The sequence below is a fragment of the Rhinoderma darwinii genome, chromosome 8 (assembly GCF_050947455.1).
Source record: "Rhinoderma darwinii isolate aRhiDar2 chromosome 8, aRhiDar2.hap1, whole genome shotgun sequence".
NCBI lineage: Eukaryota > Metazoa > Chordata > Amphibia > Anura > Rhinodermatidae > Rhinoderma > Rhinoderma darwinii.
The window spans coordinates 37,911,867-38,056,045 of NC_134694.1; the positions used below are offsets into that span (position 1 = coordinate 37,911,867).

Sequence of the window (144,179 nt, forward strand, 5' to 3'; positions counted from 1 at the left end):
CAATAGCGTACTTTGCATTACTGCTTAAAAGTCCTTGCGCGTGCCCAAGGCGTACTGCGTGAGATATCTGTACTCTTTTGACAAAGAGCGAGTCATTCAGAATCTGTATCTTGAAAGGTTCAGCTTCAGCCGACAGTAGACAAAATTCATCCTTACAATGGGTAAATTTTATCTTCAGATCGACGCCATTTAAAATCAACTTTTCTTGGAAAAATAAATCGCTATGAAGTTGCCCCAGTACTTCAACAACTTTACTGCGATCGGTCATTAGCGCCCGCTTTGTGAACCCTGTGTTAGCTCCACCAATAGCGCGTACCTGGTGCTGTCCTGCAGTGTCCTTGTAAAACAAGCCGGATGTGAACTGCGTGGATAAAGCGTCCGAGCTGTAGTTAAGGATTGTTTCTATATAGGCTCTATATGGATACAGACTGTTAGATTGAGATATAAGTCTGTCGCCTAGTGAAACATCTAATTGGCTAAACAACGTGGCTATAGGATAATTGGTCAGGCTCACACGGGCTCCATCAGCGACCGGTGTATTGTCGTTTTTAACAATTTGGAGCGTTAAGTAGAGTAGCGTGTTATTTAGGTCTAAATAGTGTTCACTGCTGCTGGCCATGTAGAATTCGAGTGGTGCGGCTTCTGCTATGGCGGCTAGCGGTTGAACCTCGACGTACAGGCTGTTTTCAATGCTTTTCTGTGTAGGCTTTTATTTCAAATAGGTCCAGTTCTTATTTGGGGCATTCAACGGACACTGTATGAATGAAAGCCATGTCTGCTAGAGTTCTTGCCGTAATGTTCAAAATATGTTATGCGCTTCACGACGTGTGTTTTTTTTCTTCTTTTTATTCCTTTTGGGACCTCCCCTGTTGCTGTGGTGTTGGGTTCCTCGCCGTTGTACCGCCTCTTTGCATTTCTGTTTCCTTTTAGGTTTGTTCTTAGCAATGTAAACTAGTCCCGAGCCTTCCTGTGGCTCTCCGGCTATTTTGTTCATCATAGCTGCTGAAAAACGACCCACGACATCTTGAGCTATACCCCTCGCAGCAGTTTTCACGTGAGGTTTTACTAATTCTAAACCTCGTCTAAACAACGGCACGGCTTTCCTGAATAAATTTTGAAAGGCACCACCTAAACCACGACCAGACATGTATGCGTTACCGTGAAATCCTGGTAAACAATGCCCGGCCTGTGCCCTATAGTAGCTGACGTAAATATGTGGCTCCCCATAGTTTTTCACGATTACCATGTCGCCTTTTTAATTAGTACGTGCCTCTTAGCGGGCGAAAGTGTAGTTTAACGATCGACTTCCCGTACTTAGATGGCACATTTCTGTTTTGATCGCTCTTTATTTGAATAGTAATATGATCAAAGTGGTTTTTACTGATGTTGACGTAATCAGGTTTGACGTAATGCTGCGTGATCATTTTGTTGTTACTGCCTGTAATTTCAACCGTTCGTAATAGGGGTACAAAACTATCCCCGACTCTTTGATGTTCGATTATATCAGTATAGACGTATAGCATGTAAAATCCGCTTTTTATATCGGCACATTTTGTGCCATTGCCGGCTACATTGGTTTTATTAGAGTCTAAGCCCAACATGTTCGTCAGTCTATCGCTGAGTATGAAAGGATGCAGCCCTGTTACAGTCACTATTCTTTCAATGGCGTTATATGACAATTTTACATCAATAGGCGGATGCTTGTAATTCTCAATCCTCTCGTTGACGTTTTTTACCAGTTCTTTAACCCCTTCCCGCACCTTGGCGTAACTGTACGTCCAGATAAGCAGTAACTTCGCGCACCTGGGCGTACAGTTACGTCCGCGCTTTAAAAGTTAACCGCCGCGCGGCGCTACAACGCAGCGGCGGTTAACTGTGCAGGGTGTCAGCCCTGCTCTCCCCGTTGCCGATCAGCGGCCTGTCGCCGCTGAAATCGGCAATTAACCCCTTCGATGCGGTGGTCGATTGCGATCACCACATCGAAGAGGTTTACAGCGGATCGGCAGCCCCCCACATGTATTTGCGGGGGCTGGCGATCCTTATCATGGCAACCAGAGGCCAAACAATGACCTCCGGGTTGCCATGTACGGAAGCCTCGGAGGATCAGCCTCCGGCCGTTCCTCCTCTGCTTCCTGTCAGTGTGACTGTCACGTCACAATGACAGTTAGAACACATTACACTACGTGTGTAGTGTAATGTGTTCCAGCAGCGATCAGAGCTGCCAGTCTAAGTGTCCCCTAGTGGGACAAGTAAAAAAAGTTAAAAAAAGATAATAAAAATGTTTTGAAAAAGTGTAAAAATCAAAGTTAGAAGTGACATAAACAAAGAATGCTTTTTTTCCTATAATAAGTCTTTTATTATAGGAAAAAAATTAACACGTTAAAAAAAGTACACATATTTAGTATCGCCGCGTTCGTAACGACCCCAACTATAAAACTGTAATATTATTTTTCCCGCACGGTGAACACCGCGAAAAAAATAAACGAAAAACAGTGCCCGAATCACAATTTTTTGGTTACCAACCCTCCCAAAATATACAATAAAAAGTGATCAAAAAGTCGCACGTACGCCAAAATGGTACCAATACAAACTACATCCCGTCCCGCAAAAAACAAGCCCTTACACCGCTTTTTTGACTGAAAAATAAAAACGTTACGGCTCTAAGAATATGGTGACACAAAAATTAATTTATTTAATAAATAAGTGATTTTATTGCACAAACGCTGCAAAACATAAAAAAATTATATACATCTGGTATCGCCGTAATCGTATCGACCCGCAGAATAAAGTATAATGGTCATTTATAGCCCAGGGTGAAGGCCATAAAAAAAACAAATAAAAAACATTGTCAGAATTGATGGTTTTTGGTCACCTTGCTTGCCAAAAAATTGAATAAAACGTGATCAAAAAAATTTCTGGTACCCCAAAATGGTACCAATGAAAACTACAGATTGTCCCGCAAAGAATAAACCCTCACACGGCTCCGGTGGAGAAAAAATAAAACCGTTCTGGCTCTCAGAATATGGCGATGCAAAATGTGTAGTGTCCAAAAGCGGATAAGATCGGGCACCATTTATAAGTGCGACACCGGCCACATATCTGCGGATTATTATTTATTTACTGCATTATTATACCATGATGTACCCCGCACAGATAACATGTACCCTGATGTACTCCGCACAGATAACATGTACCCTGATGTACCCCGCACAGATTACATATACCCTGATGTACACAGATTACATATGCCCCCACATTATAAACTGAAACACCAGTAAAACCCCAAACAGAACAACTACCAAGCAAACTCTGTGCCCCAAAAGCCAAATGGCGTCCCTCCCTTCTGAGCCCTGCAGCGTGCCTAAACACCAATTTACGTCCACAGATATGGCATCGCCATACCCGGGAGAACCCGGTTAATATTTTCAGTTATTTGTCTTCAGTGGCACAAACTGGGCATAACATATAATGCACTAAAATGGCATATGAGTGGAAAATTGTAATTTTCACTCCGCACCATGCGCTGCGCATTAACCCCTGCGCGCACCATGACATAGCATGTCGTAGTGTGGGGGGTGATGTATGGAGCGTCTCACGTAAAAAATAAAGAATTTAGAACGGCAAAATCGCTGTTTTTTTGGTCACCTTGGCTCTACCTAAAAATGTAATAAAAAGTGCTCAAAAAGTTGTATGTACCAAAAAGTTGCACCAATAAAAACGACCGCTCGTCCCTCAATAAATAAGCCCTCATACCGCTCTATTGACTGAAAAATAAAAAAGTTGTGGCTCTTGGAACGCGGGGAGGAAAAAACTAAGAAGGAAAAGAAAAAAATGGATCACTCCAGAAAGGGTTAATTACTTTCTAATGAAAAACCATTTATGACCACACGTGGGGTATTGCCGTACTCGGGAGAAATTGCTTTACAAATGTTGGGGTGCTTTTTCCCCCTTTATCCTTTGTGAAATTGAAAAAAATGCAACATTTTAGTGGAAGAAATGTCGATATTCATTTTCACGGCCTAATTCTAATAAATCCTGCAAAAGACTTGTGGGGTCTAAATGCCCACTATATCCCTAGATAGATTCTTTAAGTGGTGTAATTTCCACTTTTGGGGGGTTTCCCCTGTTTTGGCCTCTCAGGGGCTTTGCAAATGCGACATGGCACCCAAAAACCATTTCATCTAAATTTGAGCTCCAAAAGCCAAATAGCGCTCCTTCCCTTCTAAGCCTTGCTGTGGGTCCAAACAGAAGTTTATTACTACATATGGCATATTTCCGTAATCGGGAGAAATTGTTTTACAAATGTTGGGGTGCTTTTTCTCCTTTATTCCTTGTAAAAATTAAAAATGGCTACCTTTTTTCAGAAAAAAAGTCGATTTTTACCTTTACAGAATAATTTCAATGAATTCAGCAAAACAACCGTGGTGTCAAAATGCTAACTTTACCCCTAGAAAAATTCCTTGAGGGGTGTAGTTTCCAAAATGGGGTCACTTTCCAGGGGTTTCCACTATTTTGTTCCCTCCAGTGCATTTCAAACGCGACAAGGCACTGAAAACCATTCCAGCAAAATCAGAATTTCAAAATCCAAATGGTGCTCCTTTCCTTCTGAGTCCTGCTGTGGGTCCAAACAGCAGTTTATTACCACATATGGGGTATTGCTATAATCAGGAGAAATTGCTTTACATATGTTGGGGTGTTTTTTCTCTTTTATACCTTGAAAAAATTAAAAATTTCTACGTTTTTTCAGAAAAAAGTAGATTTTCATCTTCACAAACTAATTCAAATAAATTTAGCAAAAAAACTGTGGGTTCAAAATGCTAACTATACCCCTAGATAAATTCCCTGAGGGGTGTAGTTTCCAAAATGAGGTCACTTTTGGGGGTCTTTATTGTTTTGGCCCCACAAGACCTCTTCAAACCTGACATGGTACCTAAAATATATGCTAAAAAAAGAAGGCCCCAAAATCCACTAGGTGCTCCTTTGCTTCTGAGGCCTGTGTTTCAGTCCATGACCGAACTAGGGCCACATGTGGGGTATTTCTAAAAACTGCAGAATCTGGGCAATAAATAATAAGTTAAATTTTTTGGGAAAAACCTTCTGTGGTACAGAAAAAAATGTATTACAAATGAATTTTGTATAAAAAAAATGAAATTTGTAACTTTCACCTCTACTTTGCTTTAATTCCTGTGAAACGCCTAAAGGGTTAATACACTTTCTGAATGCTGTTTTGAATACTTTGAGGGGTGCAGTTTTCAAAATGGGTGATTTATGGGGACTTTCTAATATACAAGACTCTCAAAGCCACTTCAGAACTGAACTTGTCCTTGTAAAAATCGCCTTTTGAAATTTTCTTGAAAATATGAGAAATTGCTGCTAAAGTTCTAAGCCTTGTAACGTCCTAGAAAAATAAAATAATGTTCAAAAAACGATACCAAACTAAAGTAGACATGTGGGGGATGGTAACTAGTAACTATTTTGTGTGGTATTACTATCGGTTTTACAAGCAGATACATTTAAATTTAGAAAAATGCTAATTTTTGCAATTTTTCGCTAAATTTTGGTGTTTTTCACAATTAAATACTGAATCTATCGGGCAAATTTTGCCAGTAACATAAAGTCCAATGTGTCACGAGAAAACAATCTCAGAATCGCTTGGATAGGTAAAAGCATTCCGGAGTTATTACCACATAAAGTGACACATGTCAGATTTTAAAAATCGGCTTCGTCCTGAAGGCCAAAACAGGCTCAGTCCTGAAGGGGTTAACAGAATTGTAATATCCTGACTTCACGTTGAGTTGCTTAAGTGCACCGCCCGGCAGACCTAAATATACGTAGCCTTCATCCGTTTCAAATGTATTCCAAGTGTGTGGGTACTGTATCTCTGTAAGACTGACTTCCCAGGGTCCAATTAATGTGAGCGGTTTAGAAAGTTTGATTGTGTAATTAGAGATCTCATTTTGTGGATATGTGCAGTATGATGCATTGCTTGGAAGCGTTATATAAAACGGTGCCGTCTCCATCTTTCTGCGTTTTTAAATACTTGTTAACTGCTACTTTTCAATCCAACTATTGAATGATGTTGGGTACCCGCGCCACTTCACGTAATATAATGTTTCACTTCTGACACGCCTTTTTTTTTTACTTTTTCAATTCTGTACACCCGATCGTGGATTTCCGGTATTTTTTGTATTTCTTCGGCGTAGAAAGAGCTTTCGATCGGGTCCCCAGAGGCGTCCTTTAACTTATACAGAGGCTTCAAGCCTTTAGTGTTTACCGCCTGCACAGTAAATATGTAATCCGTGAACGTCTCTGTTCATAGACTTTGCTGAAAAGATCCTTACATTTCGAACTCCTGACCTGGTCGCCGTCTTTAAACAAGAGTTTAACTTTTTTAGCTTTGAAATATTCACCGTAAATCTTCTTCCAAATGTCTAGCGAATTTGCGTTTGTGACGTCCACCAGTCGACAGCGTATTGTCCTGTGTCCTGTGTGGTTATAACTGAACATTAAATCCTGCAGAACATCTATATAACGGAAAGTGCTGTGCACTGTAAAATAGCGCCACATTTTAGATTTTAATGTCCGGTTAAATCGTTCTACTACGGCTTTAACGTCGTTGTTGGTTAGAAAATGGTGTATATTGTTAATCTGTAGTACTTTTTTTACATTTGTATTCAAAAACTCTTTGCCTCTATCGGTTTGCAATTTTTGGGGCATCGAGTAAAATGGTCTGAAAGGCGCCTGCGACACTTGCACCTGTTTTCGCCTGTAAAACGGTCGCCCAGGCATATTTTGAAAATACATCGATAACTGTGAGAATATATTTTCCGCCTTCGTTGAAATTGGCAACATCAATCATGGACACGAGATCGGCCTGCCACTGGGCATCTACCCTTGATACACAAATCATATTTATTTTAAAATGATGCCTTAATCACTTATGAAGTGAATAGGCATCTAGAGCCAATAACCAATTTTTGACATTTTTGATTCTTAAGCCGTGTTTTTTCGCCTCTTGGTATAAATTTTTAACCCCTCCAAAACCACCGACATGCTTAGCATCATAATATATTTTATGTAGTAATTCATCATGAGTCGTATTGTCTACATTTGCCATGCTAATTTTATCTTTAGCATCTGTCACAGATTTGCTTGTTTGAAATGCTGGATGTTGACCTTTTAAGCATCAATAACCTGCCGTCCTGCTTTTATAATACGTCTGAAGCAACCTGATGACTGTAAAAGTTGGCCCCTGACCTTTAAGCTTCAGTATACTGCCCACCTGTTTTTATAATGCGTGTGAAGCAACCTGGTGACTGTAAAAGTTGGCCCCTGACCTTTAAGCATCAATATCCTGACCACCTGTTTTTATAATGCGTGTGAATGAAGCCATCTGTTATCTGTACCAGATTTATGTACATCCTCATATTCTGTCTATGGACTGTGTGTGATTGACATTACCTTAATGGTTGACTACGTCAGATGTACCATGCTTCGCAATGTTAGCTACGCCTGAACTAAAATTCCATCTGAATCATCTCCTTAATAAACTTCTTCATATTATTCTATTTCCACATTATCCATCCTATACCAGGGTGGCCGAGTGATGGCATTGGACATATAAAGCCATTCGGCGTATAAGCCGGCATGGGTTTGAGTCCCACCCCAGGTAATCCTTTTAAACATTGTTTTATTTTTATTTTTTTACAATACATTTGCCCAGCAATTTTATGTGTTTATACAAAAAGAACAAAGTGAGCTTTTATTGAAATAATTTGTGAATAACGTGTTCAGATATAACCCTGGTCATGCCTTGGTTACAGCGAGCACCAATCACATTCATTATTCAAAATGTAACCCTGTCATGCGCACAGGTATACTTATAGTTTCAGAAAAACGCAGAAAACATGTTCGGACGCTTTCCAGGCATGTCAGGGCATGTTTCTGTTCAATGAACACGACCACAACTCGGTATGCACCAATCACATCATGGCTTCAGCGCGCACCAATCACATTCATTCTACAGGCATGAACACGCCCCCAATGCCGTATGCACCAATCACAGCATGGCTTCAGCGAGCACCAATCACAATCCTTCTACGTGTGCGTCATATGATGCTGTTCGGGAAGGGGCGGGGTTCACCTACCGGAATTGGAAGGGTGTGGTCTGGGGGACCGCCAGTTCCGGAAGAGGCGTGTCACGGAACCGGAAGGGAGTGGTCTGAGGAACGCCGGTTCCGGAAGAGGCGAGTCACCTATCAAAACCAGAACCGGAAGGGTGTGGTCTGGGGAGGCGTCTAAAAGCAAGGATCAAAGGATGGGGGTGTGGCTATATGTTAGCCACGTCCTAACCATGCCCATAAAGGGGCGTGGTACCTGTCAAAACTAGATTGATGACTTATATAGCTCTATACTACTCTATTTGTTAAAAAAATATATGTTTTGTGTCGCCATATTAGTAAAGCCATAACACTTTTATTTTTTCGTCGATTGAGCAGTGTGAAAGCTTATTTTTTGAAGTTTTTATTAGTACCACTTTTTGATCACTTTTTATTAAAAAAAACTTTGACATCTAAGGTGACCAAAAAAAAGCGATTCTGGAGGTTTTTTGTTTTTTTTTGTTATTACGGCATTCACCGTGCAAGTTAAATAATGTTATATTGCAACACTTCAGATGCGACAATACCAATTTTGGACAGTGACATCAGTGGCTCCTCCAGTAGCAGAATCCCGGCCAGAGCATTGCAAACGCTCTGGCTGAGGATTCCAGTATCTCAAAGCCCCTAACACCACTCTAAGTATGTGTAAATTGGCGTCAGGGGCTCCTGCTGGAGCGGAATCCCCAGCCAGGGCATTGCCAGGAATTCTGCTCATGGAGGAAGCCGCTGTGAAAGCAGGAATCCCCGGCTAGAGCGTTGCCAATGCTGGGATTTTAACGGCCTTGAAAAACGGATGTCAAATGGCCATTAAAAACTGAAATTTGGAGACAGTTGATCAGTTTTTAATGGCTTTATTCACTGCCGTATGAACATAGTCTAATATGTAGATGTGCCAATACCTTTGTCCATATACTATAGGTTAGACTTGATGACCTTTGTCTTTGTTTCAACTTTATCAACTATGTAATTATGTAACTGTGTTATAGGGGCTGGTTTATTGTTTTAAAAGGCAAACAGCAGAGCTTTTGAATGCAGCTCTGAAATGTAATACAGATTGTACCTTACCATTGCAAACATTTTATAATAAGAGCAATATATTTACACAGTTAGGGCGGGTTCACACATGGCGGAATTGCACTTAAATTCCGCTGCGGACACTCCGCAGCGTTAATCCGCAGCGGAGCCGTTTCTACATTGACTTTCACTTTAATTTAGCAGTGTTCGTTTACACGATGCGTACAATTCCGCTGCGGAGCATAGGCTGCGGAGCGGAATTTGGTGTCCGCAGCATGCTCTGTCTGTTGCGGAGCAGTGGCGGACTCATGGCGGAATTTCTCCATTGACTTCAATGGAGATTCAAAGTTCCGCAATGAAGTCCGCAGCTGTCATGCACATGTCATGTGTGCTGCGGATGCGTCTTGCTTTTTTTACTTGACATTTCTTCATTCTGGCTGGACCTATGTATTTCTAGGTCTACAGCCAGACTGAGGAAGTCAATGGGGCTCCCGTAATGACGGGAGCGTTGCTAGGAGACGTCAGTAAATAGTCACTGTCCAGGGTGCTGAAAGAGTTAAGCGATCGGCAGTAACTGTTTCTGCACCCGGGACAGTGACTACCGATCCCAATATACATGTATCTGTAAAAAAAAATGAAGTTCGTACTTACCGAGAACTCCCTGTTTCTGTCTCCAGTCCGGCCTCCCAGGATGACGTTTCAGTGTAAGTGACGGCTGCAGCCAATCACAGGCCAAGCACAGGCTGCAGCGGTCACATGGACTGGCGCGTCATCCAGGGAGGTCGGGCTGGATGCCGAAGGAGGGACGCGTCATAAAGACAACGGGCGGTAAGTATGAATTTCTTTTACTTTCACTAGGGAAAGTGCTGTCCCTTCTCTCTATCCTGCACTGATAGGGAGAAGGGAAGCACTTTTCCCGCAGTCCGCAGCAGCTAGTCCGCATCAATTTTCTGCACATTTTGTGCAGATCCGCAGCCGTAATCCGCAACCCGGATTAGGTGCGGCATTGATGCGGACAGTTGCGGAGGAATTCCGCCATGTGTGGTCATGCCCTTATTGAACTTTATATATAAATTTTATCTAAAAAAACAAACTTTAAATTGTTTAAAAATATTCATTTTCTTAAAGTAATAAAGGTAAATAGTTGTATTTTTATTGTGAGAAAAAAAAGACAAAAGAAGCAAATAAAACAAACAAAGATTATTGTTCTGTTATTTTTATTTAATGAAAAAGATATTATTGAAAATTAAAACACAGGTGCATAAAAACGAAATATTCACAAATATTGTATCGAGAAACGTAAAGAAAATATCTTACATAATTTACATAAAAGCCCCTTTGAAATGTAAAAAAAAAAACATGTCTATAAAGCTCTGTTCACAATTCAATCAGTTCTGTTATTAAACATTCCATTTTGATCTGTCTTGCAGCGCATCCCTTTGACTAATAGCTCTGTCGGATTTTCATCAGGTATTCCAGTACTAATTTTTTGTGTAGTCTGTGCCATGCCCCTTAACCGGGTGGTTAGTGTGGCGTGCCAAAAAGTGGAGGAACCAATAGTAAATAGTAAATACGTCACACTCCCTTTTTCTGATACTTAGATTTTTGGTATCAGTATCGGGGTGCTTGGCATTAAATTATACTTAGCCTGAGCACCATTCTTTTGAATCCACATAAAAACTATGACACGTCTGAACTGCCGGGGTACATAGAAGAAGGAGCTGATATTGAGGTACATAAGAGATCTATTCACAGGTGGCAGGTGACTTCACTTGGGGACTCAGCAGACAGGGGTGTATTATAAAGCGTTTTGTAGAACTTTAATTTGACATGAATGTCGCCTGAAAAAGGGACATAAGATATGGAGCTGTTTTCAAGGGAAAACGGCCTCTGATTTTCAGCCATTTTTTATGCATCAAGCGTTCTTTGATGCATTTTTTACGGACATTTTTGGAGCTGTTTTTCAATTGAGACCAATAAAAACGGCTCAAAAAACGGCTCAAGAAGTGACATGCACTTTTTTTTTACAGGGTTGTTTTTTTACACGCCGTTCCCTGTGGGAACGAAACGCCGTTTCTCCCTTTGAAATCAATGGGCAGATGTTTAGAGGCGTCCAGCCTCCCTATTTTTAGACGTTTTTCGGGGCGTTACGGCCCGAAAAACGGCTGAAAATAAGCCGAGTGAACATACCCTAAGGCCTTATTCAGACGAACGGGAAACAGCGTGATTCGCGCAACAGCTGTCGAAAGGATGAATGAAAACAGAAAAGCACCACGTGCTTTTCTGTTTACAAACATCCAAACGGAGTGTCATAATGATGGCAGCTGCACGAAAAGCATGCAGCCGCGCATCATATGCTGATGCCCCACGGAGCTGTTAAGTGCCTTTTGCGCAGGCAAAAACGCCGCGCTCATGTGAATCCAGCCTTAGGGTAGGTACGGGTAGAGACAAGTTTTTATTTATTCTGTTCACATCTATGCAAACTACAGTTACCGTAACTTGCGTTGTGTAGTTTAAGTCGTAACCATCCTAATTAATCTGGTAAAATGGGTCATTAGAGCAATATTGAGCTAAAATTAACCCCTTCCCGCCACAGTCAATTTTCAGATTTTCACTTTCGTTTTTTCCTCCCCACCTTCCAAAATCCGTAACTTTTTTATTTTTCCATCAATATTGCCATATTAGGGCTTGTTTTGTGGTAAAAACGGCATGTTAGCTTTATTCTGCGGGTCAATACGATTATGGCTATACAAATTTTATATAGCTTCTTTTATGTTTTACTACTTTTACAAGGAAAAAACTGATTGTTAAAAATAAAATTTGAGTTTTGTCTCCATATTCTGAGAGCCATAACTTTCTTATTTTTCCGTCAATTTAGCGGTACCAGTGTTTATCTTTTGCCGGGCGAGCTGTAGTTTATATTGGTACCATTTTGGGGTACATGAGACTTTTGATCACTTTTTAGTTTATTTTTTGTGGGAGATAAATTGCCCACATAACAGCAATTCTGACGCTTTTAATTTTTTATGTATTACGGCGTTCACCATGCGGACTAAATAACTATATATGGTCATAGTTCAGACTTTTACGGACGCGTCGATACCAGTTATGTTAATGTTTTATTTTTTTTACATTGTGCTTGAGGGAAAATGGGAAAAGGTTTTTTTTTTTTAACTTTACATTTTATTTTACTATATTTTCTTGTCCCCCTAGGGGAATTGAACCATCGATCGTTGGATCGCTTGCACGATATAATGCAATACTAATGTATTGTAGTATATCGTGATACTGACAGTCTCCTATGAAGCCCTGCCTGCCCCCAGGCTACCGTGCCAACCAACGGCACCCCCAGATCTCGCCGCGGGGGGCAGTTGGAACGTTACAGATGGTCGTCCCCCTGTTCTTAGTCATTTAAATGCCGCGGTCGCTATTGACTGCGGCATTTAACCGGTTAAGCGAGCGGAATCGTTACCCGGAAGTGTCGGCTGTAACACTCAGCCGACATGCCCATTCTATAGAGCCCGTGAGCCCGCTGCATACTCCACCACCCGACGTGCACCGTATATATACTATACATGGTTTCAATAATATTTTTCTCTTTGGGCATAACCAATAACCATTTTTAAAAGTTGAAAAATATTTATTTGAGTTTCAAAAATATTCATTTCATCATGTTGCAGCAAGTTATCAGAGTTAAGATAAGGATTGCTGACTATTTTATCAGGTTAGTTCAGATGGCTGTAAGCGTCTTGTACATTGATACATTTTAAGGAAAAAGTGGACTCTTGTTTAAAAGCGTGGCTCATCTCCAATATTATGTCAATATTGCGTCAAATTTGTAATTTTTTTTTAATTTTTTTAAGCTCCGTAATCTTTCACTGTATTTCATCTTTATTTGTATTTCTCATTTGTTTTCTAGTCATCAGTATTTTCTTCCTTGTTAATGCAAATATAAATCCATAACATGGATGCAAAACGGATGTAAAATATGAATGCGTATTACAGATCCTTATTTTTCAAGCTCAATTAACTTTTATGTGAAACAAGACGTGCATGTTCAGATGAATATGGAATGCATGTACAAATGCAGCAGTATAGAAATATAGATGTGTAAATTGCTCCACACAATTACATTGGCTCCATATCCAGAACCTACTCTACACAGACAATGTGTGAAAAAGGCCTAACTTGTTCTTTTGTGAACTGTTAGGCTATGTTCACACGCTTAACAAAAACCTTCTGAAAATACAGAGCTGTATTCAAGGGAAAACAGCTCTTAATTTTCAGGTTTTTTTTACGCAAACTCGCTTTCTTCGCTGCGTTTTTACGGCCGTATTTGGAGCTGTTTTTCTATAGAGTCAATGATAAACGGCTTAAGAAATGACATGCACTTCTTTTTCGCAGGCATTTTTTTTACGCGGACGTTTTGAAAAATACGCCCCGTCGGAACAGAATGCCGTATTTCCCATTGAAATCAATGGGCAGATGTTTGGAGGCGTTCTGCTTCCAATTTTACGGCCGTTTTTTGGCCGTTTACGGTCTGAAAAACAGTCGAAACTAAGCCGTGTGAACATACCCTAATAATTAACTGAATTAAAGATGACCCGTGAAATAAACATAGGAAAGTATGCCGTTTCTACAAATAATAATAAGGGTATGTTCACACGGGCTATTTTCAGTCGTTTTTCAGGCTGTAAACATCCCGAAAAAGGCTGAAAAATCGGAAGCAGAATGCTGACAAACATCTGCTTATTGATTTCCATGGGAAATACGGCGTTCTGTTCCGAGGGGGCGTTATTGTACGCCTCATTTTCAAATAACGGCGCATAAAAAGACACCTTGTAAAAAGAAGTGCATGTCACTTCTTGAGCCGTTTTTGGAGCCGTTTTTCATTGACTCAATAGAATTAGAGCTCCAAAAACGGCCGTAAAAAACACCGCAAAAAACACGAGTTGCTTAAAAATACATTTGAAAATCAGGAGCTGTTTTCCCTTGAAAACAGCTCGGTATTTTCAGACGTATTTTGTTAAGCGTGTGAACATAGCCTAATGATTATGGTTTTTTTTAATGTTAGCCTGGGAAGGATGTGAAAGGATTTCTCAGCACAGATTGCATTCATTACCAACTTAGAAAATAGAAAAAGCTAGCCATTAGTATTGCTAAGAATATATACACAGTCTTCTATGTTTATTTTATAGATTAGAAAATTAAAAGAAGTTTTCTTTAACATAATTCATTAGGTTTAACTGCAGTTCCATGGAAAACCACAGATAATTATTTGTTCTATCACAAAGAGCTACTTAGATTCGCTACAATTTGTCAGCTCATGGAAATAAAGCGTTTTGTTAAACTACAAAAGGTTAAATGTTTTCACTACAAATAAGATAAAAAAATATTTAAAAAATATACTCCATTTTGGCATACTTGGCATAATAAAAATTATACAATTTAACAATATACTTTCTGTATCAAGTATTTATGGTGGAAAAACAAAGCAGAGATTTTGAAAATACTAAGGGTATGTGCACACGATGAGAGGCTTTTACGTCTGAAAAGACAGACTGTTTTCAGGAGAAAACAGCTGCCTCGTTTCAGACGTAAAAGCTCCTCCTCGCATTTTGCGAGGCTTCTCTGACAGCCGTAAATTTTGAGCTGTGCTTCATTGAGTTCAATGAAGAACGGCTCAAATTACGTCTGAAAGAAGTGTCCTGCACTTCTTCTGACGAGGCTGTATTTTTACGCGTCGTCGTTTGACAGCTGTCAAACGACGAGGCGTAAATGACAGGTTGTCTGCACAGTACGTCGGCAAACCCATTCAAATGAATGGGCAGATGTTTGCCGACGTATTGTAGCCATATTTTCAGACGTAAAACGAGGCATAATAATGCCTCGTTTACGTCTGAAAATAGGTCGTGTGAACCCAGCCTAAGGAACTGAGACTCTCTCTGTCTCTCTCTCTCTCTTTCTCTCTCTCTTTTTCTCTCTCTCACACATAACTTTTCATTAGACAAAGAAAAACATTTATTTGTAAAAACCAGAATACACTTTTGAGTCCTTTAGTTGTTCTCTTGTATAAAAAAATGTTTTAGCCATTTCTCAGTAATATTCAATTTGTGACAGAACCGTCATTCAGAACTTTGGAAAAGTGACAAGATATTTACTGTATGATTATTTTTTATTTTAGGGGAATATGTTCTTTATTTTACTTATCTAAACAGAAGGTCAGTAATTTACCAATTTGTTTTTGTGTAATTACATTTGTCCATGTATATCTACAACTTCAATATTTTTTTTTTATATACATGCATCATTGTAAAATCAAAGCTTCATAGAAAAAAAGCTGCTTAATTGTTGGAGCAGCATTTTTATATATACAATATATATCACTGGAAATGTTTCTATAAACATTTTTCATCCTGCATGAGCCAGTTTATTAAAAGTATGGTGAGGACATCACTGGAAAAAAGATTATGACTGCTGGTCTCATTGAAAAAATCCCTCTTTTTTTTGATGCACTGTCTCTCTTTTTAATTATTTTTTATATATATATATATATATATATATATATATATATATATATATACACACACACGTTTAATTAACACATTTTTCCTTTGGTTCAAAAGAGGAAAATTAAATTTAGTGTAAGACAAACTGGAAAAATTGTTCTGTTGTTCAGTGGAATATACCATGTCTGATATATTAAAAACTTTGTTCCATAGAATTATTTCTGATTATATATACACACACATATCATGGCATGCTTCTTCCATAAGACTGTACCATACAGAACACCATATGTCAGTGACGGTGTGCTCCCATCCACAAGGCCCTGCCGTATGCTTGATGTCTTAAGGGTGAATTTCATGAGAGCTGACTGCACCCCCAGGCTTACAGACGGCAGATGATATATTTCAGATATAGATGCTTTAATTCATGAAAGAAGTGATTGCACCTTGAGTCTTACACTTGTTGCGTTCTTTTATCTGAATTACTTCATACGAAAATAGGAGATATTTGTTGTTTCCTAAAATTCTCGTTAAATGGCATTTCTCTTTTAGAATAAATTGTCAGAGGTAGCCAGTGCCACCCATGGAAGACATCATCCATTACTGAAAAATATACGGACTCTCAAATATTTTCTCATTGAAGCTAAAGTAGTCAAAAATATTTCTGCGAATTCGGGTAGTTTTCTTCTTTGCATGTGGAGAGCTGTAGTCTTCACCGGCTGTGCCTACCGTAGTCACATTGTTCTTTAAGTACGCTCGAATAATAAGTTTATATACTTTCTATATAAAGTACACTGTCCTATTAGTTGAATTCCCAAGGACTAATTCTGATGTCTCTTCATGTGTAAGGCAAGATGATCAGAACGAGAGAAGCAGCGGCCACAGGCTACACACTTAAATGGCTTGGCGCCTGTGTGTTTGCGGTAGTGCCTTGTCAACTCATCAGAACGGGCAAATCGCCAATCACAGCCCTCCCAGGCACATTTATACGGTTTCTCACCTGCCAGAAAAAATAAATGTCAACAATCAGTACAATTGCTGTAATTAATGTAACAATAAGATGGGTATAGACATTACATCACAGAGACAGGAATGCTCATTGTTGCAGTGTAATTTAAATACTTCACTTTTTGTTGTTTCTCTCAACGGCCTTTTAGGATAGGGCTACGCGATGTCTTTGGCCACGACACAAGTCGCACAGCCAAAGATCGCTGTGTCACGCTGTCTGCATCACAGGTAATAAAAGTGAATGTGGTCGCTTTGTGACACCAAAGTTGACACAACGTAACACAACTGTCGCAAGAAGTCCAACAGGTTTGGATTCTTTGCAATTTGTCTCGGGAGCTTGCGGGTGGCAGAGTGACCACATTCACATTTATTACCTACAATGCAGCCAACACAACACAGCAATCTTTGGCCGTGTGACATGTCTTGCGGCCAAAGTAGCCGTGTATCCCTAGCCTTAGCACGTTTTCGGTAATCTGTCTTAAAAACACATCTACAAGGCTATGTGTAATTTAGAAAACTTTTTGTATTGCTTTATTAAAAGGAAGCAACTTTGCAAATAGTCCGGAAGCTTCTATGCAGTCCAATGTGTCTTTAGGCTCGGTTCACACGACCTATTTTCAGACGTAAACGAGGCGTATTATGCCTCGTTTTACGTCTGAAAATAGGGCTACAATACGTCGGCAAACATCTGCCCATTCATTGTACTGTGCAGACAACCTGTCATTTACGCGTCGTCGTTTGACAGCTGTCAAACGACGACGCGTAAAAATACAGCCTCGTCAAAAGAAGTGCAGGACACTTCTTTCAGACGTAATTTGAGCCGTTCTTCATTGAACTCAATGAAGCACAGCTCAAAATTTGCGGCTGTCAGAGAAGCCTCGCAAAATGCGAGGAGGAGCATTTACGTCTGAAACGAGGCAGCTGTTTTCTCCTGAAAACAGTCTGTCTTTTCAGACGTAAAGGCCTGCTACCGTGTGCACATACCCTTATGGTTACATACCACAAACAAACCCTGTGTATAGTCTGATCGTGCAGTCTGAGGCTGGGTTCACACGACCTATTTTCAGACGTAAAAGAGGCGTATTATGCCTCGTTTTACGTCTGAAAATAGGGCTGCAATACGTCGGCAAACATCTGCCCATTCATTTGAATGGGTTTGCCGACGTACTGTGCAGACAACCTGTAATTTACGCGTCGTCGTTTGACATCTGTCAAACGACGACGCGTAAATGGACTGCCTCGGCAAAGAAGTGCAGGGCACTTCTTTGCCACGTAATTTGAGCTGTTCTTCATTGAACTCAATGAAGCACAGCTCAAGATTTACGAGCGTCTCAGAGCGTCTCAGACGCCTCGTAAATTACGAGGAGGAGCATTTACGTGTGAAACGAGGCAGCTGTAAACAGTCTGTCTTTTCACACGTAAATGCCTCTCATCGTGTGAACATACCCTTAGGCTGGGTTCACACAACCTATTTTCAGGCATAAACGAGGCGTTTTACGCCTCGAATTACGCCTGAAAAGACGGCTCCAATACGTCGGCAAACATCTGCCCATTGCTTTCAATGGGTTTGCTGATGTACTGTGCCGACGACCTTTAATTTTACGCGTCGCTGTCAAAAGACGGCGCGTAAAATTACAACCTCGGCAAAGAAGTGCAGGACACTTCTTGGGACGTAATTTGAGACGTTTTCCATTGAATCCAATGAAGAACAGCTCCAAATTACGGCCGTAATTGACGCCTCGCAAAACGCGAGTACGAGCAATTACGTCTGAAATGCAGGAGCTGTTTTCTCCTGAAAACAGCTCCGTAATTTCAGCCGTAATTGTCGATATCGTGTGCACATACCCTTAGGGTATGTTCACACGGCTTATTTACGGACGTAATTTGGGCGTTTTACGCCTGCAATTACGTCCGAAAATACGGCTTGAAAGAGCTGACAAACATCTGCCCATTGAAAGCAATGGGCTGACGTTTGTCTGTTCACACGAGGCATATATTTACGCGTCGCTGTCAAAAGACGGCGTGTAAATAGACGCCCGGGCCAAAGAAGTGTCCTGTCACTTCTTCAGACGTAAATGGAGCCGTTTTCCATGGACTCCATGGAAAACCAGCTCCAGTTACGTCCGTAATGGACGCGGTGTTCAAGCGCCTGCACATGCCGTTACGGCTGAAATGACGGGGCTGTTTTCTCCTGAAAACAGCCCCGTAATTTCGGCCGTTACGGACGCTGTCGTGTGAACATACCCTTAGGGTATGTTCACACGGCTTATTTATGGACGTAATTCGGGCGTTTTACGCCTCGATTTACGTCCGAAAATGCACCTCGAAAGCATTGGCAAAAATCTGCCCATTCATTAGAATGGTCTTACGATGTTCTGTGCACACGGTCGTTTTTTTACGCCCCGCTGTCAAAAGGCGGGCGTAAAAAAGACGCCCGCATCAAAGAAGTGCCTGTCAATTCTTCAGACGTAAATGGAGCCGTTTTCCATTGTCTCCATGGAAAAACAGCTCCATTTACGTCCGTAACGGACGCAGCGAAATAGCGCCTCAACATGCCATTACGGCTGAAATTACAGTGCTGTTTTCTCCTGAAAACAGCCCGGTAATTTCAGCCGTTACGGACGCTGCCGTGTGAACATACCCTTAGGGTATGTTCACACGCTTAACAAAAAACGCCTGAAAAATTTGAAGCTGAGAATGAAATTTGGAGCTTCTTTTGAGGCTTCTTTTCAGACGTTTTATGAGGCGTTTTTCATAGTGTTCAATGGAAAATCAGCTCCAAAAAACGCCTCAAGAAGTGACATGCTACTTCTTTTTACGGAGCGTCTTTTTACGCTCCGTTTTTTTGACAGCGAGGCGTAAAATAAAGGCTCGCGGGAGCAGCACATCGTAATTCCCATTGAAAGCAATGGGCAGATGTTTGTAGGCGTATTAGGGGCGTTTTTTCAGTCGTAATTCGAGGCATAAAAAACGCCTCCATTACGTCTGAAAAGAGGTCGTGTGCACATACCCTTAGGCTGTGTTCACACAGAGTTTTTTGCAGGAGGAAAACTGCTCCAGACGATTTTTGCACAGTGGTTTGGCAAAAACTCGTCAAAACACTCGTCAAGGTGTTTTTTTTACCCTTTCTGACTGATTGAAATGGGGTTTTGGAGGCGGAAATCACCTCAAGATGGGTCATGTCGCTTCTTTTTACCGCGACGCGTTTTTTTTACTCGCGGTAAAAAAACTTGTTCAACTCCCATTGAAATCAATGGGAGGCATTTTCTGGCGTTTTTTTACGAGTTTTGCGGAGCGGTTTTCGCGCCAAAAACTCGTCAAAAAACTCTGTGTGAACAGGGCCTTATAGAAAGGCAAAAATTAGAGCAAATATTATACATTGTAGCAGTAAATAAATTACTTGATTGAATAATCCTAGGATGTGTAATCTATGAAGGTCTGACCGCTGGGTCAACAACCTATCGCTGGAAGGAAGTGGTTAAAAGTTTTTCTGGTATCACAGCTCAGACTAAGGGCACGTTCAGACGTGGCGGAATTTTTCCGCTGCAAATGTTGGTGCAGATTTGGGGCAATTACGCAACGAATCTGCACCAGCATTTGCATATTTGACAGATAATTCAGACATTGCAGTAATACAGCGGACTTGCCAAAGATTTCAGTTTTTGCATTGCAAAGGCTGGAATCCGCAGTGAAATTCCGCTTCTTCTCCGCAATGGAAAGTGCATGCTGCGGAGGGAAAAATCTGCACCGCAGCCTAATTTCCACAAAGTAATTTTCACTAACTATCCTAAAAATGTATAGAAAGAAATGAAAAAAAAATGACTCCTGCAGAATTCCGCTCCGGAGTGTCTGCAGCAGAATTCCACAGCAATTCCGCCACGCCTGAATGTGCCCTTAGGCTTCATTCACATGAATGTGTTAGGGTTCTATACAATCTCATTGTTATAATATGCCACCATGCAAGGCTATAGGGTTATACTGTACCTTCATATGTATGTCTCTAATTCGCATGCGTTATCAGATGCCATATTAACCCTTTCAGGACCAAGGTAATTTTGGCCCCTGAGGACCAGCCCATTTTTACAAATCTGACTGGTAATTTTATGTGGTAATAACTCTGGAATGCTTTTGCCTATCCAAGCGATTCTGAGATTGTTTTCTCATGACATATTGTACCTTATGGTAGTGGAAACATTTTGTCAATAAATTCATAGCTTATTTGTGAAAAATACCAAAATTTTAAGAAAATTTTCAAAAATTATAATTTTTCTAATTTTAAATGTATCTACTTGTAAAACAGATAGTAATACCACACAAAATTGTTGCTAATTAACATCCCCCATATGTCTACTTTATAATTGCATTGTTTTTTTAACCTTATTTTATTTTTCTAGGACGTTACAAGGCTTAGAACTTTAGCAGCAATTTCTCACATTTTCAAGAAAATGTCAAAAGGCTATTTTTCAAGGACCAGTTCAGTTCTGAAGTGGCTTTAAGGGCCTTATGTACTAGATACCAAAAACAAATAGTTTCCACAGCACTGGACTGCAGGTGGGTGCACGCCTCAATTGGACCTGGTTCACGGTCCTCAATATCAGGCAGACAAAAAATGGACAGAGGCAGCACTTCCTAAGTGCTGACTCTGCCTCTAAGTGCTGGGAAGTGCTGCCTCTGTCCATTTTATGTACTAGATAGACCCCCATAAATTACCCTATTTTAAAAACTGCACCCCTCAAAGTATTCAAAACAGCATTCAGAAAGTTTTTGTTTTTTTTACTTGAAGACCTGCAGCACTGATATACTAGGTACCTAGGTAGTATAACGTGTTATAAAATGTCAGTGTGACGTTGACAGTCACACTGACAGGAAGCCTATGAGGACCAGCTGGTACTCATAGGCTTCCATGAATGGCAGACCCAGAGGCCGTTGTATCACCTCGGTTTTGCCATGCAACCGACGGCAGCACCCGCAATTGGTCCCCGGGAAAGTTTGTTGTAGCAACAAACTTTCCAGTTTGTTGCTACAAAACACTTTCCCTGCGATCACATGATCGGGACCTGAACCAATCAGGTCCTGATCATGTCTCAGGGACCAGAGGCAGGGGTTGACAGCACGATCTGGGTGTCCCCGCTACTCTGAGACTCCCGGATCGCGCTTCTAACACCAACTGTAAATTCATGTCGGCGCTGCACAGAGTCCAGCAAGTGCCAACGTAAATTTACTGTGGGCAGTCAGGAAGCAGTTAATAACGGTGATCATATTCTCTTTAGCCAAACCAATCGGTTCGGCTATCAGAGAACAGGTTGCTGGGGAGCCGGGGACACTGACACCGCCAGCGTCAGAGCGATCTCCCCAGCGCTATGCTGGCAGAAGCAGAGGTCTGCAGATTCCCGTCCTCGCTGCACGGGGTATATGCGGATAGGACGTGAATCTACAGATTGTCGGCGTGAAAGGGTTAAGGAGGCATAAACATGCATGCTCAAATCAGCTGAACATACAGGTTTTCTAAGAGGATAAGTGACGGACAGCTATAATAATGCTTATCTCTGGGGGGGAAAAAAGATTGGGCATGTTGAAATCCAACCTATTTTGTTTAGCCAGCTTAACATAGTGCCAACGTTATTAAAGGGGTTTACCCATCTTGGACGTTTATGGCATATCCACAGGATATGCCATAAAAGTCTGATAGATGCGGGTCCCACCTCTGGGACTCGCACCTTTCTCTAGAACGGGGGCCACTAAACCCGGTTCTCGCTTACTCGGCCCCACTACCTACCGGCCACTTCCTGGTTAGGTGGTCGGGATTTACGGAAACAGCCAAGTGCTCGCTGAGCTACGCTGTTTCCGTAACCCTCATAGAAGTAAATGGGAGTTACTGAAACAGTGTAGCACGGTGAGCTACGCTGTTTTCGGATCTCGGTAGCTGCAGAAATAGTGAAGTTCGCCATGCTATGCTGTTTCCGGAACTGCCATTCACTTCTATGGAAGTTACGGAAAAAGCATAGCTCAGTGAGCTTCGCTGTTTCCATAACTCCGACTACCTAAACAGGATGTGGTCGGGAGGCAGCGAGAGCCGACTAAACTAGAACAGGGTTTGGGGGCCCGATTCTTGAGATAGGTGCGTGTCCCAGGGGTGGGACCCGCATCTATCTCACTTTTACGGCATATCCTGTGGATATGCCATAAATGTCCAAGATGGGAAAACTGTTATTATAAGTGCATCTAGTTAAAACGATTATCCTGCTGTGATGATCTGGAGGAAGGTAAAATAACCCCCAAAAGAGATAGGTGCCAATTGTCCAGATAAAATCACTGAATCAACAACCCATCTCTATCAATCTAGTACATACAATATGTAATATTTATTTCCGAAAAGGCAACCAGACCCCTTTTAAAATATTTAAACAAAGTTTTATATTTTCACTGCTCTCTCAGTAAAGAATTATTAAATTCTCTGAACCCACTCAATTTCTGCTATGTCTTTCTTCTACACTGGTGCCCAAACTATACACGATGAAGATTTACTAAATCTTAAACCAGGCAGTCTGAAGATGCGCCAAATTTATTCAGCTTTATTAATTTGGGGGACTTGCTAGATACTTTTCTATTCCTTAAACCAACTCTTGGTTGGGTTAGTTTTCATTTAGACCGAAGGTCAATTTATGAACGTTTTCTCTTTATTGAAATCTCATCCACTATACTGCTACTGTAATACTTTGCAATGTTGCGTTCACATGTGAGAAATAAAGAAACTGCCTGAATTAGAAATTTGGAGTTATGGGTGGGCTTGTCCGGGCTTGGGTAAGCGGGGCTTGGTTACGATTATTACTCTGCCTATCATTGCTTCATTAGTAGCGCTTTCTACTTATATCCACTAAAATTAATTGCCATTTCCTGAGGAACCATAATTATGATGCCGGTTTTTGGATATTGAAAGCTGCAACTTTTGTACTAACTACTGCCTACTCCGGAGTTGTACCTGCCAGTACAACTATCTTAGGTGAGTGCATCTGCCATCTTGCATTCTATTTACCTTACCTATCAGGTTTTTCTCTTTCCAGACATTATTAGCATACGTAAACCTCTAAAGAAACATCCGCTATTGAAGGAATGTAGAAATAAAATTAGGTGTGATTTTACACCCTTGGTATTAGTCCAGGCAGGGACAACTATATAATTTCTGACAACTGTGGGTGAGAGAGGTTTCAATAATAATAATAATAATAATAATAATAATAATAATAATAATAGCCCAGCGTTATGTGGGTTACACCACTTACTTGCTATTTGTTCTCCGCTCCAGTTTTTCTCTGCCTGGTTAGCCTGAACATTTTAGGGAAAATATTGGCTAGCTTAGCCCAGGTTTTAAGGATCTATTAATACATTTGTAATTTTGGCGTTTTAATTAGTTTTCTCTACTGTAATACTCTGCGGATTTTCCGCAATATAATCAGTTGTGGAGAATCCGCAGTTATTCCAAGTGTGTACATATCCTAAAAATGACATAAAAATTTCAGAAATAGTAGCTAGACCTACAAAAAAATGTATGTATTATATACTTTCAAAGCTTTTGAATTTTGTTTGACCAAGAGTACACAGTCACACATAGGCATTATAAAGAACCTTGTTCAAAACATAATGAAAGTATATTATATTTATTATGTTTACCGGCTTGTGATGTTGTTATAACTATTTCTAACGGCTTATGCCTCATTTACACTTCCATGTGAATTTTGGTCCATAATACAGTGTGCAATATGGAATATACTGCCACCATATTGCAGTTAGTACTGTGTTTTTACAGAGGAATATGGTGTGCTGCATTATACGACATCCGATTAACCCATTCCTGACGCAGCCATTTTCTCAAGCCATCCTCCATGGCACCACAGGAGGTAGAACCCCGCCTTTAATATGGACAGGAAAAAGCACAGGAGGTTAAATATCCCCTCCCCAATATTCTTCCTGTCCCTATGGGAAATGAAGAGGATACTACCGTCTCTGGGCTGTTAGCAGGGATGACTAGTGAACTAACCATCGACCATGCAGTGGGGGTTTGGGCCTACCTGTTTCCTTTGCTGCTCCCATTCTTTCATGTTTCCGGGACCTGTCGCAACTTGCGGATCCGGTAATGCAGAGGTTGGCTGTGGCTGCAGTCCTCTTCAGAGCTCCTTAGTCATGCTACTTCCATCTTAAGAAGTAGCAATGACACCTCCAGGCCTAGCATGCATTCCACTGTGAAACATGCAGGCGGCTTCACTTCTGGTTGGCATCATGATGCACTTCCGATTTTAGTGGCGTCGCCCAAAAAAACATGGCAGCGTCCACCGTTAGCCACCAGGGGGAGGATTCACATGGAGTCTCCTTTCCATGAAAGGGGAAAGGAGCCAAACAGGCCTGCAGGACGTTAATCAATTCTTCCTCCTTCTGGATTGTCAGACTTTCTCCACACTAATCCGAGTCACCTGGTTTAAAGGTCTCCTGACAGAGGGTCTCGGTATTAAGGTAGGATCTCTGCTACTGACAACTTTTTTTGTTTGGCCTAAAGCTGTTTCCTTGGGCGGAATAATCCGACCCTGAAATCCGGTTCTTCTGAGTGGCTTCTGCACCTGTATGTTTTCTCTGGGGGGTGTATTTCTTTGTATACTATGTGGACTTATTATGGTTTATCATTTTGTATTTCTAAGATTCCCAATACCGCAAATATGCTATATGCACTAAAAAGTTTATCTTCAAGTAAGAAGGTTTTATGTCAGATGTGTACAGAAAAGGTTATCAGGGAAGAGCTGCCATCTTTATTGTATGAAATTAAGGGGATGGTCAAACGGGATACCATCCTCTCTGGAATGCTTTTCTCAGACTTACATCCCTAATCCCCCTCCCACACCTAAACGCAAAATCATGGTGTAAAAGGATTCAAGTTCGGAAGGTGGCAGTTATATACCCTCTGCTTCAGGAGGTGTACTAGAGGAAGTCTGCACTCCTCAAAAAGAAGAGAAATATTACATCTCCTCTGAATTTATGGATGACCTGTTATTGGCAGTGAGAAGCACTATGGGGGTTGAAGAGGTTCAGGAAACACGTTCAGTCCAGGACGAAATGTTTGCGGGTTTGGGAACCCAGAAAAAACAATTTATTTATTTTTATACATAAAAACCTCAAAGTGCTCGTTGAGGACGAATCGTAATTTCCAGAGAAATGGATCTCTATGCCCCAGGAAATTAGGGAAAGGTTTCCCCTGGAATAGGAATAAATTAAGTCCTGGGCTGAAATAGCAAAAATTTACATCCATGTGACTAAGGTGGAAAATAAAGACTATTCTCCCATTTGAAGACTCCTCCCAGCTAAAATCCTCTAGAAAGAAAGGCTGACCGTGTCCTTAAAAAATCCTGGAAGGCTGCCTCTGCCTTAGTACAAATGAATATCGGTGCCACCTGTGTGGCCAGATCCATGTTTAGATGGCTGAACCAACTGGAAGTTCACCTTAGAGGAGGGACTCCAAGGGAAGACATTATAGCATCAATTCCCCTTCTCTCTAAAGCCACAGGTTTTTTTGTGAGATGCCTCTGCTGAATCCATAAAAAATTCTTCTAGAGTGGGAGTACTCTCCAACACCACAACAAGAGCCTTGTGACTAAAAATGTGGTCTGGTGATCCTTTATTTTTTTTAAAAATCAACTCTGTGCCATACCTTTTCAGGCAGAATATGTGTTCGGTCTAGATATTTATATAATTTAGGAGAAGGCATCTGACAAAAAAAACCCTTCCTGAACTTAAGGCCTTGAAAAAGTAAACAACTTTTTCGTCCCTATTGAAGTCCACAACAGAGTTATAGAGGCAAGGATAAATTAGGCAGATGGAGTTGCCCAAATGGTGGAAGAGGAAGGAACATCTTCCATAACCAAAACAAACCCAATCAAGATAGACAATGAGGTGTAGGAGGCAGAATTTAAAAAAATGCTATCCTCATTGGGAGAAAATGACCTTCAACAAGTGGATTCCAAACTCTATACTGGAAGGATTCAAATTAGAATTCTCTTCCTATTCTCTGAAGAAAATTATTATAACCAAATCTTCCATCTCTTACTCTTCAAGCATTTCTGTCAGAAGGTCAACATAAATTACTGGCCATGAAATTAATATCTCCAGTAGCCATCGGAGAGAGCGGTCACGGCCACTACTCAGGCCTCTTCTTGGTCCAGAAACCCAATCGTACTTACAGAATAATTATAAATTTCAAACGATTAAACGAATTTGTAGAATATTACAAATTCAAAATGGAATCAATAAAATAGACATTCCTCTTGTGGCGACAGACTTCATGATGGCAACAACAGATATTCAGGATGCATATTATCATATTCTAATACATTAAATATACAGAAAGTTCCTGAGGTTTGCAGTTCAACAATTCCGAGAGATTTACCATTATCAATTCAATGCAATCCCATTTGGAATTTCTTCTGCCTTTACCTTTGTGAAAATACTTGGTGCAGAAGTGGTGGCCTATCTCGAAAATTTAGGGATAAACATCATCCCATATCTGGATGACCTCCTTCTAGTAGCACTTTGTTCAGTGATACTTACAGATCACATACAGCTCACTTCTCAAACACTCAATTTCGGCTGGATCATCAAGAGGGAAAAATCTGATATTTTCCCAGAGAGACAGAAAGAAAGAATTTTTGGGAATTATGTTAGACTCCCACAAATAAAACTGCCTCCAAGAGGAAAAAATACCAAATTCAGGTGTCAAAGACAAGTCTCAATAAGAGAATCAGTGCTGGGGTCAATGACCTCATGTATTCAAGCTGTTTCATGGTCTCAGGCTCACTCCAGAAATCTCCAGACCTTGATTCTGTCAAAATGGAGAAGATCAATCTAATTCTGATCACTTCCCTATGGCCAAAAATGGCCTGTACAATCTCCTGACCAGTGTGAAGAGAACATATCCTTGGATTTTACCAACACTCCCGGCTCTTCTTCATTAGAGACTAATCCTACATTCAGATCTGCAAAAATTCCATTTAGCGGCCTGGCTTCTGAGGGCCTGATACCAAAAGCCAGAGGATTATCGTAAGAACTCATAAAAAAGCCTACAAAAAAAAGTAGGAAAGAGGTCACTAATGCCATCTATGGAAAGTCTGGAAAAAATTATTGTCCTGGTGTGGTAAACCTTTCCCTGACATTCATCATCGGAAAATTGCATAAATATTAGATTTGAGAAATGACTAAAACTGGCACCTTAAAAGTTCCGCCCTTAGTGATTTCTTTGATCAACATCTGGCCTCACATAGATGGATAAAAAGATTCTTCATGGCAGCATCTAGACTATCTCCCAGACCTTCTGGTTTTCTTCCCCCATGGGATTTGAACTTGGTGTTGAGATGTTTGAACCTCCTTTTAAACCTCTATATATCTGTAACATAAATCAACTTGGAAGGCAGCTTTCTTAGTAGCTATAACCACCGCTAGAAGGGTAGGAGAAATACAGGCCCTCTCTATCAGAGATCCTTTTCTCAGAATACTAGATGATAGGATTATCTTTCATCCAGATCCCACCTTCTTTCCCAAAGTAGTTTCCAACTTCCACATGTCCCAAGACATAATACTATCTACTTTTTGTCAAAATCCAACGAACAAGAAGAAAGAGTTCTACACACTGGACATTCGCAGAATTATTCTACAATATCTAGAATCCACAAATTCCAGTAGGAAAAAGCTCAAACTTTTTATTCAATTCAGTGGTCCTAACAAGGGAAAGAAGGTGGCTAAAAATTCACTTGCAAACTGGATAAAAAAGGCTATATGTGTATCCTATCAGAATCTTCACATGTCTCCTCCAGTAAATTTAAAGGCCTATTCTACACGCTATATTTCTCTTTCCTGGGCAGAAAGAGCTGATGCATCTATTAAAAAGATCTGCAAAGCAGCATCTTGGTCATCTGTTCACACTTTCACAAAACACTACAGATTAAAAGGGGTTTTCTGGTCATGGGACGTTTTTTCATACTGATGACCTATCCGCAAGATAGGTCAGCAGTATGTGATTGGTGAGGTCTGACACCCAGACCCCGCACCGATCATTTGTTCCAGTTGAATCCGGCACCTGGAGATATACAGTGTTCGTGGCAGAGCTGCAGCATTGAAGCTTCTGGCTCCGAACGCTGTATAACTCCTGGTGCCGGAGGCTCCCGTTGCCAGAACAGCGGATCGGTGCGGGGTCCGGGTGTCGGACCCCCACCGATCACAAACTGATGACCTATATTGGTCATAGGTTATCAGTATGAATAAACACCCCATGACCAGAAAACCCCTTTCAATCTGGTTTCCATCTGGGATATTTCCTTTGGCAGGAAGGTTCCCCAAGCTGTAGTCCCCCCCCCCCCCCCAAACCATATACTGTATATCTGTGAATTCTCCTTTTGTGCTGTCATGGAGGGTGCCTTGAGAAAACAGAATTAGACTTACCAGTAATTCAGTTTCTAGTAAAACCTTCATAACAACGCCCGTATACCCCCCCTCTTATTTAGGTTGTTGGAACATGTCTTAAGGTACCATACATGGTTAGTGGATATACACTGAAGAGGAATACTGGGGAGGGGCTATGGATAGGTCATCAGCATATGAACGCTGCGGGTCCAACTCCCAGACCCCGCACCAATCAGCTGCTCCGGCTGCCTGCGGGCACCGGATGTTATTGCACAGTATGCAGTGTACTGAGCAGGAAGCAGTTGGCTCCGTACACTGCATAGCAGCCATGCTGCAGAACTGCAGCTCTGCTCCTATTCCAGCATGGATGTCCGGTGCCCAGAGATAGCCAGAGCAACTGATCAGTGCGGGGTCGGACCAGCTTCGATGATATACTGATGAACATAGGTCATCAGTTGTCCGGTAGTGGAAAGCCCCTTTAATGCGTTAAGAGTCAAGATAAAGATGGCTACATCTGTATAATATACTAGGAAACGGAAAACAATATTTGTGGGATGGGAAAAAACAGCGATTCCTCCATTGTTTTTTTAGTTTCCTTTTTTACGCTGTTCACTGTGCAATAAAAACGACATGTTAACTTTTTTCTGCGGTTCAATATGATTACGGCGATACCAAATGTATATTGTTTTTTTAAATATTTATACTTTTACAAGTAAAAAACTAATTTTTAAAAGTAAAATAACTATTTTTTGTTGCGGAATGAGCTGTTGTTTTTAAATGGTACCATTTTGGGGTACATGCGAGTTTTTGATCACTTTTTATTATTTTTTTTTGTGGAAGATCAGGTGACCAAAAAATAGCGAAATCACCATGCCATGCCAACCATTGGTATTCCGCAATCGCATCGCGGGGGGAGTAGGTGGTTTTCAGAGGGGGTTGCCCCCTCTTTCTAATGCCTTAGATGCCCCGGTCGCTAGGGATCCCGCTCATTAAAGTGAAGTGTCGGCTGCAACATACAGTCAAGACCCACTTTGTATGGAGAGGGCTCACCCCGTGAGCCCACGCCATACTTCCCCTAACCGGCTATGATGTAAGTATACGTCATACGTCAGGAATGGGTTAAAAATACTACATACTAAAAAATATGAAGTGCGAGCAGGAAAACGACCATGCAAAATATCAGAGGTGAGATCACAATCATAGCTTTACATTCTGCACCAGTTCCATACGGTAAAAATATGTAGCCAGCACAGGCAAGTGTGAATGAGAGCCTCGCAAGACCTTACCCCCTATGCCTCTAAACACTGGGGGGCTTTATTAGCTGTTAACTGACCAGTGAGCAGGACAGGAGAGAAGAACCTTCCATCACCTCCTGTAAGAAGCTCCAATCATTATTTATGTGCATGGGATAAGGGAAGAACAACAAACTTAACTGCCTTAGAATGCAGGGTGTCACATAAAAGCTTAGTTCGTAAGGCTGGATTCACACACAGCTGTTTGCTGCGTTTTTGTGCATTTTTCGTGGCGTTTTTAATGCAGTTTTTTGCTGCATTTTTTATGCGTTTTTTAGTGCAGCCAGTTGTTACATTAAATTCTATAGTAAAATATCAAATTCACTACACATAACTGTGTTTGGGTTTGTGGCGTTTTTGAGGCAATTTAGTGGTCAGTGGCATTTTTTTTTTCCAAAGGCTGCATGCTTTCAGTATGGTGTTGTTTTTAGTCATTTTTCCCATAGCCTTCTCTATAGGACTTTGAAAAATGGCGGACAAAAACATGAACAAAATGACACCAAACGAAAAACATCACCAAAACCACCACTAAAAATGCCTTAAACGCATGTTTCATTTTAATAACACCAGTGTTTTTAGAAGCCTTTTTTGATGCAGTTTAAAACGCCTGAAAAATTCTGTGTGAAGGAGGCCTTAAACTTCACTTTACAGGTGACATATTTCTTAAAAACCCTTCAGCATTCTTTACAGATGAGAACATCAGGAAACATCTGTATTTTTTGGGCATACTTCCCAAGCAGTACACGGTATGTAATGTATGTAATGTATGTAAGTGTAATATGCAGAATATTCACTATGGCACAAAGTATTCGGTGCAGCTACTGAACAACGCTAGGTTGTACCTGGCATAGTTCATCACCACATATCTGCAAGGGGGAGTGTCACAAAACTATTCTACATCAATGTGTAATTTGAAAGCGATTTCCCCATTTTTCTAAACAATTAAGAAAATTATGCAGTTGTCTGAAAAAGTGACTGTGGTTGGAAAGGGCAAATTTATATATTTTCAATGAACCAATGGCAAAAGGCTTTCAAAGGAGTAATTTAGTAAGCACTGTACACCAGTTTTCTGGCATAGAATAATCAAAATTTGCATAAAAACTAAGTTTTGAAGGGGCTTTTGTATTTTTGCGCCGTCTACATCACTTTAAAAAAAAAATAATAATTTAAAAAAAATAAAAAAATAAAATAAAATGTGGGTGTGGCTTAGTGGGAGGTGGCGTGGTCATTTACAGCTTGACAAATTCATTATTATTTTACACCAGGAAGTGGCATAAAATATAGCAGGTTTACACCACCTCGGAGCTGGCATAATTTTCCATTTCTGGTGCACGCTAAATTAGGCGAATTTCACTCCAGTGCTCTTTATATTAAGACTGGCGTATTACACATCTGCCACATAGTTTTTCTTATGTGCCAAAGTGCCCACTACAAATGTACCTTTGCAGATAGGCTATTCCCCTATGTGCATGCTATCTAAACTGAAGTCTAGCAACATTTTATAATGTTATGTCAAACATGCACCATCATTTTATATAATATTCCACATGGGTTTTTCGCAAAATCAAAAATTATCACCACTGGATAGGTGATAATTTTATGATCACTGGGGGTTCCACCATTCCCCCCCCCCCACCCATCTTGGGAATAAGGGTCCCAAACTCCCAGATCCTCTCACTGCTTGACTGCTGTGAGGGGAACATTGAATGGAGCAGCGGTCCAACACGCACACTGCCGCCCCATTCAAAGTCTATGGGAATTTATGGGTGCAGTGAGGAGGACTCAGGGTTTTGGGACCCCAGTTCTCATGATTGGTAGGGATCCCAGTGGGGGGTGGCACCCAGCGATCACAAAATTGTCACCTATTCTGTGGATAGGTGATAAGTTATGATTCTGCTAAAATCCCTCAACAAAGTCTCAACAATCCTATTTACTATTGGATTTGGATTGGATTTTATAAATCCAAATTTACTTGCAATATTGTGTTAGTAGGTACCAACATTAAGGGGTTAACATTATGGAATTCTTAAACCTATTTCTATCTTCAGAAGGATAGCAGGGCCTGCCAAAGTATTGTCTGCCAGAATCTAAAAAGGTCAGGCTCAGGCTTAAAACAATGGCCACTGAATCAAAAAAGGGACAGCACTTATTGTGTCAGATTCTGGCACACTTCATGCAACGACATGGAAGGACTACCTCAAACAATAGAGCATATCTTTACCATATCTTTTTATTCCCACTAACTGAGTCCAGAAAATGTATGTTTTCCCCGTCTAGTACATATATTTTTTTTAAAGAATTGAGTATTTACAGGCAGTTGTCTATTTCGTAGCATTGGGTATTGATCAAGAGTCACAAAGAGATGAAGACAGCTGAGCATTGTGCACCCTTTACTAAAGAAATTGTATGTGTTGAAAAGACTTCAAGGGGTATTCCGGTTACAACAATTTACCCCCTATCCGTAGGGTATGTTCACACCTAGTTGTTTCAGACGTAATTCGGGCCGTTTACGCCTTAAATTACGCCTGAAAAAACGGCTCCATTACGCCTCCAAACATCTGCCCATTTCTTGCAATGGTATTTACTGTGTTCTGTTCCCACAAGGCTTAATTTTACGCGTCGCTGTCAAAATACGGCGCGTAAAACGACGCCTGCGAAAAAGAAGTGCAGGGCACTTCTTGGGACGTTTTTGGAGGCGTTTTTCAAACAGCTCCAACAACAGCCGTAAAATACACAGCGAAAAAGGCGAGTTGTTACAAAAACTTCTGAAAATCAGGAGCGGTTTTCGCCTGAAAACAGCTCCGTATTTTCAGACGTTTTTGCTCACTGCGTGTGAACATACCCATAGGGTATGTTCACAAACTAGACTAAAAACGTCTGAAAATACGGAGCTGTTTTCAAGAGAAAACAGCTACTGATTTTTAGACGTTCTTTAAGCCACTCGCGATTTTCGCGACGTTTTTCACGCTGTTTTTTTACGGCCGTTTTTTGAGCTGTTTTCAATAGAGTCTATGAAAAACAGCTCCAAAAACGTCACAAAAAGTGACCTGCACTTCTCTTTCACGGCCGTTTTTCAAAACGGCCGCTTAAAAAAATGGGTCGTCGGAACGGAACAACTTTTCTTCCATTGCAATCAATGGGCAGATATTTGGGGGCTTTCTGCTTCCAATTTTCAGCTGTTTTCGGCCCGAAAAACGGCCGAAATAGGTCGTGTGTACATACCAGTAAACTTGTGCAAGTGATTCATAATGTTTGTATTTGGGGGGTAATTGCAACTCCAGATTTCAGCTCAGAATAAAAGGGTTTTCTAAGGGCCTGTTCACATCAGTGTCGGGTTCCGTTCATGGGTTCCGTTAGACCTTTCCGTCAGGGGAACTCATGAACGGAAAGCCAAACGGAAACCGTAGCTTCAGTTCGCATCATTGATTTCAATGGTAATTCTTATATTTCATATGGTTTCTGCTTGTCTTCGTTCCGTAAGGTTTCCAATTTTTTGGCAGAAACAATAGCGCAGTCGACTTACAGGTACAATTACACATTCTGATTTTGAAGAAAACCCGCACCGAAATCTGCATGTTACATGCGGATTTTGATGTCGATTTTGGTGCACCTTTTATCTTTTGACTTGCAAGGCATTAAATCCGTTGTGAAAATTTTCTACAAATCCACAATAGTATTGGCATGCTGGGACTTAAAAAATCCACACCATGCTTTCAATTCTGCGCTGATTTTTTTGGCTGCATTTGGTGGGGTTTTTAAAACCCATCAACGTTATGTACTATAAATTGCTATAGATTTTTAGTGGGGAATCTGCACTGAAAATCTGCACCAATTCCACAGTGTGTGCGTTCACACTACAGAGGGTTGATACTGTACAAACCACGGACACCCCGACAGTCACTAATTCCACAAAATCCAGCAAAAAAAACGTATGGTCTAAAAGCTCACTATACCCCTCGATAAATTCTTTGAGGGGTGTAGTTTGCCCAATGGGGTCACTTTTGGGGGTTTCTACAGTTTTGGCACCACAAGACCTCTTCAAATCCGACATGGTGCCTAAAATATAATCTAACAAAAAGGAGGCCTCAAAATCCACTAAGTGCTCCTTTACTTCTGAGGCCTGTGTTCCAGTCCATTAGCACACTAGGGCCACATGTGGGATATTTCTAAAAACTGAAGAACTTGGGCAATAAGTATTGAGTTGCATTTCTCTGGTAAAACCTTCTGTTTCACAGAATTTTTTTTTAATAAAAAGGACTTTGAGAAAAAGTCTCTACTTTGCTTTAAATTCTTGTGAAACATCTAAAAGTTCAATAAACTTTCTAAATGCTGTTTTGAATAATTGGAGGGGTCTAGTTTCTAAAATGGGGTGTTTTATGGGGGTTTCTAATATATAGGCCCCTCAAAGCCACTTCAGAACTGAACTGGTACCTAAAAAAAGTGGCTTTTGAAATTTTATTCATAATTTAATATGAGAAATTGCTGCTTATGTTCTAAGCCTTGTAACGTCCGAGTGAAAAAAAATGTTCAAAAAATGATGCCAACATATATTAGATATATGGGAAATGTGAACTAGTAACTATTTTGGGTGGTATAACCCTCTGTCTTACAAGGAGATGCATTTCAATTCAGAAAAATTCAATTTTTTTTCTGATTTTCTCTAAATTTTGCTAATTTTCACAAATAAACACTGAATATATTGACCAAATTTTACCACTAACAAAGCCCAATGTCCCACGAGAAAACAATCTCAGAATCACTTGGACAGGTTTAAGCATTCCGAAGTTATTACCACATAAAGTGAAATATGTCAGATTTGAAAAATGGGCTCTGAGCCTTAAGGCCCAAACTAGGCTGTGTTCACACGACCATGTTACGTCCGTAATGGACGGAACGTATTTCGGCTGCTGATCCCGGACCGAACACAGTGCAGGGAGCCGGGCTCCTAGCATCATAGTTATGTACGATGCTAGGAGTCCCTGCCTCGCTGCAGGAAACTGTCCCATACTGAAAACATGATTACAGTACGGGACAGTTGTCCTGCAGCGAGGCAGGGACTCCTAGCGTCGTACATAACTATGATACTAGGAGCACGGCTCCCTGCACTGTGTTCGGTCCGGGATCAGCGGCCGAAATACGTTCCGTCCATAACGGACGGAACATGGTCATGTGAACCCAGCCTTAGGGGTTAAGGAGTAGCCACTAATTCTGAAGCAGGGAACCATCAGCTCCCTGCTTCAAAATTAGTTCAGAGCGGAGGAGCAGAGGGAGCTCCTCCACTCGCCAAGGACTCCCTGGGCACAGAGTTACTTGAAGCGCTGTGCTTCTGGAAGCCCTTGACGGTACTGTCCATATATGGACAGTGACATCAGTGGCTACTCCTTGAGCGGAAACCCCGTTGCCGACTCTGGCCAGGGATTCTGCTCCAGTAGCAGCCATTGACATCACTGCCCATATATGGACAGTAACGTCAAGGGCTTCCCCGAGCAAAGCGCTTAAAGTAGCGCTGTGCCCGGGGAGTCCTCGTGAGCGGAGGAGCTCCCTCTGTTCCTCCGCTCTGAACGAATTCTGAAGCAGGGAGCTGATGGTTCCCTGCTCCAGAATTAGGTTGACAGCGGGACAAACTCCCGGGACTTTCCCGCTGAATCCGGGACGGTTGGGAGTTATGAGTTTGTGACTAGAAAATGTTTAAAAAAAAAACAGTCTGGAAAGCATTTTAAGGTCATTTCTTTGGGCTTGGATCAGAACACAGTAAGGCCAGGATCACATACACACTTTTGATGCAGTTTTTGATGTGATTTTTGACTTTTGAACCAAAGCCAGAAATAAATCCAAAAGGAAGGAAAGGTATAATGAAAAGACTGATGTATCTCCTTTCTTTTGTATCCACTACTGTGTTTGGCTCAAAAAAGTGAGCCAAAGGCTGCATCATTCAGAAAGTCACAATAAATCCCAGAAGTTGAGAGCTAAGACAAGCACTTCATGCATGCAAATCTGCCGATGTGTCTGAAAAAATCAGTTTAGCAAAAAATACTGAACAGTATTACAAAGAGTAGTAAGTCCAGGACCACCATCAGGATAATGTTACCCCCCAGTGTGCTGCAGAAAGAGCTGCAATATAGCGGAGTTAAGACTAAGTTCACACTACCATAAGTATACTTTTATCTCTCTTCCATCGGAGGAAGATAGGATCGGAACATTAAATGGATAGCAATGGTTCCGTTAGTATTCCCTTGATTTAAATGTTTAATTCTTTTACTTCAGTTGCTTTCCGTTTGTCTCCGTTTGCTAGGTTTCTGTTTTTTTAACAGAAACCAGATTTGCAGTCTGCAGAACTTTTGTTTCCGTTCAAAAAAACGGAAACCTAGCGAATGGAGACAAACGTAAAGCAACTGAAACAAAAGAATTACCATTGAAATCAATGGTAATTCTAACGGAACCGTTGCTTTCTGTTTAATGTCTCGATCCTCTCTTCCTCTGACAGAGAGGTAAACGTATACTAACGCTAATGTGAACTTAGCCTTACAGAAAAGAGCTCCTGTGTATGTGTGTACTAATCACTATTCACTCAGCTATTTTGTATTATTCTCACAGAATTTAATAGAGAGCCACGCAAATGAGAGTATTTTCTCGCGCAAAATCAAAAACGGCTGAAAATGATGAAGCTGTTTTCAAGGGAAAACAGCCTCTGATTTTCAGCTGTTTTTGTAGCCGAATACGGTTTTTTTAAGGCGTTTTTTTTAGTTGTTTTTGGAGCTGTTTTTCAATGGACACAATGAAAAACAGCTAAGAAAAACAGCTCAAGAATTGACATGCTCCATCTTTTTACGGGGCGTCTTTTTAAGCTCCGATTTTTAAAAAAGCAGCATAAAAAAATGCCCTGTCTGAGCTAAACGCCGTTTTCCACATTGAATTCAATTGGCAGATGTTTGTAGGCGTTTAGCTAGAGTTTTTCAAGGTGTATTTCAAGGCGTTCACGCCCCAAAATACCCCTAAAAACTCAGTGTGTGAACATACCCTAGTTCTTTCCTATTTCTGCATGCTATCACCATTTCAGGCCAATTTCTGCTGCACAACATGGTCACAGGACTCAAATTCTCCTGAAAGGGAGGGTTTCAGAGGTGGGACCCCCACCTTTCTGAATTTAATGGCTTACCCTATTGATATGCCATAAATGTCAGAAGACGATTTTAAGTTTGAGAATCGTTTTTCTCTTTTTTCACATCGGTGATAGTCTAAGTAACTTTATTCCAAGAACAAAAGCGGTAATTAAAATATGGTTTTGTATGGTAGCTGTCCAACTATCCGCTGTCAGCTCCTTGCTACCTTTGAGCCTCCAACTGTCTGTGACAAGCTTGAAGCTTCCAGTCTATTACGAACTGTGTCATCTGGTCTGTATCCATCTGTCAAGGTACCATCTGCCAGTGCCTGTTCCAAGTCCACAGGGCCAGCCGCTACTCTCACCAGAACCACCTCATAGGGTAGCGACCTGGTAGTCTCATCGCAGCGAAGTCCAGATCCCCATATGGGAAGGGGTTAAAGTGTAAGTTAGATAACGCCCTAGAGCCACCAAGCCAAACCGGTGAAGTAGCCTAGTGGGTCCACAACCCGCTGGTCGTAACAATAACTATGTAAAACAACGTTGGCCTGCCCTGAGCACCTTTGCCAGGTCAGTTTAGATAAAAGAAAAGAGCATTGCTGTATACTGAAAACAGGGTTTGAGTTTATTTATTCTACAATAAACAAAAAACCTTGTTTGCACATATGTAGTCTGCATTTGACCAATTATGTGACTTCTAGGGCCAGATCTCACACACACACACACACACACACACACCCACACACGCGCAGGCGCACACACACACACACGCGCACGCATGCACGCACGCACGCACACACACACACCATTTTGATGCTTTTTTTGGCTCAGTTACAAGCAGTAGATCCAAAATGAAGGAAACGTACAAGGAAAAAAAACTGATGAATTTCCTTTAGTTTGTGTCCACTTCTAAGTTTATTTCCACAGAGATATGACCCAGGTAACTGGCGGGCAAATCAATTAATAATAGTACCACATTGCCATTAGGCAAAAAAAAGCGCGTGCGCGCGTGTGTGTGTTTTCTATATACCCGAGGCTGTGTTCCCCATTATGTGGGGTCCCTGCACCGGGTGGTACATTATAGGTGCTTTTCTGGTACATTTAATTCTCTTTCAATACCTGCATGGGTAAGTTGTACCTGCCAGGTTTATTTTTGGCATGTCAAATATCTACATGCCATCCCCTTTTACTTGCAATTTGTGGTGCTTGTGGGTTTATCTTTCTTACAATAGTGTTTCTGCTGTGATCACTTTGTTGTTCAAGATAGGTGGCACCTGTAATGTTACCTACTCTCTATATCATACCTCCCAACTTTTGAATTTGGAAAAGAGGGGCATTTTAAGCCACGCCCCTAACCACGCCCAATATCCCGCATTAACACATCAAATCACGGCCAGATCCTTCTGCAAATAACACGCGCACATTCTCACTGCGGATCTCTAGACTGTCTGGATATCACAGATATTATGGATCCGGTTATATCGTCTTTATGTTACTTTTCCTATCTTGGGTAGAACATTTGATCAACACGGTGGTAGCAGCTGCAGGACAAACCAAAAGGCTGAGAACGATGAAAGTCTTTAGGAAGACCCTGTGGTTGATGACTTTTCAATTGACAGGTAGCAGAGTTACATGATGGGGATTTTTTTTTCCAGTTGTGTAACTCTGCTACCGGTGAATGGAAAAATCATCCACCAGAGCCCCCCTGTAGATTGCTCCACACACAGCTCCCCTGTAGATAGCTCCCTGTAGGTAGCGCAACACAACCCCCTTATAAGTGGTAGCCGGCCCTACTGCTGCCACTCTCTTCTCTACTTTCACTCACCATCAGAAGAAGGCAGGAGTCTTGCGGCGTTCTCACTTGTGTCCATGCCGGCCCGGGAGTGGACCAGTCCAGTCACCTGACCGGTCATCTGACCGGTGAGGTCAGATGACAGGTCAGGTGATTGGACTGGTCCACTCCCGTGCCGGCATCGATCCCAGTGAGAACACCGCCACAAGAATCCTGCCTTCTTCTGATCGATGCTGCAGACGTCTGCCATGCAGGGCGCCTGTCAGCAGCGATCAGCTGTTTTGATACAGCTGCAGCGCCCAGCGGGACATTCTGCAGACCGCCCGAGACGGCGGGACAGAGGTGAGAAACCGGGACTGTCAGTTGGGAGGTATGGTGTAGAGACGCCGTTATGGCATCTAACCACAGGTTTATGTGTGTCAATTAGGTGGTGAGTACAATCCTGCTGTATACACTGTATACCCTATTACACACAGCTGACCTCCATTTGATGTGATTAGGGCCTTATTTACTATTATGGCACTGTTTGACTGCACTACATACTTCACAGTATGTACAGTGAAGGAAATAAGTATTTGATCCCTTGCTGATTTTGTAAGTTTGCCCACTGTCAAAGACATGAACAGTCTAGAATTTTTAGGCTAGGTTAATTTTACCAGTGAGAGATAGATTATATTTTAAAAAAAAGAAGAAAATCACGTAGTCAAAATTATATATATTTATTTGCATTGTGCACAGAGAAATAAGTATTTGATCCCTTTGGCAAACAAGACTTAATACTTGGGGGCAAAACCCTTGTTGGCAAGCACAGCAGTCAGACGTTTTTTTTGTAGTTGATGATGAGGTTTGCACACATGTTAGATGGAATTTTAGCCCACTCCTCTTTGCAGATCATCTGTAAATCATTAAGATTTCGAGGCTGTCGCTTGCCAACTCGGATCTTCAGCTCCCTCCATAAGTTTTCGATGGGATTAAGGTCTGGAGACTGGCTAGGCCACTCCATGACCTTAATGTGCTTCTTTTTGAGCCACTCCTTTGTTGCCTTGGCTGTATGTTTCGGGTCATTGTCGTGCTGGAAGACCCAGCCACAAGCCATTTTTAATGTCCTGGTGGAGGGAAGGAGGTTGTCACTCAGGATTTGACGGTACATGGCTCCATCCATTCTCCCGTTGATGTGGTGAAGTAGTCCTGTGCCCTTAGCAGAGAAACACCCCCAAAACATAATGTTTCCACCTCCATGCTTGACAGTGGGGACGGTGTTCTTTGGGTCATAGGCAGCATTTCTCTTCCTCCAAACACGGCGAGTTGAGTTAATGCCAAAGAGCTCAATTTTAGTCTCATCTGACCATAGCACCTTCTCCCAATCACTCTCAGAATCATCCAGATGTTCATTTGCAAACTTCAGATGGGCCTGTACATGTGCCTTCTTGAGCAGAGGGACCTTGCGGGCACTGCAGGATTTTAATCCATTATGGCGTAATGTGTTACCAATGGTTTTCTTGGTGACTGTGGTCCCAGCTGCCTTGAGATCATTAACAAGTTCCCCCGTGTCGTTTTCGGCTGAGCTCTCACCTTCCTCAGGATGAAGGATACCCCGCGAGGTGAGATTTTGCATGGAGCCCCAGATCGATGTCAATTCACAGTCATTTTGTATGTCTTCCATTTTCCTACTATTGCACCAACAGTTGTCTCCTTCTCACCCAGCGTCTTACTTATGGTTTTGTAGCCCATTCCAGCCTTGTGCAGGTCTATGATCTTGTCCCTGACATCCTTAGAAAGCTCTTTGGTCTTGCCCATGTTGTAGAGGTTAGAGTCAGACTGATTAATTGATTCTATGGACAGGAGTCTTTTATACAGGTGACCATTTAAGACAGCTGTCTTTAATGCAGGCACCAAGTTGATTTGGAGCGTGTAACTGGTCTGGAGGAGGCTGAACTCTTAATGGTTGGTAGGGGATCAAATACTTATTTCTCTGTGCACAATGCAAATAAATATATATAATTTTGACTATGTGATTTTCAGTTTTTTTTTAAAATATAATCTATCTCTCACTGGTAAAATTAACCTAGCCTAAAAATTCTAGACTGTTCATGACTTTGACAGTGGACAAACTTACAAAATCAGCAAGGGATCAAATACTTATTTCCTTCACTGTATATAATATACATAGTTGCCAACATTTGAATTTTTTTTCTAGGGACACTTAGGCCTTATTCACACGAACGTGTGCGTTTTGCGCGCGCAAAAACGCTGCGTTTTTTGCACGTTGCAGTTCCGTGTGTCATCAGTGTTTGCTGCGTGATTTTCACGCATTTGCCATCCTTATGACACACGGTTTTGATGTTTAGAAAAATAAATGAAGGAAGTGCTTTTATTTTTTCGGTCATTTCTTTAACTACTGTTGCGCGAATCACGCGCGACACATGGAAGTGCTTCCGTGTGCTGCGCGTGATGCGCGAAAAACGCCCAAGTATAGGACATGTCGTGAGGTTTTACGTAGCAGACACATGCTGCGTGAAAATCACGGAATGTCTGAACAGCCCCATTGACTAACATAGGTCCGTGCGACGCGCATGAAAATCATGTTAAACACATTCGTGTGAATAAGGCCTTAAAGTGTGACGTTTTCTATGGGTGTGTCAAATGGGGTGTGGCTCATCCGGTGGGTGTGGTCAGTGGGCGTGGTTTTCTTTCCAGAATTTCTGCATACAAATAAACTAACAAAAATTTCTGCACTAGTTTGGCTGACAACTACTATGGTGGCAAGTATCTCTCTTGTTATCCGGTTGTTTACAGGCAGGTGATGTCTCACTTTATCACTAGGGCTAGGCGATATGTGCTAACCACTACAGGCAGTGTAAAAACCAGCATAGATAGGGCCACACTCAGTGCCACTTGTAGATGGTGCACCACACTGCTCCCGGTAGATATTGTCACACACTGCCCCCTGTAGAAATTGTCACACACTGCCTCCTGTAGATAATGTCACAGTGTCCCCTGTAGATAGTGCCACAGTACCCCCTGTATATAGTGCCACAGTGTGCTCTGAAGATAGTGCTACATTGCCCTCTGTGGATAGCGCCACAGTTCCTTCTGTAGATATTGCCACATACGCCCCTGTAGATGATGCCATGCCACACAGCCCCCTGTAGATGATGCCACATAGTCCCCTTGTAGATGATGCCACATGACCCCCTTGTAGATGATGCCACACAACCCCCTTGTAGGTGATGCCACACAACCCCCTTGTAGATGATACCACACAGCACCCCTGTAGATGATACCACACAGCCCCCTGTAAATGATGCCACATACTCCCTCCTGTAGATAGTGCCCCACACACCGTTGTATATACCCCCCTTCCTGTAGATAGAGCCATTGTGGCTCCCTCTAGGAGGGGAATCCCCAGCCAGAGCATTGAGACGCTCTGGTCGGGGATTCTTCTCCAGGAGGAGCATCTGACTTCACTGTCCATATATGGAGAGTGACGTCGCCAGGGGCGCGCTCTATGAGCGGAATTCTTGGCCAGAGTGTCGCTCTAGCTGGGGATTCCGCTGCAGGAGGAGCCCCTGACATCGGTATCCTTATATGGACAGTGACGTCAGGGGCTCCCTCTATGAGCACCGCTCTGGCCAGGGATTCAGCTCCAGGAGGAGTGAATGTCAGAGCAAGAAGTGGATAGTTTCCTACTCTTACATAGTTTTAATTGTATCTGTGTCCTGAGGACAAAGATATAATTGAATGTGGCAGTTGCCGGGACACGTCACGGGAAAATAATTTGCTGGGACTGTCTCTGTAAATTCGGAACAGTCCCGGCAAATTTGGGACTGTTGACAGCTATGAATATATGAAATCACTGTTTGCACATGAATTTGGTAGAACACATGGCTTTTATATAGAGTGTACACATATAGATGCATATATTTTTGTATCCCTCAGTATTTATTAACCTATGTAATTTGCTGAATTATTCACTGTAACTCTAGGGTAGACATAACCATTCCTGTATGTCACACATTGCTTGAGAAAGATCCCTCTTGGGTTGAAGTGTTGCTGGGGTGAATAAAACACACAATTTTTTTTCTATTCACAACTTGGAGTGCTGCCTCTTTTTTTTGCCTTTTGTGCCTATGGACTCGTAGCCTGAGTCTGAGAGGATTGAGTTGCACCCATCAACTGGAGCAGTGCTGCTTTCTTTTTGCTTGGTATATGTATATACATATATACATATATATATATAACTTTTAATAAAACATACTGATTATTCAGCATCAGAAAACATACCATTTTAAATTAAGTATGTGATTTATTATAAGTTGTATAGTTAAAAGTTCGGATTTATTTATGTAATATATATATATATATATATATATATATATATATATATATATATATATATATACGCACACATATATATTATATAATTAAAACATAACTATTAATAATATAACTTTTAACAAACCACACACTAAGGATATGTTCATACAGAGTTGTTTGCAGGCTGGAAATTCTGTCTCAAAATTCCATCTGGAAGATAGGGCATGCCGCTTCTTTTTCTCCGCCTCCCATTGAAATCAATGGGAGGTGTTTTCGGACATTTTTTGGCGCGTTTTCTGACTCGGTTTCCGCGTCGAGAAAGTGTCAAAAAACTGTGTGTGAACAGGGCCTTAAAATGGGGTCATGTCCACTGGGAAAGTGGACCCACTGGGATAATCTGGTTTTTGCTGGATTATCAGAAGCTCAACTAGACACAGACACTGGATATGTCACGGACACTGGACACAAATACTGGACTCGTAAGGGATACAGATTTCCGGGAACTGGATAGGGAAACCTTCGCAGGCTAACTCTGAGTTAGAACTAACATTGCTCAGGCCCTGAGGAAGTGGGCAGAGTTCCTTAAAAAGTCCAGGGTGTGCTGGGATAGGCTGGGAGCAATATTCCTGGTGCGCGTGCTGGGCCTTTAAGAACAGGGGCAAGCGCGCATGCACACCCTGCATGCATAGGTCAGAAAAGGAGGAAAATGCAGAGAGCCCTGGCATCCCTGGGCAGATATACGCCAGCGCTGAGAACAGGCAAGTTGGCGGCCGCTGGGTGAGTGAGATCTGCACCCGCCTGCGCTACAAATGGTATGCACACTGATGCTGAATAATCAGTATAAGTTTTACCACTAAAAGTTTTATATATATATATATATATATATATATATATATATATATATATATGCATATGCACATACGCCCACACAAAGGAGCACCTAGAGGATTTTGGGGCCTCCTTTTTATTCGAATATATTTTTGGCACCATGTCAGGTTTGAAGAGGTCTTGAGGCGATCAGCCTGTGGCACTGCTGAGGTGTTATGGAAGTCAGGGTTGTTTCAGCTCATCTGCATTTTTGGATCTGGTGTCTCTCCTCTTCGTCTTGGCGAGTTTGCTGGCCAATCAAGCACAGTGATACTGTGGTTATTAAACCACACCGCACCTGCAGTGTATCGAGCGAGCTCCGCACGTGAGCCTGCTCCAAACATCACCCCCCGCGCTCCATGGGTTGGGAAGGGGTTAAGGATGCGGTCAGGGGGGTCTGGCGCAGCCAGGCCCCTTGACTGCCGACTATAAGATGCAGGGACTATTTGGCAAGATTTATACTTGCTAAAAAGTGCATCTTATAGTCCAAAAAATAAGTTTTATTAAAAAAAAAGCGTCATTCAGTTGCATTTTTGTTCCCAACAATAAAAAATGCAACAACAACACACAATGTGAACTCACCTAAATGAGAACAGTCATGTTGATTACTTTGTTCTATGCTTTCAATTTGCGCTTCTCACAGCTACGACCTGATGTTATGTTTTGTTATCAAACTCTTTACTAATCTTCCATATAATGAAGTTGCCCTGGTGGTGAGAAATCCTCTTTATCACCCAAGAAGTTGAAGTAACTCACGTGAAGGCACTGTGTCATCTTGGGGGACAAAGTTGAGATTGACACTCACATACATAACACCTAGCGAACCTTGTTTGGATTGGGTGTTGCATTAAAAAAAAGATTTTGAGATAGACATTTCCTCGTTTTTTCTGAAATTAGGAACACAGCATTCAGGAATGTTAAGAAACTCTAGGTAAATTGGTATGTAGTTAATTCAAGTCTTATTACCTGTGTGTGTTCTCTGATGTGCCTTGAGATGTGAGCTTTTGGTGTAGACTTTAGTGCAACCTAAATAAAAATCACAATACAAGTTAATATTAAGATTGAAAACGACAGAAAATATAACTGAATACTATTACAAAAGAAGCATGTGCAGTATACAATACCCACTTAATCCAAGATAAAACATTGTAATTTTTATTGCTTGCAGAGAATCTCTTATGGCACACACACACTTTGCCTCTGTCAGAGACTATGTTAAAAATGTGATTTAAGAGGAACATCTAGTTTGCCTAAATAGTACTAAATAAGCCCAATGGTATATAATCAAAGACAGACATCACTTTTATATGTAGAAGTTTGTTTATGTTAAGGCCATGTACACATTAGAGAAAATTATCTTTTTCCCCAATACCTTTGAAAACAAATTTTCTTTTTTTTTTTTTTTTAAATAAAACAGTCTATCAGTGTATTTAGTGCAACTTTGTAATTACTATTTAATTAAAAATAATTTTTACTTTTTCAGGTACAGCTGCTTTGTATCCTGGATACAGAGCAGCTGTATCATGTGCGAAAACATGTATCCGTCAAATCCGCCCAGTGACGGGTACAGTGACAGCTGGTCACGCAAGATCCCCCTGTTATCGATCACATCTAAGTTATGAACTTAGATTTGATCGATAATATTTAGATCAACACGCAGGACCCGCTGTCACTGAACCCGTCAGTGGGCTGATCTGACAAATACAGGTTTCAGCGCACGATACAGCCGCTCTGTATCCAGAATACAAAGCAGCTGTACCTGAAAAAGTAAACATTATTTAAAAAAAAACAAAAATGTAATTACAAAGTTGCACTAAACACACTGATAGACTGTTTTATTTTAAAAAACAAAAAAAAGAAAATTCGTTTTCAAAGGTGTACATAACATTTAAGAAAATAATGGTCACAGTGGGATAACACGGATCCACTGAAGACTGAAAAAACTATGCCAGGTCAGATCAATTTAGTTTTACTTCCGCATCATGTTAATGAAAGAGTCACAAACAGCAGTCTATGGAAATGTGTAGCATGTGGTGGTAATATTTCACATCCATTACTTGAAATCATAGATTTTTTCAGCTCAACAACATAAAATAAAATGTGTAAAAATAAATATTTTGGGAAAAACTGAGGAATGCCTAGGCTCTGGACAATCTCTGCACCCGTTGACAAGGTGGATTAATTCCAGAAATCCACCACTTGGGCAACCTATGGACCAATAGGTGTACTAGATTATTAAACAATAAAAGCAGCAGTGGCATCAAGGGACTTTGATCAAGAAAGTTTATCATTTATTTCATCATATTTCTTCATATAATTTGCATAAGTGACTTTATATGTTTTAAAACATATTTTATTTCATTTTGTTGTGGAGATGTCTGTGGTACCATGGGCAAAAAAAGCACATGTTAGCAACCTCCCTTATCCCAATTCAGAATACATGACTACTCGGCCAAGCGGGCATTTGTATGGGTAGATCGGGAGGCAGCAACGTAACTACCATAGCGGCTGCTATAGGGCGCGTGGCATGAAGATTCCCATGCGGGCCGCCATCACTGGCCCTCCCCGAAGCCCCATGACCCAAGCTATGGCTGCTACAGCAATAGCGACTCCACACTCAGTAGTATCTCCGTCCTTAGGATGCAGATACTATTGATTGCTATGGCAGAGCAGCTAGGTATCTCCCTACTCTGCCATGTACTAGGCTACAGTGTTAAGAGGGGGGAAAACTAGGCAATTGCCCAGGGCCCCCATCCTGCAGGTGCTACGGGGCCCGAGGCGGCCCACATCGCCCAGCCCACAACATTTATGGGCCGGGCGGCATGCCCGCCATGAATACTATAGGCTGCGACTATAAGGCACTGGGAAGACTGCCTGCGCAGGCTGGCGTGATGACGTTACTGCATCACGTTGGTCTGCACAAGCGTCACTCCCGGAGGCTGTGCAGCGCTCCGTCCATTGTGGGAACGGGCAAGGTAAGTTCAATAGAAAAAATTGGGGGGGGGGGGCTGTGTGGCAATATATAGGGGGGATTGCTGTGTAGCACTATATACAAGGGGGGCAGCCGTGTAGCACTATATAAAAGGGAGGGGGTACTGTGTGGCACTGTATACAAGGGGGGCTTTGTGGCACTATTTACAAGGGGGCTGTGTGGCCCTATACACAAGGGGGAGCTGTGTGACACTATATAAAAGGGGGCTGTATGGCACTATACCAAGGAGGGGCTGTGTGGCACTATATACACGAGGGGCTGTGTGGCACTAAACACAAGGGAGAGCTGTGTGGCACTATATACAAGGGGGGGCTGTATGCCACTATACCGAGGAGGGGCTGTGTGGCACTTTATACAAGGGGGGCTGTGTGGCACTACACCGCGTTCCAAATTATTATGCAAATGTTATTTTTCGCTGATTTTCCTAAATAGTCGATGCAAATGACAGTCAGTATAATCTTCAAGCCATCAACCGTTGGAGTATAATGCAAATTTTATTGAACAAATCTCCTAATGATAACAGATTTTTTTTTAGAAGTAAAAAACTCAAAATGCACTGTTTCAAATTATTATGCACAACAGAGATCAAAACATTTTAAAGGTTGTAAAGAGAACTAAAATGGTAATTTGTTGAATTTGCAGCATCAGGAGGTCATATTTACAGAAATCAAAAGCTCTTTCAATAAAAAAAAAAACGTAACAGGCCAAGTTACATGTTAACATAGGACCCAGGGGCGTAACTAGGAAAGACTGGGCCCCATAGCAAACTTTTGACTGGGGCCCCCCCTCCCCTGGGTGTCACACAACCCCCCCTTGTAGATAGTGCCTTTTTTACAGCCCCCCCTGTAGATAACGCCATATAGCCCCCTCTGTAGATAGCGCCATACATCCCCCTGTAGGTAACACCATACAGCCCCCCTGTAGATAACGCCATACAGCCCCCTCTGTAGTGAACGCCATACAGCCCGCCCTGTAGATAACGCCATACAGCCCCCCTGTAGATAACGCCATACAGCCCCCACTGTAGAGAACGCCATACAGAGTCCCCCCTGTAAATAACGCCATACAGCCCCCTTTGTAGATATCTACAGAGGGGGCTGTATGGTGTTATCTATAAAGGGGGCTGTATGGCGTTCTCTACAGTTGGGGGCTGTATGGCGCTATCTACAGGGGGGCTGTATGGCGTTATCTACAGGGGGCTATATGGCGTTCTCTACAGAGGGAGCTGTATGGCGTTATCTACAGGGGGGCTGTATGGTGTTACCTACAGGGGGATGTATGGCGCTATCTACAGAGGGGGCTATATGGAGTTATCTACAGGGGGGCTGTGATTTTCACGCACCCATTTACTTCAATGGGTGCGTGATGCGCGAAAAACGCAGAAATATAGGACCTGTCGTGCACTGCCCCATAGATTAGCATAGGTCCGTGCTACGCGCGTGAAAATGTGCTGTAATCACTTACCATATTTTTCGGTTTATAAGACGCACCTGACTATAAGACGCACCCAGGTTTTAGACAACATAAAATAGGAAAAAAATTACATATTTTACGACTTTTACTACTTTTACAAAGCAAAAACTATTTGTTAAAAAAAATAATTTGTTCTGTTTCACAACATTCTGAGAGCCATTTTTATCACTTTTTATTTCATTCTTTTTTTTTATTTTTTACATTGTGCTTGGGGAAAAATGGGAAAAGGTTTTTTTTTTAACTTGTAATATTTTTTTACACTCCTGAAAATGTATCTAACTTTTTTTTTTACACATTTTATTAGTTCCCCTAGGGGACTTGAACCAGCGATCATTAGATCGCTGGTACAATACACTGCAATACATGGATGAGTTACGGAAACAGCGTAACTCGCTGAGCTATGCTGTTTCTGTAACTCCCGTAGTAGTGAATGGCAGTTACAGAAGCAGCTTAGCATGCTACGCTGTTTCCTTAATTACTATTCAGTTCTATGGGAGTTACGGAAACAGCATAGCTCAGCGAGTTACGCTGTTTCCGTAACTCGACCATGTACGCTGTTTTCATAGCTACCGAGTTCCGGATACATGACTCCCATTCACTTCTATGGAAGTTACGGAAACAGTGTAGCACAGCGAGCACTTATTATTCAGTAACGGTATGGGGGTATTATTCAGTCATTATGTGGTTATGATGTGGCAGTATTATTTAGTAACAGTATGGGGGTATTAATCAGTCACTATGGGGTTAGGGTTTAGGGGTCTTATTTAGTAACAGTATGGGGGTATTATTCAGTAACAATATGTGGTTATGGTGTGGCGGTATTATTCAGTAACAGTATGGGGTGTTATTCAGTCACTATGTGGTTATGGTGTGGCGGTATTATTTGGACCTTATATTTCTGTTGTATTGTCAATACTGGTCTTATAATATTGAGTTGTGTTTAGTAACAGTATGCAGGTAATATTTTATCTAGTATAGTGTTATGATTTAATAACTGTATATGTCTATAGATAATATTTTTTTGTAAGAGGGAGGACATATGCTTTGGGGCTTACAACACTCCTGGACGCGCTAGAAATCAGCAATGCAGTTCTCTGCACATGCACCTTCTGAATTGACTGCATTATTGATACCATAAGGGTGTTTTCATATAAGCGTTTGGTTTCCGTCTACTGCTCTATTTTTCCCGCCAAAAAACCTTAAACCTTAAAGAACAGAGACAAACGGAAACCATTTGCAACGAAAACATTACCATTATAATCAATGATAATGCAAACGGAAAGCTATGGTTTCTGTGTGGTTTCTGTTCATGGGTTCCACTGATGGAAAGGTCTGACGGAAGCAATCAATGGAACCTGACGCAGATGTGAACAGGCCCTAATTCAGCATTTGGGGCCCCACTTTTAAATTAGCCCAGGGCTATACTTTGTCTAAAACCAAACCTGGCTTCAGGCCACGTTCGGCCTGTAGCCTATCAGGCGCAGGGACAGGATCCCAGCGCAGACTGGCATGATGACGTCACTGGATCACGCCGGCCTACGCAAGGATTCCGTCGGTGCTGATTTGCTCCATTTGTTCGTTTGGGCCTAAGTGAGTATGAAGTTTTTTTGTTTTATTTGTATGGGGTTCGCTATATATATATCTACAAGAAGGGGGGCTGTATGGCGTTATCTATAGGAGGGGGGTCGCTATATGGTGCTATCTACAGGAGGGGGGACTGTATGGCGCTTTCTACAGGGGGCTGTATGGTGCTATCTACAGGGGGTGCTTTATGGTGATATCTACAGGGGGCTGTATGGCACTATCTATAAGGTCGAGGTGGGTGCGCTATCTACAAGTCGGGTGTGACACTGTCTACAGGGATGCTGCATGGCACAATCTTTGGGGGGCTATATGGCACAATCTACAGGGGGCACTATTCACAAGGAGGGCTGTCTGTGGCACCGAGGGGAGGGGAGGGGCCCAGTCAAAAATTTGCTATGGGGCCCAGTTTTTCCTAGTTACGCCCCTGTCGGGAGGAATAATTGTCGGCCGAACAAACAATCTAATGTGTATGCCCAGCCTTTAGAGCTAAACTTATTAACATGTATAAATATTTGTGTGGTCAATACAAAGAACTGGCAAATATCTTGTTAATTACAAGAACTGTACAAAGGGCCAGGGGACATATTTCACACAAATTAAACATCAACATAGGAATGGGTTCTTTACAGTTAGACTAGTTAAACTATGGAATGCCCTACACCAAGAAGTAGTAAAGGCAGATACTATGACAGAGTTCAAAAAAGCGCCAGGTCCTTATCTAATGACAAATGGTATTGAGGGTAATTAATTTAGCATTGAATCATCTTTAATTTATCTGAGAAAGGTTTAACTTGAAGAACGTGTCTTTTGTCAAAATAAGTGACTATGTAACGTATATGTGGTTTCGTTTTTTAAAAGCTCGTGTAAGCTGGAATATTTCTATATTAATTTGCATATGTGCTCCTCATAAGAAAAGTAAATGTGCCTCAGAGTTTGGCAGTTTTGAAATTACAGAATGTATTGCGCGCATTGGTGGCATACACATCACAATACAATAGGGAAATTCTAAAGAAAAAAGAGGGTACAAGCGGTGAGTGAGTAAGTTATATTAAGAAATATGTATGTAAGTTGATGAGTTTAGATGTGATAGATATTATGGTGGTCCTATGTGTTAGACAGACACAGGACCAGCTCTCAGCCGAGCCGTCAGTTCAGCTAAACTGATGGAATCTAATCATAGTGAACAATACAGCTTCTATATATAGAGGATAGAGTCTGCATAAAAAAAAAAACTAAGCAAGATTTTTAATAAAAGTCAATTAAAAAAGTGTTCATAAGCACCTGAAACATTGATATAATAATTAAAAAAAATGCTTGCAAAGTGTACACACTATAGTCTTTAAGGGATGAACCACAAAATTATACAGGATATTAGTAAATAATTCCATTTACAAGGAAAACTTCTGCCTCAAGGGGCTCGTTTTGTTTTCTCTGGATCATTACTGCAGGATAATAAGTTTAACTACAGATGTAGCCGTCTTTATCTTGACCTTTAACTCATTAAATACACAGCGGCTAGATCCTTTATCTTGACTTTTTCAATGACTTTTCAATGGCATTTTTTGTGTGATATCAGGCTGCAGCAAGTTATCAGAGATAATATAAAGATGGCTACATCTGTATATTCACTTGTGTCTTCGTATCTTTCTATCTATGTTACTACTATGTTATTGCTCTAGGTGTCAAGCATGAAATGGCCAGACAAAGAAATCCTAAATTGTGGTTGTACAGAATAAGGACAACTCGACCGACCGCTGCTATTATACTTGTGAGGGTGGGAAATGATAATAGCCAAGAGGCTGTTTTGGACCCTCATGTGTGTTTCCCATGCAAAAGCATGATGACAGTGCATGTAATATGGCATGCGTGAAGTGCCCAAATGCATGCTAGCAGATATAGTGTTCAAACTTTGGAATGTTCTACCATAAATGATGGACAGCATATAAAATTGAAAAACACTTACGTTTTGCCTAATGGCATTGAGAGTTCTAATTAACAAGGCGCTAGCAGGGTCAGTTTTAGACAAACTGTGGTTCTGGGCAAAGTTAAAAGTGGGGCCCCAACTGCTGAATTACTGTATCAATAATGCAATCAATTCAGAAGTGTTGCAAGCCCCAAAGCAGATGTCCCCCTCTCACACAAAAAAATTATCTATATACATACACAGTTATTAAATTATACCACTATACTAGATTAAATATTACCTGCATACTGTTACTGAACGCAACTCACTATTATAAGACCAATACTACCAATAATAATACAATATAAGGTCCACATAATACTGCCACACCATAACCACAGTGACTGAATAATACCCCCATACTGTTACTGAATAATACCACCACACCTTAACCACATTGTGACTGAATAATACTCCCATACTGTTATTGAATAATACCTCCACACCATAACCACATACTGTTATTGAATAAAGACCACTATGCAAAGACCAATATTACCATCATATGGTGATCATATAGTGGTAGATGCCAGTCGTGCACAGGGGCTCTGCAGAACATATATGTGATTACAGCACATTTATATCCAATGTCTCACAGGTGATGTTTTCTCTGATTAGTCATTCACTTTCCCTTTTTTTCTCCATCCGGCCCAGACCACTGTGACGACTTTTTCCAGCCACGACTCATCTCTTCAGAATTTAACACACAGACATGTTGGTTTCTTGCTTTTCCAGTACCATCCACACCTATACCCCATCCTCTAAACAAACTCATACCCAACAGTGCCCCAGATGGTAATAATGATCTCTCAGTGCTCGACACAATAAAAGTGACACATCAGTAACCGTGCCCCCTTTGTGCACCCGCAGTAATAATTCCCCTATGTGCCGACTGTAGATGGCGCCACACACAGCCCCCTGTAGATAGCGCCACTCATCACTCCCCCTTGTACATAGTGCCATACAGACCACCCATTGTAGATAATGCCACACAGCCCCCCTTTGTATATAGGGCCACACAGCCCCCCTTTGTATATAGTGCCACACAGCCCCCCTTTGTATATAGTGCCACATGGCCCCCCTTGTATATAGTACCACACAGCCCTCTTCCTTGTATATAGTGCCTCACAGCCCCCTTATATACAGTCCCACACAGACCCCTCCCTTGTATATAGTGCCACAAAGCCCCCCATTGTATATAGTCCCACATAGCTCCCCCCTCCCCTTGTATATAGTGCCACAGAGCCCCGCTTTCTATTATATAGTGCTACATAGCCTTCCTTGTTTATAGTGCCACACAGCTCCCCCTCCCTTGTATATAGTGCCACACAGCTCCCCTCCCCTTGTATATAGTGCCACAGCTCCCCCCTTGTATACAGTGCCACACAGCTCCCTCACCCCTTGTATATAGTGCCACTCAGCCCACCTCCCTTGTATATAGTCCCACACAGCCCCCTATCATCCATATAGTGGTACACAGCCCCCCCTCATAAAAAATTGTACTTACCTACGCCCGTTCCCACGATGGATGGAGTGCTTCACAGCCTCTGGGGGGACCCTTGCGGAGGCCAGCGTGACGCAGAGACGTCATCGCGCTAACCTGCGCAGGGTCGAACGTGGCCAGTAGCCTATAGTATTAAATTGTATCTGCGTTCTGAGGATGCATAAATGTTCTGTGCCGGGCAGCGCAGTCCCACTCGGGCCATAGCAGACGCTTTGGCTGCTATAGTGGGACGGGAGCCCTGGGCAATTGACTTGATGATTATTGGCTTTTTGGCCAAGAGTGGCAGTATTTCTCAAACAGCTGACTTATTACTGCCCCATTGAACTGGTTCCAAATGCCTCACTCCCCCGTGGACGGGTATATCCTCTCTCCTTGCCAGAGTCTCTGTCCATGTCAGCCTATATCAAGGAGAATTTGAAGAGGGGTTTCACACAAAAGACTTCCTCCCCGGCCGGGGCCGGGTTCTTCTTCGTTAAAAAGAAAGAAGGATCTCTTCGACCCTGTATTGACTACGGTGGTCTCAATCAGATCATGGTCATGAACATATACCCATTGCCACTTATATCCAAACTGTTTGACCGTATACGAGGAGCCAGGATTTTTTCAAAATTAGACTTGCGTGGGGCTTATAATTTGATCCGAATCCGTCAAGGGGATGAGTGGAAGATGGCGTTCAACCCCTGAGATGGGCACTACGAATACCTGGAGATGCCATTCAGACTGTGTAACGCTCCCACGGTCTTCCAGGAATTCGTCAATGATATATTTCGAGATCTCCTCTATGTCTGTGTTGTAGTTTATCTCGATAATATTTAGATTTTCTCCCCAGATCCGTTAACTCATCGGAGGCATGTCCATCTAGTTCTACTGTGATTAAGGGAGAATCGTTTATATGCCAAGCTGGAGAAGTGTGTGTTCGAGAGAAAGTCTCTACCCTTCCTGGGCTACATTATCTCGGATCAAGGTCTCAGGATGGATCCTGAGAAGGTTAAGCCCGCCCTGGAATGGCCACGCCCTCAAGGCTTAAGGGCCATACAGCGTTTCTTGGGATTCGACAACTTTTACTGACAGTTCATCCCAAACTTCTCCTCACTGACAGCTCCCATCTTTAATAGCTTGAAGAGTGCCTTCACGACAGCCTCAACCCTCCATCATCCTGATGTATCTCTACAGTTTTCATTGGAGGTGGACGCCTCCTCTGTTGGTGCTGGCGCACTTCTGTTCCAGAGAGGTCCCAAAGGCAAGACAGTGGTATGTTGCTATTACTCCGGGGAGGACTTTTGTGCGTCTGGCAGACAGAAAAAGAATCCTCCGTTGGGGACACAGCTCCAAACTGGCAGGTCACGCGGGTGTCCGTAAGACCCGAGACCTGATTAACTGTCAGTTCTGGTGGCCCACGCTGCCCAAAGACATCCTGGACTTGGTCTCATCCAGCACGGTGATGTTGCTCACTCCAAACCGGCTGGCCTGCTCCAGCCGCTGCCTGTGCCCTATGCTCCCTGGCAGCATATTGCAATGGAATTCATCAACGGATCTGCCTCCCTCTGCTGGGTGCAGTATGGTCTGGGTGGTGGTGAAGCAATTCTCTAAGATGGCTAATTTTGTTCCGCTGACCGGCCTACCTTCTGCTTCTCGACTGGACAACCTCTTCATACAAACACATCTTCCGCCTGTACCGCTTACCTCTGCATATCGTGTCTGATCGGGGGGTTCAGTTCACCTCAAAGTTCTGGAGGGCCCTCTGTAAACTCCTCGATATAAAGTTGGACTTTTCCTCAGCCTACCACCCCCAGTCCAATGGCCAAGTTGAGAGGACCAATCAGATCATGGAGAACTATTTACGACAATTCATCTCCAGGCTGCATGATGACTGGGTGCAGCTTCTTCCTTGGGCCGAGTTCTCGTATAACAACCATACACGCGAGTCCACAAAGACGACACCATTCGCCATAGTTTACGGACAACAGCCTTGAATTCCTCTCCCGGTGTCAGTTACGTCCCAGGTGCCAGCAGCTGACACTGCTTTCAGAGACTTCCTGCAGATCTGGTAGCAAACCCAATCCTCTATTCTGCTGGCAGTCTACCACATGAAGCGAAAGGCGGACACAAGGAGAAGAGAGCCGCCTCAGTTTCTTCCGGGTACCAAGGTCTGGCTGTCCTCAAGAAATATCCGGCTGATTGTGCCATCATGCAAATTCGGTCCCAGGTTCCTCGGACCCTTTGAGATCCTGCATTGGATAAACCCGGTCTCTTATAAGCTTCAGCTGCCCGGTACCCTCTGGATCCCTAACTCCTTTCACGTGTCTCTTCTGAAACCTGTGGTCCTGAACCGCTACTCTATGACTCTTAGCCCTGCAGTTGCCCCCAGTGGTTATGCCGAGATATTTGAAGTTAAGGAGATCCTGGACACCAAAAATGTAAGAGGAAGAACCTTTTATTTAGTAGATTGGAGGGGGTTTGGTCCAGCGGAGAGGTTCTGGGAGCGAGAAGAGAATCTCAATGCTCCTGCCCTCAATTGGAAGTTTCTCTCTCGTTCCGGTCGCAAGAAGAAGGGGCGTAAGTGGGGGGATACTGTAACATCCGCGGTCACTGTCCACGAATTCCTCTCATCCCGCCAATGCCTTTCTCTCGAGAGATGCCAGCACACGCGCAAGCTCAGTCCGCTCTTAAAGAGCCACAGCGCACACATGTGTAAGATTGAGCGGATTGCTCCCAAATCACCCTGGACTATAAGAAGGGCCCAGCCCCTTCCTTCATTGCCTGAGCGTTGTTTGTTCCTATTCGTGTTAGTCTTTGCAAATGGTCCCTTGAGTGTTTTCCAGTTCCCAGTGTTCCCGTTCCTGCTGCCTGTATCCTGTGCTACCGTGTTCCTGTGCTTTACAGAGTTGGAGTCCTGTTGTGTCGCCTACTACACCGGCTGTGTTTCACCGCACCTGTTGTCTGCCTGCTGCCTGAGTTCCATTCGATCCTAAACCATCTACTTTCTGCATTGCCACAGGTACTCTGTTTGGCCAGCTGCTATCCCGCTACGGCGGTACGGCCCAGTGTGTCCACATACACAGATCGTGACACACTGTAAGATATGCACATACAAACACAGAGACACATAGTGTATCCACACAGAGACACATAGATACTCACCATCTCTCCTTGCTGACAGGATCACAGGTTTCTTGCAGGACGGGTTGTGGGCGGAGCTTCCTCCTCTTCTCTTGCTCCTCGGCTCTTTCTCTGTGTGTGTGTAACAAAGAGCAGATCACAGTGTAGAGGCAGAGCCCAGTGGCGCCTCCTACATGCTGGGAGGGTGCAGCGCCCTGTGCACTCGCACAGGTCGCACACCCCTAAGGCCTGCCTGCTTTGGGCCCACACACCCATGTGGAAGGTACTCTGAACCGATTTGGGTGTGAATCCATCGTTTCAGATTACGTCTTCCCATACATGCTGTTAGTCTTCCCTGGGGCAGATGGAATCTTCCAGCAAAACAATGCGACATCTCACATGGCTAGAAATGTCCGACAGAGTTTGGAAGAGTAAGACCATGACTTCCAAGTACTTCCCTGGCCCCCTAATTTGCCAGACTTGAACCCAATTGAGCATCTGTGAGACCACCACAATCGTCTTGTTCACTCTATGGATCCTCCCCACGCACTCTCCAGCAAATGTAGGATGCACTGAGGTCAGCATGGCTCCAGAAACCTGGGACAACCTACCAGCACCTTATTGAGTCACGCCCAACCCGTCTAGCTGCTTTCTGTTCTGCACACGGCGGTTACTCTGGTTACTCTGGACTATGGTCATAATAATGTGACTCGACTGTGTATGTCTTTCCTGAGTGCACATTTGTGAACAAAACAGCATTATAAATATTCAAAGCAAATCCATGTTTAACCCCCTTCCGACATGTTCCATATATATACACGGCACAGTCGGGACGTTGTTCCCGCAAACCACAGTACCATTACGTTGTGGTGATGGCACGGGCTCGGAAGCTGAGCCTGCTCCACCACCACCGGTTGTCAGCTGTATATTATAGCTGACATCCTGCTGTAATGGCCAGGACCGAAGCTAGCCTCTGATCCAGCCGATTATCCCCTCAGATGCCGCGCTCAATAGCGATTGCTGATTGCAATTTTCAGCTTGCATCTTCCCCTGCGTATTAATTTCTGAAAAACACTTGTGGGGTCTAAATGCTCACTACACCCCTTGATAAATGCCTTTTAAATCATGGGTATTGCAAATGTGACATGGCGTCCGCAAACCATTCCAGCACAATCTACGCTCCAACCATTCCAGCACAATCTACGCTCCAAAACTCAAATATCACTCCTCTTCTGAACCCTCCCATATTTCTAAACAGCAGTTTATAACCACATATTGGGTATTACCATACTCGGGAGACATTGCTTTACAAATGTTGGGGTGCTTTTTCTTCTTTATTCCTTGTGAAAATGAAAAATGTTGATCTAAAACTACATTTTATTGTAAAAAATAATAATTCTTCATTTTCACGGCTTAATTCTAACTAATTCAGCAAAAAACCTTTGGGGTCAAAATTCTCACTATACCAAAAAAAGAATTCCTCTAGGGGTGTAGTTTCCCCTTTGGAGTCACTTTTAGGGTGCTCCAGTGTACTATTACTACAGGGGCTCTGCAAATGCGGCATGATGCCCAGAAACCAATTCAGCAAAATCTACATTCCAAAAGCCAAATGGCGCTCCTTCCCTTTTGAGCCCTGACATGTGCCTAAACATCAGTTTATGACCACATATGGGGAATTTCTGTACTCGGGAGAAAATGCATTATAAAAGTTGGGGTGCTTTTCTCCCTTATTCATTGGGAAATTGAAACATTTTGAGCCAAATCTACATCCTATTGGGAAAAAAAAATATTAATTTTTGCTTCCCAATGCTAATCAATTCAGGAAAAAACTTGTAGGGTCAAAATGGTCACTATACTACTAGATGAGTTCAAGTGGTGTGGTTTCCCAAATAGATTCACTTTTTAGGGGTTTCCACTGTACTGGTACCTCAGGGGCTCTGCAAATTTGATATGGCGCCAAAAAATCAATCCTTCAAAATCTGAGCTCCAAAAGCCAAATGGTGTTCCTACCCTTCCGAACACTGCCGAGTGCCGACACAGCAGTGTATGACCACTTATGGGGTATTTTTGTACTCCGGAGAAGTTGATTTACAAATGTAGCGGTATTTTTTCACCATTTTTCTTTGTGGAAAATAATATTTTTAATTTTCATTGCCCAATTCTAATAAAATCTATGAAACACTTGTAGGGTCAAAATGTTCACTGCACCCCTATATGAATTCCTTGGGGTGTAGTTTTCAAAATGGTGTCTTTTTTGGGGGGTTCTCCAATGTTTTGCTACCACAAGACCTCTTCAAACCTGACATGGTACCTAAAATATATTCTAATAAGAAGGACCCAAAATGCACGAAGTGCTCCTTCAATTCTGAGGCCTGTGTTGCAGTCAAGTAGCACACTAGGGCCACATATGGGATATTTCTAAAAGCCTCAGAATAAGATTAATAAATATTGAGTTGTGTTTCTCTATTAACACTTGCTGTGTTACAGAAAAAAAAAAGTATTAAAATTGAATATCTGCAAAAATAATGAAATTATGAAATGTACCTTTACTTTGCTTTCATTTTTGTGAAACACCTAAAAGGTTAAGAAACTTTCTAAATGCTGTTCTGAATACTTTGAGGGTTTGTGCTTTTAAAATGGGGTGATTTATGGGGGTTTCTAATGTATAGATCCTTCAAAGCCACTTCAGAACTGAACTAGTTCCTAAAAAAACAGGATTTTGAAATATGCTTGAAAATGTGAGAAATTGCTGCTAAACTTATATGCCTTGTAATGTCCTAGAAAAATAAAAGGATGTTTTCAAAAATGTCTATATAAAGTAGACAAATAGAAAATGTTAACTTTTAACTATTATGTGTGAAATAACTATTTGTCCTACAAGCAAATACATTTAATTTTAGAAAAATGCAGATTTTTCAAAATTTTCTATACATTTTGTTTTTCCACAAATAAACACTAAATGTATAGGCCAAATTTTACCACTAACATAAAGTACAATGTCTCATGAGAAAACAATCTTAGAATCGCTTGGATAAGTAAAAACACTACAAAGTTATAACCACATAAAGTAAAAATGTCAGATTGGAAAAATGAGGCTCGTCAGGAAAGTCAAAACTGGCTGCAACGGGAAGGGGTTAAATAAAGCATTCCCTTACCTGGATAATCACAGTGATGGATTCGTCTCTTCTCAAGTTCAGGGTTATTCCGCCTGTTGTACTTGGGGACTGTCATAATCACTTGCCCTTGTGGTAGCATAGGGAGGGAATTTGGCATTGGGTGTAATAATGGAGCTCTCACCAGTTTTAGTCCAAATGTAGCTTCGTAAGATGGAGGTAGTGATAAAGTGTTGATCAATTCTGACTGATTTTCAGGGCTGCCTGGTTGAGAATTGGGTGGAGACGGTGGTAAAGTGACAGATGAAGACTGGTAAAACTGCCCAGAAATTACAGCACCCTCTTGATCCAAGTACTGGAACCGCTTTCCGGGATGTTGCTTTGCAGAAAGGGTCAAAGAAGAGGATTCATTGTTTGCTGTCATAGTATTCCCGGTTTCTGCTGATGTGCTTCCGTTGGACTGCACAACATTTAGTGCATCATTGGCCACAGACATATGGTAAAGATGAGTCTGAAGGCTGTCACTGTTTGACAATGGAACTTCAGAAGGTGCTTCTTGTTTAATAAATATGTTGTTCACTGCCACTGAATGTGGCACACTAAACACACTGGTGAAATCTGGCAGGGACTGGGTCAAAGAGACAGAGCATGGCTGGGGGAAATCGTTACCTGGTTCACTCTTTATTTGAGGGAGCACAGTAAATGTTTTAGACGGCCGGTATAAACCTGTTCGTAAGTGGGATGTGTCTGGCAGAATGAAATTTATGTTTACACTGTATGGGGCCTGGGGTGGCTTTTCTGATTCAAAGAATTCGTCTACTACTGAAGCACTCTCCCTTCTGTATTTTTTGTCTGCAAGCATTTGCATAGGAGGGCCATGACCCAGGAGGTACTTGTCCATTTCTGACCTTGCCTGTGGAGAGAATATATAACATATTACAATGGTAAACCACCCATCATTTGAGGTAACATAAGCAAATCATTCTCTGCCTCTTATCCATTTCCAAATGAAGACCGAAAGAGTAACAGACTACACATTCGGAATTTGCTAAAAGTTGGACAACAATAGTCATTCTTGAGATTTGGTTTAAATCTTTTTTTTTTTTCTTTTTTTATAGATAAAATATATAGTAAGAATAATAGATTACATATTTAGTTTTGAAAGCATAACTAGCAAGGAGGCATGAAGAAACTATTTATGTCTCCTTCAAGCGTCTTTAAATTATGATTAAAGTGGTACTCCCATCATAGGCATTTACAGCATATCCACTTGGACCTACATCTATTAGGAGAACGGAAGCCAATTAACCCCGATTCATTTGCCGATTCATGGCTGCCACATTCTCCATACACTTCAATAAAGAGATGACAGCATGACCTAGACTTGTGACCCGCACCAATAAGGCATATATGGCATATCCTTTTGATATGTCATCAATGCCTAAGATACGAAAACCACTTTAATAGTGTTTTCCTGGATAGAACAGCGATTGCCTATCCCATCAATAATTAATCAGTGGGGTCCAACTATCGGTACCTACATGAAAAATAACAAGGCACATTGTTTTCTGGAGAACTTCCCTTCAGTACCTGACACAGCTTCACTTTTCCATGTAGCTGTGTCCAAAGAAATCATAGGGCCCCATAGAAAAATTTAGAATGGGCCCCACCCTTACTGAGAGTTTAAATATAGAGACAAATGTAAGTTGATGTGATGCGGGGTAAAAACAAAACCTGGTTGCACGCGATGTGCTTTTTGTTACCTTACTTACAAGAAGAGTGGCACAGATTGATAATAAATGAATGGCACAGGGGCTTTATGAATATGGTGATCAGCCCAAACTTCATATTTTTCAGTGTAGTTATGGAAGAAAAGTAGCATAAATACATTGGTAAATCTTCGCAGTGAGCTCCAAATCCCCTGCTCCCCATACATTTTAAGTTATAAAACTTTGCCTGACTGATGCTACCATTAGGGGGAGCTCAGTGCATGTGGATTTATACAGTTAAAGAGGCTCTGTCACCACATTATAAGTGGCCTATCTTGTACATGATGTGATCAGCGCTGTAATGTAGATTACAGCAGTGTTTTTTATTTAGAAAAACGATCATTTTTGACAGAGTTATGACCTATATTAGCTTTATGCTAATGAGTTTCTCAATGGACAACTGGGCATGTATTACTATATGACCAAGTTGGCATTGTACAGAGGAGTGTATGACGAGTGAGGAGTGTATTGAGAAACTCATTAGCATAAAGCTAATATAGGTCATAACTTTCTAAATAAAAAACACTGCTGTAATCTACATTACAGCGCTCATCACATCATGTACATTATAGGCCACTTATAATGTAGGGACAGAGCCTCTTTAATATTGAAAATGAGAGCTGTAAAAATCTGTATGCAGTGAGCTCCCACTAGTGGTGGCTGCAGGAAAATGCTGTGTGTCAGGAAGCAGAAGAAATGCCCCATTTCACCATGGGTTCCATTGCATTCACCTAATCTTCCTCCATGGATTTTTGCTGTAATGATAATGTTGGGGTCACGAGGGTAAGACACCCACCAATCACAAATTCATGGCCTAGGCTAAAGAAAGATTGTCAATGTTATATCCTGGAAAAGCCCTTTAAAAAAGCAACCATATATTTTGAGCCAAGGATTGGATTAGATCCTTTGCTTTGTGATCAGAAAAATTGGCAGAATCCTGTCTAGAGATGAGTGAGTTTCCAGAAATTTTGTTTCGGGCCCAATTCGGACGAACCAGCCGTTAGATTCAATTCGGTAAGGGTATGTTCACACGACAGCGTCCGTAACGGCTGAAATTACGGGGATGTTTCTGATAGAAAACATCCCCTTAATTTCAGCCGTAACGGCATGTGCAGGCGCTTGAACGCCGCATCCATTACGGACGTAATTGGCGCTGCTATTCATTGGAGTCAATGAATAACGGCTCCAATTACGGCCAAAGAAGTGACAGGTCACTTCTTTGACGCGGGCGTCTATTTACGCGCCGTCATTTGACAACGGCGCGTAAATAATCGCCTCGTGTGAACAGACAAACGTCTGCCCATTGCTTTCAATGGGCAGATGTTTGTCAACGCTATTGAGGCGCTATTTTCGGACGTAATTCGGGGCAAAAATGCCCGAATTACGTCTGTAATTAGTGTGTGTGCACATACCCTTAGAATTTTATTTTTTTTGCAAGTCTAAAGTGCCCTGATCGCCCTAAATAGTCATGTATGAAATTCTGAGCTCTTCTAAAACTGTATTCTACCCCTTTCAACCTCTTTAATGCCAAGACAGTATTAGTAATCTAAAAGTGACAGCAACCTGCAGTATATGGCTATGGGTAAACAGATGGCAGCTGGTGGTAACAAAAAGCCTGTTTAACCCTCTCCACGAACTATGACGTATACTTACACCATAGCCGGGTAGGGGACGTATGGAGCGGGCTCACGGGCTAAGCCCACTCCATACAACGCGGACTAAGCCAACACTTCACTGTAACAAGCGGTATTCCGGTTAACCAGGTTCGCGTTTGTTTAACTCCTTAGATTCCATGATCAATAGCGACCGCGTCATCCAAAGCATTAGAAAGAGGGGGCGACCCTCTCTGACAACTCAACGGTCCCCCTGCGAAGCGATCGTGGTGTGCCCATGGTCTGCCCTCTTTGTACTCCTATTAAGCCTCCGATAGGGCTTAATAGGTGCCTGTGAGAAACATGACATACTGTAATACATTAGCATTGCCATATATAGTGCAAGTAAAATGATTGCTGGTTCAAGTCCCCTAGGGGGAGCTAATAAAAAAAAGTAAAAATCAGTCAAATAAAGTTTTATTTTATGTACATAAAAAATATTAAAAGTAAAAAAAAAAACTTTTCCTATTTTCCCCCCAAAGCATTGTAAAAATAATTAAAAAAGAATAAACATAATTGGTATTGCCGCGTCTGTAAAAGTCTGAACTATTTGAATATAACATTATTTAACACACACGGTAAACGCTGTAAAAAAAATAGAATAGAAAGTAATCAAAAACTTGCATGTACCCCAAAATGATATAATTAAAAACTACAAATCGTCCTGCAAAAAATAAGCCCTGATACCGCTCAATCGACGTAAATATAAAAGAGTAATTTCTCTCGTAATTTGGCGACACATAATACATTTTATTTTTTACAATTAGTTTTACCTTGTAAAAATAGTAAAATATTTAAAAAAAAACTATATAAAATATAAATTGTTGTAACACGGAATAAAGCTAACACGTAGTTTTAATTGCACGGTGCAAAACACTATTGAGGATTCGTTGTTTTGTTTTTTTTCATTTTCTACCCCCACAAAGAATTTTTTCCATTTCCTAGCACATTATACAATAAATGGTGCCATAAAAAACTTCAAGTTGTCCTGCAAAAATCAAGCCCTTATAGAGCTACAATCGACGGAAAAAGAAAAATGTTAAAACTTATGGAAGGTGGGGAGGAAAAAATGTAAATGAAAATACGAAAAATGGGAAGGGGTTAAAAACAAACTGCATTGTCAGATTTTTTTAAAATTAAAAAACATCACTTGCGAACAGCGTAAAGTATAATGGTGCTGTATAATTGCTTAACAGGGAACAATATTCCAATTTTTGGTGGCACTAATGACTGACTCTCTCTAAAATGATTGTAAATCTATCTATTCACATCTCACTATGAGACAGACTTATTGACGCTAATCCACTATCTGTCTTCAGCAGTATTTCCTGGTTGGGCTGCTTATAGTGGCTATGACTCATATGACTGCCATTAGTGACTCACACCTGTACCCCTCAGGATTGGCTCTGCTAGAGTGCGGACTGCCTGTGTGGCATTGTGGGGAAGCCTGCTAGGCTGCCGCCCGGGTTCATGTAATCCTTTTTTTCTTGTCTTCTTCTGATTTGTAGAATGGAGGCCGCTATTTTGAGCAATCCCAGAAGTTTTGGACTCGCGAAAATCCAAACTTTTGGGAAATTCGTAACGAATTTGCTTTGTGTAGAATCTACCTGCTCATCTCTAATCCTATCCAATCTTTATCTCTCTTTAAATTAGCCTTCTGTTCACCATTACTTTGCAGATTATGCTGTTTTAGGCGAAAATAATAAAGTGACGTCTGTATACCAAGTTATTTAGTAGTTTTATAATCGTCATCTGATGTTAAAACCTTTATAAGTTAATCACTATCTTTACAAGCCTTTGAATGAGCTTTGCTCACTGGTCACCTGCTAAATGTAGATTTCATAAATGTTTTCTGCAATAAACCTGGCCTACACATCAGCCTAGTTGTATATTGTATGAATATATAGCAGTAGATTACTTTTGCATAGGAGAACAATTTCTTTCTAAAGATTCTGCATCCAGTTACTACAAAATGCTCCTACTTGCTGCCTTGACACTCTGAGCCCAGCCGTGGGTCTCGGCACGTGTCCATCACGACTAAACCTCTATGATGATGTCACGGATGGGTACCTTTAAAACGTTGGATCTGGCTGCTGGACCTTGTCTGTATAATCAAGGTAATTTGTGTTATTCCTGACTCTGACACTAACCTTGACATTAGCCTTTTACTTGATTTTACTCTTGTCTTGCTTCTTTGTATAAGCCTGGTATCTGTAGGTCTACTGCTGGTTTTGACTTTTGTCCAGTCCTCTGACTACGTCCTTATCTCGACCTATGGCTTGTAGTATCCTGTCCACTCTCCTGGTGATTACCCTTTGGTTCCACTCCTGACTTTGATTTGATCCTGCTCTAGATATCACAGCAGTGTAACCGCTGCCAGTCATTAACATTCTGATTAGAAAAGTCCATACCTCCTTGCGGAGGTCAAGAGTGAAGAATGATAAGATTCCTTTGAATTTATACCTCAGTACAGCGAGATCTAAACCAACTGCACATAAAGTATCCACTAAGTGGGTGAGCCACAAATCCCAAAGGCGCTGCATAGTCTGGTCCCCTGCTTGTGGTCATCAATTAAGTTGCTAATGTAGCCCACCAAGGTTCCTGTCAGGAAGACACTTCAGGGAATTTCTAATCCCCAGGGCGCCCTGCGACATAGGGCCTCAACTCCCTCCGCTGCTTCTCTGGTCCAGCAAACCTCCATTGTCACTGCTGAGTCAGTGCCTTCCACCTCAGTTCCCCGCTGCATCTTCCAACTCCTCTTCAATATAATGGGGTCCTTGCGGCAGCCAGTGTACTATACACATGATTTGATAGATGTTTGACCGCATTACAGGTTCCTGCTACCTTCTTCATGCTGGATCTGCAGGGGGTGTACAATTGGATTTTGATAAAGAGGGAGAACAGTGGAAAATCACCTTCAACACTCGGGATGAGGACTTTGAATACCTAGTGATGCCAGTCACACTTTTCCCAGCTGCTTTTTGACAGTTTTCTGAACAATTGCTGAAACCCTTTTATAGCAGTATATGTAAATTATATTCTTGTCTTCTCAAAAGACTTAAAGACTCTTCTCCTGCGTGTCCGAATAGTGTTACAGCAACTACAGGAGTGTAAGTTCAAGAAACAGGAGCTTCCATTACTTGGATATATCATTTCCGCAGGAAATTCTTGGATCCAGAATAATCTCAGTAATCCAGAAGTAATCCCAGCCAGTGAGTTTTAAAGCTTTCCAGAGATTCCTTAGATTTACCAATTATTATTGTCAATTTTTAAAAAGTTTCTCCCAGGTGGTGTCTCCCCTCACTACTTGGACTCAGAAAGGAGCAAATTCTCGAGTTTGGACAACTTCTATGGATTAAACCTTCAAGCATCTCAGGTCCTGCTTCTCTTCAGCCCAGTTCTCCACCACCCAGATTCCAAAAGACCCGGAAAAGGTCAATCAGGTCCTCAAGCAGTTTACTTGCACCAGCAGGATAACTGGCTGTAACTGTTAAAGTCGGCCAAATAAGTCTACAAAAATCATGCCTATAAAACTTCAAGCAAATCACCCTTTGGGACAGTTTTTAGCTGATTTACAATGATTTCACTTGCTCTTTATGTGCAGCCCCAGTTACCAGCAGTATTTAACGTCAGTAAAATCTGTAGGATATCTGGTTAGAGGAACATAGGGCTTTGCAGAGCTTGAATCATCTTCTGAGTTTGAGCTCAAACAAGTGCTGGATTTTAAACGAGTAGGTGGTAAACTATGCAACTTAATCGACTGAAAAAGATATGGCCTTGAGGAGAGAACCTGAATCCCTAATAAAGCTTGTTACATATAGTTATATAGTTGCTAAGGTTGAAAAAAGACAAAGGTCCATCAAGTCCAACCTGTAGCGATGTCGGCCACCGTTTACCGCTACCCAGCTTCCTTTCACTTTTTGCTGCTTCTATGCCACGGCCGAGCGGTCTAGTGGCTCTACATACCCCACAGCTGTGACACAACCTATAATCCTAGCATTGTCCTTGTTACGGGCCTAGGTGTAAAAAGATCATTAGAAAGATCTCTGTGGTGTCCAACTATATATTTGTACATTGTAATTAAATCGCCCCTAAGCCATCTTTTTTCCAAACTGAGTAGCCCCAAGTTTCTTTTATTTCAACAAGTTTTATTGAGATCTTACAATAAAAAAAGATAAATGCAAACCTTTTACGAAAAGATTAATAAGTAACAAGCATCATATGATACAGCAATGAACCAGAACAGGTATCACAGAGTCTCAGCAAGACAAATAAAACCATAAGTAGTAGAAGAAGAAAAGAAAAGCGAAACAAAAACAACAAAAATATAAAAAAAAAGGGGGGAAAGGGGGGATGGGAAACTGGAAGGGGTATAGGGACGAGTTGAACAGAGGTGTGGAAATAGATTACAATTCAGTAATCGTGGTAATGGGTACATTAGGGTAGGCTTAACTGATCCAGGGCTGCCAAAGTTTCTCAAACTTGGGAATCTTGTCGAGTAAAATGCTGATGAGCTTTTCATTAATAAATATTTGCTCCATTCTGGATTTGACACCCGCCAAAGTAACATAGCGTTTTTTCCAGGAGTGGGCAATAGTCATTTTGGCAGCTAGAAGATTGTAGGAAAATAGCTGAAATTGTGCATGTGTAAACTCTGGGGGTTTGAGATGGAGAGCTAATTTGGGATCCTTGCGGAGAATAATACCAAATAAGCTCTGAATGAGGCCAAAAACTCTGCTCCAGAATCTAGTGAGCTTAGGACAGGACCACCATATGTGGAGCATGTCTCCGGACGAGAGGCAACCACAGAAGCAGGAGGCAGAATAGGTAGGAAATGCATGTGCAATTCGGCTATGGACTAAATACAACTACATCATGACTTTATAGGCATACTCCATAATAGTCGTGTTAATGGAGCAGTGTGCACCAAATAGCACGCCAATCTGCTGATTCAATCGTTGTCCTCAAATCCCACTGCCATCTATGAACATATGTATGAGTAGCTGGGGTTGGATTACCTAGGAGCCATTTGTATAGTATGGATATCACACCTCTAGAGGTTGGGCATGTTTCGCAGATTCTCTTGAACTGAGAATAAGAATCAGATACAGCTGTATTGCTGAGGAGAGAATTAATCAATTTCTTGAGCTGTAGATATCAAAACAACTCACCACTGGGGATTTGTTTAGAAGTTTCAAGATCGCAGAACGAGAGAATCCAAGAGTGGGTGGGTAAAAGAAGGTGGTGAACCCTTAGTATACCATGAGACCACCACCATTTAAAGGCCTGATAATTGTCTGCTCCTGAGAAGAAAACGGGGTTATGCCACAAGGAGATAAGGGGTAGGTGGGGAGAGATTAATCTGCTAGAATATTTGATATTTGATATGCATTTAGCAACAATTAAACTGGATTGCTAAAATAAGCACATGGAGTTAACTCGCAAACTTACGGTAAGTTTAAATCTGGCGCTATTATTATAATGTAGTATAGTTCTAGTAGTTCAAATAACTAATTGATTATTTGATTAACAATAATTTTGTATTGTATCAAATTTGAAAGTAATGTGGCCCGTCAACTTCACATTTTTTCTAAATGCGGGCAATTTACCCACACGAGTTTTGAGACCCCCTGCTCTAGGTCATATGATCAGGGGCGGATTATAATTATAACGGTTCTCACCGGTTTGTTCGTGGATCCTCAGTGTCGTCTGGGAGATGGTGCTTGGAACCCAGGCAATGCTTGGCACAGCGGGTAGAGGCGGTCGGATGGATAGGCAGGAGTCAGGACACGCAGCAGACGTCATAACGGGTATGGGAGCAATAGGTCAAGGCAGGCGGCGTAACAGGTATGGAAGCAATAGGTCAAGGTAGGAGGCAAGCAAGGATAGTCAAATTCAGGCAGAGGTCAGCAACGGGAAATCCAGACAAGGCAGAAGGGAAGGAAACAGAAAACCAGGGCACAGGTAAACTCACGGGGAACTTGGTTGAACAAGCATGGATGTAGGGAAGGAGGAACCATTAATAGGAAGTCTTTGGAATTAAGACGCACGCTGGCCCTTTAAGACAGAAGGAGTCAGCGCGCGCGCCCTCTAGTGACTGCAGCCGCACATCGAGTATGATGGCCGCGGAGGGAGGTAAGGGATGCACTTACCTGACGCCGTCCAGGACCAGCAGAGCGTCTGGATCGGGTAAGTGGAGCTCGGGATGAGCATGTGGTAATGGAGGATGCAGGAACCGGAGCACAGGCCGTGGGAAAGGCGGGGAACGGCACGGCAGCTGTTACAGTACCCCCCCTTTACGCCCCCTCTTTTTAGGCTTGCTTGGAAACCTTCGCTCAATGTCCTTGATGAGAGCTGGGGCGTGGATATTCTCTTCACGGGCTCCCATGATCTCTCCTCAGGACCATAATCTTTTCAGTCCACTAGGTACCATAATCTCCCCCGTGTTCGTTTGACATCCAGGATCAATTGAATTTCAAATTCGGCATCAGCCGCTGGCGCAGGATGGACAGGAATTTTCTTTGAAAATCGGTTGAGTATAGTGGGTTTAAGCAGAGAAATATGGAAGGAATTAGAGATTTTCAGAGACTGAGGAAGGTGAAGTCTGAAAGTTACTGGATTGATTTGTTTTGTTATCTCATAGGGGCCTAGAAACCGAGGAGCTAGCTTGCAACAAGGGGTCTTCAGACATATGTACCGGGTGGACAGCCAGACTTTATCCCCAAGAAGGAGCTGCGGCGATATCCTTTTGTCTTTTATCCGCATTTCTCTTAAACCTGACTACGGCTTTGTGGATGGAGTCCTTGGCCTTCTGCCAAATCCGTACAAAGTCGCGGTGGACCGTGTTAGCAGCTGGAACCTCAGAAGGCACAGAGACTGGTAGGGGAATTCCTGGGTGCTGGCCATACACCAAGAAGAAAGGAGAAGAATGGGTAGATTCCCCCGTATGGTTGTTGTAGGCAAATTCGGCCCATGGAAGTAGACTTGCCCAGTTGTCTTGTCGCGGAGACACGAAATTCCTGAGGAAACTTTCAAGTATTTGGTTTATCCGCTCTACTTGACCATTGGATTGAGGATGGTACGCGGAAGAGAAGTCTAGTTCGACCTCCAGCAGTTTGCACAAGGCTCTCCAGAACTTGGATGTGAACTGAACTCCTCTGTCAGAAACAATATGCTTAGGAAGACCTTGAAGGCGAAAGATGTGCTTGATAAGCAGCGTTGCCAGTCGGGAAGATGACGGAAGGCCTGAGAGAGGTACGAAGTGCGCCATCTTGGAAAGCGATCCACTACAACCCAGATCACGGTACACCCAGCAGAACTAGGCAGATCGGTGATGAAGTCCATGGCAATGTGCGACCAGGGAGAGTCAGGCACGGGCAGAGGATGCAAAAGGTCAGCAGGTCTTGAATGGGAGACTTTATTTTGAGAGGAGGTGGAGCAGGCTGAAACAAAGTCTTTAGTGTCTTGGGACATGGAAGGCCACCAGTACTGATGGCCAATAAAATTGAGTCTTTTTGATGCCAGGGTGCCCAGAAACCCTGGAGGCATGACCCCAACGTAGAACACAATCCCTTTGTTTAGGGGGTACGTAGGTCTTTCCTCAGGGAATGTGTACCACTTCAGCTGGAGCAGCAATCACAATACGTTTAGGATCTATAATAAACTGTGGGCTGGGCTCTTGATCTGTGGGGTCAAAACAGCGAGATAAAGCGTCAGCCTTGGTATTCTTTCCAGCGGGTCTGTAGTGAAGCTGAAAATCGAATCTGGAGAAGAATAATGCCCACCGAGCTTGACAAGTGTTTAGGCGTTGAGCAGTCTGTAAGTATAGGCGGTTCTTATGATCTGTGTAAATGATGATGGGATGTCGTGCACCTTCAAGCAAATGTCTCCATTCCTCCAGGGCCAATTTAATAGCTAAAAGTTCTTTATCTCCAATACCATAATTTTTATCAGCGGATGTGAATGATTTGGAGAAAAAACCAAAGGCCACCAGTCTCCCACTACAAGTCTTTTGTGAAAGAATATCTCCGACTCCCACAAATGAAGCATCGACCTCCAGAACAAAGGGTTTGGTGGAATCCGGTCTATATAGGACTGAAGCAGAAGAGAAGGCAATTTTAAGAGCTTGGAATGCAGCTTCATCCTACGTGGTCCAGTCTTTGGCATTAACCCCCTTTTTGGTCAGCGCAGAAATAGGAGCCGTCATAGAGGAGAAGTGAGGAATAAACTGGCAGTAATAATTTGCAAATCCCAGCAGGCGTTGGACAGCTTTGAGTCCTTGTGGACGAGGCCAGTTGAGAATAGAAGATAGCTTGGCTGGGTCCATTTGAAGTACCTGGTCGGAAATGACATACCCCAAGAAAGGCAGGCTGGTTCTCTCGAAGAGGCATTTTTCTAGTTTGGCAAACAGAGAGTTCTGTCGCAGACACTGTAATACTTGGCGCACATGCACACGATAAGATTGAATATTGGGAGAAAAGATTAAAATGTCATCTAGGTATACCACCACACAGCTGTACAACTGATCTCGAAAAATGTCATTAACAAAAGCCTGGAAAACCGCAGGAGCATTACAAAGTCCAAAGGGCATGACGAGGTATTCAAAATGGCCATCACAAGTGTTGAATGTGGTCTTCCATTCGTCTCCCTCGCGGATACGGATGAGGTTATAAGCTCCACGAAGGTCTAGTTCGGTGAAAATTTTCGCCCCCTGTAGGCGGTCAAAGAGTTCTGAGATCAATGGTAATGGGTACTTGTTCTTTAGCGTGATATTATTCAATCCTCGGTAATCAATACAAGGACGCAGGGAGGCATCTTTTTTTTCCCACAAAGAAAAACCCTGCGTCAGCAGGAGAGGAGGACTTACGGATGAATCCTCTTCCCAGATTTTCTTGGATATACCGAGACATGGCCTCCATCTCGAACAAAGACAAAGGGTAGACTCTACCTCTGGTAGGCGTGGCGTTGGGGACCAGGTCTATGGCATAGTCGTATGGCCTGTGAGGTGGCAGCGATTCAGCTTGTTGTTTACAGAAAACTTCCGAGAAGCTTTTGTATGGAGTAGGAAGTCCTGCTGAGTTAGGTTCTGTAGGCTGAGGCATAGGTGGGCGAAGAGATTGTAGACAATGCTGGTGACAAAAGTCACTCCAGCGGGTAATTTGACGTCCAGTCAGTCAATAACAGGAGAGTGCTTCTGCAACCACGGTAGACCTAGTAGCAAAGGGTTCAGAGAGTTCTTTAAAACATAGAAGGAGATACGTTCCTGGTGCAGTGCCCCTGTTAACAAGAGAATGGGCTCGGTGACAAAATAGATAGTTTCCTGTAGAAGCCTCCCATCTACAGAAGCAATGGACAACGGTTTGGTTAGTTTTTGCACTGGGATTTGGTAGCGATTTACCAAGGACTGGCACAGAAAATTCCCAGCAGATCCGGAATCTAGGAAGGCTTGAATGCAGAAAGTGGTTCCTGCAAAGGACAGCTTTGCTGGTATGGTCATCTTCTGAGGGGAAGGTATTCCACCTAGGGTAGCCTCTCCTACTTGCCCTAGGCGTTGGAGTTTTCCGGCCTCACTGGACAGTCCTTGAGGAAGTGCGTTTTACCACCACAATACAAACATAAATTAAACTTGCGTCTACTCTGGCGCTCCTCAGGCGTGAGTCTTGTTCTCTCCACCTGCATGAGTTCGTCTGACTGAGAGGAAGATGAGGCCAGCAGAGGTCTTTGGAAGGTTGGTGCCAACCGTGATGTCCGATTGCCTCGAGCAGATTCTTGTTGTCTCTCACGCAAACGTATATCTATACGATTAGCAAGAGTAATCAAGTCATCCAAGGACGGTGGAAGGTCTCGGCCAGCAAGTTCGTCCTTGATTCGGCACGCCAGACCCTCCCAGAAGGTAGATACCAAAGCCTCATTATTCCACTGGAGTTCAGTAGCCAGATTGCGAAATTGAATGGCGTATTGGCCTACGGTGGAGGTTCCTTGCCAGAGCTTGGGTAGAGAGGAAGCTGCAGAAAAGACTCGACCCGGTTCTTCAAACACCCTTTTAAAAGTGGAGAGAAAGTTTGAATGTTGTACATGATGGTGCATTGGTTAAAAAAACCTTTGCAGGTCTTGGGGTCTCCCTCATAGCGGGCAGGCGTAGGTAAATATAGTCTAGGACTGTAGACAAGAGCTTGCGGTGGTGGTGGTGGTGGTGGTATCCGAGGCGCTGGAGGCGCTAGTTCGTTCGTTCAAACGAGTGGACACATTCTGCAGTAGCTGAAACTGATGATCTTGGCGGACTCGTTGTCTAGAAAGCTCCTGAGCCATATCAGCCGTGTCAGGCAGGGCTGTGTCAAGGGGATCCATGGGTTGTTCAACCTATAACGGTTTTCACCAGTTTGTTCGTGGATCCTCGGTGTCGTCTGGGAGATGGTGCTTGGAACCCAGGCAACACTTGGCACAGCGGGTAGAGGCGGTCGGATGGATAGGCAGAAGTCAGGACAGGCAGAAGACGTCGTAACGGGTATGGAAGCAATAGGTCAAGGCAGGCGGCAGGCATCGTAACGGGTATGGAAGCAATACATCAGCTGCTCTTTCTTCTGTTGTATATACAGAGCTAAAGAACCCATTTATTAACTCTTCCGTCTCTTGGTCCCCTGTAACCAACTCCCTATTACCACTATTTAGGGGTCCTACATGTTCAGACCTTGACTTATTTGCATTTATATGCTTGAAGAATTTTGGCCACCAGCCTTTCATTTTGTGTTTTTGCTAATTTTATTACCTTTTTACAGATTTTATTAAGCTCTTTATCATTTACAAAGTCTAGAGTTGTACCCTTTAAATTTATAGTTTTGAAATGCCCTTTTTGTCACATATTGCTCTTTTTACAGAAAGTGTAAGCCATGGGAGGTTTAATTTTAGTCGTTTATACTTGTCACCTATAGGAATACATTTTACACTAGAATTACCCAAAGTAGATTTGAAAATCTCCCATTTATTATTTGTACCATTATTTGACATTAGTTCTTCCCAGTCTATGTCCTGAATTGCAGCCTCCATCCTTAGGAAATTGGCCTTCTTAAAATTGAGTGTATTTACCTTCCCAGCCTGTGTTTGGTCTTTACAGTATAGGTAAAATATAACTATATTGTGATCACTGTTACCGAGGTTTTCACGAACATTGACATTCCCAACAAGCTCTGCATTATTATAAATGAGCAGATCCAACAGAGCTTCACCTCTAGTCGGGTCTTCCACAAACTGGCCCATAAAATTTTCCTGCAAAAGGGTGAGGAAATTTCTCGGTATAGAGTTTCAGGCACATATATAAATGAGAGACAACCACTTCTAAAGTCTTGATTATTATTTTTTTTACCAAATAGTTTTTTCTTCTTTGCTTTTAAAAAAGGTATTATGTGCATATTAGTCTAAGTTCAGTGAAGGAAAAAAAAATGTGGATCAAAATTAAACCTGCAAGAAGACATGAAATATACCGTGCAAAACAAGAAGAGATGATAAAATGAAATGTAAAGAAATTTCAAACACTCAAAAAATTTATAGGCCAAAGAAAAGTTTTTTCTTTTGTTCTGTGGGATGTGTTATTATTCGTGGTGGTGATGGTGGCAGTGTAGTTTGGAGGGGGAAGGTGTTTGCACACCAAGCTGCTACGATGGAACTCTATGGCATTATAGAGTTCCATGGGAGAAGGACTGGAGGCAAACACCTCCATGACCCCCAGAATGGCCGACTCACAATTGAAGAGGCGTTCCCGGGGCACCTGCTTCAAATTTGAGGCCAGTATGAGGGCAAATGTATTCTTGACACCTTGTTAGATGGACCAGCAACTGGGCGTCAATAATGGCCCTGCAGTCCTCCTCTCTCCAGCCACACTTGCGCCCTGTGGTTCTCGATGGTTGACTTTCAGAAGGAGGATCAACTAGACCTTCTGGGTTCCATTGCACTGGATCTTGTGTAGTTTGGGAGGGTCCTGCAGCTGGAGACTCTATTTGAGTCTCATCTGAATCTTCACCATGGAGACTGTCTCTAGTTCTAGGATTGAAAACAGTGAAAACATATATGCTGTGTAAGCACCTAGCAACAAACTAGTGTGTGACAAATGGAAGTATGCTATGTCACGCAGGTACCTGTGCAATTTAGCATAGGCCCATGCTTTAAAACAAATGTAAATAATTGATAAAAATATGCATTAGATACTTACTGCCCAATATCCATTACGTCACTTAAGAAGTGCAGTTGCTCAGTATACATATGTGGCTTCTTCTTAAGCTGTCCATCCCCACTGCGGCCCTTGGACATAAGCTCTCTGTACTGGTCTCTACATGTGTTCCAGCGACATCATTCAAAATTGTGTCCTTATACTCTTCTAGCCGTTGTGCCATCTCACTGGGCGGTCCTGTATTGGTAAGATTAGCTGCTCCACTCTGGCTTTTGTCATAGCCATGTTTTTATGTGCAGTGACGGTGTTTCTGGTGTGTGGCCTGCATCTTGGGGAATCCCCTAGCGTTGCACAGCAACACTTACGCAATTACGGACAGCTATGGATCCACAATAGCGGAAGCGCCTATAGACTTCTATGTACGAGTCCGTGCTGCAATTGCGGACAAGAATAGGACATGTTCTATATTTTGCGGATCATATCTACGGCACGGACACACATCTGTAAATATATGGAAAGGTGTCCGTGGCCAATAGAAGTGGATGGGTCCGCAATTTCATCCGTAATTATGGATTAAAGCTACGGTTGTGTGCATGAGGCTTTACAGTGGGTGCTGTCAAGCAACAGGCGCTGCCTACCTGTGTTTATACATACATACAACTGATCCTAGCCAAATCTGTATTTTTCACCTTGGTTACATTTTAGCCAAAATATTGTGTTTACCAAAGAATGCCCATCTTTGTCTCACTGGTGATCTATGAACAATTAGGCAGAGTAAAGCCAAATTTACTTTATCTGGTACACTTTCCTTTATGTATTATTAGCTTCCCTACATCATAACTCTGGTATGTTCCCTGCAGCCATTTATCTGCACAGTCTAATAACACTGTTTTCTGCTATGTAATCATGAATACTTTTACCAGCAGAATGTATTAAATATAATCTAGTGATTAGTTACCTAATCTATTGCCCAAGGCTAAGATTTGGTCCGGCATTAGCATAGTTGGAAAACCGCAGAATCCAGATGTTACAGTACATAAATATAATGTACTGACAAGTGCTTTGCACTAATTTGTATTCAGTGGAGCACCCAATTGCAGTGAATAAAGTTCAGCAATGCACTCAGAAATACATATATAAAGATTATATGCAATGTATATTATACACACTGTATAGTCCGGATAAAAATTCAACACACTGACTCCAGGAAAAGTTCCTCACCATCCCCAATATCAAGGAGCTTAGATGTGGTAGATGAAGTATCAGAACACACTTTGTGTTTCTACTGCATGGTCTCCCAGCCTTCACATAAAGTGCTTCTGCAAAGGATAAAAGCAGACAAACAAAGCACAGACTGCAGCGTTGGATAAAATCTTTTGGTACTTTATTTCATATACTCACAAAGAGACGGAATAAAATCGCTCATAAATATATAAAATCTCCATGTTGCATGCCAAACCTCTCCTGCCCAACCCTGGGTTTCACCTTGTCCAGCTTCTTCTGGGGCATGGATAAAGCCCCATTCACATGACGGGGAAACTCGGCCGTGTGGCGACCATCTATTTAATGCCATCACAGTAAGAACACTAGACCCCAAATAGGGTTATTCACATGGCCGATTATTTAACGGTGCAGTAAACCGGGACGTCCAAAAAATAGAACATGCCCTAATTTGGGCAGTTCTCTTGGCCTCACGGTTCCCATAAACATCTATGGGGCCGTGTAAAGCACAGCCCTCACTTGAATGTGCTCCGAATGACGGCCGTGTCTACCGCCGCTCACTCTCTCCTTCTCCTCACAGTGCGAAGTGCATGTGAGGAGGAGATTTTTTTTGCTGCCACAGCCCGCTTGTGGATGCCCCCCCCAAAGATGGCACCCCAACCCCCCATAGTTAGTGCCACTGTTGCTCCCTGTGGGCGGATTTTGACACTGTGCCCGGGCAATCCACTTCAGGAGTAGGGGACCGCTCCAGGAGAAGTCCCTGACGTCACTATCCATATATGGACAGAGAAGTCAGGGACTTCTCCTGGAGTGGTCCCCTACAGTGGCAGTATCTACAGTAAGTGGGGGTTGCCATCTATGGGGGGTGCCCTATATGGGGTTGTTATGTATAAGTAGGCTTTGAGGCCACTGCCTACAAGGGGGCTGTGTGGCACTACCTAGAGGTGGCTGTGTGGCACTACCTAAAGGGGGGCTATATGGCACTAACTACAGGGGGGCTATGTGGCACTACCTACAGGCGGCTGTGTGGAAGTATCTAGAGGGGGCTGTGTGGCATTATCTAGAGAGGGCGGTGTGTGGCATTAGCTACAGAGGGCAGTGTGTGGCATTAGCTACAGAGGGCAGTGTGTGGCATTATCAGCCGACACTCGGACCCTGTTGTGTGAATAGAGCCTAAAGCGTGCTCTGGTTTCTCATTAAATACATGTTGTGCAACAGAACCATTAGACACACCTGCATCTATACACATAGCATACTTATTCTAAAACAGTCAGCATGTTTTACATTAAAAATGCAATTTCAAATATAATTTCCTCCACTTTTTCCATTAATAACAGATTACATTGGGACATCTGAAAAGAAACGGAGTATATAGCAGAAAAAGTCCACTGCAATAAGACATTGTTCACACTTGCTCTACTGCAGACAGATTATAGATTCATATGATTCTGTCAAAACAAATTCATATCCGCAGTCCACCCTACTGCGATCAATTTATTCTTTGCAATGACAAACCCCATAAAACATGGGAAGTGAATAAGCATAAAAGCAGTAATAGCAAAGTACTGCACACAATACTAGAGTTTTTATTTTTTTTTTTATTTTTTTTTTAATATTCACAGTCCACACTGTTGCGATCAATTCATTATTCACGGTAGCTAGTTAATAAATGCAATTAATTACATCCTAAACCATAATTCACTATACTTCCATCAATAGCATTTTCCCACCCAAAGAACTTTGCTCAATTATCCCAAAATATCTCAAAAAGTGTTCCACAATATCCATCTCCCAATCGAGTAACATCCCAACACGTACCAATAATGTGCTCAAACTTATTTCACATCCCTTCCACATGTTTTTATTCACTCTGTCAGAGGGTATATTATTCATCTCGAGGGAGATAAGCAACCTATTCCCAAAGACATACACGAGTGTCTAATAATCACGCCCCGTTACGAAGCGTCACAAGAATACGACAACGGGAGTATCTTCCTCCTTCCCACCTGATAATGTAACCAAAGATATCTAGTGGCATTCTTTCTACTGTTTACAAATGGCAGCATACTGGCACATTATACCCCAACCTCCCACTGTGCCACCCACACCGCACCGAACAGTAGGTGTTGTATTCTAATACTCTCGACCCTACATTAAGCAGCAACATTATGTGAATTTGTGTATACAGTGAAATTCATATTCCCTCCATAACAAAATAAAAACTACAAGGCAGATATAGTTATGACCTCAACTCAATTTACGAGAGGGTTGAGCAAGACAGAATGAGTTTCTGTAGGGAAAACCCTTAACCATTAAGATAGCACTTGAGCTCAAAATCAATATTCAGTCTTACAGGAGCCATGGTATTCAATTGATATATCCACAGTCCTTCCCACTTATTGAGTTTGTTAACCCCTTAGTGACTAGCCTATTTTAGGCCCTAATGACCAAGCTATTTTTTTTTTTCTTTTCTTTTTCGTTTTTCTATAGTCGCATTCAAAGAGCTATAACTTTTTAATATTTCCATTGACATAGCTGTATGAGGACTTGTTTTTTGCAGGGTTAGTTGTACTTTTTAATGGCACCATTTTGGGGTGCATATTTTTTGATTAATTTTTAATAACTTTTTTGGGGGGCAATAGAAGAAGCCCTGAAATTCCACCATTGTTCTATGCGTTTTAAATTCACGCCGTTCACTGTGCGGCATAAATAATATGTTACCTTTATTCTATGGGTCGGTACGATTATGACGATACCACATATTTAGAGGTTATTTATGTTTTACGATTTTTGCACAATAAAAACACTTTTGAACTAAAATGATTTGGTTTTTGCATCGACTCTTTCCAAGAGCCGTCATTTTTTTATTTTTCCGTCAATGTAGTGATATGAGGGCTTGTTTGTTTTGGGGTACATGGGACTTATTGAGTAACTTTTATTATGACTTATTTGGGGGGCAATGGAAAAAAAGAGCAATTTCGCCATTGTTTTTTGCGTTTTTTTTTTTTTTACGATGTTCAACTTGTGGTTTAAATTACTTATTACATTTATTGTTTGGGTCATTATGGTCGCAGCGATGCATATATGTGTACTTTTATTTTTTACACTTTTACTAAATAAAATCAATTTTTATGGAAAAAAAATGGTTTTATTTCTTTTTTTACTGTCATTTTAATTTCACATTTATTACTTATTTTATTAGTCCCACTAGTGGACTCTACTATACAATCTTTAGATAGCTGCTATAATGCTTTGGTATACTTAGTATACCAGAGCATTATTGCCTGTCAGTGTAAATCTGACAGGCAATCTATTAGGACGTGTCTCTGGCGCGTCCTAATAGGGATATGCCCAGGGCAGACCTGGGGGCTTTTATCAGGCACCTGGCTGCCATGACCCCTCATCGGAGGCCCACAATTGCATTTGCGGGCCACCGATGGGTGACAGAGGGAGATCTCTCCCTCTGTAAACAAGTTAAATGCCACGGTCGCTATTGACCGCAGCGTTTAACGGGTTAAACGGTCACGATCAAAGTAATCTTCGATCGCTACCGTTGGAGCAGGAGCCCTGCTGTCATTAGACAGACGAGCCCCGCCTCCAGGGGACACCCGTGCAATACTTAGACTGGGCCGCCGTGAAAAGGCAACGGCCTAGCCTAAGGCCCCTCAGTGACCGCTGTGAAAAGGCGTATTGGTGGTCACTAAGGGGTCAATAATATCTTCCCCTCGCCAATTTTTTGTTACAACCTCTATTCCTGTGAATTTCATAACCCTAGGATTTTTTCCATGTGCTTTCAAAAATTGTGCGGATAAAAAATATGTTTAGTACCCCTTTCCTTATATTGCGGCAATGCTCCCGCATCCTAGTTTTTAATTTGCGGCCTGTTCGGCCAACATATTGTAAGCCACACGGACAGGTGATAAAGTAGATTACATTCTGTGTGTCACATGTAATATGTTCTTTGATTTTATACTCTTTTGTCTCAAAGTGAATACTGTGAATATCCTTATGCTGTGTGATTAAACCTGTTTCTTTGCATGCCTTATATTTCCTACAGTTGTAAAAACCCTTAGTGATGGTATTACTGGTACATTTTTCCTTGATGTATCTATTGGTCAAGATATCCTTTAAATTTGGTGCCTTTCGGAAAACAGTTTTTGGTCTTTCTGGTAACAATATCCCTATAACAGTGTCATTGCGTACTTTATACCAGTTTTTTCAATAATTCTATTTATGGAATATGATTCTTTAGGATATGGAGTGATAAATAATGGAATTACTTCAGCACTACTTGTTGTTTTTAGGTATTATAGTTTTATTTTCTAATTCTAGAAATGCTCTTTCTACTATGTTCTGCTCGCTCTGAACAATTGTGTTGGAGCCTTTTTAGATGTCCCTTGGGTATATTCTCTATCCAAGGGCGATTGTGGCAACTACTGAATTCTATAAAACTTTTCAAATCAGTGGGTTTAAAGTAATTATTAGTCTTAATAGCCCAATTATCTTTAAACAGTTCCAAATCTAAAAACTTTATAAACTTACTAAATGTGTCAACCTCATGAGTAAATTTTAAACTATATTAATTTGGACTAATGTATTCTATAAACCTGTATAGCAATAGATTCTCCACAAAAGGATTTTTATGGCTATATAGTTGCTCCTTCAGTCCTCCATATACAAATTAGCAAAACTGGGGGAAAATTTCGCCCCCATTGCAGTATCAGCCCCGTGTTTATAAAAAAACAACTTTATTGAACCAGAAATAGTTCCGTTGTAGACAAAAGCGAATACAATCTATAATTAAACACTTATAGTTATTATTCATCAATTTGGTTTTTTTCTAGGCAATTTCTCACTACATTGTTTCCACCTGCATGAGGTATACACATGTACAAAGATGATGCATCACAAGTACATAGTAGTACATTATTATTGGGCAGTGTAATACTTTTCATTATTTCAATAAGGTGCTGGGAATCCCTTAAATAGGATGTAATTTTTTACATGTGGCTGTAAATGAACATCAACATATTCTGACAATCAGCTGGTCAATGACGGTATTGCAGACACGATGGCGCAACCAGGGGCAGCATTTAGACTCTTGTGTATTTTTGGCAAATAGTAAATTACTGGAATTCTTGGATTTCTTATGTTTAGATATTTATACTCCTCACGTATAATTCCTTTTTCCTTATGTAACAATACAACTAGTTCCTTTATATATTTTTCTGTTGGATTATTGCTTCGTTTTCATATATTATTTCATCTGTTAGCTGTCTATACATTTCTTTATTATAATAATTAAGATCCAAAATGACTATCCTCCTCCCTTATCTGCAGGTTTAATGTTTCATAGCCACATGTTCTTTTCTTGTCAGATTATCATTCCCAGTTGTTTTTTTGTTGTGTTTTATTTCAAATTGATGAATCACTACCCCTCTAAATGGCTCTATACAGTTGTTATTGTTCAATTGTGGAACAAAGTCAGATTTTTTTTTCCAATGATGTGTATTTTCTTTCTTTCCCTTAGTTTCTGTATAAGGTGTTGCATGGAAATACTTTTTCAAGTTTGTATTTCTCACAAATTTGTTTATGTCTACATACATTTGGAAGTTATTCATTTTTGATTCGGGGGCATATTTCAATCCTTTATTCAGTATTTTTATATGGTCCTCTGTTAATTCTTTAGAACTTAGATTAAAGATACCCTGTGTATTTATGTCCCTTTCATTTTCTTTTGTTCCATCACGTGTTCCTCTGTATTCTTCTCCCCTCCCTTTCTTTCTAGCACTCTATGGCAATCCCCTATTCTCTGGTGGGGAAAATTCTGGGGATTCATACTAGGGCCCTCCTCCCTTTTCTCAAGTACTGAAAATCTATTTTTCATTGGTATTTGTTCCATTCTAAAAGGTCCATATCGCTCTATATAAGGACCATTATATGTAGGAGTCTTGTTGTACCTCCGATAAGTAGGGAAATATATGTTGCTCTTATACCAATTGTGATTCTGGTATCTGTTCGCTTGCCACCGGGGTCGCTGATGTAAGAAACCCTTTTGGTGATTTTATGTTCAGGTGTATACGGAGAATAAGGCCCCATGCACACGACCGTAAAAATACTCCGTAATTGCGGACCGTAATATGGTCCGCAATTACGTACCCATTCAGTTCTATTGGCCGCGGCACCTTTCCGTATCGCTACAGATAGGTGTCCATGCCATAGAAGTGTACCGCAAAAGATAGGACATGTCCTATCTTTTGTTTTTTACGGGCCGTGCTCCCATACTTAGTATGGGAGAACGGGCCGAGAATGCGGGCTACTGCCCGCGGCCGTTGGAGGCCGGCTGTGCCCGCAATCGTGGGCCGTGATTACGGGCACGGCCGTGTGCATGAGGCCTAAGATTGAAATGTTTCAACAAATCTATTGGGGTTTAGTATATTGGATTACCATACCCATTATGGTTAACATGTTGATATCTGTAGCCATTGTTATGTTTCTGTTTATCTCCATCATTCATCTGGTTTAGGATAATCTCCTTGTGTGAATAGTGATGCTCAACTTCCCTGTACCAGCATGTTCTCTTTCTTTCTCTGCCATTTATAAACATTTTTGTTCACATAAAACTTTTTGGCATATATTCAACAATTCTGTATAGTCATCCAAACCTTTAAAAGGTTCCAATTTGTTCTTATATTCCTCTATACTCTCACCTATCTTTTGTCATTTTCTTCTTCTTATATCTATAATGAAGTTCACGGCATTGAAAGCCCATTGATTTAGAAACTCCTCCCAAGCCATCAAATTATGGACATCTTTCTCATCTGTGTTCAGTGGCAACTGCCATCTCAAACCATATGAGATTAACCTCTCTTTCAAATAATTTTCCAGAGAGGCAACATCCCACAAAGTGTAGATTTAAAATTAGCTTCCAAATCATCAGATTCGGGGCCCATTTTTTATCTGGGCTTGAAAATTATTAGCGAATTCAGGGATGGTATGTGAATGAAATTCAAATATGTCCATTTTTTTCCCCCGAAGTTATTTTACACAACAATTTATATATACTGTCAATATGGAAAAATTCCTGTTGTATACAATTTCTATTAAGATATATATAAATACACACACACACACACACACACACACACACACACTAAAATGCACGGCAAAGGTTATTTCTCTAGCTAGCATACACAGAAGAGCACAATGAAAAACAAAGCAGAGGTAATTTTGTCTAGCTAGCATACACAGAGTGCAAAAACCATTAGGACTTTTCTGCCAAAATATAATGTACTGACATATGCTTTGCACTAATCTGTATTCAGTGGAGCACCCAATTGCAGTGAATAAAGTCTAGCAATCCGATCAGAAATATATATAAAAATTATATGCAATGGGGCTACACACTGTATAGTCCGGATAAGAATTCAACACACTAACTCCAAGTGTGTTCTGATACTTCATCTACCACATCTAACCTCCTAGATATTGGGGATGGTGAGGAACTTTTCCTGGAGTCAGTGTGTTGAATTTTTATCTAGACTATACAGTGTATAGCCCCATTGCATATAATTTTTATATAAGTACACTACCGTTCAAAAGTTTGGGGTCACCCAGACAATTTTGTGTTTTCCATGAAAACTCACACTTATATTTATCAAATGAGTTGCAAAATGACTAGAAAATATAGTCAAGACATTGACAAGGTTAGAAATAATGATTTTTATTTGAAATAATAATTTTCTCCTCCCACAAGTTGGATTGGCTTGATGGGCACTTCTTGCGTACCATACGGTCAAGCTGCTCCCACAACAGCTCTATGGGGTTGAGATCTGGTGACTGCGCTGGCCACTCCATTACAGATAGAATACCAGCTGCCTGCTTCTTCCCTAAATAGTTCTTGCATAATTTGGAGGTGTGCTTTGGGTCATTGTCCTGTTGTAGGATTAAATTGGCTCCAATCAAGCGCTGTCCACAGGGTATGGCATGGCGTTGCAAAATGGAGTGATAGCTTTCCTTATGCAAAATGTCTTTTACCTTGTACAAATCTCCCACTTTACCAGCACCAAAGCAACCCCAGACCATCACATTACTTCCACCATGCTTGACAGATGGCGTCAGGCACTCTTCCAGCATATTTTCAGTTGTTCTGTGTCTCACAAATGTTCTTCTGTGTGATCCAAACACCTCAAACTTCGATTCGTCTGTCCATAACACTTTTTTCCAATCTTCCTCTGTCCAATGTCTGTGTGCTTTTGCCCATATTGAGCTTTTCGTTTTATTAGCCAGTCTCAGATATGGCCTTTCTTTGCCACTCTGCCCTGAAGGCCAGCATCCCGGAGTCGCCTCTTCACTGTAGACATTGACACTGGCGTTTTGCGGGTGCTATTTAATGAAGCTGCCAGTTGAGGACCTGTGAGGTATCTATTTCTCAAACTAGAGACTCTAATGTACTTGTCTTGTTGCTCAGTTGTGCAGCGGGGCCTCCCACTTCTCTTTCTACTCTGGTTAGAGCCTGTTTGTGCTGTCCTCTGAAGGGAGTAGTACACACCGTTGTAGGAAAATCTTCAGTTTCTTGGCAATTTCTCACATGGAATAGCCTTCATTTCTAAGAACAAGAATAGACTGTCGAGTTTCACATGAAAGCTCTCTTTTTCTAGCCATTTTGAGAGTTTAATCGAACCCACAAATGTAATGCTCCAGATTCTCAACTAGCTCAAAGGAAGGTCAGTTTTATAGCTCCTCTAAACAGCAAAACTGTTTACAGCGGTGCTAACATAATTGCACAAGGGTTTTCAAGTGTTTTCTAATCATCCATTAGCCTTGTAACACAGTTATCAAACACAATGTACCATTAGAACACTGGAGTGATGGTTGCTGGAAATGGGGCTCTATACACCTATTTAGATATTGCATTAAAAACCAGACGTTTGCAGCTAGAATAGTCATTTAGCACATTAACAATGTATAGAGTGTATTTCTGATTAATTTAATGTTATCTTTATTGAAAAAAACTGTGCTTTTCTTTAAAAAATAAGGACATTTCTAAGTGACCCTAAACTTTTGAATGGTAGTGTACATAAATGTGAATGACAAATCTGATCGCAGCAAACAGTACACGAAAATATCACTGCAACTTATGCGATTGTACTTGAAAATTAAAGTGCTTTCACCATGGTTTTTTTTACCCCAGTTTCTGCCATGTGGTCTTGGGGTTGCTTTCTGCCAATCCACAGCCCACTTCATACAACTTCTCACCACCACAGACATGATGGCAAGAAGGAAAAAGTAAATAGGCATACCCCTTTAAAGTGGGTTGTCCCACAATAGCAACTTGTCACCTATACACAGGAATAGTATTTTATGAATGGGCGTCCTACCAACGGGATCCTCACCAATCACGAGAACAGTGGGTCCTGAGTACTGTGTGGCTCAGTGGCGGTCACACATGCTTGATGCCACTCAATTCATCCATTCATTCTATTTGGTACTGAATCTGATAGAGGAGAGCCAAGCAAGTGCGACCGGGCCCCAAAGCCTGGGGCTTTTGGTATTATTACAGGGAAATTGATAAAGCTATAAAGAATCTTAGGCAAAATAATAATTTTAATTAACGCAATCCGATCAGACAGGGAGAAATGGAATCTCCTCCAGTTCCTCAACCTCATCCGTGCCCATAATAGGATAGGGGAGAGGTTAAGATCAACAAAATCTTCGACCCTATCGGAAATAATAATTCCCAGATATTTAACCCCTTCGGGACAAAGTCATTTTTTGATTTTTCATTTTCATTTTTCAAGAGCCATAACTTCCAAGTGCCAAAACTTTTTTATTTTTCCTTCAATGGAGTGGTGTGAGAGCTTTTTTTTTGCGGGAGGAGTTGTAGTTTTTATTAGTACCATTTATAGCTCTATATAATTTACTGTGAAACTGAAAACAAATTCTTTGCGGGCTGAAGTTGGAAAAAACTGCAAATCCTCAAAAGTTTTTTGGGTTTCAATTTTACATCTTTCACCATGTGGCAAAAACAACAACTTATCTTTATTCTGTGGCTCAATACGATGACTGTGATACCAAATTTATATTGGTTTTTTTAAATATATTTTACTGCTTTATTGATAAAAAAACTTTTGGTTAAAAAAAAAGTGTCCCGTTGGGTACAAGGACCCATTGGGCCGTACCGCCTTGACGGTATGGCAGCTGGCCAACAAGATGCAGGTCACAGTCTATAGTTCGTATAGTGTACCTGTGGCAGCTTGCACAGTAGCGAGACAGGCTCGGCTGGGACTAGACAGCAGACAGATGTCAGGCGTGGTGTAGCAGGACAGGCATGGTATATAGCACAGCGTGACTTCAGCTCAGCACGGCACTTAACCAGGATAGCATGGGATACAGGATACAGGTACAGGAATGGGGAACACTGGAAACTGGGAAACACTAGGAGATAATTTGCTTAGACAAACTTTAGGTATGACAACATCGCTCAGGCATGGGAGGAAGGGGCTGACCCTTCTTATAGTCCAGGGTACTCATGGGCTAATTTTGACATTAACTGCAGGTGCGTGCGCTGGCCCTTTAAGAGGGGGCACGAGCAAGCGCGCGCAACCTACGGGACCCGGCGAGGTAAGCAGAAATGCGTGCTGGCGTTTCCTGAGGAGACTGGGGCCAGCGCTCGCAGAAACATGGCTGCAGCCATCAGGAGGTGAGTGAGCCTGACGGCCCACGGCCATGGACATGACAGTATCCCCCCTCTTACACCCCCTCCTCTTGGGGCCAGAGTGAGGGAGAAACTTCTTCAGAAGGGTAGGAGCATTGAGGTTCTCCTCTGGCTCCCAGGACCTCTCTTTTGGACTAAAACCCCTCCAATCCACAAAATAAAAACAATTTTCCTCTTATTTTCTTAGTGTCCAAGATCTCCTTAACCTCGAAGGTGTCTGAAGGACCGCTGGAGGCAACCGAAGGGCTAGGAGTCTTGGTATAGCAGTTCAGAACTACCGGCTTCAGGAGAGAGACATGGAAGGAGTTGGGAAGCTTGAGGGTAGGAGGCAGCTGAAGCTTGTAGGCGACAGGGTTGATCTGCTGTAGGATATTGAAGGGTCCAAGGAACATGGGAGCAAATTTGTATAATGGCACCCTCAGTCTTATATTCCTGGAGGACAGCCAGATCCTTGTGCCAGGGAGCATCGGGCACAGGCAGCAGCTGAAGCAGACCAGCAGGTCTAGAGTGAGCAACCTTGTTAGCTGCACACACTGCGCAGGAAGAAACAAAGTCCATGATGTCTTTGCTCAGCGTGGGCCACCAGAAATGATGAGCAATCAGGTCTCGGGTCTTACAGGTTCCCACGTGACCTGCCAGTCTAGAGGAGTGTCCCTAGCAGAGGATTCTCCCTCTGTCAGCCAGGCGCACAAAGGTCCTCCCCGGAGGGATGTCCCTAACTTGCAAGGGGTTGACAGAGACAATGCAAGACGAATCAATAATATTCTGTGGAATCTCCATGGTGTCCTCTGTCTCGAATGACCTGGACAAGGCATCGGCCCTCACATTCTTGTCGGCCTGGCGATAATGGAGCTCAAACTGGAACCTGGTAAAGAACAGCGACCACCTGGCCTGACAAAGTTTCAGCCGTTGGGCTGTCTGGAGATAGGTGAGATTCTTGTAGTCCGTAAAAATCAGGATGGGATGAGCTGCGCCCTCTAGTAGATGTCTCCACTCCTCCAGGGCCAATTTGATGGCCAGTAACTCCCGATCCCCAATCGAGTAGTTGCGTTCTGCGGAAGAGAAGAGCTTAGAGAAATATCCACATACCATTGACTTGCCCTTGGAACCTCTCTGGAACAGGAGTTTACCAGCACTGACAGAGGAGGCATCCACCTCCAACGAGAACTGTCGAGAAACATCTGGATGATGGAGGATAGAGGCTGACGTGAAGGCACTCTTCAGGCTATTGAATGCAGATCTGCCTCAGGAGTCCACACCTTGGTGTGCATGCCCTTCTTGGTGAGGTTAGAGATAGGAGATGTCAGTGAGGAGAAGTTTGGAATGAACTGTTTGTAAAAATTGGCGAATCCCAGAAAGCACTGTATGGCCCTCAAATCTTGAGGGTGTGGCCATTCCAGGATTGACTTTACCTTTTCAGGATCCATCTTGAGACCTCAATTCGAGACGATGTAGCCCAGGAAGGGTAGCACATCTCTCTCAAACACGCACTTCTCCAACTTGGCATACAGGCGATTCTCCCTTAACTGCAGCAAAACTTGACGGACATGTCTCTGATGAGTTATAAGATCTGGAGAAATAAATCAAGACGTCATCAAGATAGACCACAACACAAACATAGAGGAGGTCACGGAAGATGTCATTAACGAACTCCTGGAAGACTGGGATCATTACACAGGCCGAAGGGCATTACTAGATATTCAACGGTTGAGACACTCGGGACCCCACTGGAGAACCTCTCCAGAGTTCCAGTCCAGGACTGGGGCATGTAGTCGGAGCCAAGGCAGGCCCAGCAGCACGGGGTTAATGGACAAGACAAAGAATGAGAGAAGCTCGGAATGGAGAGCTCCTACTTGGAGCCTCAGCGGCTTGGTCCCAGCTACAACTGGGTCTGCCAGAGGTAGTCCATTTACAGATGCAACCATCAACGGCCTCTCCAGAGGGGTAGTGGGTAATCAGAAAAGATCCACCAGGTCTCTACGATTTAAATTAGCCGCAGAACCAGAGTCTAGATAGTCAGAGACCCGATGCATCTTTTCGCCGGACATAATGGTCACGGGAATGGACAATTTAGATGAAAGTCCTTCTTTATCCAAAGTTGTCTCTCTTACAAACCCTAGGCTTCGGGGCTTTTGGGGATACAGACGCACAAGATGGCCTTCCGAGGCCGCAATATAGACAGAGTCCAGAGGTGCGTCTGCGTTGTCTCTGCTGGGTAGATAGCTTAAACTGGTTCATCCTTACAGACTCCTTAGGAGGATCGGCAGCTTGCAGCTCCTGCCGACGTGCGGTAATGTTCAAGGCCTTGAGGAGTTGGTCCTGTCGAGACCGGAGGTCTAGCATATCCGTCCGCATCTCTTGTAACGTCATCTTGGTCTTGGATCGACCAGCGGGGTCCATGGCCTTAGCGTACTGTCACATTGGGTACGTGGACCCACTGGGCCGTACCGCCTTGACGGCATGGCAGCTGGCCATCAGGATGCAGGTCACAGTCTATAGTTCGATTAGTGTACCTGTGGCAGCTTGCACAGTAGCGAGACAGGCTCGGTTGGACTAGACAGCAGGTAAGCAGACGTCAAGCGTGGTGTAGCAGTACAGGCGTGGCATATAACACAGCACAACTTCAGCTCAGCACGGCACAACCAGGATAGCACGGGATACAGGTACAGGAACGGGGAACACTGGTAATTGGGAAACACTAGAAGACCATTTGCTTAGACAAACTTTGGGTACGACAACAATGCTCAGGCATGGGAGGAAGGGGCTGAGCCCTTCTTATAGTCCAGGGTACTAATGGGCTAATTTTGACATTAACTTCAGGTGCGCGCACTGGCCCTTTAAGAGCAGGCACGAGCGTGCGCGCGCACTCTACGGGATCCGGCCGAGGTAAGTGGAAGTGAGCGCTGGCGTCTCCTGAAGAGGAGTCTGGGGCCAGTGCTCGCAGACCCATGGCTGCGGCCGTAAGGAGGTGAGTGAGCCTCACGGCCTGCGGCCATGGACATGACAAAATGTTTTGTGTCGCCACAATCTGAGAGCCATAACTTTTTTATTATTTCACCGATTGATTGATGTGAGGGCATATTTTTTGCGGGACTAGCTGTAGTTTTTATAGGTACCCTTTTTTGGTATGTAGAGCTTTTTGATCACTTCTTATTACATTTTGTTTGAGAGCTAAGCTGACCATAAAACAGCGATTTTGTCGTTTTCCATTTTTTTTACGGCATTCACCGTGCGCATTAAATAATGTTATATTGTAATAGTTCAGACTTTTACGGATGCAGCGATACAAAATTTGTTTACTTTTTTTATTTTTTACATTACTTTAGGGGGAAAATGGGAAAAGGGGGGTTTTTTGAACTTTTAATATACTGTATATATATTTTTTTCACTACTAAAAACTTTTTTCTTTTTTTTTTTTACACACTTTATTAGCCCCCCTTGAGGACTTGAACCAATGATCATTAGATTGCTGGTTCAATATATTGCAGTATATTGTCATTTTTACAGGAATCTGTTAAGCCCTGTCACAGGAAGGGCTTAGCAGAGGCAGAGTGAAGGCAGTCCTCGGGGCCTTCATTAGGCCCCTGGGCTGCCATAACAACCGTCGTCATCCCCCGATCTCACTGCGGGTGGGCGATTGGGCTGTCGTAGGGTGCCGCCCTCCTCTTTTCAACACTTTAGATGCTGCAGTCGCGATTGACCGCAGCATTTGAGGGGTTAAAACAGCCAGAAATAGCGCGATCACTGCTCCTGGCTGTTAGTTCTGTGTGTCTGCTGTAAAATACAGCCAAAACCTGCAGCATATGGAGCGTGCTCAGCTCGTGAGCGCGCTCCAAACATCACCCCTCACACACGGACATAATGGCATGTCTGGGTGCGCGAATGGGCTAAAGGCATTAGAGTGGGTAATACCTCCATCACCACTGCCAACCTCATTAATTGTATTATCTAGCGAGAGCAGATAGGACATACCCCAGTTTATTGTCAAACCAGAAAAAACACCAAACGTGTTTATTATCTCCATAATGATTTGGTAAGAGGTTGGGAAGTTATCCAGAAAAAGCATAATATCGTCCACATACAAAGATATTTTATTCTTGCTACCACCCGGACCAAATCCAGTTATTCTATTGTCATCGCGGACAGCAATAGCCAGAGGCTCAATAAAAATAACAAAAAGTAGCGGCGATAAAGGACGCCCCTGTCACATCCCCCACTCCACAAAAAAATTATCCATGGTGTGATTATTCACCGGAACTTAAGTTCCAACCATAGGAATGACCAATTCATGCAGTCAAAAGCCATTCTGGCATCTAAGGCTATAAGGGTTTTTCTCTTTTTATCCAGCAGGTCAATCTGGGAGGCAGTAAAAGCTTTCCTTAGATTATACATAGTCGTGCCCTGCAGCATAAATTCCATTTGATTCACCACCTCAATTTGTCTTATGAATCTCTCAAGTCTTATAGCAAGAATTTTAGCCAAAATTTTATAATCAACATTTAATAGGGAGATAGGCCTATAAGACTCAACTACTGACGGATCCTTCTCCTGTTTCAAAATTAAACTAATGATAGCCTCATTTTGAGAATTAGGTAAAATTCCCCGTATCTGTGAATCATCAAAGGCCTGTAACATACATAGAAGCAGAGTCTCTTAGTACCTTTGGTAGATCTCTAAGGGAATGCCATCAGTTTGAAAGCTTTTTGATCCGGCAACAACTGGAATGCAAGTTTAATTTCATCCAAAGTCAAAGGGGCATCAAGTACATCCCTAGCTTCTCTAGTATTTTTGTTAGGGTTAGGTGTTCTAGATATAATCGTGCAACTTCAGTATCTACACCTCCCTTGTTGCTATACAAAAGTGCAAAATAGTTTTTAAAAATGTCTCTAATGAATTTTTGATCCCTAACAAACCTATCATTGTACTGCAGGATAATATCAATACATGATTTCTTATTTTTATTGTCTATAATTCTGGAAAGTAGACTATTAGGAAATATATATTTTCTACTAGAGCGGATATAACGTAGGGCTTGTTTTTCTAATAGTCTCCTATATTTAGTTGTCGCATTTTCCTATGCAATATTAGAAGCATCACTAGGGCTGTCAAGCCATGCCTTTTCCAACTCTAGCGCTGATTCTTTTAACTGGCTTTTCTCCTTATTCTTGAGCTTTTTGTAGGTACTCATTTCTTTTATCACTAACCCCCTCAGAAAAAATTTGATTGCATCCCATACACAAAGACTACTCATACTGTTTACATTAATCTGAAGAAAAGATTTCAATTCGGCCTCTATGAGATCATACTTGCTGCGTAGGCTCCATAAATCAACATTTATTCTATATATTGGAATTTTGTTCTCTTCTGATGTTAGATGGACTGATAAGGGGGAGTGGTCAGAAATTCCTCTAGCTTCATATTTGATCTTATACGATATAGATCTAAATAAATCATTACCCAAAGCCATATAGATTCTGGATAACGTACCGTGTGACTTGGAGTAGCATGAAAAGGCCACTTTATCAGGGAATATCATTCCTCATAAATCAACCCAGCCCAAATCCTCCATTAGTCTAGCTAGATTAGACATTCCGGTTGACACCGTGAGCATTTTCCTTTTTTGACTGAAACGGTCCCACTCAGGGTTTATCACCTGATTAAAATCTCCTAAAACCAGTAGTGGTAGATTAACGCTGTTTTTTTATAAAAATCAAATAATTTTAACAGGACTTTGGGTGAATAGGGTGGAGGAATATAAACTTTAGCTAACACAAGTCTATAACCATTAAGTATAATATCTAAGAATATATATCTACTTGCCGCGTCAATAGAATTGGCCATTATTTTATTATCAATTGCATTATGAATTAGTATACGGACTCCCCTGGAGTAACTTGGAAAGAAAGAGTGATATCCCCTATTGATCCATGCCGTTTCGAATTGGTATGTATTATCCGCCTGGAGATGTCTCTCTAGCAAGCAGTATACCGATGGACCAAAATTTCTAAGTAAATTGAATATTGCAATACGTTTTAAACCATTCTGAATACCTCTAACATTCCAAGATATACATTTTCAATCTTTAGCCATATTTCAAGGTAGCCCAAAAAACAAACAGCAAACAACCTCTCTCTTGTCCCTCGCTTCATAACCTGCCACGAATCCCAGCTTGCCCAGAACCCTCCCTGACAAGCCCCCCCCCCCTACCCCTACCTTCCGACCCCATCATGCCACCTCCTGAGTTGAATCACAAGTCTGGAAATTCCTCCTTCAACAAATACCCCAATGATTAATAAAAAGGACCCTTAGAGTCCTGCCAATCCGATGCTGATATAGCTGATGCGAAGAATGTTTTTATTATTGTAGATGACTCAAAGTTTTGTCGAGAACAACAATGCATACTTCAAATTAGCTTTTTGTAAACGGAGTTTACATCTTTACATTTTCGCTTTCTCTCTCTGTTTCGTAGGAAAACTCGGCAAAACAACCGGATTTGAATGACATTATGGACACCAGGTGTAGAAGTCCTATTATCAGCCAGTAGTAGGTCTCTATCCGAAGAGAGTGAAATTCTAGCCAAAACCGGTCTAGGACTCTGTGTGCCCCATCTAGAGCAAATATATTTGACAGTTTTCCTTCTCCCATATAATCTGAGAGCCATTTTGTTACAAATTTGCAATCATTCTATTCCGCTCCTTCAGAGAATCCAATAAGCCTAATGTTATTCCTACGTGACCTATCTTCAAAATCCGTAAAAAAAAAATTCAAGTTGTCTTTTAATTTTTGTTGTATTCTCGACCTTCTGCTTAAAACTTTGGCCTTAATGATATTACGGAGTCCGCTTTGGATTAATGTCAATCATTTTTTCATGTGTTGTAATTTATTAATTCTATGGACAGCCTATTAATTATTGATTCTATTGATTGTTTATTAATTTCTTCGATGATGTATTAATTATTTATTTTATTTGATACGGTGTTTCTTGAGGTCTATACTAACCTAATTTTAAATTTTCATATATTACTTCCATTTTTTGCATGTACTATCCACATTGAGATTTATCTATACACTGATATTTCCAGAGCTATCCGATGTTGAGGTTATACATATTCCTCATATTTTATCATTTTATTAGTTTTATTCCGTCACTTCTTACAAATATATACAGCACACACCGTTGCAAGTATGTATATTGGCTTTATTTATGATATAATTAGCAGATATGCTCCAGCTGGTTGCTGGCTCATATTGCCCTTGTGTGTAACTTCCCCCTTGCGCTCTTTGCGCTTCACCATGCGTTCCAACACATTTTCCCTTCTCTTCCGGCATACATTTGTTTATGGTTGCCATGACAACGCGCTAGTATGCGCGGTATTAATGATCTCGTACAGTTCTTTTTGACACTGCAACATCTCACTATCCCCCTGACAACTTCATACTACTTATTCCTTCCACATACCACAAATAAAATTCCTTTATGTACAACATACTGTTTGCTTTGAGTGCAGCATTTCCCTGCTGCCCTGTGACTGAACGGAACCCCTTGTTCGTCTAGTTACTGTAACAAATGTGGCCTTTATGTCATTTTATGCCATTCATTATCTTTAGCAACCCATTTGTGACTTTTATTCACCTCATTTATACTGTTTACTGTTTTTATTTTTTTTGACATTTCTGAACTTTGACCTGCAGGTTTTGGCGGTTTTTGGCCAGGAGGCTGGTCTGAACTGGTCCAATGAACTGACTTTTCACTTGTACTTTTGTGTATATATATGTGTGTTTTTTTACTACTCTCATGATATGCCTGATGAAGATGCCGGTCCGGTATCGAAACGTGTAGCAATTATCGTCATTAAACCAATTATAATAAGCAGCGCCGTGTATCCCGTTTTTTCTTCCTGTATTTCTGCTTAAAACTTTGTCATTTTTTATTTCATTTTTTTTTTCAGGACTTTATAAGGTTTAATTTGCAGAACATACTTTTTAGGCACCACTTCAGTTTTGAAGTGGCTTTGAGTGGTCTATATAATAGAAACCCCTCATAAGTCCACCCATTTTAATAACTGCACCCTCAATGTATTCAAAACAGCATTTGGGAAGTATGTTAACTCTTTAGGTGTTTCACAGAAATTAAAGCAAAATGGAGATAAAATTCACAAATTTAGTTTTTTCTGGCAAATTATCAATTTAATCCATTTATTTCCGTAACACAGCAAGTGTTATCAGAAAAACGCAACTTAATATTTATTATACAGATTCAGCAGTTTTCAAAAATATCCCACATGTGGCCCTCACGTGCTACTGGACTCAAACACAGGACCCACAAATGAAGAAGCACCTAGTAGATTTTTTGGGGTCTCCTTTTTATTAGGATGTTTTCCAGGCACCATTTCATGTTTGAAAAGGCCTTGAGGTGCCAAAACATTAGATACGCCCCAAAAGACACCCCATTTTGGAAACTACACCCCTCAAGGAATATATCTAGGGGTGCAGTGAGCATTCTGGCCCCACAGGTTTTTCAAAGAATTTATTAGAATTGGGCTGTGAAAATTTAAAAAAAAATTATTTTCAATAATATGTAGTTTTAGCTCAAAATTTTTCATTTCTACAAGGATTTCAGGAGAAAGAGCACCCCAAAGATTGTTAGGCAAATTCTCATGCGCATGGCAATACCCTATATGTGGTCATAAATGGCAGTTTGCATACACGGCAGCACTCAGGAGAAAGAACGCCTTTTTGATTTTGGAGCGCAGATTTTGTTGGAATGGTTTTCTGATGCCATATCGAATTTGCAAAACCCCTGATGTACCAGTACAGTGGAAAAACCCAAAAACTCACCCCATTTAGAAAACCACACTCCTTTACGGAATTTGTCTAGGGTGTAGTGATCATTTAGATCCCACAGGTTTTTCAGCAAAATTATTAGGATTGGACTGTAAAAATGGAAAAAAAAAATGTTTGCCAATAATATGTAGTTTTAGCTAAAATTTGTCATTTTCACAAGGACTATAGGAGAAAAAGCACCCCAATGTTTGTTGAACATTTTCTCCTGAGAACAGCAGTTACCCATGTGTAGTCACAAACTGCTGTTTGGGCACACAGCTTTTGCAGCGCAAATTTTGCTGAATTGGTTTCTTGGTTTCTGGGGGCCATGTCGCATTTGCAGAGCCCCCGTATAGGTTTTGCAGAAATTAGTACACGATGGATATTGCAGATTGAAAATTTCAATTCTTCACAGATATGCTAATTCAATGCCAAATATGTTGTGCTCAGCCATACAGCCCCCCTCCCTTGTATAAAGCGCTACACAGCCCCCTCCCTTGTATATAGTGCCACACAGCCCCCTGTAGATTCTGCCACACACAGACCCCTGTATATTGCGCCACACACATACCCCTGTAGATAGCGCCACACAGCCCCCCCTTGTAAATAGTGCCATAGAGCCCCTCTAGTAGATAGTGCCACACAGCCCCCCTTGGTAGTTCTACACAGCCCCCTTGTACCTAGTGCCACACAGCCCCTCTTGTATTATAATGCCATACAGCCCTCCCCTTGTATATAGTGCCACACAGCCCCCCTTTGTATATAGTGACACACAGCCCCCTCCCTTGTAGATAGCACCACACAGCCCCCTGTAGATTGCACCACACACCGCCCCTGTAGATAGTGCCACACACAGACCCCTGTAGATTGCGCCACGCAGCCCTACCACCTTGTAAAGTGCCATGAAGCCCCCTTGTATATAGTACCACCCTGCTCCCCCCTTGTATATAGTGCCACCCTTGTAAATAGTGGCATAACGGCTGCTAGCGGTGCCACCCGAAATGGGGGGGGGGCATTTTGGCAGACGGCACGGGCCCCCTCATGCTGCGTGCACAGTAGCGGCCGCTACGGCTCCTACATCGGTAGTTACACCATTGACAGGACGCCAAAATATCATAGTCCGCTGTATTTACAGGGTCTACCTGTGGGGCCTTGAAAATTATGATGTGGGGTTTTAGGTGAAGAACTGCTGGACATATAATTTAGTCTGGGCCGTCGTTTTACATCATTGTGTTTACGTTGACGAGCTGTGTGAGTGCTTGATTTTCATGGGACAAGCTGTAATTTGTATTAGTATCATTTTGGGGTACATGGGGTACATCAGATTTAATTAAAAAAATTTCGAGGTGAGGAGACCAAAAAACAGAAATTTTCTCACCTTGCTTTATACATTTTTTACGCCATTCACCGTTCAGTATAAACATATGTATTTAATTCTGCTGTTCGATACGATTAAGGCAATACCAAATTTATATAGGTTTTATATGTTTTACTACTTTATACAATGAAAACACTTTTCTAAATAAAATAATCTTTTAGTGTCAGCATATTCTGAGAGTCATACCTTTTTTATTTTTCTGTCGACGGAGCAAAGTAGGGGCTTGTTTTTTGTGTGACAAACTATAGTTTTCATTAGTACCATTTTGGGGTACTTGCGACTTCTTGATCACTCTTTATTCAATTTTTTGTAAACAAGGTAATTAAAAAAGGAAATTCTGCCATTGTTTCTTATTTTTTTATTTTTACGGTGTTCAACGTGTGGGAGAAATAATATGATATTTTTATCGTTCAGGCCGATACAAACGCAGCGATACCTATTATGTATAGTTCTTTCATTTTTTTTTCTAATTAGAAAGCACTTGATCAGGGAAACAGGGCTACTCTTGTTTTTATTACATAAAACTTTTATTTATATTTCTAAAACACTTTTTTTTTTTTTACACATACTTGGGGATTTGAAGGCCTAACCTTCTGATCCCCGGTACAATACAGTGCAGTGCAGTGTAACTGTCAATTTTCAACTGACAGTCAGTCTGTACATGGCCGACCAGAAAGCTATTACTAGGCTTCCTGCTTGCAATAGTAAACATCGGCACGACAGGGCGATGGGGTACAGAGGGAGCTCCCTCCCTCTGTGTCAATAACTTAAATGCCGCTGTCGCTATTGACAGTATCATTTAACGGGTTAACCGATGGCGATCAGAGATAACTGTGATCGCAGCCTTTGCACTGGGATGTTGGCTGTATATTACAGCTGAAGATTAAGCGAGCACAGGTACAGTGTTACTGTACGCCTTGCGCGAAGGCACCGCAAAAAAAAAACTATAGTAACGCCCAAATGCGGGAAGGGGTTAAAGGGGTTGTCCGCAGGATAATCAGTATATGATCAGTGGGGGTCAGCTGTTCCAGCTACCTCCAGGCACTTGATGTTCTGCAGTGGCCAGTGTCAGAAGCAGATGGCTCCGTACACTGTATACAGTGAAGGAAATAAGTATTTGATCCCTTGCTGATTTTGTAAGTTTGCCCACTGTCAAAGACATGAACAGTCTAGAATTTTTAGGCTAGGTTAATTTTACCGGTGAGAGATAGATTATATTAAAAAAAAATCAGAAAATCACATTGTCAAAATTATATATATTTATCAGCATATATTTATGACGCCTGTAATCTTCAGCTGCTCTTCATTGACTTCAATGAAGAACGGCTCAAATTACGTTGCAAAGAAGTGTCCTGCACTTCTTTGCCGAGGCAGTAAATTTACGCGTCGTAGTTTGACAGCTGTCAAACGACGACGCATAAATTACAGGTCGTCTGCACAGTACGTCGGCAAACCCATTCAAATGAATGGGCAGATGTTTGCCGACATATTGTAGCACTATTTTCAGACGTAAAACTAGGCATAATACGCCTCGTTTACGTTTGAAAATAGGTCGTGTGAACCCAGCCTGTCAAACGACGACGCATAAATTGACTGCCTCGGCAAAGAAGTGCAGGACACTTCTTTGCAACGTAATTTGAGCCGTTCTTCATTGAAGTCAATGAAGAGCAGCTCAAGATTACAGGCGTCAAAGACGCCTCGCATAATACGAGGAGCAGCATTTACGTCTGAAACGACGCAGCTGTTTTCTCCTGAAAACAGTCTGTCTTTTCAGACGTAAAAGCCTCTCATCGTGTGCACATACCCTTAAAAGGGACTGTGCTGCAAAACCACATACAGCAAATGGACAAGAGTGGCGGAGATGATACTCGACTCCTAATGTAGCCATCTATATAAAGCCTTTAAATGGGTTGTCTCATGAAAATATCCATGTGCTCTATTAAATTATATGGAAGTCATAGAGGGGGTCCCTGTAAGAGCAACTCATGCTCTAGAAGTCTAGAGCTGTCTATGTTTTACATTAAGATAATGTACGTAGTATGCTTCGTTCATATCTACGTCAGGGTTCTGTTCTGACGTGCCATCGGCGCTTTCCATCAGAACGGAACCCTGAATGAAACAAACGGAAAACATATGTTTCCGTTTGCATCACCATTCATGGTATGTGCACACGGTAGCAGACTTTTATGTCTGAAATGACAGACTGTTTTCAGGAGAAAACAGCTGCCTCGTTTCAGACGTAAATGCTCCTCCTCGCATTGAGGGTATGTTCACACGGCCTATTTACGGACGTAATTCGGGCGTTTTTGCCCCGAATTACGTCTGAAAATAGCGCCTCAATAGCGCTGACAAACATCTGTCCATTGAAAGCAATGGGCAGACGTTTGTCTGTTCACACGAGGCGTATATTTACGCGCCGCTGTCAAATGACGGCGCGTAAATAGACGCCCGCGTAGAAGAAGTGACCTGTCACTTCTTTGGCCGTAATTGGAGCCGCTATTCATTGACTCCAATGAATAGCAGCGCTAATTACGGCCGTAATTGACGCGGCGTTCAAGCGCCTGCACATGCCGGTACGGCTGAAATTACGGGGATGTTTTCAGGCTGAAACATCCCCGTAATTTCAGCCGTTACGGACCCCCGCCGTGTGCACATACCCTGAGGGTATGTGCACACGGCGGGGGTCCGTAACGGCTGAAATTACGGGGATGTTTCAGCCTGAAAACATCCCCGTAATTTCAGCCGTACCGGCATGTGCAGGCGCTTGAACGCCGCGTCAATTACGGCCGTAATTAGCGCTGCTATTCATTGGTGACAGGTCACTTCTTCTACGCGGGCGTCTATTTACGCGCCGTCATTTGACAGCGGCGCGTAAATATACGCCTCGTGTGAACAGACAAACGTCTGCCCATTGCTTTCAATGGACAGATGTTTGTCAGCGCTATTGAGGTGCTATTTTCAGACGTAATTCGGGGCAAAAACGCCGGAATTACGTCCGTAAATAGGCCGTGTGAACATACCCTGAGGCTTCTCTGACAGCCGTAAATTTTGAGCTGTGCTTCATTGAGTTCAATGAAGAACGGCTCAAATTACGTCTGAAAGAAGTGTCCTGCACTTCTATTGACGAGGCTGTATTTTTACGCGTCGTCGTTTGCACAGTACGTCGGCAATCCCATTCAAATGAATGGGCAGATGTTTGCCGACGTATTGCAGCCCTATTTTCAGACGTAAAACGAGGCATAATACGCCTCGTTTACATCTGAAAATAGGTCGTGTGAACCCAGCCTCACTTCTCTTGTACTGATTTTGAACTAAAAATATTTTCTACCCTATTAACCTCGGTAGTGAACGTAAAAATTCTGCTGCTTTCTTGTTGTAATCTGTATGTCATTTATCTGCACTGCTCAGATAAGAGTCCAGCGGAATTCTGTCTGGGCTTTGGGACATCATATAATTAAAGGGGTTTTCTGTTTTAGACACCCCCTATCCATTTGCTTTATTAGGACATATGTAGATAACTTTTTAAAAGCAGCACAATATAAATAAAGCAAAGTATATGTAAGGAATTTCAACTCTTTAAATATGCAGATATATTTAACAAAAATTGAGTTTTGCTTTGGAATATGTGAATCGGTTTTAAGTATGAATTAATGATTTACCAATTATATAGAAAAGTGTGAAATAAGAAATGCTGTTCTGTTCACTAGATCTAGAGAAAGGTAAAACCAAAACCTGCCAGTTTGAAATTATGTTAAAACCGACCCACAACCCTTCTGCGTTCCCACGTAGTGTAAACGCTGCAGAATTTCTGCAACGGAATTCTGTGCGGAAATTCTGCAGCATTTAGGGCATGTTCAGACGTGGCGTATTTCTGCAGACACTGACCGCATCAATGCCGCACATAATCTGCATTGCAGACTCCGTTGCGCCTTTACCTAAAATGTGAAGTAAAATGCTGCGGATTAGTCGTTGCGGATTCAGGTGAAGAGTACATCCTGCTCTCTTTTAAAACATTCCATCTCAGTCTGGCTATAGACCTCGAAACACATAGGTCCAGCCAGAATGATGAAATATCCTGTTCGCAAAAGCAATCCGCAACGCAACACACAACATCTGCGGATTCCATTGCGTAATTTTGCAACTCCATTGAAGTCAATGGAGAAATTCCGCCACAAGTACGCATCAAGTCCGCAACAGCCAGTGTATGCTGCACAGCCTATGGTCCACATCGGACATGTCCGCAACGTCTGCACGATGATAACTAAAAAGGTGTGGAAACCAATGGACAGACTGTCTGCTGCGGATTTCCAGTGCGGACTGTCCGCAGCGGAATTCCACAACAATTCCGCCACGTCTGAATGTGCCCTAACAGTGGCAGCAAAGTGGATGAGATTTAGAAAATCTCATGCCCACGCTGCGGGAAAAAAACACAGTGTAAACAGGCTGCAATCACAGGCTGCAGCGTAACATGGCCTGCAATGTTAGGAGGTCGGACTACACGCAGAGAAGAGGGAAGGGGTAAGTATGGACATTTTTTTTTCTCTCGGTGCTGCGGTGCCGCGGATATTCCGGCCGAAATGTAGTGCGGGTTCCATGTCAGATACACTGCACAGTTTTTATGCAGCGTATCCAACCCGTGGGGCCAATTTTACACACTCTAATTGATGGATTTTTTTTTCCACCAAAGTGGAAGTAAGAATAAAAAGGCACTGTACCTTTTTATACTTTTTTTTTTTCTATACTCACAGTTTTCCACACCAGCATTCTCTAGAACAGTTTCTTTAGAAAAAAAAATGCAGTTAAACTACATTTCTCCACACTTTGTTTCATGCCACTACCAGTACATGTCAACATAGCCTTGATCCAAATATGACATCAAAAATAAACCCTGGATCAATTACACTTAGCAAAGCAAACAAATGCCTTGTTCATACAATGGAATTTTGGTGGTTTTTGCGTTTCTTTTTTTTGTCAGCTAAAAACAGAATTGCCTCCAAAAACAAGATACATAAGGGCTCATGCATGTTGTACGGATCCATGATACGTCATCCATAAACTGCTTTGGGACCGTACAGAGGCACACGGAGGTTTAAGATTGTGGAATGTTCTATTGAATGCCATATTATAGAGGCGAATACCCTGATAATAAAGCATGCAATGAAAAAAAAATTATTTCATGGATTCTCATGAATTTAGAGGCATACGTCAGAGGTCTATGTTAGGAATTACTTTCGACTTATGCCTCCAAGATATAGATGTGAATAGAGACTTTGCTCTGTAATATGGCCGTATACATTAGCCCTAAGGCTGTATCCACATGCTGCCATGACTGAAGTAGCCAGATTCTACATCGTAGTAAATGGCATTCTAAAAAATTCTGTGTTTGCAGTGTGATTTTTAAAAACCTAAAAATGCCCTATTGGTCTTGGTTTTTCAACATTTTTGCCCTGGTTTTCCTCATTGACTTCTCTCTAGCACTGCAAATTACATGTAAAAACCATGAGCAGAGTTTTTAAGTGCAGAAGCATGAAACAATGCTTGAAAATTGTGACTATGAACTGCCACATCAATTCATGTTTTTCCCGCCCTGTTGTTGGTCGTACAAACAGCGTAAAATCCCCTATGTGTACAGGCAGCCTAAAAGTCTGTCATGGTCCCGATACATGTTAATACACAGTTATTAGGTCACCCCTGCATTTTTCCTCCTAAAAATCTTCCCTGGTCTTTCTTGGTAAAAACAAGCTACTCATTCCCTTAATGAATAAGGTTTTTAAATAATAATATTACAATAATATTGCAAAAAGTTGAACGGGACAGTGTGTAATTTTGAAGACCTTTCCTAGACATCCCTTCGGGCCATTACTGGTTCACACATGTACGTTTTCAGAACTATTTCAATTTCTTCCATTCTATTACCTAAGCACCATTTCATAGGCACGTAGTCACGCTTTTTATATTTGAACGTGTTTTTAAAAATTGTCTTCATGTTTCTACACGGACACGTAACTGCAATAATTCTTATCTTCAATAAGGAATGAGGTAAAATTGTGATATTACAATAGGAATAGGTTTAATGATTAACTGGCCACTCCTGTGTGCGTGCCCTCTTGCACACCTGGGACTGCAAACGGTCTAAAAGACAGGAGTGTCTCAAACGTAGGTACTATGTACTTGAAGTATGTGTTGCCACTATGCGGATCACACAGATACAATATATAGTGTAATTATATAGTTATTTGCTGCGTGTTTTCAGTATATATGTTTGTGTATGTGTAGGCTAACCCATATCTTCTACATTTGTACAACGTGTGTTTTTTTATACTTTTATATTTATTTTTCTTTCTTCCTTCACATTATCATTTTCCTAGCATTCTTAAGAAACCCATAGTCAGAAGACATATTTTCAGTGATAGAACACAATATATTCCACCTGTATATTTTTGTTACGGGTGTTAAAAATATGGCTAGGGTAAATCCCATTATATTTTTACCCCAGAAAAAAATCTTTGGTGACAAATACTGTAACTATTCCCCTGAATTAATTGTCCTAATTAGTTAAAATAATTGAATAGCTTTTCATGTATATATCACCAAAAAGTATATACTGTTAAATGAGCATGAAGAATCTTGTTGAACAGGTAGTACTATCTTGTAGAGATGCTGCTTTTGTCTCCACTCCCTGATAAAAATGCATTATCTTGTCCTCAGGCATTTATTGTATAAAAGGAATCTGTACATTGTGATTCCTGCCTTAGGCACATGGATTAGGCACCATGTGTAATACAATGAGTGCATGTCAATGAAAATGATTTATCATATAAAATAATTCCTCTATATACCACTCCCTTTTATAATGCCAAATTTGCCATAAAGTACACCGTATTTCTCTATACAAAATACTTCTAAATATACACCTTCTCTTATAAAAGCGTAAACTCCTGTAAATATTTTTCAGACAATTTAGTTATCATGGATCGCTCTCTGTTTAAACATTGTTTCATAGAAATGGCTTTCCGACATGTCCAACAAACTTTTCGGAATACTGTGCATACGTGTATATCTCTTACATGTACTCAAATGAGAAAATACATACATTATAATCACAACCACATGGATATTTTAGGGATTCCGTGTAAATTGCTAGAAATATACACATTAAAATGTGGACAGTTGACATTTTTTGATATATTTTATTAGAAATCATTAAATAAAAGTGAAACTAAATCAAAATAGAGAGAAAGCGATAAAGGAAAAAGATAGCGGTCAGAGGGATTTCAGCAGCAAGTAAAAAAAGAAGTCTAATAGTAAAGAAGAAATAGTTCAGCAGTTCTATGTTTCACTTCCTCTCACCTCACTGAGCTCAGGTTGGGTTTCTAGCATCCTTATAGCAGGTTTGGTATCCTCGAAAACAGCATTGTCTTCCACACCTTCACCAGACAGATTCACTGGTTTTAGCTGGGAATACACAGCACTTTCGCTAGATCTAGTTTGCAGGGTCATATTTGGACCCTATATATTGAGATATAATATAAAGATTTTGAGAATGGGTGGATTTGCCTTAGTTAGATCCTTGGGTGGAAATTAAAGGATTAAGGTGTTGTGTAAGGTTTCTTTCCTCTACCTGGAAAGGGAGGAGTTGACGAGGGGCTGGATAATGATTTAGTGACAGGTAGTCTTAGCCAATTGAGGGGGGAATTTAGCAAACTATGGCCAATGAGTGTGAAGTATAGTTCAGGTATTTATATTACTGTTAAGTATACCTGGCTGTCGGAGTGCAGGGGCTACAGTGATTTAAGTCAGTTGCACCAGATGAATCTATACAATACAGGAGATGATTTCTAGAGCGTAGCCTTGACCTTTCGCACATTACTCACAGGATTCACTACTGCAATTCAAACTGCTCTGCAGATCAGAGCTTATGTTAAAGTCTTACGTCCTTTAGGCTATGTTCACATATGCAGACAGAAATATATGTCAAAAATAAAGGCTTAGAGACTGTATGTTGTGCATGTTCTTGTGAATTGGTTTCTCAATTCAACTTACAAATAAGCAATGAAAAGCTACTTAAAACACATGAAAAGTTATGTAGTACAAGAATAATGTTCTCAAGGTTTCAGAAATTTAGAATGTTTCAAGGTATTGTTTGTATTTATATGGATTATAAGTACATAGGAAGATCATAATCTAAGGGCTTGTCCACACACAACGGAAATGCTGCAGAAAATTTCTGCAGCAATTCCGTTGAAAGTCAGAGACTTTCCGTTTTTACAGGAGAAGATGGTGCGGAAATTGCGGCGTTTTTCACAATGTTAGGAGATGGAGACATCTCCTCTGAAAAATGCAGCAATTCTAGACACTCTCCGCAGCAGGAATTGACATGCTGTGGTCCGAAAATTACGCACAGCAAGTACATTTCTGCACAGAATTTTTACGCAGCGCGTGGATAAGATTTGTTAAATCTCATCCACTATGCTGCTACTGTATTCTGGTGCGTTTTTTCCAGCCAAAATTCTGGCCGGAAAAAACGTGGCAATTCCACAGCATGTGGACAAGTCCTGACACTATAGAATCTATTTATAAGTTCTCTGCAGGACACAGGGCAGTGATACGTGCCTGGACTATTTCTTCAGTAAAAGCAATGTAAGAATCCCTGTTATACGGCATGTGAAGGAGCATACCACCATTTTTTTTCTTGCTGATTCTCACAGAAAAACCAAGAGAAAAAAACCTAGGTGTTCCGCCGTATAAAATGGAAAACACACAGTGCAGGTACAGGTTGCAACCATAGAATTCTATCAGTGCTTTATTATGAATTGTTATGACAGGCACTGTATTGTGGGTTTTTTTATATTTCATTCATACATTTTCAGAACAAAATGTTTTTCAGGACATGCAGCATTTTCTTGGTATTTTTTTTTTAGGTTTTTCGTATTGATGTCAAATACAACTATACTATAGAGAAAGTTTACTATAACGGCTTCTTTATTAGAAGCAGCAATTTGTGACGCAGTACTGGGATAGCTATGTGCCCCCCACTACTGCCCTGTGTGTATGAACCCTCTAGGATTGTGTCTCTTTACTTGATAATTAATCTCTTTCTGCAAAGGTAGTTTTTCAATAATGCTACGAACTAGTAAGAGACCTACCTTTAAACTATAATAACAGCAGGATCTAACATGTTTGTGTTTGTGACCTGTCATGCGTCGGACAACATTTACTGTAGATGAAATGTCAATAAAGAGCTATGTATGTTGGTAAAAAACAACAAGGAAATAATACCAGTAAAGATTCATAACCACAAAGTGAAAAACAAGAATAGCTCATAGATCAAAATACCCATTATTTTGAAGGACCAAGAACACCACATGCAGCTTTATATCAGTCTTTATTAATCTATGTAATTGACTGTAGCTGTGAAATAACTCTGCCTTGACGAGGGACAATAGAGTTCGGTTCTGTCTTACCTTTTCTTTGCTACTGTACCAATTACCACCCCCTTTTGTCTCAGACTTACATTAACACCCTAATTAGCCCAATAAAACACAGAGACTTTCACTTGGATTAAATTGGCTACAGCAGTAAATAAATAACATACCAATAAATATACAAAATAAAATAACCACAATTTTAACCTTTTCACGCAAGCCCATTCTAACCTCATTCGCGTGAAACTATTCACACCTACGGAAAATTGGGAAGGAGGTCCTTGAAGCTGAGATAAGAGGATCTGGCACTAATCTGCCCGTAAACTTCAATTTTTTACCACAGCCGTGCAAAACACAATCTCACCAACCACAGATGGCTAGACTTCAAATGTATTTACTTTTTGGGACCCCACCCAGCAGGAGCCCAAATAAGACAGATCACCCATAATCATAATTTGGGAGGGACCATTCCTACTATGAATCCCTCCCCACTAAATGTAACCAACTTCAAGGACCCCCAAACCCGCTAAAACTGCCATGACACCATACTAAAACCAGAGTAAAGCACACAATAATAAACAAAAGAAAAACTAAAACAACCCCCCCCCCCCCAACAAACTATCAGAATATCAAAATTAAAACAAGCACAAAAAAATGAACGGAGGGAGGGCGGGGCAACTGCTCAGCTTGTTCCTTCTGGTTAGACTGGCGCTCAAAGCAGAGCGCCGTCTAACCAAACTTTGTGTCCCTCGGCTACTCTCCTTCCCATTTACCATGTCATGTGGCCTCTCCCTATGCCTGTGGCTCTGGTGCGGCCGTTCTTTCAAGATGCTATATGAGTGAATTCATACTAAATTCAAAGTACTAATACTAAATACTTCTTGATTCCCATAACTTAGCAACCTCTCTTCAACCATATTTAGAGGAAAATTGGTCCGCAAAAGACATAAGTAAAAATATACTAAAGATGATCATAATAAAGTTCCCACTTGTTGTTGTTTTTGCAATTTAGAGAATAAAAACTGAACTCTTTTTCTCTTAGACAGATTTGATACAAAATGTATGTTTTAAGTTACTTTAAGGGCATGTTCAGACGAGGCGGAATTCTGCAGACACTGTCCGCATCAATGCCGCACATAATCTGTGTTGCAGATTCCGTTGTGGATTTGGCTAAAATACTAAGTAAAATGCTGCGGATTTGTTGTTGCGGATTCAGGTGAAGAGTACATCCTGCTCTCTTTCAAACATTCCATCTCAGTCTGGCTATAGACCTCGACACACATAGGTCCAACCAGAATGATGAAATATCCTGTTCCTGAAAGCAATCCGCAACGCAACACACATTACATCTGCGGATTTCATTGCGTGATTTTGAAACTCCATTGAAGTCAATGGAGAAATTCCGCAACAAGTACGCATCAAGTCCGCAAAAGACAGTGTATGCTGCGGACAGAAAATTCTGCACCGCAGCCTATGGTCCGCAGCAGAGTTTTCCGCAACGTCTGCACGAACATAACTAAAAAGGTGTGGAAACCAATGGACAAACTGTCTGCTGCGGATTTCCACTGTGGACTGTCCGCAGCGGAATTCCACAGCAATTCCGCCACGTCTGAACGTGCCCTAACGGGAATCCGTCAGATCAATTTGACCTACTTGTACCAGTGTTTAGTAGGTCTTTTCAAAGCATTGAAGTCTCGAACTGTGACGTTTGCATAGCTTGACGAGGTCAATGATGAGACAGAGGAAGTGTTGGGCTGGCTTAGATCCCAAGAACAAGAGCACTTGCAGGGAATCGGACCGCCCAAGCGGCACTTCCAACTTAATTTGCATATTGCAATAAAGACATATCTCAGCAAACAATGTAATAGGAAGGAAAGGAAAGGACATGCTTTCAATAGACGTACCAAATGGTTGTTCCAGTTGGGAAGGCCAAAATATTCTGACAGATTCCCTAGTAGGGTCCATTCACACATTGCGGTTCAGGTGCGGATAGAACCGCATAAAAAAACTGTATCTCAAAACTGCATATGTTTCTACCACTATTTGGTTCATTTTAAAAACGGTTGTGGTAAAAGGCGCATATAAAAATGCACCAAATCACGGTAAAAAGGCATGAAGTTTTCAGATGCGTTTCTTTTATGTGGTTCTAATCGCATCTAAACCGCAATGTGTGAATGGACCCTAAGTGAAACTGCAGGTGTTGCCTTTTTACACGCTAAGGCCGCCTTCACACACACAATTTTTCAGACGCTTTAAACTGCAAAAAAAAAACCTTCTAAAAACGCTAGCTTTAATAAGAATGCGACATGCATATTTTAGGGCGTTTTTAGTGGTGTTTTTGGTGGTGTTTTCATTTGGTGTCATTGCGTACATGCTTTCTTTCTGCCGTTTTCGAGGTCCTATAGAGAACCATATGGAAAACCGCCTGAAAAATATGCCCCTAACCACAAAATTGCCTCATAAATACCACAAATCAAAACACAGTTGTGTGTAGTGCATTTTTATATTTTACTATAGAATTTAAGGGTATGTTCACACGCAAACTCAAAAACGTCTCACAATACGGAGCTGCTTCCAAGGGAAATCAGCTCCTGATTTTCAGACGTTTTTTAAGTCACTCGCGATTTTCGCAGTGTTTTTCGCAGCGTTTTTTTACGGCCGTTTTTGGAGCTTTTTTCGTTAGGCTATGTTCACACTGAGTTTTTTGATGCGGGAACCACGTCGCAAAACTCGTCAAAAACAGCCTGAAAATGCCTCTTATTGATTTCAATGGGAGGCGGAGGCGTCTTTTTCCCGCGAGCGGTAAAACTGTTTCGCAGGAGACAGAAGGGACATGCCCTATCTTCGGGCGTTTACGCCTCTGACCTCCCATTGACATCAATGGGAGCCAGAGAAAGCGTACTTCGCGGCATTTTATGCCTGCCGCGTTCAATGGCCGCGGGTGAAAAACGCAACGAAAATCGGCGTGCAGGGAGAGGAAAATCTGACTCAAACTTCCAAACGGAATTTTGAGGCAGAAATTCCGTCTGCAAAAAACTCTGTCTGAGCATAGCCTTAGAGTCAATAAAAAACGGCTCCAAAAACATCCCAAGAAGTGACCTGCACTTATTTTTCACGGTGGTTTTTTTAAGCGTAAAAAAAGCCGCGAAAAACGCTCCGTCGGAACAGAACGCCGTTTTCCCATTGAAATCAATGGGCAGATGTTTGGAAGCGTTCTGCTTCCGATTTTTCGGCCGATTTTCGGGGGTTTACGGCCCGAAAATAGGCCGTGTGAACATACCCTAACACTTTACTGCTCAGCTCAGTATTATTACATGGAGCAGAGCACATCATTCGCACTCAGCGCAGTAATGGTACGTCAAGCTTTAACCCAGCGACACCACAGCTCATTCCCAAGCAACGAATCACAGTGGCGACTGCTGCATGTTAGCGTTTAGAACACAATTGGTGCCCCCACGATGCGATCATGAGGTGCTGATGGGGCCTCCTGGTCTGCCATCTATGGAAGACTATAAGGCCCTGCCATGGGCTGTCTGTCAGTGTGAAACTGACAGGTATAAGGCCTCATTTACACGAGCGTGTGCGTTTTGCGCGCGCAAAAAACGCTGCGTTTTGCGCGCGCAAAAGGCACTTCGCAGCTCCGTGTGTCATCCGTGTATGATGCGCGGCTGCGTGATTTTCGCGCAGCCGCCATCATAGAGATGAGGCTAGTCGACGCCCGTCACTGTCCAAGGTGCTGAAAGAGCTAACTGATCGGCAGTAACTCTTTCAGCACCCTCGACAGTGAATGCCGAACACAATATACACCAACCTGTGAATAAAAAAAGACTTTCATACTTACCAAGAACTTCCTGCTTCCCCCAGTCCGGGCTCCCGGCCGTTGCCTTGGTGACGCGTCCCTCTCTTGTCATCCGGCCCCACCTCCCAGGATGACGCCGCAGTCCATGAGACCGCTGCAGCCTGTGATTGGCTGCAGCCTGTGCTTGGCCTGTGATTGGCTGCAGCTGTCACTTTGACTGAACTGTCATCCCGGGAGGTCGGACCGGAGTTATCGGTAAGTCAGAACGTCTTTTTTTTTTTACAGGTTCATGGATTTTCGGCGCGGAAGTCACTGTCCATGGTGCTGAACCAGTTTAACGCTTTCAGCACCGTGGACAGTGACTGTCTCCTGACGTCGCGTACCCGAACATTTTTTACCGGTTTCGGTCAAAACGAGTTTGGCCGAACCCGGTGAAGTTCGGTGCGCTCATCTCGAATTTGACACTCCGTTTGGATGTTTGTAAACAGAAAAGCATGTGGTGCTTTTCTGTTTACATTCAGGAGTTTGACAGCTCTTGCGCGAATCACGCAGTTCGCACGGAAGTGCTTCCGTGCGGCATGCGTGGTTTTCACGCACCCATTGACTTCAATGGGTGCGTGAGTGCGCGAAAAACGCACGATTATAGAACATGTCGTGAGTTTTTTTCTACGCACACGCGCTGAGCGCAATTCACGCATCGTCTAAACTGCCCCATTGACTAATATAGGTGCGTACGACATGCGTGCAAAGCACGCGCGTCGCACGCGCGTATAATACGTTCGTGTAAATGAGGCCTAATACACTGTAAGGCCTTATTCACATGAACGTGTTATACGTCCGTTGCATGGACCTATGTTAGTGAATGGGGCCATTCAGACTGTCAGTTATTTTCACGCAGCGTATGTGCGCTGTGTAAAACTCATGACATCTCCTATACTTGGCGTGTTTTGCGCACGGCACACGGAAGCACTTCCGGGTGACGCGCGTCATTCGCGCTACAGCTGGTAAGGAAAACATAAAATCCACTCCTTCTTTAATGTGTCGTCACATAAAAAGGGAGTGTCATACTGATGCCGGCTGTGCAAAAACCACGCAGCCACGCACCATATACACGTCACACTGAACTTTTGCGCGTGCAAAACGGACACATTCGTGTGAATAAGGCCTAATAGTGTATCTCGATTGGATAGTTGGACCTTCAAGTCCCATAGTGTAACAAAAATAAATAAATGTTTCAAACAATAAAATTACAAATTTAAAATCAACCTTTTTCCCTTGGGGTATGTTCACACGGCAGCGTCCGATACGGTTGAAATTACGGAGCTGTTTTCTGGAGAAAACAGCTCCGGCATTTCAGACGTAATGGCAAGTGCAGGCGCTTTTCGCTGCGTCCATTACGGACGTAATTGGAGCTGTTTTTCCATGGAGTCAAGGGAAAACGGCTCCAATTACGTCTCAAGAAGTGACAGGCACTTCTTTGACGCGGGCGTCTTTTTTACGCGCCGTCTTTTGACAGCGACGCGTAAAATGACAGGTCGTCGGCACAGTACATCGCAAAGCCCGAATTACGTCCGTAAATAGGGTGTGTGAACCCAGCCTTATGTCAATTAATATTAGAAAAATATAACGTTTTCACAGAGCCAAACAAATGTAACAGTTTTGGTAGGCTAGATAATAGCCAAGGGTTATGTAAGAAAAATGTAAAGTCACAGAAAAAACTGACTGATCAAAAAACTACACAATGCAGCGTAACTTTTACTTATTATTGATAAAAAAGGAAGTAGTACTTTAAAAAAAGAGGGTGGGTCAAAAAATGCTATAGGGATAACAAACTGACCCTGCTTTTCCTATAGCATTTTTTGAACCACTCTCTATTATAAAGGACTACTTCCTTTTTTTATAAATAATAAGTAAAAGTTAAGTTTTATTGATGTTTTTTTTACAGCTAGAAAAATATAAAAAATGTAATTATAAATAATTGGTATTGGTGTATCCGTAACGCCTTGATCTATAAAAAATATTATTTTATTCATCCCGCGCGGTAAATGCCATAAAACAAACAGTAAAAAAATAATAATACCAGAATCCCTGTTTTTTTGGTCACTTCACGTCGCAAATAAATTTAATAAAAAGGGATCAAAAAGTTTCATGTACCCCAAATGGTACCAATATAAAACACAGTTCATTCTGCTGAACACAAGACCTAACACAGCTTTTTTTTTTTAAAAGGTTTTCTTTATTAACTTTTTCACAAAATACAATGTACAAAAGTGCAAAATTGCGCACAAAAACACTAACACAGCTTTTTTGATGGAAAAATATTAGTTAGGGCTTTTCAAACACGGCAACACAAAAAATGAATGATTTTTTTTAAAAGGTGATTTTACTGTTCAAACGCCGTAAAACATAAAAAAGAAATACATTTGGTACCGCCATAATCGTATTAATCTAAATAATAAAGTAAATGTGTCATTTATAGTGCATGATGAACGCTGTAAAAAAGAAATAAAGAAATAAAAACATGTAAACGTGTAATACGTCCGTGCAACGCACGTGCTTTTCACGCGCGTCGCACGGACCTATGCTAGTCTATGGGGCAGTGCACTGTCAGTGATTTTTGCGCAGCGTGAGTCCGGTCACGACAGGTCCTATATTTCTGCATTTTTCGCGCATCACGCACCCATTGAAGTCAATGGGCGCGTGAAAATCACGCATGCCACACGGAGGCACCTCCGTGGGATGTGCGTGATTCGCGCAACAGCAGGCAAACTATGATTGCAAACAGAAAAGCACCACGTGCTTTCCGGTTTACAAACATCCAAACAGAGTGTCGATGGCGGCTGCGCGAAAAGCCGCGCACCATATGATCATGACACACGGAGATGTTAAGTGCCTTTTGCGCACACAAAATGCCGCCTTTTTTGCGTGCGCAAAACGCTCACGCTCGTGTAAATCCGCCCTTAAGGCTCAAACTAGGCCGCGGTTAATGTAACATCTGGCCTCATTAAAAGACGCCGCAAAAAAACACCATTAAAAACTCCACAAAAAAGTTACAAATGCTGCAAAACGCTTTAGGCTGGGTTCCCACGTAGCGCAAATGCTGTGGAATTTCCACAATAGAATTCAGTGTTAGGCCGGGTTTACACGCAGGAGAAAAAATCTGACGCGAAAACGTTCATAAATTGACCTGCGGATTCGTTGCTCTTCTGTTATGGGTTTTCCCGATTGAATTCAATTGGAATGTAAAACCTACAACAAATAGCTAAGTGTTGCGACTTTTGCAGAGCAAAAATCTCTAATTAGAAAAAAAAGAAAAGCCTTTTTTGTATAAAATTAATTTTAAAAAGTCTATACCTACAGCATGACTGTTGTCATAGCGACGCTTTCCTCTTTCATCCCATGTGACTGCTGCAGCCAATCACAATCCACAATTGGTGCGGTTTTTCAGGCAGAATTCGGGTTCCAGGTCGGATACGCTGCGTACTTTTAAGCAGCGTTTCTGACTTGTGGGAACCCAGCCTTAGGGATCTCCACTCAATTAGTGCAGATCTTGGTGTACACATGGAGCGGAAAGATAATACTTAATAAAATGAAAACATGTTCTGGTGTAAAGGTTTACAAAATGTAACAGCAGTTTAATTGCCATTTTATACAGGTAGGGTAGGAACACACTAGGCGTAAACACTGCGAATCCGCAGCGTATAACAGTAGCAGTAGTGTGGGTGAGATTTGAAATCCCATCCCCACGCAGCGGAAAATATCCGCCGAAAAAAACGCACATAAATTGACCTGCAGTGCGGTTTTATCAGTCGCAGCATGTCATTTAATGCTGTGGAATCACTGCTCTTGTGTTGCCTGTTTTCCCCATTGAATTCAATGAGGTGCTTAAACCCGCCACAAATTCCGATGCAAAAATCACAAATAAGAAAAAAAAGTTAGTTATACTTACCCAGAGTTCCCTGCTTCCTCTCCAGTCCGGCCTCCTGGGATGACGCTTCATCCCATAAGACCGCTGCAGCCAATCACAGGCTGCAGCGGGCATATGAGCTGCAAAGTCATCCCAGGAGGCCGGCCCACGCACAGAAGAGAGGGAGAGGATAGGTATGAGCGTTTTGTTTTATTCTGGTGCTGCTTTCCGCAGCGGTGTTCAGGGCGGATACGATGTGCAGCTTGACGAAGCGTATCCGTTATGAACACGAATAGTGTGTTCCTACCCTTATGGTTTATTTCAGATTTTTACAATAGTTTGTAAATCTACAAGCAGATTTGCATGGGGGCATGGCTAAATGGATTAGTAATTTGTGACAGATTTAATAGTGGCATGCAGTGGAATATAGTAATCCACCTAAGGGGTGGTGTAAAGAAGAGAAAGTGTCTACGTGCCAAATTTAACATAGAGCGTGCAACACTATATTAAATTTTGTGCATCTTCAGCCTAACTCATCTACTCTTAGGACTGATTCACATGGACCTATGTAATTCAATGGGGCTATTCAGACATGCGTGAAAGTTACTGCAGGTTCTATTTTTGTGCGTTTGTGCGCACCACGCAGACCATTGAAGTCAATGGGTGCGCGAAAAGAACGGACAGCACACGGACATCATCCTTGTGCTGTCCGTGACTCACGCACCAGTTGCTAAAGAAATGATGAGGAAAAAAACACCTCCTTCTGTTTTTTTGCAGGCGTAAAAAAATGCATGACATACGGATGACGTATACATGTAAAAACGCAAACGTGCACTGTACATGGATGCCACACGGAACTGCAACGCAAGAAGAACACTGTGTTTTTTACACACGCAAGCTTAAACAAAGGCTATGTTCATACACTGTGCAAAAGCACGCAGTGTATCTGCCCCATGCGCCGCAGGGAATTAAAGCCGAAAAACCTCACCAATTGTGGTGCAGTTTTTCGACCAGAATATCCACTGCAGAAAACTGGACATGAAGAAAAAAAAGCTTCATATTTACGTATACATGGCGACTCGTCCCTACGCCGTCCTTCCGCCTGGCCGCCTGGAATGACGTTTTTATCCCATGTGGCCACTGTAGCCTGTAATTGGAGTAAGTATATTATTCTGGGTAAGGGTATAAGATTTTAAAAAATTTCTGCAAAAACACATCTGCTATTTGTTACAGGTTTTACATCCCCATTGAATTTAATGGGGAAATCCCACAACAAAGTATCAGCGTTTATGCAAATACAATTTACATGCTGCGGAATAAAAATTTGCAGGAGAATTTCTGAGCGCTTTCTCCGCTCAGAATTTACGCAGCATGTAGATGAGATTTGCTTTATCTCATCCACTTTTCTGCTAATGTAGTATGCTGTGTTTTTTTTTCGTAACAAAATACTGTACGTTGCGGAAAATCGGCAGTATTTACGCATTGTGTGAACTGACCTTTATGCGGTCTCAGTTTTAGACAGTATTAATAAATCCCCAGTGTGATGTGCATCGTGTTCACAATACTTCCTAGAACACAGATATGCAGACAAAACCTGCTCAAATATTAATACATTGCAACTATGCAAACAGGTGTACATAGTATTTCAGCTATTAGGCTGGATTCACACGAGCTGAAAACATAATTACAGTACGGGACAGTTGTCCGGCAGCGAGGCAAGGACTCCTAGCATCGTACATAACTATGATGGTAGGAGCCCGGCTCCCTGCACTGTGTTCGGTCCGGGACTTGCGGCCGAAATACGGCCGTCAATTACGGACGTAATGTGTTCGTGTGAATCCAGCCTTAGGCTTCGTTCACATCTGAGTCAGGGCTCCGTTCTGATGTTCTGTTGGAGCTTTCCGTCGGAACGGAGCCCTGACTGACACAAACTGAAACCATAGGTTTCCGTTTCCATCACCATTGATTTCAATGGTGACGGATCCGGTGGCAATGGTTTCAGTTTGTCTCCGTTGTGCAAGGGTTCCATCGTTTTGACGGGATGAATACCGTAGTCGACTACAAACTGAAACCATTGGCACCGCATCCGTCAAAAATTGAAATCAATGGTGATGGAAACGGAAACCTCTGGTTTCAGTTTGTGTCAGTCAGGGCTCCATTCCGACGAAAAGCTCAGACAGAGCGTCGGAATGGAGCCCTGACGCAGATGTGAACATAGCCTAACTGACATAGTAGACTAGTAAATGCGTGATTACTATTAATCAATGAAGTTCATCATATTTGTATGTAATATAATTATATGGGTTAATAAAAGCAGGGCGGTAAAAAAAAGGAATAAGGAGGTGGCTAGAGGCGTAATTCTAAACCACAAATGTTTGTTTTTCTGCTGAATTGAATGTTCTGACAAATTCTTTTCATCTCACTTCTCTTTCTTCTGCTCCCCCTCCCCTTACACCAGTTTAACCAGTTTAACTGCTACTGGAATGTAAAGAAACAAAAAGACAGCTATAAGAAACACTAAAATTCATACTGTCCAGGTGGATGTCTGACCTACTGCAATGTTATCTTAAATGTGTAGGTTATCTCTACATAGTTCGTCCAGGTATAATGGTACATTAGAATCTGCCTAGCAATTTTTAATATACATTTGTCAATATGACTGTATATGGAAAAATGGCTATGCTCACATTCAGAGTGACAGCACAAATAGAAAAGGTGATGGAGTGATATGAAAAGGAGTGTAAAAGAGGAAAGAGTGGATGGAGATGGTCAGGAAATGTTGCAACATTGTGGGTGGAGCTAGAGGAGTGAATTGTAAAATAAATTAATTACGGGAGTATAAGAGTATATTCACACGGTGCAGTTATGCAACATTTTTCAGTGTGGTTTTCGACCGCGCAAGAATAGAATGGCAAAACCACGCTGTGTGAATACACCCTAATTGAAACACACACACTAATTGGAGATTGTCTACTATGAAACTGATTGGTTTAACCCCTTGGAGACACAAGTTTTGACCTTAAGGACCCGGGTGTAGTGTGATATAATCGACCCATGCGCGGAAGAGCCAATTCGACCTGTGCAACTGAAGTGCTGTACTGCGCCGATTCAGAAGCCGAGGTGTGGGCACGCTCAGGAGAATACGGGGCAAGGCGTGATTGTGGCTTCTACACTGCCTGGCACTGTTGATCAAAGAAGGGAGGCCGGGAGGGACAGACTGGGGCTAAAAGGTAGAGCTGTTTGGAGCAACGGTGACACCCTCGTTGCTCCAAAAAGCTATTTTGCATATGAAGAATAATGTTATTATCGCTGCAACGGGCGACACATCTGAAAAATGAAAATAGCGTTATATTCAGGTGAGGCTGCACTATATCAATGTGCTGCTGCTTTAATAGGGACATTTCTGGTGACAGACGCCCTTTAACCCTTTATGCATTTTACAGGATTTGAAGCAAGGTGGAGGTAAAATGTACTCATTTGATATTTTTTGCAGATATTCAATTTTAATCAATTGTTTTCTGTAACACAGCGGGCGTTAACAGAACAACACAATTCAATATTTATTGCCCAGATTCTACTGTTTTTAGAAATATTCCACATGTGGCCCTAGTGTGCTAATAGACTGAAATACAGGCCTCAGAGATGAGGGAGCACCCTGTAGATATTTTTTTCTTATTTTTTTTAAAGGTAACAAAAGCATGGTAGTTAAAATTTTTTGCCAAACAATGTGTAAGTGAGCAGTGGCGTAGCTAGGTTCTCCAGCACCCGGGGCAAAGATTCAGTTTGCCCCCCCCCCCCCAACCTCTTTCCCGACATCTCCTTCCCCCTCGCCATGTTTGTTTTCTCTACCAATCAATGACGTGTCATTTCTTTTCCACATTTCTTTTTATGTAACGCGAGCATAAAAACATTTGTACATTTTACAAAGCAATATAGTTCTATACACAACACCAGAACCAAGCTCAATACATATATACAGCCCCAGAACCAAGCTCAGTACATAAATACAGTCCCACATCCAAGCTCATTACATATATTCAGGATCAGCACAAATACAGCTCAATTCAGTGCAACCCCTGCTGTACAGGTTTGTACGGCGTAAAACTACAGCTCCCAGCATGGTCTGAACAATGGTAAGGATATGCTGGGAGTTGCTGTTCACAAAAAATAAATCCTATCATAATCATACCACCTATCATCTCGCTGCAGATCATACAGTGACTACAGTACGGATTAGCGGCAGAATAAACATTTACATTAAGTGACTCACCGGTGACGTCTCAGATTCTAGTTCTTTTTCTCCATTCGGTCCAGACCTCTATGATGACTTCTCCCGGTCACAGACCATTTCTGCAGTTTGCTACTCAGATGTCTTCAGCTTCTCACTTTTCCAACATTTCTACACCTATAAACAAGGATAAAGTTATCATTATACCACACACTACACCCCTAAATATAATAGCGCCATACACTGCACCTCTAATTATAATAACACCATACACCGTGTCCCACACACACACACACACTGTGCCCCCTGTAGATAGTGTCTGCCATAGAGCCCCCTGTAGTGCCCCCATAGCGCCCCTTGTAGATAGTGCCCCCATATAGCCCACCCCTGTATATAGTGTCAAACAAATAACTCCCCCTATAGTGCTCTACAGATAGCCCACCCCTGTATATAGCCCCCTGTAGATTTAGCCCAGCCCTGTATATAGTGCTCCACGTATAGCCCAACCCTGTATATAGTCCCCTGTAGATATAGCCCACCCCTGTATATAGTGCTCCACAGATAGCCCACCCCTGTATATAGCCCCCCCCTGTAGATAGACACCCCCCCCCCCCCGTAGATAAAGCTCCCCGCATGTAGATAAAGTCCCCCCCCCTGTAGATAAGGTCCCCCAGTAGATAAAGTCCCCCTTGTAGATAAACGCCCCCCCCCCCCGTGTAGACAAAGTCCCCCTGTAGATAAAGTCCCCCTTGTAGATAAAGCCCCCCCTGTAGATACAGCCACACACTTTTTTATTACAATTAAAAAAAAAAAAACTATTCAAACTCACCTTAATCCCGTTCCCACGCGGGCCGGCAGCAATTGAGACCTGCTCTCTTCTGCGCAGGTCTCCTGGGGGTTGAACGAAGAGTCTTTAAAAGGCGCTGATTGGCTGGGCTGGATGACTTTCCCTGTCAATCAGCGCCTTTCATCGACGGAAGCTTCAAAGGTACAAAAGGTACCAGTCGCTTCACTGGTGCAAAAGCGCTGAATAGCCGGGCACGTCATTCTTTGCTTCTAATTGTACCTGTGTCCTATAGACACAGGTACAATTATAGTGCAGGAGGAGGTGGCGCTGGCGCCCCCCTCTAAGTTGCGCCCGGGGCACATGCCCCGCTTGCCCCCCCTAGCTACGCCCCTGAAGCGAGAGACATATAAATTGCAATATAACATTGCATTATCCTGGCAATTGAGTCAAATAACAAATACAACACCACAGTCTGAAGGATATGTCAATGAATCTGATTCATGGACCATCTACATGTGAATCTGTATGGCGCCATCCACACGGCCGTAATTTTGATCCTCAATTACGGATCAAAATTGCGGATCAAAGTACGGACCCATTTATTTCTATTGCCCACGGAGAACCTTCCTGTATATCGACAGAAAGGTGCCTGGGCCGTAGAAATGACCCGCAAAAAATAATACGTCCTATTTTTTTATTTTACAGACCATGATCCCATACTTTATAATAGGAGCCCGTACGCAAATGCGGGTGACTATTCACAGCCGGCCGTAGCCGTAATCACGGACTGGGATTATGGCTAAGGCCATGTGCAGGGGGCCTATATGAGTAACATGCTTCTATCACCCACTTTTTATTTTTCTTCTACAAAATATAGTATTTGTAAAGCCCACGAACACGGACCTTCGAGATTACTCACCTCCCGACGGCCGCAGTCATGGATCTGTGAGCGCATCTCCTCCTCAGGAGACGCCAGTGCTCACTTCCGCTTCACTCTGCCATGTCCCGTAGGGTGCGCACGCACGCACGCTCATACCCGGCCTTAAAGGGCCAGCACGTGAATCTGAAAAGTATGTAAAATTAGCCCATGATCACCCTGGACTATAAGAAGGGCCCTGCCACTTCCTTCATTTCCTGAGCGTTGATGTGTTTACCCGTGTTAGTCTTTGCAAATGGTGCCTTAGTGTTTTCCAGTTCCCAGTGTTCCCGTATCTGCTACCTGTATCCCCTGCTACCTTGTTCCTGCGTCGTAGAGAAGACATGTTGTGCCATATACTACGCCTGTGGTGTTAGATCCGAGCCTGAACATGTCAGGGATGGCTCTTCCTTCTTGCAGCTTTTTCTAATCTTAGCAAAGGTGAGCCGCTACAAATCCCCATAGAAGCATTGGAACTTATGATCCCAAATTTGGGTATTAAGAGCTGGATTAGTAAAGGCCTACATAGTATCTCGGATCTGTTTCAGGGGGATTCCTTAAAGTCATTTACAGATCTGACTTCCAGATTTGGAGTCCCTGATAGGGATGTCTACAGTGGCGGATTATCATATAGGCACATAGTCTTATAAAACTATTCAGCGCGCTAGCGTTGCTAACTTCCGCTACAGAGATGGGGAGAAGGAGCAGGGAATTGGCCGAGATAGGGGTAGGTAGCAGGCGTTAAGCACGTCTGCTAGTGCTTAGGACACGCCTCTCTGACATTACGGGCGCCGCCATTGAGTAACAGAACAGCGACGGACGGCTGTTCTGTTACTCCAAAGCTGGAAGAGAAGCTGGAAGAGAAGAGCCGTGCGGTCGCCTCTTCACTGTAGACGTTGACACTGGCGTTTTGCCGGTACTATTTAATGAAGCTGCCAGTTGAGGACCTGTGAGGCGTCTATTTCTCAAACTAGAGACTCTAATGTACTTGTCTTGTTGCTCAGTTGTGCAGCGGGGCCTCCCACTTCTCTTTCTACTCTGGTTAGAGCCTGTGTGTGCTGTCCTCTGAAGGGAGTAGTACACACCGTTGTAGGAAATCTTCAGTTTCTTGGCAATTTCTCGCATGGAATAGCCTTAATTTCTAAGAACAAGAATAGACTGTCGAGTTTCACATAAAAGCTCTATTTTTCTAGCCATTTGGAGAGTTTAATCGAACCCACAAATGTAATGCTCCAGATTCTCAACTAGCTCAAAGGAAGGTCAGTTTTATAGCTCCTCTAAACAGCAAATCTGTTTACAGCGGTGCTGACATAATTGCACAAAGCTTTTCAAGTGTTTTCTAATCATCCATTAGCCTTCTAACACAGTTAGCAAACACAATGTACCATTAGAACACTGGAGTGATGGTTGCTGGAAATGGGCCTCTATACACCTATGTAGATATTGCATTAAAAACCAGACGTTTTCAGCTAGAATAGTCATTTAGCACATTAGCAATGTATAGAGTGTATTTCTGATCAATTTAATGTTATCCGCATTTAAAAAAACTGTGCTTTTCTTGCAAAAATAAGGAAATTTCTACGTGACCCTAAACTTTTGAACGGTAGTGTATATATATACACTGTATATATATGTATATATATATATATATATATATATATATATATATATATATATATATACACACTACCGTTCAAAAGTTTAGGGTCACTTAGAAATTTCCTTATTTTTGCAAGAAAAGCAGTTTTTTTCAATTAAGATAACATTAAATTAATCAGAACTACACTCTATACATTGTTAATGTGCTAAATGACTATTCTAGCTGCAAACGTCTGGTTTTTAATGCAATGTCTACATAGGTGTATAGAGGCCCATTTCCAGCAACCATCACTCCAGTGTTCTAATGGTACATTGTGTTTGCTAACTGTGTTAGAAGGCTAATGGATGATTAGAAAACACTTAAAAACCCTTGTGCAATTATGTTAGCACCGCTGTAAACAGTTTTACTGTTTAGAGGAGCTATAAAACTGACCTTCCTTTGAGCTAGTTGAGAATCTGGATCATTACATTTGTGGGTTCGATTAAACTCTCAAAATGGCTAGAAAAAGAGAGCTTTCATGTGAAACTCGACAGTCTATTCTTGTTCTTAGAAATGAAGGCTATTCCATGCGAGAAATTGCCAAGAAACTGAAGATTTCCTACAACGGTGTGTACTACTCCCTTCAGAGGACAGCACAAGCAGGCTCTAACCAGAGTAGAAAGAGAAGTGGGAGGCCCCGCTGCACAACTGAGCAACAAGACAAGTACATTAGAGTCTCTAGTTTGAGAAATAGACGCCTCACAGGTCCTGAACTGGCAGCTTCATTAAATAGTACCCGCAAAACGCCAATGTCAACGTCTACAGTGAAGAGGCGACTCCGGGATGCTGGCCTTCAGGGCAGAGTGGCAAAGAAAAAGCCATATCTGAGACTGGCTAATAAAAGGAAAAGATTAATATGGGCAAAAGCACACAGACATTGGACAGAGGAAGATTGGAAAAAGTGTTATGGACAGACGAATCGAAGTTTGAGGTGTTTGCATCACACAGAAGAACATTTGTGAGACACAGAACAACTGAAAAGATGCTGGAAGAGTGCCTGACGCCATCTTTCAAGCATGGTGGAGGTAATGTGATGGTCTGGGGTTGCTTTGGTTCTGGTAAAGTGGGAGATTTGTACAAGGTAAAAGGGATTTTGAATAAGGAAGGCCATCACTCCATTTTGCAACGCCATGCCATACCCTGTGGACAGCGCTTGATTGGAGCCAATTTCATCCTACAACAGGACAATGACCCAAAGCACACCACCAAATTATGCAAGAACTATTTAGGGAAGAAGCAGGCAGCTGGTATTCTATCTGTAATGGAGTGGCCAGCGCAGTCACCAGATCTCAACCCCATAGAGCTGTTGTGGGAGCAGCTTGACCGTATGGTACGCAAGAAGTGCCCATCAAGCCAATCCAACTTGTGGGAGGGGCTTCTGGAAGCATGGGGTGAAATTTCTCCCGATTACCTCAGCAAATTAACAGCTAGAATGCCAAAGGTCTGCAATGCTGTTGTAATGGCAGGAAGGAGGTGAAGGGAAAGTGAGCCCTAATCTACCCGCCGCCCTGTCCCTGCCTACTTGCAACGACCCGCCCTAGGCGACGGGGTACAACTGGGCGGCGGTCCCTACGCTGTCTAAGTGCACGGGAGAACAAACAGGGAACACGCAAGGGAAGGGGCAGTAGCCCACGGAACGCCGCGAGGAAACGGAGCGGTGAATGAGTAGTCCGGACCAGGATGAAGTGGGGTATACCCAAGTGAGCACGGAGGAGGAAGCAAGCCAGAGGCAAAGCAAAGCAGGTTAAGCGGAACTGCAGCAAGGCAGAAGCATGGCAGAAGCAGGCTGGAGCAAGCAGCAGTGGGGCCAGGAATCCGGAAGAATTACAAGCACTGAGGAGAACACGGCAGGTAATAAAGGACAGGGGGCGGAGCTAACTCCGACTGACCAGGCCGCGATAGGCTCTCCCACTCCTGAGCCTGCCACCCTGGTTGGTGGGAGATGGTGTCAGTCGAACAGGTCTGGCCTCAGGTGTGGACTGATTAATCCCAGGAGTACACCCAGACGCAGTACCTGGCAGATCCCTAACAGTACTCCCCCTTTTATGAGGGGCCACCGGACCCTTACTAACAGGACCCGGTTTAGTAGGGAAGAGAAGGTGGAACCTCCTGATCAATACCCCAGCGTGAACATCACGGGCAGGTACCCAAGTCCTCTCCTCCGGCCCGTATCCTCTCCAATGGACCAGGTACTGGAGGGAGCCCTGGACCATCCTACTGTCCATAATCTTGGCCACCTCGAATTCCACCCCCTCAGGGGTGAGAACGGGAACAGGAGGTTTCCTCGAGGGGGACCAGGACGGGGAGCAGCGTTTAAGGAGGGAGGCATGGAAGACGTCATGTATGCGAAAGGATGGGGGCAGCTCCAGACGGAAGGATACAGGGTTGAGGACTTCAATGATCTTATAAGGTCCAATAAATCGGGGAGCAAACTTCCTGGACGGGACCTTAAGGCGCAAGTTCCTGGACGACAACCAGACCAAATCCCCGACGACAAACCGGGGGTTAGCAGAACGTCTACTATCCGCCTGAATCTTTTGTGCGCTCTGGGATGCCTCTAGGTTCTTCTGAACCTGGGCCCAGACAGTGCACAGTTCCCGATGAACATCCTCTACCTCAGGATTATTGGAACAACCAGGGGAAACGGAGGAGAACCTTGGGTTAAACCCGAAATTACAGAAAAACGGGGAGACCCCTGACGAGTTACTGACCCGGTTATTCAGGGAAAATTCAGCAAGGGGAAGGAATGAGACCCAATCGAATTGACAGTCAGAGATGAAACACCTTAAATATTGTTCCAGGGATTGGTTAGTCCTTTCCGTTTGGCCATTAGTTTCGGGATGGAAGGCGGAGGAGAAGGACAGATCAATCTCCAACTTTTTACAAAAAGCTCTCCAAAATAAGGAAACAAATTGTACCCCCCTGTCAGAAACGATATTGACTGGGGCCCCATGGAGACGCAGGATGTGTTTCACAAACAAAGAAGCTAACGTCTTGGCGTTAGGTAGCTTCTTAAGGGGCACAAAGTGACACATCTAGCTGAAGCGGTCTACTACCACCCACACCACCGACTTGCCCTGAGATGGGGGCAAATCGGTGATAAAATCCATGGAGATATGGGTCCAAGGTCTCTGGGGAATGGGCAAGGAACGTAGTAGGCCCGCAGGTCGGGACCTAGGGGTTTTGGACCTAGCGCAAACCTCCCAAGCGGCGACGTAAGCCCTAACGTCTTTAGGCAACCCAGGCCACCAATAGTTTCTGGTAATGAGGTGTTTGGTGCCCAAGATGCCAGGATGACCAGATAGAGCGGAGTCATGGTTTTCCCTGAGTACCCTTAGCCGGTATTGCAGGGGAACAAACAGTTTGTCCCCAGGGACGTTCCCGGGAGCTGCACCCTGATCAGCCGCGATATCAGAAGCGAAATCAGAATCCGTGGCAGAAACGATTATACCAGGGGGTAAAATACAAGCAGGATCCTTCTCGGAAGGAGGATTGGCCATGAAACTACGTGACAGGGCATCAGCCTTAATATTCTTGGACCCAGCCCTATAGGTAACCAAAAAATTAAATCTGGTAAAGAATAGTGCCCACCGAGCTTGTCTAGGATTAAGCCTCCGGGCCGATTCTAGGAAAACCAGATTCTTGTGATCCGTAAGGACCGTTACCTGGTGTCTGGCCCCCTCCAGGAAGTGCCGCCACTCTTCAAAAGCCCATTTAGTGGCTAGAAGTTCGCGGTTGCCAATATCATAGTTACTCTCCGTGGGCGAAAACTTCCTAGAGAAGTAAGCACAGGGGCGGAGATGGGTGAGGGAGCTGGTACCCTGGGACAAGACGGCCCCCACTCCCACCTCGGATGCGTCAACCTCCACAATAAATGGCTCCTCTTGGTTGGGCTGAATCAGCACGGGGGCCGAGATAAAGCACTTCTTGAGGGTCTCAAAGGCCTGGACGGCCTCAGGGGGCCAATGGAGGACATCAGCACCCTTGCGAGTAAGGTCCGTAAGAGGCTTAGCGACGACCGAGAAGTTGGCAATAAATCTCCTGTAATAGTTGGCGAACCCTAAAAAACACTGTAACGCCTTAAGGGAGGCAGGTTGGACCCATTCCGCCACAGCCTGAACCTTGGCAGGGTCCATGCGGAATTCATGAGGAGTGAGGATTTGCCCTAAAAATTGTATCTCCTGTACCCCAAAGACACATTTTTCAGTCTTAGCAAACAGATTATTCTCCCGAAGGACCTGGAGCACCTTCCTGACATGCTCCACGTGGGAGGACCAGTCCTTGGAAAACACCAGTATGTCATCAAGGTACACAACAAGAAAATTACCCAGGTAATCTCTCAGGATTTCATTAATAAAATTCTGGAAGACAGCAGGGGCATTACACAACCCAAAGGGCATGACCAGGTATTCGAAATGACCCTCGGGTGTGTTGAACGCAGTTTTCCACTCATCCCCCTCTTTGATGCGGATAAGGTTATATGCCCCCCGTAGATCGAACTTAGAAAACCATTGGGCTCCCTGAACCTGATTAAAAAGATCCGGAATCAAAGGAAGTGGGTACTGGTTCCTTACGGTGACCTTATTCAGGTTACGATAATCAATGCACGACCTAAGACCACCATCCTTCTTCCCCACGAAGAAGAAGCCAGCACCTACAGGAGAAGTCGAGGGGCGAATGAAACCCTTGGCCAAGCATTCTTGGATATACACCCTCATAGCTTCACGTTCAGGACATGAAAGATTAAATATCCTACCCTTAGGAAGCTTGGCACCAGGCACCAAATCGATGGCGCAATCGTAATCTCTATGGGGGGCAACACCTCGGAGGCCTCCTTAGAAAACACATCGGCGAAGTCCTGAACAAACTCAGGAAGCGTGTTTACCTCCTCCCGGGGAGAAATAGAGTTAACAGAAAGACATGACATAAGACATTCACTACCCCATTTGGTGAGATCCCCAGTATTCCAATCAAACGTGGGATTATGCAACTGCAACCAGGGAAGACCTAATACCAGATCAGACGATAATCCCTGCATCACCAGTACAGAACACTGCTCCAAATGCATGGAGCCAACCAGGAGTTCAAAAACAGGAGTATGCTGAGTAAAATAACCATTAGCAAGGGGAGTTGAGTCGATACCTACTACAGGGATAGGATAAGGTAAATCAATAAATGGCATCTTTAGAGACATAGCAAATTCCACAGACATGATATTAGCAGATGAGCCAGAATCCACGAAAGCACTGCCCGTGGCAGACCGGCCAGCAAACGAGACCTGAAAGGGAAGCAAAATGTTATTGCGTTTCACATTAACGGGAAATACCTGTGCGCCCAAGTGACCTCCCCGATGATCACTTAGGCGTGGACGTTTTCCGGCTTTTTATTCTTGCGCCTGGGACAGGTGTTCAGAAGATGCTTGTCGTCCCCACAGTAGAAGCAGAGACCATTCATTCTGCGAAACTCCCTACGTTGTCGAGGGGACATGGAGGCCCCGAGTTGCATAGGTACCTCCAAGTCCTCCGTGGAGGGGCGAGGAGACGGGACCTCGGGGGGGATCGCAGAAAAGTCAGAGGGGAGCACATTGAAGCGTTCCAGCTGACGTTCCCTGAGACGTCGGTCAAGTCGTACTGCTAGGGCCATAACCTGGTCAAGGGAGTCAGAAGAGGGGTAGCTAACCAGCAGATCCTTCAGGGCGTCAGATAATCCTAACCTAAACTGGCACCTTAGGGCCGGATCGTTCCACTGAGAAGCTAAGCACCACTTTCTAAAATCAGAACAGTATTCCTCCACCGGTCTCCTACCCTGACGTAAGGTCACCAGCTGACTCTCGGCTAAAGCAGTCCTGTCAGTCTCGTCGTAAATGAGTCCGAGGGCAGAGAAAAAACGATCAACAGAGGAAAGTTCAGGGGCGTCAGGAGCCAAGGAGAAGGCCCACTCTTGGGGCCCTTCCTGGAGTCGGGATATGACGATACCCACCCGCTGGTTCTCGGAACCTGAGGAGTGGGGTTTTAGGCGGAAATACAGTCTGCAACTCTCCCGGAAGGAGAGAAACGTCTTACGGTCCCCTGAGAACCGGTCAGGTAACTTGAGGTCGGGTTCTAGAGGTGAGGTGAGGGGAACTACTAAGGCAGCGTCACCCTGGTTGACCCTCTGGGCCAGGGCCTGGACCTGTAGGGAGAGGCCCTGCATCTGCTGGGTCAGGGTCTCAAGGGGGTCCATGATAGCGTCAGCGTAGGAGAAATTGTAGACTAGGTATGGGCTTGTAATTATGTAATGGCAGGAAGGAGGTGAAGGGAAAGTGAGCCCTAATCTACCCGCCGCCCTGTCCCTGCCTACTTGCAACGACCCGCCCTAGGCGACGGGGTACAACTGGGCGGCGGTCCCTACGCTGTCTAAGTGCACGGGAGAACAAACAGGGAACACGCAAGGGAAGGGGCAGTAGCCCACGGAACGCCGCGAGGAAACGGAGCGGTGAATGAGTAGTCCGGACCAGGATGAAGTGGAGTATACCCTTGTGAGCACGGAGGAGGAAGCAAGCCAGAGGCAAAGCAAAGCAGGTTAAGCGGAACTGCAGCAAGGCAGAAGCACGGCAGAAGCAGGCTGGAGCAAGCAGCAGTGGGGCCAGGAATCCGGAAGAATTACAAGCACTGAGGAGGAGAACACGGCAGGTAATAAAGGACAGGGGGCGGAGCTAACTCCGACTGAGCAGGCCGCGATAGGCTCTCCCAATCCTGAGCCTGCCACCCTGGTTGGTGGGAGATGGTGTCAGTCGAACAGGTCTGGCCTCAGGTGTGGACTGATTAATCCCAGGAGTACACCCAGACGCAGTACCTGGCAGATCCCTAACAGCTGTAATTGCTGCAAATGGAGCATTCTTTGACGAAAGCAAAGTTTGAAGGAGAAAATTATTATTTCAAATAAAAATCATTATTTCTAGCCTTGTCAATGTCTCGACTATATTTTCTAGTCATTTTGCAACTCATTTGATAAATATAAGTGTGAGTTTTCATGAAAAGCACAAAATCGTCTGGGTGACCCCAAACTTTTGAACGGTAGTGTATGTATATATATATATATATATATATATATATATATATATAGTTATAATATAACGTTTTTAAATGTGTACATAGCCTTGAGGCACTATATACAAGGGGGAGCGTTGTGAGGCACTATATACAAGGGGGAGCGCTGTGTGGTACTATATACAAGGGGGAGCGCTGTGAGGCACTATATACAAGGGGGAGCGCTGTGAGGCACTATATACAAGGGGGAGTGCTGTGTGGCACTATATACAAGGGGGAGCGTTGTGTGGCACTATATACAAGGGGGAGCGCTGTGTGGCACTATATACAAGGGGGAGCGCTGTGTGGCACTATATGCAAAGTGGGAGGGCTGTGTAGCACCATATACAAGGGGGGGCTGTGTAGTGCTATCCACAGCGGTATGTGTGTGGCGCTCTTTATAGGGGGGCTTTTTGGTGCTATTTACAAGAGGGGAGGGCTGTGTGGTGCTCTCTACAGGGAGGCTGTATGGCACGATCCATAGGGGGCTGTGTGTAATGCTCTCTACGGGGGGGATGTGTGATATATAGAGGGGGCTGTGTATGGCGATATCTATGGGGGTGTGTAATATCTACAGGGGCTGTGTGTGGCACTATGTACAGGGGGCTGTGTGTATGTGGTGTTTTACAGTGTGTGGTATTATTATATTTAGGAGCGCAGTGTTTGGTGCTATTATATTTAGGGGCACAGTATGTGGCACCATAATAACTTTATTTTCGTTTATAGGTGTGGAAATGTTGGAAAAGTGAGGAGACGTCAGGAGTGGCAAATTCTGCCATGTGATTGCTTCAGCCTGTGATTGGCTGCAGCCGTCACATGGGATGAAACATCATCCCAGGAGGCTGGACTGCAGGAAGAAGCAATGAGTTCTGGGTAAGTATGACATTTGTTTTTCCCCTGAGTTGCGATATTTGCAAGAGAGTCTCTGTGGTTCTGCCTCAACAATCGCAACGCTTTGCTTTCTGTTGCAGGTTTTGCATCCTCATTGAACTCAATGGGAAAGCCCGCAACAGAAAAGCAACATAAAGCATCCTAAATTGACATGATGCAGATTTAAATTCCGCACCGCAGGTCAATTTATTAATTTTTATATGTGATCTAGGGAAAGGGGGGTGATTTTAATTTTGATATTTTTAATTTTTTTCAATATTTTTGAAAACTTTTTTTTTAATTTTTTATTACTATTTTTTTAGCCCCCCTAGGGGGCTTGAACCTGCGATCATTAGATCGCTTATGCCATAGACTGTAATATAACAGTATTGCAGTCTATAGCAAAACCAATGCATTGCTATTGAGACCTGTTAGAGGCAAGTCTCAATAGCAATCTTCTTATAGCAGGCCTGGGAGCGTTCAGAAGGCTCCCGGCTGCTAAAGGAATACACCGGCTCGTGCAAACCGGCCACAAAAAGAAACCCCTCAGATGCCCGTGGTAACATCTGACACCTGCATCTAAAGGGGTTAAATGCTTGTGATCAGAGACGTCTCTGATCGCAAGTATTGACACTGGGTCCCTGCTGCGTAACATAACTGTATCCTTCTTGTATGTATCTGAGAAAAACCAGCAAAACTGTTGCGTGGTTAGAAATCACTAGATCCTGAATAGTGACAGCAGTCACTCTATTGAGGAGCACTGGAGAGACTAAGAAATAATGAATGTGAGACCATGCCGCATGCACGTGGGAATAATGTGTGAATTCACGTCCTAGAGGGAATTGCATCCTCCAGACGTCTTCCATACCTGTGGAAATCAACAGAGGTGCCAGTACCTTGTCATGTGATCTTTCAGATAATCTTCTATCGTCTGTCTTCTGTAGTCCATAATACTAAGTTAAGGTCACTCCCCAAGAGAATTTGACGATACTTGTCTGCAAGTAGTTTCCCCTCCAAGAATTGGAAAAAATGTTGGTTATTATCATTTGGTGCATAAATACAATACAGACTCATTCTACCCATTGAGCCTTCCAACACCACTCGTAAGTATCTACCTTCCAAATCATGATCATAAGCTATAACCGTATAATTTAACTGTTTATGAGAGAGTAAAATAACACCTGCTCTGCCATTCACAGCTTGGGAGCCTAGTACTGTTGTGCCCGCGGTTGCTGACCGCCGACACGTCCCACTTACCTGCAGCCGCGATCGCAAGAGAGTTTCTTAATGCAGGCGTCTCCCTCCCACGAGACGCCGACACACATAGCTGCAGCTCTCCTCTGTGTCCCATAGGGGATGTGCGCACGCGCTCACTCCCGGCCTTAAAGGGGCAGCGCGCGCACCTGTGTAAGTTCCCCAGCCAATCCCTTTACACCCTGGACTTTGAAAAGGGCTCTTCCCTTCCTCTCCTTGCCTGAGCAATGTTCTTGTCTTCCCATATTAGATTAAGCAAATAGTTCCTTAGTTGTATCCTGTAACGGTGTGTTTGCTCCTGAGCTGAAGTCTTGTGTTGGAGTCATGTTTGTTCCATCTACCACGTCCAGTCTCATCTGCCACGTCCAGTGTCATCTGCCACGCCAAGTGTCATCTGCCATGCCATAGAGTCTGCTACATCTCGTGTCTGTCTGGACTCTCATAGAGGTACTCTTGTGCTAAGACTTTCCATTGACTGTTGATTGGCCAGCTGCCACTCCACTACAGCAGAGGAGCCTAGTGGGTCCACAAACCCCAGAATCATGACAATACGCTCAGGCCATGGAACCTGCTGGCCAACCGAATTCCGACGTTCAAATTATGCAAACCGGAAATGCGTGACCTCCGGGCACGTAAGGATCAACTACTACAGGCGGTGAACTCCATCATAAATAGTTTGGATCATTTTCCTGCATCTCCTCTGATTGTTCCCACTGCTCCACCACCTGATATCTATCCTGCCTACCTTGGTCCTGAAATTTCGTTACCTCTACCTCTTCAATATGATGGGGATCCCAAGACTTGCAGAGGGTTCCTCAATCAATGTACTATCCATTTCAGGTTACATGCTCACCTCTTCCCCTCTGATGAGGCCAAAGTTGCTTTTATTATTTCTCTCCTCTCTGGAAAAGCCCTGGCATGGGCAAACCCCATCTTGGAAAGAGAGGGCCTGGAGTTTTCTGATCTGTCACTATTTCTAGAGACTTTCCGTACGGTGTTCGAGGAACTGGGTTGAACATCTTCTGCCGCTGCCTCACTGCTGACCCTCAAACAACTGCAGGGGAGTATGCCATCTCCATCCGTACACTGGCAGCGGAGCTGGCTTAGAATAATGAGGCCTTGGTGGCGAATTTCTGGCAAGGACTGTCTCCACAGATCAAGGATGAGCTTGCAGCTTGCAACCTTCCTTGCAACCTGGATGCCCTTATCATGTTGGCGACCCGGATCAACATGAGGATCCAGGAATGTGCTCAGGTGGTTCGCCGGGAGATACGGTTCTATGGACTGGCACCCACGTTCCAGAAACCCTTACTGCCTACTCCAGTTGTTCAACCTGAAGAGCCAATGCAGGTGGACAGACTCAAATTGTCCGATTAGGAGAAATCGAGCAGACGCTCTTCAGGTCTGTGTCTGTATTGCGGTCACAAAGGCCACTTTGTGCGTCAATGTCCACAAAAGCCGGGAAACTCCAGCACCTGGGGTGGGTTGAAGAGACAACCCTAGGTGGAATAACGCCAAATGTCAAATCCTCTCCCAAATTATCCATTCCAATAACCATTGTCTCTGGTGAAAAATCACACGTTTCTGCTTATCTGGACTCTGGAGCAGCTACAAAGTTTATTCAGCAGGACCTAGTAGATCGTCTCCATCTGGTCATGGTTCCTCTGGAGAGACCCCTGGCAGTCCCTGTGAATGGGCAACCACTGCCCGATCCTAATCTGTTCATCACGGAACCTTTGAGACTACAAGTCGGAATCCTCCACTCGGAACAGATTGCCTTCTTCGTCTTGCCAAAATCTATCAACCCTATTCTGCTGGGCCTGCCCTGGCTTCGTCTACATGCTACAGTTCTCGACTGCAGTTCCGTAGAGATCCATGTGTCTTTGTCGATGCCTGCCACAGGTTTGTCCTGTTCTGCCTCCACTGCCCCAGTCACTCTCTGTACTACCCACACATTATGCCAGCTTTGCAGACGTCTTTAGTTAAAGAAGGCAGATATTCTTCCTTCCCATCATTCCTACGATTGTCCTATTGAACTGCTTCTAGATGTCTCACTCCCTCCTGGATGGGTCTAGTGGAGCCAAGATTTTTAATAAGCTGGATCTATGCGAGGCTTATAACTTGATCCAGATCCATCAAGGTGACAAATGAAAGACCGAATTCAACACCTGAGATGGTCACTATGAGTATCTTGTGATGCCCTTTAATCTGTGTAACGCTCCAGCGGTATTTCAGCAAAATCTGCCTCAAAATTCCAAACAGAATTTTGAGGCACATTTTCTGCCTGCAAAAAACTCTGTGTGAACCCAGCCTTAGAGTGGCCACGTCCACAGAGCCTTCAGGCCATTTAGCGTTTTCTGGGATTCACACATTTTTACCGGCAGTTTATCCAAAACGTCTCGTCCCTGACTGCTCCAATCTCTGCTCTTACTAAGAAGGGGTTTGGACCCCGGAGGCAGAGTCAGCATTTTTGAGTCTTAAGAGTGCCTTCACTTCAGCCTCAGTTCTTCATCATCCTGAAGTGTCTCGACAGTTCTTACTAGAGGCAGATGTTTCTGCTGTTGGTTCTGGAGCACTACTGTTTCAAAGAAACTCCAAGGGTAAGGCAGTGGTTTGTGGCTTCTTCTCCAAACTGTTCTGTCCTACAGAGCGCAACTACTCGTTTGGGGATCGGGAGTTACTAGCCATCAAGTTGGCCTTGGAGTAATGGAGACATCTGCTGGAGGGCGCTACATTATCATTTATATGGACCACAAGAACCTCATGTACCTTCAGTCTGCACAACGAGTAAATCCTCGTCAAGCCAGATGGTCACTGTTTTTCGCCTGGTTCCAGTTTCAGCTCCATTTCCGCCCTGCAGATGAAAAATGTGAGGGACGTTGCTCTATCTCGGTCATTTAAGACGGATAAGACCGAGAAGACTCCCCAATATATCATAGATCCCTTAAGGATTATTGCCGTGAACCCACTGCAAATTAAGGACATTCCCCCTGTAAAGACTTTTTTTTGTCCAGCAGTCATCAAGAGCGTTCTTTTCTGAGGACACAGTTCCAAATTGGTTGGGAACTCTGGTGTTCCTAAGGCACGGGACTTTATATCTCGTTATTACTGGTGGGCCACGATGTCTAGAGATGTTGTGGACTATGTTGCCCCATGTACTAATTGTGCCCAAGACAAGTCCTCACATTCCAAGCCTGCTGGCCTGCTTCAGCCACTGCCTGTTCCTGATGGACCTTGGCAACACATTTCCATGGATTTTATCACCGACCTTCCCCATTCTGCAGGTTGCACTACTGTCTGGGTCATGGTGGATCGCTTCTCTAAGATAGTACATTCCCCTAACTGGTCTTCCTTCTGCTCCTCGTCTGGCAAATCTATTCTTATAGCATATCTTCCATCTTCCGTCTGTACGAACTGCCCCTCCGTATCGAGTCTGATCGGGGTGTACAATTTACTTAAAAATTCTGCAGAGCCCTATGTAAACATCTTGATATGAAATTGGACTTTTCTTTTGCGTATCATGCTCGGTCTAATGGCTAAGTTGAAAGAATTACTCAAATACTGGAGAATTATTGACGTCATTTTATTTCTGTTCAACACGACAAATGTGTGCAGCTTCTTCCTTGGGCCGAGTTCTCCCACAACAACTACACGAGTGAATCCACTGCCTCTACTCCATTCTTCATTGTGTATAGCCAACATCCACGTGTTCCTCTTCCAGTGCCTGCTACATTTCAAGTTCCGGCAGCTAAATCTTCATTTGAAGACTTTCGTCATATCTGGCAGCAGACTAAGTCCTCTATCCTACAAGCGGTAGACCGCATGAAGAGAAATGCTGATAAAAAAAGGAGAAGCCCTCCTCAGTTTTTACCCGGAGTCAATGTCTTACTCTCTTCAAGAAACATTAGTCTGAAGATCCCTTCCCACAAATTTGCTCCCATGTTCCTCGGTCCCTTCGAGGTGCTACAACAAATAAACCCTGTGTCCTATAAATTTAGGCTGCCTCCTACTCTCAAAATCCCCAACTTTTTCCATGTATCTCTCCTAAAACCTGTTGTCTTGAACCGCTACAGCTAATCTTCTGGTTCTACAGTTGCTCTTAACGGTTCTTCTGACGTCTTCGAGGTGAAGGAAATCCTGGACTGCAAGAGGGCAGGAGGAAAAACTTTCTATCTGGTAAACTGGAAAGGGTTTGGTCCTGAGGAGAGGTCTTGGGAGCCAGAAGAGAACATCAACTCCCCAACTCTAATCAAGAGGTTCCTCTAATGCTTTTGACCTAAGAAAAGGGTGCATAAGGGGGTACTGTTGTGCCCGCGGTCGCTGACCGGCGGCACGTCCCACTCACCGGCATCCGCAGGACAGTTCCTTCATGCCAGCGTCTCCCTCCCCAGAGACGCTGGCACACATGGCTGCAGCTCTCCACTTCCTCTTTTCAGGCCGGGTTTGTAAGTTCCCCAGCCAATCCCTTTACACCCTGGACTCTAAAAAGTCTCTGCCCTTCCTGTCCTTGCCTGAGCATTGTTGTTGTCTTCCCATGTTAGTTTAAGCAAATGATCCCTTAGTTGTATCCTGTTCCCAGTGCTCCCGTAGCCTGCTTTCCGTATCCTGCATCCTGTAACTGTGTTTGTTCCTGAGCAGAAGTCTTGTGTTAGAGTCATGTTTTTTCCATCTTCCATGCTAAGTGTGATCTGCCACGTCCAGTGCAGAGGCGTAACTACTGCTGTAGCAGCCATAGTGCTATGGGGCCCGCAGCTTGAGGGGGCCTGTGCCGCCTGCCGACACGGCCCCCCATGCCCATTGGTGCCGCTAACAGCCGTTATGGCTGCTACAGCGGTAGCGATGCCACTACGGGGCCCGCGCCACCTGGCACCTAACATTTTTGGGCCGGGCGGTATGGACCCCCTCATGCCCGGTGGCGTCGCTAGCACCGGAGGGAGCACCGGTGCTAGCGACAGAAATATTCACTTGTATCTGCATCCTTAGAACGCAGATACATATGAAAACTATAGGCTGCAGGCCATGTTAGGCCTGCAGCCTATAAGGTACTGGGAAGACTCCCTGGACAGGCCGGCGTGATGATGTCCCTGCATCACACTGGTCTGCATGCGCATGCGTCCCGCCCGGAGGATGACCGAACGTCACGGGGAAGGGCAAGGTAAGTACAATATTTTTTTTTGGGCAGGTGGTGTTTGTGCCTCTATATTCAAGGGGGGGAGCAGGGTGGCACTATATACAAGGGGGGAGCAGGGTAGCACTATATACAAAGGGGTGCAGGATGGCACTATATACAAGGGGGAGGAGCAGGGTGGTACTATATACAAGGGGGGAGCAGGGTGGCACTATATACAAGGTGGGAGCAGGGTGGCACTATATACAAGGGGGACTGTATGGCACCATTTACAAGGGGGAGGTCTGAGTGGCACAGTCTACAGGGGGCTGTGTGTGGCGCAATCTACAGGGGGCTGTGTCTGGCGCTATCTACATGGGAGGGAGAGCTGTGTGGCACTATCTACAAGGGAGGGGGCTGTGTGGCACTATCTACAAGGGAGGCTTTGTGGCACTATATACAAGTGGGGGCTGTGAAGCACTATACACAAGGGGGAAGCTGTGTGGCATTATCTAGTAGGGGGCTGTGTGTGGCAGAATCTACAGGGGTCTGTGTGTGGCACTATCTACTAAGGGTGGCTGTGTAGTACTATATACAAGGAAGGGGTCTGTGTGGCACTTTATACAAGGGATGGAGGCTGGGCGGCACTATATATAGGGGGAGCTATGTGGCACTATATACAGGGGGGACTTTATGGCAATATCTACAGGGGGCTGTATTCCACTATCTACAAGGGGGAGGTGGGGGTGCACTATCTACAAGTTGGGTGTGACACTGTCTACAGGGGGGCTGTATAGCACTGTCTACAGGGGGCTGTATGGCACAATCTACAGGGAGCAGTATCTACATGGGGCACTATCTATAAGGGGGGCTGTGCAAGCCCAGTCCACTAAGATTGGCCAAATCACTTGGTCAGACCATGCCCCAGTTTGCCTTTCCTTAGAAGAAACATTTTCTTCCCCCAATCCCTCCCAATGGCGTTTAAATGATTATATCCCCCATCACTCTGATCATAAACATAACTTCTCCACCAACATAGGAACAGTTTCCTGTCCACATGTTTTGTGGAACGCCCACAAGGCTTACATGAGAGGGTTGCTGATAAAGGCCTATTCTCATGCCAAACTGAAAAGAGTAATGGAGATATTTGAACTAAGTAAAAAAATCTCAAATTTAGATTTAATAAACAAAGCGTCCCCTTCAATGATTTACTCTATTGAATTGCGGTCCTTACATTTAAATTTACAGTCTCTACTTGCTTCCCAGCATGACTTATATCTCAAATGCATGCAAATGCATACTTACGTGCATAATAACAAGGCTTGAGCACTGTTAGCTAAGAAAATAAAACAAACATCGCCACACTCTCGCATTGCCTACCTTATAGACAAACAGGGGCATAAAATTCTGGATCCTAGACTGATAGCTGAGCAGTTTCAGGCTTATTATAGCGCTTTATACTACCTGCATAGAGATAGTAACACCTACCAACCTGCAAAGTCCAATATCACGGACTTTCTTAATGCGGTCCCATTGCCAAAAATATCACAAACCCAGCTACAGGATCTCTTAAAGCCATAACTTCTCTTAAAGTGTAGCTAAAAATTCGACAAACTTCTGACATGTCATAGTGACATGTCAGAAGTTTGTATTGGTGGGGGTCCAAGCACTGAGACCCCCACCAATCACTAGAACGAAGCAGCTGAAGCGTTCTTGTGAGAGCTCAGCTGCTTTGTGTCTGTTCGGCTATTTCCGGAAATAAATGTATCGTGTACGGACTCAATAGCAAGCCTATGAGCCCGTACACTGATTCATTTATTTCCGGAAAAAGCCGAACAGAAACTAAGCAGCTGAGCGCTCACACGAACGCTTCAGCTGCTTCGTTCTAGCGATTGGTGGGAGTCTCCGTGCTCGGACCCCCACCAATAAAAACTTCTGACATGTCACTATGACATGTCAGAAGTTTGTCGAACATTTAGCTACACTTTAAGTTATTTAAAGCTCCTGGCCCTGACTGATTTACAAACAACTATTACGAAGTGTATGCACAAATCCTAGCCCCTCATCTATAGCAAGTCTTTAATAAGGCTGCCTTGGAAGGTTCTTTCCCAGAGGAAATGCTATCTGCCACTATAGTTACCCTCCCCAAGCCTGGAAAAGATCCTATATCTCCAGCTAATTTCCACCCGATCTCTCTTTTATATTTGTTTGTCAAAATATATGCGAAGTGTAATGGCAGGAAGGAGGTGAAGGGAAAGTGAGCCCTAATCTACCCACCGCCCTGTCCCTGCCTACTTGCAACGACCCGCCCTAGGCGACGGGGTACAACTGGGCGGCAGTCCCTACGCTGTCTAAGTGCACGGGAGAACAAACAGGGAACACGCAAGGGAAGGGGCAGTAGCCACGGAACACCGCGAGGAAACGGAGAGGTGAATGAGTAGTCAGGACCAGGATGAAGTGGAGTATACCAAAGTGAGCACGGAGAAGGAAGCAAGCGAGGGGCAAAGCAAAGCAGGTTAAGCGGAACTGCAGCAAGGCAGAAGCACGGCAGAAGCAGGCTGGAGCAAGCAGCAGTGAGGCCAGGAATCCAGAAGAATTACAAGCACTGAGGAAGAGAACACGGCAGGTAATAAAGGACAGGGGGCGCAGCTAACTCCGACTTACCAGTCCGCGATAGGCCCTCCCACTCCTGAGCCTGCCACCCTGGTTGGTGGGAGATGGTGTCAGTCGAACAGGTCTGGCCTCAGGTGTGGATTGATTAATCCCAGGAGTATACCTAGACGTAGTACCTGGCAGATCCCTAACAGTACTCCCCCTTTTATGAGGGGCCACCGGACCCTTACTAAGAGGACCCGGTTTAGTAGGGAAGAGAAGGTGGAACCTCCTGATCAATACCCCAGCGTGAACATCACGGGCAGGTACCCAAGTCCTCTCCTCCGGCCCGTATCCTCTCCAATGGACCAGGTACTGGAGGGAGCACTGGACCATCCTACTGTCCATAATCTTGGCCACCTCGAATTCCACCCCCTCAGGGGTGAGAACGGGAACAGGAGGTTTCCTCGAGGGGGACCAGGACGGGGAGCAGCATTTAAGGAGGGAGGCATGGAAGACGTCATGCATGCGAAAGGATGGGGGCAGCTCCAGACGGAAGGATACAGGGTTGAGGACTTCAATGATCTTATAAGGTCCAATAAATTGGGGAGCAAACTTCCTGGACGGGACCTTAAGGCGCAAGTTCCTGGACGACAACCAGACCAAATCCCCGACGACAAACCGGGGGTTAGCAGAACGTCTACTATCCGCCTGAATCTTTTGTGCGCTCTGGGACACCTCTAGGTTCTTCTGAACCTGGGCCCAGACAGTGCACAGTTCCCGATGAACATCCTCTACCTCAGGATTATTGGAACAACCAGGGGAAACGGAGGAGAACCTTGGGTTAAACCCGAAATTACAGAAAAACGGGGAGACCCCTGACGAGTTACTGACCCGGTTATTCAGGGAAAATTCAGCAAGGGGAAGGAATGAGACCCAATCGAATTGACATTCAGAGATGAAACACCTTAAATATTGTTCCAGGGATTGGTTAGTCCTTTCCGTTTGGCCATTAGTTTCGGGATGGAAGGCGGAGGAGAAGGACAGATCAATCTCCAACTTTTTACAAAAAGCTCTCCAAAATAAGGAAAAAATTGTACTCCCCTGTCAGAAACGATATTGACTGGGGCCCCATGGAGACGCAGGATGTGTTTCACAAACAAAGAAGCTAACGTCTTGGCGTTAGGTAGCTTCTTAAGGGGCATAAAGTGGCAGATCTTGCTGAAGCGGTCTACTACCACCCACACCACCGACTTGCCCTGAGATGGGGGCAAATCGGTGATAAAATCCATGGAGATATGGGTCCAAGGTCTCTGGGGAATGGGCAAGGAACGTAGTAGGCCCGCAGGTCGGGACCTAGGGGTTTTGGACCTAGCGCAAACCTCCCAAGCGGCGACGTAAGCCCTAACGTCTTTAGGCAACCCAGGCCACCAATAGTTTCTGGTAATGAGGTGTTTGGTGCCCAAGATGCCAGAATGACCAGATAGAGCGGAGTCATGGTTTTCCCTGAGTACCCTTAGCCGGTATTGCAGGGGAACAAACAGTTTGTCCCCAGGGACGTTCCCGGGAGCTGCACCCTGATCAGCCGCGATATCAGAAGCTAAATCAGAATCCGTGGCAGAAACGATTATACCAGGGGGTAAAATACAAGCAGGATCCTTCTCGGAAGGAGGATTGGCCATGAAACTACGTGACAGAGCATCAGCCTTAATATTCTTGGACCCAGCCCTATAGGTAACCAAGAAATTAAATCTGGTAAAGAATAGTGCCCACCGAGCTTGTCTAGGATTAAGCCTCCGGGCCGATTCTAGGAAAACCAGATTCTTGTGATCCGTAAGGACCATTACCTGGTGTCTGGCCCCCTCCAGGAAGTGCCGCCACTCTTCAAAAGCCAATTTAATGGCTAGAAGTTCGCGGTTGCCAATATCATAGTTACTCTCCTTGGGCGAAAACTTCCTAGAGAAGTAAGCACAGGGGCGGAGATGGGTGAGGGAGCTGGTACCCTGGGACAAGACGGCCCCCACTCCCACCTCGGATGCGTCAACCTCCAAAATAAATGGCTCCTCTTGGTTGGGCTGAATCAGCACGGGGGCCGAGATAAAGCACTTCTTGAGGGTCTCAAAGGCCTGGACGGCCTCAAGGGGCCAATGGAGGACATCAGCACCCTTGCGAGTAAGGTCCGTAAGAGGCTTAGCGACGACCGAGAAGTTGGCAATAAATCTCCTGTAATAGTTGGCGAACCCTAAAAAACACTGTAACGCCTTAAGGGAGGCAGGTTGGACCCATTCCGCCACAGCCTGAACCTTGGCAGGGTCCATGCAGAATTCATGAGGAGTGAGGATTTGCCCTAAAAATGGGTTCTCCTGTACCCCAAAGACACATTTTTCAGTCTTAGCAAACAGATTATTCTCCCGAAGGACCTGGAGCACATTCCTGACATGCTCCACGTGGGAGGACCAGTCCTTGGAAAACACCAGTATGTCATCAAGGTACACAACAAGAAAATTACCCAGGTAATCTCTCAGGATTTCATTAATAAAATTCTGGAAGACAGCAGGGGCATTACACAACCCAAAGGGCATGACCAGGTATTCGAAATGACCCTCGGGTGTGTTGAACGCAGTTTTCCACTCATCCCCCTCTTTGATGCGGATAAGGTTATATGCCCCCCGTAGATCGAACTTAGAAAACCATTGGGCTCCCTGAACCTGATTAAAAAGATCCGGAATCAAAGGAAGTGGGTACTGGTTCCTTACGGTGACCTTATTCAGGTTACGATAATCAATGCACGGCCTAAGACCACCATCCTTCTTCCCCACGAAGAAGAAGCCAGCACCTACAGGAGAAGTCGAGGGGCGAATGAAACCCTTGGCCAGGCATTCTTGGATATACACCCTCATAGCTTCACGTTCAGGACATGAAAGATTAAATATCCTACCCTTAGGAAGCTTGGCACCAGGCACCAAATCGATGGCGCAATCGTAATCTCTATGGGGGGGCAACACCTCGGAGGCCTCCTTAGAAAACACATTGGCGAAGTCCTGAACAAACTCAGGAAGCGTGTTTACCTCCTCCCGGGGAGAAATAGAGTTAAAAGAAAGACATGACATAAGACATTCACTACCCCATTTGGTGAGATCCCCAGTATTCCAATCAAACGTGGGATTATGCAACTGCAACCAGGGAAGACCTAATACCAGATCAGACGATAATCCCTGCATCACCAGTACAGAGCACTGCTCCAAATGCATGGAGCCAACCAGGAGTTCAAAAACAGGAGTATGCTGAGTAAAATAACCATTAGCAAGGGGAGTTGAGTCGATACCTACTACAGGGATAGGATAAGGTAAATCAATAAAAGGCATCTTTAGAGACATAGCAAATTCCACAGACATGATATTAGCAGATGAGCCAGAATCCACGAAAGCACTGCCCGTGGCAGACCGGCCAGCAAACGAGACCTGAAAGGGAAGCAAAATGTTATTGCGTTTCACATTAACGGGAAATACCTGTGCGCCCAAGTGACCTCCCCGATGATCACTTAGGCGCGGAAGTTTTCCGGCTTCTTATTCTTGCGCCTGGGACAGGTGTTCAGTAGATGCTTGTCGTCCCCACAGTAGAAGCAGAGACCATTCATTCTGCGAAACTCCCTACGTTGTCGAGGGGACATGGAGGCCCCGAGTTGCATAGGTACCTCCGAGTCCTCCGTGGAGGGGCGAGGAGACGGGACCTCGGGGGGGATCGCAGAAAAGTCAGAGGGGAGCACATTGAAGCGTTCAAGCTGACGTTCCCTGAGACGTCGGTCAAGTCGTACTGCTAGGGCCATAACCTGGTCAAGGGAGTCAGAAGAGGGGTAGCTAACCAGCAGATCCTTCAGGGCGTCAGATAATCCTAACCTAAACTGGCACCTTAGGGCCGGGTCGTTCCACCGAGAAGCTACGCACCACTTTCTAAAATCAGAACAGTATTCCTCAACCGGTCTCCTACCCTGACGTAAGGTCACCAGCTGACTCTCGGCTAAAGCAGTCCTGTCAGTCTCGTCATAAATGAGTCCGAGGGCAGAGAAAAAACAATCAACAGAGGAAAGTTCAGGGGCGTCAGGAGCCAAGGAGAAGGCCCACTCTTGGGGCCCTTCCTGGAGTCGGGATATGATGATACCCACCCGCTGGTTCTCGGAACCTGAGGAGTGGGGTTTTAGGCGGAAATACAGTCTGCAACTCTCCCGGAAGGAGAGAAACGTCTTACGGTCCCCTGAGAACCGGTCAGGTAACTTGAGGTCGGGTTCTAGAGGTGAGGTGAGGGGTACTACTAAGGCAGCGTCACCCTGGTTGACCCTCTGGGCCAGGGCCTGGACCTGTAGGGAGAGGCCCTGCATCTGCTGGGTCAGGGTCTCAAGGGGGTCCATGATAGCGTCAGCGTAGGAGAAATGGTAGACTAGGTAGGGGCTTGTAATTATGTAATGGCAGGAAGGAGGTGAAGGGAAAGTGAGCCCTAATCTACCCACCGCCCTGTCCCTGCCTACTTGCAACGACCCGCCCTAGGCGACGGGGTACAACTGGGCGGCGGTCCCTACGCTGTCTAAGTGCACGGGAGAACAAACAGGGAACACGCAAGGGAAGGGGCAGTAGCCACGGAACGCCGCAAGGAAACG

The 144,179-nt window shown here is 43.1% G+C and overlaps 1 protein-coding gene across 1 annotated transcript; it reads right to left on the reverse strand.

Annotated features, from left to right (window-relative positions):
• Nucleotides 1–16,503: 16,503 nt before the first annotated feature.
• LOC142658658 (Krueppel-like factor 5) lies at nucleotides 16,504–105,437 on the reverse strand. The gene is made up of 4 exons (XM_075834250.1): nucleotides 105,288–105,437; nucleotides 60,260–61,130; nucleotides 45,456–45,515; nucleotides 16,504–16,682 (listed from the first exon to the last, which is right to left on the reverse strand). Exons 1-4 carry the CDS (start codon nucleotides 105,435–105,437, stop codon nucleotides 16,504–16,506), a joined length of 1,260 nt encoding a protein of 419 aa, XP_075690365.1.
• Nucleotides 105,438–144,179: the final 38,742 nt, after the last annotated feature.

Bases quoted from the DNA above. Each gene is read 5' to 3' on its own strand.
- LOC142658658 (XM_075834250.1), bottom strand. From the start codon at position 105,437: ATGACCCTGCAAACTAGATCTAGCGAAAGTGCTGTGTATTCCCAGCTA. The intron at 45,516-60,259 runs GTAAGGGAATGC...ATTTTTATTTAG, and splicing joins CCATCACTGTGATTATCCAG to GTTGCACTAAAGTCTACACC. The intron at 16,683-45,455 runs GTAATAAGACTT...TTTTTCTGGCAG, and splicing joins ACATCAGAGAACACACACAG to GTGAGAAACCGTATAAATGT.